This window comes from Melanotaenia boesemani, chromosome 10 (genome assembly GCF_017639745.1).
Source record: "Melanotaenia boesemani isolate fMelBoe1 chromosome 10, fMelBoe1.pri, whole genome shotgun sequence".
NCBI classification, from domain to species: Eukaryota; Metazoa; Chordata; class Actinopteri; order Atheriniformes; family Melanotaeniidae; genus Melanotaenia; species Melanotaenia boesemani.
In genome coordinates, this window is record NC_055691.1 from 17951098 (window position 1) to 18092576 (window position 141479).

The 141479-nt window shown below is 38.6% G+C and overlaps 9 protein-coding genes and 1 long non-coding RNA gene across 23 annotated transcripts in view; 6 read left to right on the top strand and 4 right to left on the bottom strand.

Annotated features, from left to right (window-relative positions):
* Nucleotides 1–1237: 1237 nt before the first annotated feature.
* LOC121647564 (dynein intermediate chain 4, axonemal-like) lies at nt 1238–12187 on the bottom strand. Its single transcript, XM_041997095.1, has 17 exons — nt 12099–12187; nt 10372–10531; nt 9824–9987; nt 9514–9632; nt 9147–9294; nt 8835–8974; nt 8586–8749; nt 6989–7160; nt 6628–6782; nt 6393–6479; nt 6142–6296; nt 5237–5397; nt 4280–4395; nt 4064–4162; nt 3697–3923; nt 3455–3605; nt 1238–1470 (listed from the first exon to the last, which is right to left on the bottom strand). Exons 1-17 carry the CDS (start codon nt 12185–12187, stop codon nt 1432–1434), a joined length of 2346 nt encoding a protein of 781 aa, XP_041853029.1. The 3' UTR covers nt 1238–1431.
* Nucleotides 12155–63947, top strand: LOC121647450 (AP-3 complex subunit beta-2). 9 transcript variants are annotated; one of them, XM_041996890.1, is made up of 28 exons: nt 12155–12373; nt 29015–29090; nt 29574–29648; nt 29773–29868; nt 30594–30754; nt 30986–31052; nt 32257–32439; nt 33743–33940; nt 34995–35092; nt 44329–44383; nt 44475–44546; nt 44638–44700; nt 44785–44917; nt 45002–45111; nt 45324–45500; nt 47696–47882; nt 50213–50331; nt 53893–53931; nt 54607–54721; nt 56896–57073; nt 57173–57335; nt 57531–57618; nt 57721–57830; nt 57921–58149; nt 58626–58710; nt 59175–59272; nt 61785–61923; nt 63216–63947. In XM_041996890.1, exons 1-28 carry the CDS (start codon nt 12261–12263, stop codon nt 63400–63402), a joined length of 3414 nt encoding a protein of 1137 aa, XP_041852824.1. In that variant the 5' UTR covers nt 12155–12260; the 3' UTR covers nt 63403–63947. The 9 variants fall into 9 exon arrangements, with proteins under 9 accessions (XP_041852824.1, XP_041852825.1, XP_041852828.1 ...); XM_041996886.1 differs by lacking the exon at nt 12155–12373 and adding an exon at nt 17123–17730; XM_041996888.1 differs by lacking the exon at nt 12155–12373 and adding an exon at nt 17124–17730 and having other exon boundaries at nt 63252–63947.
* On the top strand, nt 36343–38163 carry LOC121647451. The gene is made up of 3 exons (XM_041996896.1): nt 36343–36580; nt 36886–37080; nt 37474–38163. Exons 1-3 carry the CDS (start codon nt 36548–36550, stop codon nt 37849–37851), a joined length of 606 nt encoding a protein of 201 aa, XP_041852830.1. The 5' UTR covers nt 36343–36547; the 3' UTR covers nt 37852–38163.
* On the top strand, nt 38859–40100 carry LOC121647452. Its single transcript, XR_006011846.1, has 3 exons — nt 38859–39268; nt 39836–39844; nt 39879–40100. It is a non-coding gene; the product is annotated as an uncharacterized LOC121647452 (long non-coding RNA).
* Nucleotides 63948–67030: 3083 nt separating the features above from the next.
* On the bottom strand, nt 67031–75428 carry sv2 (synaptic vesicle glycoprotein 2). 2 transcript variants are annotated; one of them, XM_041997775.1, is made up of 13 exons: nt 75296–75428; nt 74974–75069; nt 74251–74412; nt 73293–73455; nt 73028–73149; nt 71664–71827; nt 71489–71569; nt 70917–71015; nt 70553–70641; nt 69703–69830; nt 68068–68163; nt 67669–67828; nt 67031–67474 (listed from the first exon to the last, which is right to left on the bottom strand). In XM_041997775.1, the coding sequence occupies exons 1-13, from the start codon at nt 75387–75389 to the stop codon at nt 67267–67269; spliced, it is 1662 nt and encodes a 553-aa protein (XP_041853709.1). In that variant the 5' UTR covers nt 75390–75428; the 3' UTR covers nt 67031–67266. The 2 variants fall into 2 exon arrangements, with proteins under 2 accessions (XP_041853709.1, XP_041853710.1); XM_041997776.1 differs by having other exon boundaries at nt 67031–67500.
* Nucleotides 75429–75679: 251 nt separating this feature from the next.
* Nucleotides 75680–86035, top strand: snx1a (sorting nexin 1a). 2 transcript variants are annotated; one of them, XM_041997773.1, is made up of 15 exons: nt 75680–75751; nt 77642–78530; nt 79020–79159; nt 79401–79476; nt 79632–79675; nt 80291–80432; nt 80537–80615; nt 80791–80866; nt 81062–81175; nt 81660–81753; nt 82030–82235; nt 82354–82497; nt 82615–82695; nt 82778–82849; nt 83430–86035. In XM_041997773.1, the coding sequence occupies exons 2-15, from the start codon at nt 77705–77707 to the stop codon at nt 83478–83480; spliced, it is 2145 nt and encodes a 714-aa protein (XP_041853707.1). In that variant the 5' UTR covers nt 75680–75751; nt 77642–77704; the 3' UTR covers nt 83481–86035. The 2 variants fall into 2 exon arrangements, with proteins under 2 accessions (XP_041853707.1, XP_041853706.1); XM_041997772.1 differs by lacking the exon at nt 75680–75751 and adding an exon at nt 75764–75947.
* Nucleotides 86036–86905: 870 nt separating this feature from the next.
* On the bottom strand, nt 86906–100237 carry ireb2 (iron-responsive element binding protein 2). The gene is made up of 22 exons (XM_041997771.1): nt 100177–100237; nt 96924–97010; nt 96386–96551; nt 96003–96140; nt 95594–95836; nt 95180–95249; nt 94762–94945; nt 94397–94536; nt 94077–94248; nt 93871–93971; nt 93520–93636; nt 93278–93437; nt 92969–93104; nt 91145–91229; nt 90896–91052; nt 90367–90491; nt 90170–90274; nt 89931–90073; nt 89308–89455; nt 88936–89058; nt 88626–88811; nt 86906–88512 (listed from the first exon to the last, which is right to left on the bottom strand). Exons 1-22 carry the CDS (start codon nt 100199–100201, stop codon nt 88366–88368), a joined length of 2958 nt encoding a protein of 985 aa, XP_041853705.1. The 5' UTR covers nt 100202–100237; the 3' UTR covers nt 86906–88365.
* Nucleotides 100238–101058: 821 nt separating this feature from the next.
* On the top strand, nt 101059–109163 carry slc25a44a (solute carrier family 25 member 44a). Of its 4 annotated transcripts, XM_041997627.1 has the most exons (5): nt 101059–101312; nt 102734–102784; nt 103907–104614; nt 106741–106863; nt 107783–109163. In XM_041997627.1, the coding sequence occupies exons 3-5, from the start codon at nt 103981–103983 to the stop codon at nt 108124–108126; spliced, it is 1101 nt and encodes a 366-aa protein (XP_041853561.1). In that variant the 5' UTR covers nt 101059–101312; nt 102734–102784; nt 103907–103980; the 3' UTR covers nt 108127–109163. The 4 variants fall into 4 exon arrangements, with proteins under 4 accessions (XP_041853561.1, XP_041853560.1, XP_041853558.1 ...); XM_041997626.1 differs by lacking the exon at nt 102734–102784 and having other exon boundaries at nt 101059–101329; XM_041997624.1 differs by lacking the exon at nt 102734–102784.
* A 1105-nt stretch (nt 109164–110268) lies between these two features.
* Nucleotides 110269–118190, bottom strand: wdr61 (WD repeat domain 61). The gene is made up of 11 exons (XM_041998047.1): nt 118070–118190; nt 117623–117678; nt 117507–117534; nt 116932–117037; nt 114253–114425; nt 113459–113607; nt 113277–113370; nt 111723–111816; nt 111493–111585; nt 111036–111114; nt 110269–110480 (listed from the first exon to the last, which is right to left on the bottom strand). The coding sequence occupies exons 2-11, from the start codon at nt 117632–117634 to the stop codon at nt 110391–110393; spliced, it is 918 nt and encodes a 305-aa protein (XP_041853981.1). The 5' UTR covers nt 117635–117678; nt 118070–118190; the 3' UTR covers nt 110269–110390.
* A 3458-nt stretch (nt 118191–121648) lies between these two features.
* crabp1a (cellular retinoic acid binding protein 1a) overlaps nt 121649–141479 on the top strand; it is a 20348-nt gene continuing 517 nt past the window's right edge. The window contains exons 1-3 of the mRNA XM_041998172.1: nt 121649–121971; nt 124423–124601; nt 136992–137105. Of these exons, the coding sequence (XP_041854106.1) occupies nt 121902–121971; nt 124423–124601; nt 136992–137105 (363 nt within the window). The 5' untranslated portion in view covers nt 121649–121901. The remainder of the gene's footprint in view (nt 121972–124422; nt 124602–136991; nt 137106–141479) is intronic.

Here is a 141479-nt window from a genome sequence, read left to right on the forward strand (position 1 = left end):
GCCTGTGTATTTGGTTAAATGTAAAACTAAGTGTGATTTTCTCTTTCCGGATGTGCCATGTGTTCTGCTGTGGTGTCTAACTTTTTGTCTTCTTGTTGCCTGCCCCCCAGGTTTCCTGTCCAGCCCTCTGGTTTGTTTTTTCCTTTAGGAATTTTTCTGCTTGATATAACACACACACACACAGAGCTGATTAATTCAGTAAACATGTTTCTACTTGTGAATTTCAATCCATTTTGTTTTGGAAATGTGCATTAAATTAATTATTAAAACTTAAGATTTCACACCTAGATTTTTATATCAACCTAGCACAAAACCAATTAAAAAATCACAAATGAAATAATCTAAGGAGAGAAACAGTTTTGCCTGATCTGATCTTATAAACTGGAGGCATTAATGGAAAAATACTAATTTTTCCTAAATGAATGGTGTCATTTTAAGTCCTTCTTGTGAAACTCCAGAGAGGAATGTGAAGGCCAGTCTCCACACTTTCATAAACTGGGGACGGTCACTGATACACATACCAGATGGTCTTGGGAGCGTGATGCGATTTGTCCAAACGAGTGTGTGAATGAAAGAAGGCACTGTCGTCCAGAATAACTGTGTTAGCTGAGGCATCCTTGGGTCCAGCACTGAAAGCTGTTTACTGCAACACCCTGAAAGTTTGCTCATCCAAAAACACAACTCCTCATCAGGATCAGCAACTTGATTATATGAGATGGAGTAAACATGCAAATAAATCCCTCACAGACTAATTTGGCATCATTAATAATTTACTGTAAATTGGAGACAATCCACTGATTTACAGACTTTTGCTTTAAAGATATTTACCACAAATTCAACTAAATCTACATTTTAATAACAGTTTTTTTTATCAAACTGTTATCAACTGTTAATTCTTCAGTGTAACTTTTATTTCTTGCATTTTATCTTATTTTGAGCTTTTACTGTCTTTATTTTATTTCTTTTATTTCTATATAAAGTTTGTTTGAAGGCATGTTTTAATGCTTCTTCTGCACCATCTGTAATGCTTGTAATGTTTTATGTAAAGCGCTTTGAATTGTCTTATACATGGAATGTGCTACACAAATACATTTGCCATGCCTTACAATAAAATTTAGCATCTTTTGATAGACTACCAACATTGACTACCAGCTTTGAATATTTCTTGTTTTTATCTCTTTGTTCATCAATAATTAAATAATAAAGATATACAACACTGTTTGAGGAGTAAATTAAACATTTATTTTCCGCTTTTCAATATTTTCTTAACAACTGTTAAATTGACTGCAGGGTTAACAGTGACACACCAAAGCTTAAACACTTTAAACAGATTCTATCACAAAAAGCCAACTTTTACAATAAAATATTAACATGTTTTAAGTGGCAATTAAATACATTTCTTTCCATTACAGTTTTTCAGCTCTGAGGTCACTAGGAACCAGACTGAACGGCATCCAAAATGTCCACCTGAAAGAGGGTATTGATAAGAAAAGATAAGTCCACAGACAACATCAGACTGACTGCTGGAAAGAGTTTAGAGAAGAGGGAGGATGTGAAATGGGTGCTGAATTAGCCTTCAATAGGGGGCGCCAAAGTGCAAAAATCTGCCAGTGTGCAAGACAGAATTTTCAGTGACCAACTTCATTTTGTCTATAAAATATAAACAAATGAAAAAATTTGATGCCAGACACACACTCCAAAAAAGTTTTCCAAGAGCCCAAGAAAAATGAAAAAGTTGATGGAATACAAAAGCTACAACATCCTGGATAACTATAATAAGTTGAGTGACTGATGACAGGTGAGGGTGTCAGGGTTGGGTATAAAAGAAGCATCCACCAAAGGTTAAAGATGCTTTTACGTTATGGTATTGGCTTGGCACACATTGTTTTAGATTTTCCACTGTATGCTAAAAAAAGGTTTTTCTGTGGTTCCAACCACCATTATCATAGGGAGACGCTGAAAAACTAAAGAGCGTGGATGGGTCACAGAATCATCACAACTACATGCAGCTGCACACACACAACACATTTCCTGGTTCCATAAAGTTTTTTGAGAGACCAGTGAAAAAATTCACAACATAAATTACAGACATTTGAGCCCATGAATAGAATACTGTGAACAACTCTGATAAATAGGTTTTCTGTGTTTCCCAGCAGTGTGGAGAACACCGAGAAAGGCCAGTACACCAAGTGACATGAAAGTAGATGTAGGAGGACAACAACCCAGCAGCAGAACCACTATCTGCTCCTTTGTGCAAGGAGGAACAAGAGGAGCACTGCCAGGATTATCTGGAGTGTGTCAGAAATTGCTGCAAAGGCTCTGATGCTATGGACTGGCCTACCAGGTCACCAAACCTGAATCCAATCAAACACCTCTGGGGCGTAATGTCTTGTTCCATCCAATACCACCACGTCATACCACAGACTGCTCAGGTTGACTGATGCCCTGATCCAGGTTTGGGAGAAGATCCCTCTGGAGAACCCCTGTTGTTTCATCAGAAGCATGCCCAGGTGTTGTAGGGAGTGCACACACACACTACTGAACCTCATTTTGAACTGTCTGGAGGAATTTCCACAGAAATTGGGTCAGTTTGTGATCTGATCTTTCCACTTTTATTTAGATTATTCTGAATCCAGACCATGGGTTAATGATTTATTTTCCATTTCTTATGTTATTTTGCTCTCAACACATTCCACTATGTAATGAATAGGCTAAAGGTGTTCAGACCTTATGATCAATGACAGCAGATATTTAAACATCTCTGAACTAAAAGCCAGTTGTTACTTCTTTCAATGCAATAACCACTCTGCACTCCTCATGCAGAAAAAAATGCATGGAAAGCTGCCATAGATCACCTAAAAGGTAAGCTAATAATTTTATCCCACAGTTTCTCCCACAAAGAAATCATGACAATATAAGCTGCAGGGCGTGGGGGCATCAGCAGTCTAGTGGAGTTTTAAGGGTTAAAACTGAAGACTGATTCAGCACAATGGTAAAAATACCTCTATAAAAGAAGGAAATAGTTACACATTATTTAGTTACATGAACAGTGCAGGGCCACAGCAAACTAGCAGAAACATGACAGTGAGAAAAGGCCTGAACACAGACTCAGTGCTGCTGATGTTAAGTTTTGATCTGATGTGGATCTTTGTTGTCACTGAAGTTTAGTCAAAAGTGACCTGATGAAGATCCAATTTAAACTGAAATGTTGCTAAAAAATATATCTGAGCATGTAGTGTTCATGCCTTTTCATTCAAACTATTTTTTAAGTGTGCTGGTGGCATAAAATCTGAAAGGATAACACAGTCAGGGAAGACAGAAAATCATTTTTATGTATTTTTGTTAACCAAGGAGAAAACAAGTTTTTATTTCCATGTTAGAAATTGTGAAGAAGAGATCTTTTTATTATGTGGTGCAGCTGCATTTCAAGTGTTTTGCAGTAGATACATTTTTACTTGTCTGTTCCAGATGTGAGATTCCTGAGCATGTAGACAGTCACTTGGCCCTCGCTGTCGCCTATTAAGACAGAGTCCGACCCTTTGCCAAACAGGAGGGATGTCAGCTCCACACCCGGTGCAGCATGGTGCACGATTGTCGGCTGCAGGCTAAAAAGAAAAAAAATAAAGTTATCATATTTACTAGCTGGTTTCAAATCAGACTGAGTGAGATCATAACAATGTTTTTAGACTGACTCACATGTTCGAATTCAGGTCCCAGATATCCACCTGTTGTTTGTAAAGGGCTGCAAACACCGTGGAGTGGTTTGGGGACCACTTGGCAGTGCACACTTCGCTCTTGATAGATGTGGCGCTCAGCACGGGGGTAAAGCTGCCCTGCTTCCACACCTGGATTGTGAAGTCTGAGGAGCAACTCAGGAACACATCAGGATTAAATGGTGACCATTCGACGTGGTTCACAACATCCTGAGAGAGATGTGAAATAGAAATGATGTGAAAATGAACACAGCTTTAAATATTCTTTATTGTTATTCAGTGACCTACCAAACATTAACTTCCTCTATCAATTTCAAATATCCCAAAGAGCTTTACCCAAGAGGACTCACAATGTGATTTTTGTAAGTATCCAGAAAATGATTGCTGTTTCTTAAGGAGCACCGATGGATGAAACCTTCCAAAGTGCTGACCAGATAGATTCCACAGTCCTGCGAGATCAGTGTAAGAAAACTATTAGAGAAAAATACTCTGTCACAACATCCTGAACAAAACTTTATTAGCTTGTCAACTTAGTAACTGTGATTCATTTCTGTGGCACAACTTACTGTCGGATGGAAGTCAACAGAACGACAGGGGGCTTCTGCTGTCTGAACGTTTTTTGTTGTCGTCTTTCTCATTGCACCTTCCGTCTTATTGTTCGGAATCTTCAGCTTCATTAGGTCTTAGAAAACAGTTTTTTTTAAAGGATACGGATTGGATATGAGCATTGAGTCAGAGCAGTTAGTTTCACATAACAGTATTTTATTTAACAAGCTTCCTTCAAGATTCATGAAATAATTCCCATTACGATGCAGATGTACCGGTCCCGGTACATGACTACTAATCAACAACATTGCAGCCATGTGTGCAAGCCCCTCCGTCATAAATGCCCACAATATACACATCAAATGAAAGCTCAAAGTCTCGTCTTTCCGATGCTATAAACCATTTTGATACGCAACAACCACAGCGCTAACACTAAAGCCTTTTTTTACAGAAAAGCAGAAAGTTTAAATGTTGACTTTCCTTACCTTTGAGGGCTCTCTATAGGTCAAACATCAATATTTCCCATCAAGGTTGGTCTCATTCTGGACAAAATTGGTCTCATTGGACAAAAAAAATATTTTTTTCCGTGTGTTCTAAAGTATATAACTTTTTATCAGTAATATTTACAGTGATTCTGATTGCTGTGGGTGAAACTAGAGAGTGTTACCTTTACAAAGAGCCCAAGCCTGTACTTACAATCCAGAGGGTTCAATAACAGCAGTAATTCTAATTTGGAGAGGTCATATTACAAACGTTTTTGTCAAAATGACCCAAGGGGTTAATACTATGATCTCCAGTAATACAGATGTTAAATGGGTTTGCTCTTTCGATACCGTTCACTCAAAATCTGCTCACTTTTGCACTTTATGCAGATAAATTATACAAAATTATCATCAATATTTACTTTTATGTAAATGTTATAACATTTATAACTTTGACTTCATCCATGAAAAGATGTCCTGTTTGGACTGCTGTACCTATACAGTCCAGACAGTTGTTGTAGAGAATCCATTTGGTAATCCTGCCATCTTCTGACGCAGAGATAAGAACCTCTTCTCTCTCCTCCCCGGACAATTTCAGCTCTTGTTTAGTCCAGATGACCTGCCACACTGGAAGCAGGTGTCGTTTGGGAGACTCACTACAAAACATGGATGATAGAAGAAAAAGAGTATTTTTTCTTAAAATGAGATCTGCTTCTTCCATAGCTCATCCCACCGACACACACACACACACACTCACAATACTGTGCAAAAGTCTTAAACCACCCCCTTAAATGTTGATTAGTATTTTGTTTGTCATTGGCTGATTTTTCTGACTGATCTGAATCATTCTAGTAAAAAAAATGCACCTGATTAAAGGGAGGAGCCAGTGTCGTCAACCTGACAATTTAGCAAAGGCCTGATTTTAAATAGCATCTTTATTTACTCATCTGTTGCCAAGATACAGCATTTGTTCCCATTTTATTTGGTATCATTTTGCTAGTGATTCCCAAAAAGCTATAAGCAGAAACTTGCCATGTTTTGGAATAGTGTGCAGCCCGTCCTTAAAAAAAATCTGAATTTGGACCAAAAGACACGCAATAAGTGTCTTTTGTGTCTTGACAGAGAAGGGAACAAAAGGCAGAAAACTGAAGAGGAGGAAGAAAAAGAGCTTTAAATGTCTTTCTGGAAGGCTGAAGAACTATTCCTGAAGACTACTTCAAGAAACTAAAAAAAGCCAAGAGGGTTAAGACTATGTTTAAATAATTTAAGATAATATAACAGAATAAAGTTAAAGAATAAAGTCAAACTAATTAGAATCATAAAGAAATATACAGCAGCATAAAACACACAACAAGCTAACGGGACACACACAAAGCACAAACACACAGTGCAGAATTCACCTGCTGCTGGCAAAGCATGCCCTGCTGTCTTGAATCTGAACGTTGTAGATGGCTACAGAGCCGTCGAACATCCCCACGGCCAGCCGGCTGGGGTTGCTGGCTGAGAAATCTAGGGACGTCACACTACGGTGACAGGAGAAGACGCGCTCTGGATACTGCAAGGAAGACACACTTTTAACTGGGATGTCTTTACAAAGTGTTCTTGATCATACCTGCAAGAAAATAAAGGGTACAAAAATGTACCTACATACCGTAGGGTTTTTTATAGACCAACAGCAGATGAAGCCTGGTTTCTGGCTACTGGAGTCAAAGTCACCGTAGCCCACTGCCAGAATATCCTTACAGACAGTTGAGTACACCAAACAGCAAAGTGTCAGACATTCATTCATCAATAATACCAAAGTAAACAGCTACTCTTCAAAATGCAAATAAATAATAACTGCTGCTGCTTCTGGTGTTGTCTCTTTTGGGTTTGTTGTTTGTTACCGGGTTCGTCTTGTTCCAGGTCATGCTGGTTATGTTGCATCCTTTGGTAAGCTCGTAAACGAAAGTCCAGAGACTCTCCATGGTGGGAGTTAAAAAACTCTCCTGGTCCTCTTCGCTCCGCTCCTCGAAGCCAGGCTCCCCCATGATGTTGGGATCTTAACACAATCATTGTTATTACACTTTATTTTTCATGTGATACACATGAAAATATAAAATTCAGAAAATATATATTTCATTAAGATACAAGCTTGTTTGGTCATCTTTTCAAAGAGTTTTTAAAAAAGTCAAGTAAATAAAATGATCAATTGCTGCAGTGTACATGGACAAACAAAGAGAGACGGCAGTGAAAAGCTACGCTCACCTTTCAGGATGGATAGATTTCTATAAGCAGCCAGCTTTGGCTGGAAGTTGTTTGCCAAGACGTTCCTCTCCATTACTAACAAGCTGTTTTTGAACTGTTCAGAAAGCATGATTTCCTCCAGGTGTGGCTCAGCATCTGAAGTGCTCCCACTTGTTTCTATTTCTAACAGGATGTTGATAAAAAAAAATATAGAAATGAAACACATATCACTACAAAACCACATGAAGAAACAAGCTATAAATGTGGACTGCAACCTGCCCATCGGCGACAAAGAAAGGCATAACATGATGATCAAGACTGATGTGGGCCTATGTGGGCAGCCCCCCAAAAAAAAGAAAAAAAAATCCAAGAAATTAAAATTTTAGCATTTATTTATGCATTGTTATATTTTCTATGATTACTTCTTGTGCATTTGCAGATATGAATGCATTTTCACAGATGTGTGCAGTCACTTCAGTCATTAACTGGTTGACACAGTTCATGGCGCTTGTTGGCTGCTGTTACTGTTAAATTCCTGTAAGTGGCAGCAGAGGGCAACTTTTGGAAATGAATCACTAATCAGCAAATTATTTAATGTTATATCTAACCTTAATTTTTATATAACTGCACTAAAAAAGATGAGGATGAGGTGTTAGTGATATGATAAAAGAAACATTTTTAATTTATTCATTAAATTAATTAGTAGGCATACTGTACTGCAACGTAAAAAAATAATAAGAGAGCATTTCAAACACTAATACACAGCAGAATTTTCATAGTGTTGCAAAAGCAAGCTGCGACAGGGGGATTATAGCATCCACAATACAATTGTGGATGCTATAACAGCAGCTGTGGAAGACCTCACTAAGGATGCTTTTAAAAGTCTTAAAAATATGTATAGTAATTAGAAATCATACTAATGTGGTGGCACAGGATTATTTTACTCTATAAACCTGTAGATTCTATGGGTTTTCAAAAGTAGGCCAAAAAAAGGACAATAATTCTCCATTTTTACATGGTTGTCTTCCTCCACACAAGTGCACAGTTAAAGCAAGCATCCGTTGCAGGTAAAGCAGGACTTGTTGCTCTTCTGCTTGTAGACATGATGCTGTCCTGGTGTGAGCTGATGCAAGTTCTCTCATTTGTATTTGAACTATTTTTCTTTTTATTTTTTACTTTTAACCTCTTCATGGTCTTTTGTTTCAAACAGGTAGGACTGTTTGCTCGTGTTACTGTTTTTCCATGCAGTTTTTGTTTTGTTCATTCTTCCATAAGTGAGACCAGCGAATAAGAGATTTTGAGTGTTCTGAATTACAGATCAGTGTCTTAGATTTTGTATTTAGTAAAATTCAGCTTTTTTTTTTATAATTTCATGTATATTTATTTGTGGTGCAAAGAACGTTTTTACATGCAAATGCATCCTTTCATAGCTAAAAATGGGAGTCGAAATCAGGTTAGTGCATGTACATAGAGTCAATAAGAGAGAACTTCACACATGCACTTCTTTAAAAATTTTGTAAACATACTGCATGTGCACTTTTCTGCCTTTGTAATCACACAGCGTTATGCAACTGGATTTTGGTAATGCAATTAAAATACAAACCTTTTAGGTTTTGATTGTGCTGTTACCTGTGTCGCCGCTGCTGCTTCCACTCCCGTCTTTCTTTTTTTGGTCTTTCTTGGTGCCCACAGTCCAATCATGACACTCAGCTTCATCATTTTCAGGGGGGTTATTTTGCGCACAGAAAGAGTCATATATGTCCCAGACTGTAGCAGTTGTGCCTGTGAGCATGAGAGAAATTCTTAAATGTAACACTGATAACATTACACCACACTACACACTACAGCTGGGAATATTAAACCTTACTCTTATCAATTAAAATGTTCCCTTCAGTCTGGACCTGTTTGGTCTTTGGTACTCCAACTAACGTCTGGGTTGATACCTCAGAATAATTTTCATTGCTCATTCTGTTTTGGCAAAGCTCAGCATAAAAACTGTTTCTGTCTCTGCAAGAAAAGTATGACAAATGTTTCTTACAAAGAATGTCAAGTTTAGTTTTACTCTATGTACTATACGAATATGACATAAAAACATAAAGCACCCCTTTATGTGTCTGTTACGTATTTCAAGATGTTATCTAATATTTAGAAAAACCAGTCAGGTGAGTCATACACTTACTTTATCTGTTCTACATGAGCAGCCTCCTCTGAGGTAAGAGTGCTGGGCATGTCCAGCAGGGTAAAAGTTTCGGTCTCAGTAAGGATGATGTCAACTACCTGATCCAACGTGTTTTCTGCCACATGCCCTTCCACTCTGTCTGTTTTCTCTGACAGTCAACAAGAGACAGAAAAGTGCCAACTATGCATGTATGCAAGACAAAGGTTTAGATTTTATAGGGATGTAATAAACAGAACAATTAAAAATACTATCAATGAGTAAACACATTGTTACATGTCAAATATAATTTTCACATGGTTATTTGATAAATAGCTCAAGACAAAAAGCTAAAAATGAGGAGAATATGGCACTAAAAATATATATTAACTGGAAGAAGCAGGCAGGTTTAAGTTCATATCCTTCACATGAAGGCTATCATCAGTTGCAGTAACCTTTTGATACAGGTTGGATAGGATGCTGCCATCAGAAAATGCACTGTGGAACAATCTGAAATACACACAAATACATACAAACAGTATTAATTAATTAATAGATTATGCTGGATACCATCATCACCGTCTCTCATGAAGTCCCAACAAACAGTTTGTATGCCCTTCACTAATCCTTCAATACTCAGCTCCAGACCTGCCGTCTGATGATCAAATCAGCTACTTTAAAACAATATCACCATATGATACCTGGAAAAGCACACACTACTGCTCGAGCTGGATTTTGAGAGGTTTAATCCTGGGCTGGGAAAGAATGCATCCAGACTTGTTCGTTCTGACTTGGCCGGCATGTCTCCCAGCACTGCAGGAAGCATGGGCAGAGGAAGGACATTTTTTACATGAGAATCGAACACCTGCAAAGAGGGAGTCACAGCAGCATCATGAGACTCACTGTACAATCAAGTTTCATCTCATTTTGGACACATATATACGGCATTTCAGCACTTAAATGTGTTGTAGATGTTTAGCTATGATCAGAATTTTGAGCAATTAAAAACAGAGTAAAAAATTATATAAAAATAACAACAAAAGCACCCCAAAAAAACAACAAGAAAAAACTACTATAAAAACTACTATGTTTTTCCTCATTGTTTTTTTTTTTTTTAAGCAAAGCTCCATTTAGTTTATTGGCACATCAACTTAGAATGTACATTTACTGATGGACAGCTATCAAATTAACACACGATCAACATTCAACATGTGCCAGGGAGAAAACATGTAGCATCCAGTCCGCATACCTGGAGTGCTCTTGTGGGAGGGCGATCGTCAGTTTTCCGGCTGTTAAATTTGCTGTTGCTGCCTTTTTGGATTTTATTTACCACTGAAGCAAACCTAAGTTTTGAACCATGGCTAACTTTGTGGATGTTTGATCTCGAGTTACTCATCGCACCAGAAGATCTAAGCGAAAACGCAAGGATCACAAAATTAGTTTTACAAAAAACTCGAGCTAACAGGTTAGCTTAGATAGGTACTACCAGATAAACGACTCCTAAACGTTCCTCTTCACATAAGATCGTTATTACAAGTATGCTCTTACTGAAAGGATTAATTTACAAGTTAAACTCTTTTCTACTTCAGTGGGTCTTTGGCTGCCACTATTTGCTAAGCTACATTTGCTGAACGTTAAACGCTCGCGCCACTGTAGTTAACCGGCTGAGGTGAAGTTAGCTTCAAGCACGTATAGTTCTTTTTTATGCTAACAAGAACCAGAGTCATTACAAATGTGAAACTGACTTTTTAAATACTATTATTATACATTTATACAATATTATAGTCTATTTTACAAAATCATATAAACAACTCCAGTTATATTTTATTGACTGTTTTGTTGTTTGCTTTGTACAAAAAGATTTTTTAAAAAAGAAAAAGATTGGCCCTCTCTAGGTTTCTAAGCACAGTTTTGATAAGCGTTACTGCTTGTGTGTTTTTAGTTTTTAGTATAATATTTTTCTTTTTTTTTTTCATTTAAGCCCTTGATTTGATAAGCAGATGTTTAACTCCTTGTCGCATATTTGTTTTCTTTTCTTTTTTATCTGATTAAATAACTATTTATTTGATTGTTTTTATTTCGTTTCATTTCTGTGCTAAGTATGTAGGCCTAAGAATGTATTTTTATTCATTTATTGTCATTAGTTTATTGGATAGTTATATGATTTGGTTTTATCCAGTTTTATACATTTGGTATTTTTCCCTTTTTCCTGTATTTATTTTATTTTAATGTAATTGTAAATAAATTCAGGCGTTAAGGGGTTAATATATAAAAGAAATACATAAATGCATTTCTAAACCAAATGAAAACGTGACATGGAAGATGACATTTAGATCCTTTCTTTTCTTTTTTTTTCTTTGTTTTTTTTCTTATTAATTTGACAGGGACAATACATCCAAAACAATATTACATACAGACGCGCACACACAATGCAACAATTGCTACAGGACTTCCATTTGCAGGTTTTGTCTCTAGAGGCTTTACACACACAAAGTAAGAAAACAAAAAGTTTCTCGCACAAGAGATGATTTTATCCATTTAAAATAATACAATTTGTAACTGTAACTAAGCGACTCCTGAAGAAAATGATTTGCAGAAGTACACACACACACACACATACACACATATATATATATAATTGTTAATATTATTATTATTATGTGAAAATTTTCAGAAACTTTACTCAGATATGCCATAAAAAGTTCACAGTGGAAGTTATATGTTGCTTGCACCATGAAAACTGAAAAGTTCAATAATTGTTAGGTCATACTATTTCCACTGATTATCCAGTATTTTAGCATATTTGAAAATGTCTGTATAATCGTCAATAAATCGTGTATTCAAGATTACTCAAGTGGAAGCAGATTTTAAAGCATTAACAGTGAAAATCAGCTTCCTAAAGTAGAAAATGAACCATTTTTTTCGGAAGCAACAACGACAGCGCCATAAAAAAAGATAAAATGAAAATCACGTGACCCCTGCATCATCGCTTCTTCTCCTGTGCCACCCATCACCACCCTCTGCATCCCGCAGATAACTGGTCTGTGCGCCTTTAAGAGCCGCATATCCCGCTTCCTCCTGCGCTAAATCTCTGTCACTGCTCAACCAGGCCGAGAAAACCAACACAAAGCCACGGCAATGTCCTCTAGCTCGGCTTTCAACGACGAGAAGGGGGGCTCGTCTAGCGTCGGGGAGCCTGAATATGGTCACGATCCGGCGAGTGGAGGGATTTTCTCCTCCGACTACAAGAGGTACACGGAGCCGCTTGCCTCAGCTTGATGCTGCTTTTTGAATATAGTCGGGGTTTATCGGGGCAGCTTATCGAGGGGGAGGTGCAGAGATGACCTGAAAGTGTGTTTTCCTGTCAGCACGCAAAATAGATTTTAATAAAGAAACAGGAGGCTGAAGTTTGTTGGCTGTCTGGACCGTGTTCACTGAGAGCGGCGTTTGCTTCTGTTCCTGGTGGTGAATCTGACCGTGATTTAGCCTCTCTGGTAGCACTGATGACGCCGCTGCTGGCGTCGATTGGTAATATACGTCCGTCCGGTCATATGTGTCTAAAACAGCAAAGTTAGGGTGATGAAAACGGCATGTTTATAAGGGGAAAAGCTACAGGCCCGTGAGAGGAGATGTGAGGCCCTAACTCGAGCTTTTCAGCACCACCCCTACTGGACAGCGGCAGCAGCTCAAGCATAGTCACCTGAAACTGAACTGGGATTTTAACTTAATAAGATACACTTTAAATTTTTTCATTTTTATTTTCAAGATAGGAAAACAAACGACATCTATTATTGATAAGGGTCTGGGATAGTTTAGTCTGCAATCTCGCCATTGTTTTAGTCTGATGATGGTATAAGGTGTTAGCTTAGCCATTAGTTCTGATTCATTGACTGAATGTCCATGCATTTATCAACCATTTGGTCTGTAAAGTGTCAGAATATAGCAAAAGACCACTTCATCTCATCATAAACTTACACACCTGTTACAGAAGACATCCCTTTGACAGTTACTCTTTTACCCTATAAAGGTGAGGAAAAATGCCTAGCGTTACCTTTATGTCAGACTGATGACCATCATGACTCAAGCATTATAAACCAAGTAAAAAGAAGTTGAAATATTGATTTCTTGCTACAGACTTAAACACAGATTGTCTGTTCATCTGTTAGTTTTAAAGCAACACAACACAGCTTACAAATTAATAACAAGCTTAATTATTTGCAGGAAAAAACAGGGAAATAATTGGTTTGGGTATTTGACATCCAGCACTCAGCCAATCCAAGCTACCATCAGAGAAAATGAGTGCAGTTAGGCATCCCACTTTGGATTAAGCGGTCATCTGATGATGTTTCCTTTACACAGCAAGGAGGATAATCTCAGGCTGACTAAGAAACATTTCAGCAACTCAGTATTAAATCATCAACTCTCTCAGAAGCAGTGAGTGAAACGCTACTCATCTGATGACAAGCCACACCGCAGGATCGTTTACATGGACAAGATCTTATTGCTGTGAAAGATTTATCCACTTAGACTTAAAGAGGGATGATATATTCTGGATTATCCCCCCACTTTAAACCGGGGGTCCTGTTCTGGGATCAGTCTGTATGTGTCGCTGTTGTTTGATGTTGCACGGCACATTTAGCAAACAAGCTACTTCGCTTATCGTTAAGGCTGATGTAGTGTTGCTACTTTATTGCTTGGCGGTGACATACAGTCTCCTCCAAATTATTTATCACTCATTTTTAATTTGGTTTCTCTCAAAAGTTTGGTGTCTCTAAAATGGAGACGCATCAGACCAATTTTCCATCTTCTATTGTTCAGTTTTGGTGAGTCTGTGTGAACTGTAACCTCGGTTTCCTGTTCTTAGCTGGCAGGGTGACGTCTGGTGTGGTCTGCTGCTGTAGCCCAGCTGCTTCAAGGTTGGACATGTTGTGTATTCAGAGAGGGTATTCTGCATATTTTGGTTGAAACCAAAGTATGAGTTGAGTTGTGGTCATGTGACAGGCTGATGAACTATTTGTCTTAACAAACAATTAAATAGGTGGACCTAATAAAGTGGCTGGTGAGTGAATCTTTATTCTTGTCTAAGTCAAGCTTTTGTCACTCATTTACAGTTGTTCCAGACCTCTGCAGCTACTCTGCTCATTAAGACAACATATTCCTCTCACATCACCCTAGTTCTCATGGCTTCCATTCAAATTCAAGATTCACTTCGAAATCCTCCTTCTCAGCTATTCAGCCTTAAATAAGCTTGCATTAAAATAAATGAGTGAACGTTTGACTCCTTGCTAGACCCCGATTAAGATCAGGTCCTCTGAGTAAGGTCTGTAAATTTACAGTCCTACCCAGACACAGGACAGTCTTCTATTGAAGACCAGATCTTGAGTCTCTGATGTTTTAAGTCACAAATAATGTGTTTTTTTTTTTTTTTCTGACTATCAGAGTTTCAGGCTTTGGTTTTGCGCTGTTTTGTCTTGTGTTGTGATGTTTCTTACTTTCCTACCTTCAAATGTTTTTACCTGTGTGTCTTTTCCCTGTATTTTGCGGGGTTTCTACATTTACATAGCTTTTGTTCTGCTTCTTCATATTTTTGCTTATGTTGTTGCTCTTTTCTGATGTTTTTTTTATTTTTATGCAGAACACTTTGTAACCCAGCTTTAAAAATGTGCTATATATAAAAAATAATAAAAAAAATCTTTGCTAACTTACTATTTATTTAAATGTTGGAGTTGGGTTTGGAGGTTATGTGTCCATGATTTGTTAAAATAAAATGCAGCACAGGAAAAAAAAAAAAAAAGGAGGCTTCTTCTTGGGTTTCTTTGGAGTTCCTTGAAGTCCGAAGAAGAGTTTCTCCTTGCACCAGATAAACATTTGTACCTACTCAATCAAAATGACCAAACAGGTCATCCAAACTTTTGTTGGGTACTGTAAGTTTACTTTATTATTGTTTGTCTTGTTCATTGTTAAATGAGTAGGTTCCAATGCAGCTGTATCACAGGTAATCTAATTTCTAACAGATATCATAAAAGCAAAACAACTGAGAAATATGCTGTGTTATTCCTTAAGTTATTTATTGTATTCTTCTTGATAAATCATCTTAAAATGACTATGGTTGTAAAAAAAGTAATAATAAAAATCTGCTGGATGTGGTGTAAAAGGAATAATCTGAGGTTATCAAACTTCAAACTAAAGAGTAACTACTTTAACTTCTTGTTAAATACCTTGTTGAATATTAAACTGAATCTTTACATATAACTCCCTCATTTAAACAGAACATAGTTCATATATATATATATATATATATATATATATATATATATATATATATATATATATATATATATATATATATATATATATATATATATATATATATATATATAAGCATCAGCCTAAAAGTGTTCAGGATATCTGGCAATAAACTTTTAAACTTTCCTCTTTGCCTTGGAAACAATAAATTCCATTACTCGCTGTCTAATGTTCTCAGATTCGTTCTAAAGCTGTACCCAGTAAGACGTGTTGGTCAGTAACATGAGCAGCCCTGCTTTTCTGTATTTGACCAGCAGAGGGGGCTTTGTGTGTTTGTATCCGTTTGAGGTTCATTTATTGGCTGAAAACTCCTTGTAGTTGTGTCCAGCCCTGAGATCAGTTTGCATATGTTCATATCTGCTAAGTGACTGTGGTGGAACCATCTCTCTCTCTCTATCTATCTATCTATCTATCTATCTATCTATCTATCTATCTATCTATCTATCTATCTATCTATCTATCTATCTATCTATCATAGTTCATAGTAAAAGTGATGGAGTCTTAAACGGCTGCCTACCTGTGATGCCACAATATAAAATTAGATGAGTAATTTTACTGTTATCATAAACTCATTCATTCATTTACAGTATGCTTTAAAACTTTAAAAACTCCAGCGCCTCCAGCGTTAATTATCCAACTTCTGGACATGTGAGAGTTTATTAATTCATGAACATCTTTATAGAGTATATTCCCTTTTGGTATTCCTTAGCCTTTCTTCGCGTGGAGTATGTGATACCACTGCAGTGCACCCAAAATCAGGCCTAAATTATTTCAACAAAATAGGACAAAAGCCTGAGTTAGAGTTGGCAACAGGAGCCTGGTAACAGAATATAAGTAGGGCTAGATCCCATTGAAGTAAACTGCAGGGTGAAAATGATCTAAGATCTGTTTCTAACATTGAATTAATTTTTTCAGATTAAAAATAGAAACACCTTATGCAGGGACTGGTGGTGTAATTCACACACCAGTTCCCTGGGGTGTATCTGCTGATGACATCATGGGTTAAAAAATCATATTTGCCTTCATCAAATATCAACAAATCCCGACCGAGCTGCTACAGATCTCAGAGAGCATATATGAGTTGTGCTTCAAGGTAGTTATTTTGGTCCAAGCCCAGAAGAAATGGGTGGGAGAGAAAGAAACGTCCTCATCACGACACTGCCAAGAAAGCTGAGTCATGTAAGATGAGGAAAACCGAGGCAGCGTGCAGACTATTAAAAACGAATAAAACAGGACAGTTTTGAAACATAATGAGCAAAAGGAAGAAAGAAGGGTGTAACATTAACATCATCTGTCACTTAGCAGCAAAGCTGTGTTGGCAGTGAGTCCAGGTGATGCCGTGAGGGAGAGTTAACACTAACAGGATTTTCTTTTCTTATTTTCCCCTTTTGGGTGAAGAGTCAGAGCAAAGATGACAAGCGTGAGGGGGGTGCAGAGGGGGTGATAGCGTGGCAAAAGACGGGAGAGACTGTCATCGTTGCGAGAGCTGGAGCAGAAATACACGTGAACGCACAGAGGCATAGAGAGAGGCATGCTGCAGCAACAGGAACCACATGAACTGCGGGAGGAGTCGCGAGAGGAGAGGCGTCACGGCAAATAAAACTCCACGCCCCTCCCTGCCGAGCATCCATTTACCGAGCAGCTGATGTCTGCTGCTTCCCTGGATGTGCACGGACTCAGCAGTAACAGAAGGAGGGAGGAGAAAAAAAAAGCATAAAGTGCTCTGGAGCTCTGTTGGATTCGGATTAAAGCACCGAGGCAGCAGAGTGTATCAACCTTTCCACACTGGAGCATTTCTAAAGAGGATTGTTGTGCCAATCTCGCAAAAAACGTCCACATTGGATGTACTAAACCTCTGGAGGAAGAAAGGCTGGTGCTGATCTTTGCTGCGTGAAAACGCTCTGAGGAGAACCTGGACTGATTAATAGCAAAGAACAGCTGGAGAAACCTGCAGCCTTGTTCTACTTCATCCACCAGCAACTTTAGAGGCTGAGACTTGAGGCTCAAAGATGACCACCATGCAAAAGCTGCTGCAGCTGCCGGTGAACGCGGTGAACATCGTGAAGACGGTGCAGAGTCAGGTCCAAGGCCAGGAGGAGGACAAGAGCCCCGTGTTGACCCCAGATAGCGCGCAGCACGGTTGGTACAGCGCCCTCCAGCCGGATGAACTGCGGTACCTCCGATCTGGAGGTACAGGTGGCGGAGGAGGAGGGGGTAGTGGAGGAGACCAAGAGGAGCGAGCCCATCTGGAAGAAGGTGGTGGAGGTGGCGGCGGTGGCAGTTTTCAAACTCAGCCACTGCGGTAGGACAATTTTCTGTTTGAGGAGTTGGAAATGTTAGGATTGGTTAATGGGTTGGAGGTTGATAGCATCCAACACTTCACCATATGGTACCTTCAAATTGAGTCAACATGCTGCAAAAACTAGTCACGTAAACGTAATCAAGGATTTTGCATTTTCTGTTTTCCTTAGGACAATAATAATAAGAATCAAATAGCTGAGGTGACATTTAACAACAGAGTAACAATATTGAAATGGTAAATATTTTAAACAGGTAACAAACACTTACTTTTGGCTGTACATATCCAAGTGGTAGAGATGGCTCAGGCAGGTTTATTTTTCCACAAAAGGCTGTAAAAAGGTTAATTGGTCATTTCATATTTATAGCATAAAGACAAAAAACAAACAAACAACAACAACAACAAAAAAACTAGTAGAGGAGCTTACTTTCTTTCTCTGTTAAACAATTCAGCTCAAGGATAACATCAGGGATAAAATAGATCATGATATTTTAAAGGTGCCCTAGCTGAACAGAAAAGTGAATAAACCTAAAGAAGTTGATTATATATATATAATATATAAAAAACATAACTCTATGGTAATATATTTCTAAAGAATCATGTTTCAGACTGTATAAAGCAAAAGGCCAAAACAGCTATTCTTAATTAATTAGAGTGCAGACCTCCAAAGAGAAACACAAGGAAGTGGCTCTCGGAGTTAGATTTGCTCAAAAACACATATAATTACACTTTTTCTTTTTCTTTTTTTTTTTTTTTTTTGCAGTTGCTTCTTTTTATTTTATGACATGAGAGCTTTTGGAAGCATCTGTCGTGGAAAAACAAGAAACGTTTCTCCTCAAAGAGTCAGCTTATGTAAAACAGCTGCATATAAATGCAAGCTGCAAGTCCTAAATCTTTCACTCGGCTCTGATTCATGCAAATTAATTTTCAAATGATCTTTTTCTCATGCCTTAGTGGCTGGATCTCGGTGAACAAAAATGACCCTGCATCTGAAGTTGAATCTTTGAATACTGGCCTACTTTCATTGATACTTTCCAGCTGGAGAGTTCCTGATCTCTTGGCTTTGGTGCTATGTAACCCGAGCACCTGCTTGCTCTGTTGTACCACAGCAGGTTAAATAATTCAGAGCTGTTGTAAATTCTGCTGTCATTTGGTTGGACGGGACTGAACGCAGAGAAACAAGAGAACCAGGGCTGGTGTAGAATTACTGATGTCCCGTTTGAGCCTGAGGGTCATTTTTCATTTGGCCTGTCAAGATATGACTTTATTTTGAAGATAACTCATTTAAGTGGCAGATACAGTTTGTAAAACTTCATCACTGTGGAGTAACTTGGGACAGGGCCACGTTTACCACTGTGTAGCATCTCTTCTTCTTTTACCAACAGTCTGTAATTATCTGGGAGCTGAGGAAACCAGTTTCTGGACCTTTGAGAGAGGAAAGTTGTCTCATTCTCATTTTAATTTCTGATCTTTGAGTTGCTGATAGAGCCTGAAGGAGACGTTGGTCCTTCACCTTTTGTTTCTCAACAGGCAGCTCGGTGTGGTGGTTTGCAGTGTCATCTCATGGCAGAAAGCTTCCTGGTTCAAGGCTCGGCTGGGCTTTGCTGTGTTTTCATGTTATATCCATGTGTGGGTTCTCTCCTGGTTGATTAATGGCCCTGGGAAAGGAGAGTGCATATACAGTACCAGTCAAACATTTGGACACATGTTTCCATTAGTTTCAATGGGAAATTGTGTCCAAACTTGTGACTGCTACTATATGTTAAGGATGTTACAATTACAGATTTTCTTGGTCCGATGATTGTAAAAAAAAAAATAATCATGATTTTTCAATTTTCATATTTATGTGGTAATTAATTTTCCAACATCATAAATGTGTTAAATCACATGAAAACCCCTTATAGGTCTCTAAGTTTTAATTAGCGCTGTCAAAATGAATGCATTAAGCAAAAAGATTAATCTATGAACACCATTTTTTTAACTGCATAAACAACGTTATTACTCATGCCTTATTACTAATCCAAATGTGGCATTATCTCTGCGAGAGAAGCTCATTTTTGGGTTTGTAGGTGTCATCTTTTCAATGTCTTTACAGCCGTTGTGCTGGGTGGGTATTTACCTTTCAGTGTCTTTCTAGATGAGCAGGTTGATCATTCCACAGCTACTAATGACCTCTGGCCACTCTGCCACTGGAGATGAGGACTTTTAAATTGAACCTTGATGACATCTTGATGGTCCCTCTACTCTTTAGTTTAGAGGATGTAGCATCAGTGACTAAAAAAAGAAGGAATTTACAATTTCAGAACCGTTTTCCTCATTAAAATCCATTTTAACCCTTAATACTCCACGCTATTTTTGGCTGTTTTTGGTCAACATACAGACATTATTCTTCAGGACAGCTTCAGTAGTCAGATTATGAAATTTAAAAAGAAGATGTAAAATGAATGTTTTAACAGATATAGCATCATAAAGGCCAACCCAAGAAACTAAACTGAATTAATTTCTAACAGTACGCTGTAGAAGTAACACAGCTCAACAGTGACCAAACCTTCTCATCTGTATATGATTCTCTCAAGTCTTGGCTTTCAGGAGAAAAATATTGGCACTGAAACAAACACACAACAGAAACTATTTACATATCTACACTTTTTTGTTATTTACAGTTATTTATTTTACTATTTACATACTATACTCACACAACCAACTCCAACTCAACCTGTTTTTGGCGGCAGGGTGCTTCAAAAACATCCAGCCATAGAGGACCATTATTTTTGTTCTTTTTCAGACTGGCATAAACTTTCTTGTCACTTGTTGATCTTTGGCTGCTCCTGTTTGGACATTACTACGATTGGTCAAAAGTTGGACAGAAAGGAGCTTCTTCATAATTCCCGGGTCAAAATAGATGTCTCTTAACATAGCAGCAATAGTGATCTTTTCTTCTTTTTTTTCTTCTTTTTATTACAAAATGTGATAGATAATTATGTTATCATGGATCTATCATTGAGGATTTATCATATAGTCTCAGAATAAAAAAAATTTTGTGGCTGGATTGTAAACCCCCAGATTGGGGTATAAATGCCTGCAAAACTTTGTTAAATCACCTAAAGGGTAACCTATCAATGACAATTTGTCCCACAGAATTACACACTTCCATTCCTGAGAAACTATTGACAATATAAGTGGTAGCGCTCGGGGACACCAGTGGCCTGGTAGAGTTTTAAAGGTTAAAGTAGCACAATTGAACTTTGGGACAAATTTGGCACTTTAGCGACCCCTGACTGGGACTAATTTGGCATCCATCTCACATCCTGTCTATTCTCTGAGCTCTCTCCAGCCATCCTCTATGTGTGGGTGTGTGACGCTATGTCATAAAGCAAAATACTGCTGTCACGTGATTCTCGGGGCTGGAAAAAAGTTGTGATGTGCGGTTTCTCAGCCTCGGATACCTGAAGGCAAACAACAGCTCCAGGAATGTGAGCGATGAATGTCGGTGTACCATCAAAATGAGTTAGAAGCAAAGAGTGTTAATGTTAGAAACTTATGTATCGTTGCTTTAAATGAGCTTTGCTTTAGAGAAGACAGCAGTACTTTTGGACCATGTTCACATAAAGCTTTAATCTGTATTTCTAGATGAACTTCAAGAATTGTGTGACAGTGATTTTTGGAAGAGATATCCATGACAGAATTGCGCCTGATGTTAATGCATTGCTACTACTGGAGCTAAAGATCACAGGCATTGATTTCCAGGCGTCTCCCTCCAGATTCTCAGGGTCTGTTCATGATATGTTCAGCAGACGCCTAAATATTTAAAACCTTTAAATTGTTTGTCGAGGGACATTATTTAGGGATTGCTCTACAGTTCGCTTGTGCCTTTTTTTCCCCAGATTGCTGAACCTCTGCTCTCTTTTTCCCCAGTAACATTATGACCACCACTGCATGTGATGCATGTTTATATTGTCTTATAATTCTATTTTTGACAGGTTGACTAGCCTACGTACACCAAAAGTAATGAATGTTTTCTAGTCTGCTCTTAATTAAATCTCCTACAGGCTTGTTTGCCATCAAACAAGTCACATAAATCCCTGTCACATTATTAATTAGTGAGGCTGATGAAGGTAGTAGCTGTAAAACAAATTAATCCTTTGAGTCTCCTCTTCAGTTCCCTCCCAGCAGGTAAAACACATTAAAGAAACCATCTGAATTTATAAATCAACTTGTCAACTTTACTTGTTAATCACAATAAAGGGACTTCCTGCTTTCTAAACTGTCTTAGAATCACATCCAGCGTGAATTCAGCTGTCAGTTTACAGATTTTCAGTCCAGCCTTTTTTTCCCAGTTTACATTCCAGTCCCTTCTTGACATCACTCTTCCACTGAGACCATTTCTGATGATGCTTCAATGAACAGCAGATAGATCAGATGGATCTCTGGTTTCTTAAGGATATCACTTCCAGATCCCGTTCATCTGCTTTTTATTGTTATTTTTTTAAAGCCTGACACTTTTTTTGTCCTCCAACTTTTTCTTCAATGTTTTTTTAAGGACACACTACAAAGCATGCTGATGCAGAGTTTTAGAAATCTTTTTGGTGCAAAAAAAATATATATATATACTATTTCATGTTTTTCAATCTGTGCTATGTTTGGTATTTTCTATATATGAGAGCAAATCATGTGTTTTTAGGACAGAAGCTGTAAGAAAGTGCCTAAAGGTAGAATTTGCAATAGCTATTTTCTAAGATGTCTTATATGTAGACACAAGGTTCCTCCTAACCCTACAATAGGTTACAGCTTCACAAAGTCTTAGAAAAGATGCATTTACAAAAGAAAGGAAAAGTAGAGTTTTTTCAAAAGCAAACATCAAAGGCAGTGGATAGAAGCAGCTTCAGGATATACTGAAAAGACCTTGTTGGAGTAATGACCAGAAGCAGCTACCCATTGTCATGATTTCACGGGGAGAAATTTAGCAGTGAAGCTTTAAATTTTCTACTTGAAATCATCATGAACTCATTTTCATGTCTGGCCATTCAGTGCTGTAGGCAAGTTGTTTGTTTCTATTATTTTAGTTGTTGTGGCACCCAACCACTTATTTGTGGGGAAGAAATCAGCATCAGCTCGTGGCCTTCGTCCAAAAATAATCCAAACTGTGAGGTTTTGCTTTGACAAGCTTTGATGAATTTTGGTTTTGAAGTGCCTGACAGAGTGAGATATATAATTTGTGATACAGCGTAATTATTAACAGTTTGATGCTTAACGCATATGAAAGCAGAGCATCAACCTTTCCTGCACACAGTGGCACATGCACTCTCACTTTAAACTCGGGGCAGAGTTGTGATGAATGAACTGTTCTGCAGCTGCCACCTCCGCAGAGACGGCCAGGCCTCCATTTTTTGCTGCTACGGAAGTGGTTTCTTAGACCCTGATAACGACAAAATATTATAGCTCTTATCAGAGTACATTTGCATAAATAAAACAAAGAGAGAGTGCATACCTTTAATATCCTTTTTTTTAAAAATAAATGTATCTAAATATAGACCTGTTTTAAACTTCTTTTTAATATTTAAAAGCCAGCTAAAAAATATCCAGCCATGATCTGGGGTCTGGAGGCAGACACCATTGTGTGAGTGACAAGTACACCTTGGATGTCAGTCCATTGTGCATGCTCACACACTCTCTTAGGGTTAATTTAGAACCTCCAGTTAACCTCACATGTATATTTCTGGACTGTGGCAGAAAGTCAGAGTACCAGAACCCACACAGGCACGAGGATGAGATTCAAACCTAGAACCTTGTTGCTGTGAAGCAACAATTCGAACTAGCACCACAGTGCAGCTCCTACCCATGAATATTGAATGACTCTATAAAACTGTACTCATGTAAGGCTGGAAGACTCAAACATGTATTGCCCGACTCAACAACAGGCACAATTACACAACTGTATCCAAATATTTTATGTCTGCATCCGTTCAAGGTTGTACATCTGATGAGTGTCTCAAAATAATGCAGACTGCTTTAGCTGCATGAATAACTGAGAATTTTGCATGTATGTCTCACAAATATTTGAACCCCACACCTCACACCTTTTATATACAGTTAGGCCCAGAAATATTAGGACAGTAAATTTGGTCTCTGCATGCCAACATAGTCTGGAACTCGTGGACATCTCCACACACTGGGTTTCCTCCTTTGGTTTACCTTTACTGTAACTCTTCAGTTGCTACCAGTTTGTGGGTCTTTCTGTTGTAAATTTTGTCTTAAGCAAGTCAAATTCATGGTCAGTCGTGTTGATATCAGTATGTTTTGTGTGGGTCATTGTTCATCTGTATTGTGATGTAATATTCATTTAACCTTGCTAAATGTGAGCAGAAGGTACATCCCTATAACTTCAGATTTCATCCAGCTGCCTCTTACTGCTGTGACATTTGGATTAAAGACCAGTGACCCAGAGCCACTGGAAGCCATGCATGCTTTCACCATCTAACTGTCTCCACCTTGTTTTACAGAAGATATGGTGTACTGTGGATTATTAACTTTTCCCAGTCTTCTCTATACTTTTTTCCTCCCATCATTCTGTTACAGGTTGATCTTAGTTTCATCTTTCCCCAGAATGCTGTTCCAGAACTGAGTGGTCTTCTTTAGCTTCTTTATCTTTAAGCTTACCACTGTGCATATTTGTTCCCAGTCCAACGATGGGCTGTTTCATATCCATTGGGAACTCATTTGACCACGTATTGTCATAATGCAGCAAAATAACGCGCCAAGAGAGCAGACACGGACTACAATTGCACAGCAACAGCTTCCAAATGGAAATGCCACACCTGGAATCAACTGCAGACCTTTTACCAGCTTGATTGATGATAAATTTTTGAGGTAAAAGCCCATGAAATAGCTTTAAAGTTAACTGTCCAATTACTTTTGGTCCCTTGGAAAAGAGGCAGCTACATATTAAAGAGTTGTAACTTCTAAACTTTCCCTTCAGTTTGGATGTGAATGCCCTCAGGTTAAAGCTGTGAGTCTACACTTTATGCCCATATTGATTAGATAACTATATCTTGAATATGTTTTGGTAAAGAGCTAAAATAACAAAACTTGTGTCAGCATCCAAATTTAGATGGACCTTACTGTAACAGAGCAAGTGGCATAAATCACAGCAACACTGATTTAATGACACTTGGGACAATGTCCTCAGAGGAGACAGAAGCTCTGCAGGAAGGCACAAAATTGCTTAACTTAATTTCATTGCATCCTTTGTTGCCTTGGAAACTAGCTGGGGAAAATGTAGAGATCTGTAGTCACTGAATCACCCCCCCCCCCCCCACCACCGATCAAACCCCACCCTTCATTCCCACACCTCAGACATCAGGAAATCTTCCTGTGTGGACATTCATTCATCAGTTTGCAGACTGTTGTTGAAGTGGGGGCATATTGTTAAATTACCTAGGCATGAAGACAAAACGAATAAAATAAAGTTTGATTAATTTCAGTTTTACATACAAGCAATTCAAACATGGATGGCCTTTTCTTATTCTATCTCTCGATAGCTGCCATCTTTAAAGTGATGTAACAAGTCCACTATCTCTATAGAAACCACAAGACAATCACTAAATATATTGTTCCCTTATAGTCACTATTATTCAGGTCTTTTTTGACATGTAAAACACTTTAGATTTGTTGCAGCACATTGTAGCCATGTGAAGATGTCATTGATTTGTAATTATTACTTAATCACTCTTGTATCTTTATCTTGGCATCTACTGCAGTGATCCTGTCTGCAAATATCAGCTGCCTTTGTGTAACTGCTGCTCGCTGGTTCTGGTAGAAACTGTCAGTAATGGTTTATTACAGTTTGCATGGCAGCAGGGTGGAGATGTCGGCTCAGATCCACTCAGACGAGGATCTCTCCTCTCATGTGTGAGCTGAGCGGTCCGGTCCTGTTGTTTTGAATGGAGATGATGGGTGAGTGAAAAGGCTGGAGAGTTGCATGTCAACAGGGTAACAACAACACGAGTTGGCACAAACAACACAACAGGAGGGTTAACGTGTCAGAATATTGTGGGGAACTTGAAACTTTTTAGATTTTTTACATTTTACAGAATAGAATAGAATAGAATAGAATAGGTTTCATTTTCATTGTATAGTGTCAGTTACAGTAACATTGTGGGTGCTCCACCCAGTTATTGTTCATATTAGACAAAGGAAAAATATATAAAAATATTACAAAAGGAGAAATATAAAAGTTTGAACAATTAAACAAGGATTAAAGAACACAAAAGTAGTGGTTAAATATAGAAGACTAAAAAAAAATCTGTTAATCCCAAAGGGGAATTGCAATGTTGGAATTTTTCTTTTTTTTTCTTCTTTTTTTTTTGACAATGTAAGAAAGACAATGTAGTGCAAACTGTGCAAGTTCTGTAGGGGAGTATGAAAATGAAAGTGCAAGACAGGTTTATTGTTTTGTATGGGCTCTAGTTCATTGAGGGCGCTTGAAGGGAGGGGAGAGGGGAGGGATAGGATGGACCTTTGGCTGTTTGCAGGGGAAAAAACTGTAAGTCTTGAGGTGTGAGACCTGATTGATCTGAAACGGCAGCCAGAGGGCAGCAGGGGTGGGTGGGATGTGAGGGGTCTCCTGTGATGGCTTTGTTTTTCCTGAGATAGGATGATCAGTAGATGTTCTCAAGGGAGAGCAGAGGGCAGCCCATGATTTTTTGGACAGTGTTGATAACCCTCTGCACAGCCTTCCTGTTCTCAAAAGTGGATCCGATGTACTACACACCCAGACAGTATGTTAGCACGTTCTCCACCAAGCAGCGATAGAAGGCGAGCAGTAGCTTTTACCTTCTACACGTTGTTCATCCTTAGGACATGGAGGAAATGCTGGGCCTCCTTCACCAGGGCCCAAATGTTGTCAGTCCATAAGAGATCAGAGGAGATGTGGGTGCCCAGAAACCTGAGGGTAGTGACAGTTTGCAGCCTATGTAGTCTACATGTTTTTTTTATTTTTTATTTAATTTTTTTTTTTTTTTTTTTTTTTAATTTGTCAGGAAACACAGACAAATTCTTGTCTGTGTTTCCTGAAGTCCACAATCAGTTCTGGCACATTCAGTACCAGGTTGGTTTCTGAGCACCATCTCACCAGATTCTCTGTCTCAGCCCATCATCAGTGATGAGCCCAACCACGTTGGAATCGCGTGTATTCTTGATGATGACGATTTTTGGGTGGGATGGGGAGCCGTCAAAAGTGTACAGGGCGTAGAGTAGAGGGCTTAGCGCACATCTCTGGTGGGAGCCAGTGCTGAGGAACAGTGAGGAGAAGTGGTGGGGGCCAAGTCTGACACTTTGTGGCCGGTTGGTGAGAAAGTTCTTTATCTATGAGCAGGTGGGGAGAAGTGGTGCAGTTTGGTGATAAGGATGTCCGGGATGATAGCATTGAATGCTAAGCTGTAGTCCACATAGAGCATAGTAGCTCTTTGTGTTCTCCAGATGGCTCAGCCATGAAGGGTTAAGACATCCTCCGTGGATTGGTTCTCTCTATAGGTGATAAATGATGGATGTAGCCACTCTGATATGTGTTGGTGGACTATCTCGTAGAAGCATCCTTCACCATCTTGTGTTTTTTTTTTCTGTCTCAGTTGAATTTCACAAAATTTGGTCCTCTCTTTAAATAAGTGTTTTTTTTTTTCCCAAAGTTTATTTTCCAAAAACCAACAAACATATGGTGGCTTGATAGCAAGCAGAGTTAAGCTGATCCAAGTTGGAAAATATGAGGGAAAAGCCTGTTTTCTTTAATGTGAAGTTCACCGACTCGTGAGCTTGAATACAACATTTTATTTGGGTTCCAACGGATAATTTATTAGACAAAGACAATAACAAAAAACAAAATCCACACTGGGGTTATGGAGAGGGAAAGCGAGTCCACCCCATACCTGGCTTTCCTCCACTTTCAACCATGGGCTGCTGTAGCCCATCTGCTTCTTCAAGGTTGGACATGGTGTGCGCTCGGAGACGGTATTCTGTAAAGCTTAGAACCAGAAGTTATTTGAAATTTGTATCATCTCCATTCAGTCTGCCCATTTTCCTCTGACACCAACAAAACATTTTGATCCAGACAGCTGTTGTTTGCTGGGTATTTTTTTAATTTAGGTCTCTGTAGTTTGTGGAAAATCACTGTGTTAATAAAAAGCCTTTAAAATAGGCTGTTGTATTTTGGATTCAAACTGTGCAACCCTGGTTCAAACACAAGATACAGAGGCAAATCCACAGGAATAAAAGGCTCTGATAGAATTAGTTTTTTCCTTCATTGTTTCCCAGTTGGATTCAAGCTTTGGACACCGTTCCTGTGGTTGGCAGAAGCTTGATTGATATTTGCTTTTAATGCAAAGGGAACCTCTAGTCGAATTTCTCACTCCATCATCTCGTTCACACTATGGACTGTCCAGACACTAAACCTTAGTTTTTCCAAGTTCCTCTCTTTTGTTTCGTCATCATTATGTTATTTATTTATGAAATAGACGTTTTTCATCTGAGAATTGATCCAAAATCTTCCTCTGCCACATGTTGATGCACTAAGGATTTGATTATTCCACCCACTCCTAAGTGCTCCAAGTTAGGCAGAACTCTTGGATTTGGCTTAGTTTGTTTGTTTTGGTCATACATTAAACCTTTAAAATGTCAGGTTATAACAAAATACAAAAGCTCAGAAACTATTAAAAAAAAAAAATGTTGCGTGTGATGAGCTGCATTCAGAGACTGTGAGACATTTTTGGGCTTCAAATATCACAATTAGTTGATGATTAATAGACTAATCAGGTTCCTAAATAACCATCTGATCAACATAATTACTTTGATTATAAGTTACAGCATATCAGTTAAAACAAGCTTGTGTGATGCTGGTAAACCTTCCCATCTGGCATGGTTTTACTCCAGCTCTACCCTGAATAAATCATTCCTAATGAAGGAATGCTGATTTCATTGTTTCTGCTAAATTATCAGCAGGCTGTCAGTGAGAAGTCAACGTGTTTTAGGGATTAAGCCACTCCTTCATTATTTAGCTTTCATGCGCTGCATTTTCAAAGGATTACATATTTTGCAAGCCAGATTTCCCACTTCAAAGAGAATAATTTGTGGGTCACTCTTTCTGACTTGGATACATTTTGAGCACCGAATGCAAATTGTCAAACAGCTCTGTATTCCTTCTTTGACCCCCTACAGTATACTTTAGGATTTGCCTCCAATGCCAAATGAATAAGTAAAACCATGCTGTGAGCTAAATCTGCATGTTTTCTCCTCACAGACACGACGACTTGAAAGAGATGCTGGACAGCAACAAAGACTCCCTGAAGCTGGAGGCAATGAAGCGGATCGTAGCTGTGAGTAGGAATAATGTTTGCTTTGGGATTTCACTGATCTGCAGGTCCGGCTACATGTTGCAAATGAAGGACAAAGGCGCAGGAAAGGGCGAGCAAAATATTTACATGGAAAACAAAACCTACATCTCTTTGGATTTACTGTGACTGTTAGAACAATGAAAAGCACTTCCCATCTTTTTTTAAAACTTGATGTTATTACAAAATAAAACACAAGCGTCTTCTAACTGTGCAGTCAGCTGTTAAATATTCATACTCTGTGTCAGATTCCTCCTTCTGAAGCTCCACACCCATCCTTTCATTTATCACCCCCACACTACAGCGCAGGGAACGCAGAAGAGATGGTTATGAAATATATATTTTTATATTAAGAAAATACTTCTTTCATAAAGTTTTTTAGAGAACTTTGCACTTTTTCAGTCTAATGACTGAAACTCTTGAAAAATCTCACCTTTATTGCAATTATGACACCTGTTTTCTCTCTAGATGATCGCCCGCGGTAAAAATGCATCAGATCTGTTCCCAGCTGTGGTAAAAAATGTGGCCTGTAAAAACATTGAGGTTTGTAATCTATCCATTATGTCATCATCTTCTTTAGTTTTTCCGCCCCTGTGCTTTATCTCATTGCTGGGAATTTAATAATGGCTAATATTATTGGTTTCCATCTTTCTGATCCTTTCTCCAGGTGAAGAAACTGGTCTATGTTTATTTGGTGCGATATGCAGAAGAACAGCAAGACCTCGCTCTGCTCTCTATTTCCACATTTCAGCGTGGCTTGAAGGTACAGAGTTTGAGCTGTCCTTCTGTGAGGCATCTTCTAGCATTACCAACAGAAATGTTTTAACATTTACTGGATAAAATGGCACCAGATTCTGTGCACATGTGAATAATTTATGCATGATTCCTTGTATTCAATCACATGACTTTTGCTAGCTCACATACTTCCAGCAACTGAAGTTGTGGTTAAACAAACTAAAAGAGTGTAGGTGTGGGTTTATGCACTACATACCTTAAAAAAAGTTTAACTATATGATGACGCAGATCCTTATAGATTATCAAAGAAAGGTTTAAGCATTCAGTTGGAGAAATACCCATTAGTTCAGTTCTCTAAGGGCTCCTTTAATGTTTGAGTGAAATGAAATAAAAAAACTTTTGCTGGCATTCATGATCCCATGAGGATGAATTCTTAAAACTTTGATCTCCTGATTTTTCATATGGCAACATCAACAACTCAAATCAGGTTTGTACTTTTTTTAAAAAAAAGGAATAAAATAATTGGCCATCAAATAAGATTTAGATCAGCTTCAGATGTAATTTGTATTTAGTACCATTGGTAACCACAGTGTATATAACACCTGCTTGTATCATCCCTGTGAAAATGTTAGCTATCAGGGCTATCATGCATAGAAATTACCTCACAAGCTACCAGGATGGTTGTAGACTCCTCACCTTGTTTTATTTCTGTTTCACAGGAGTCTCTAATATTACTGCTAAAAACTTTTGCAGGATCCAAACCAGCTGATCAGAGCGAGCGCCCTGCGAGTCCTCTCCAGCATACGAGTTACAATCATTGTCCCCATAATGATGCTGGCCATCAAGGAAGCTGCTTCAGATATGTCTCCGTACGTCAGGAAGACGGCTGCTCATGCAATCCCAAAACTGTACAGGTACATAAAGACTGTGCCAGCCTGAAGGCCTCGTAGAGAAAGTATTAATATGACTTAGTGCTGCTGCGAAATTACGGCTGTAAAAAAGTAGATCCCCCAGAAACCCATTACCTATCTGCGGGTTAAATCCATTTTTTTTATATTCTAGAGTTTGATTTTAAGAGTGTGAACAGGTTTCCTAACACTTCCTGTTTAATGCAAAGAAGTGATTTATTCTTTTTCTAACCTCAGTTTGGATCCTGAACAAAAAGACCAGCTGATAGAAGTCATTGAGAAACTCCTCGCAGACAAAACCACGGTGGGTTTGTTTTTCTTTGATTTAGTATTTGGCAGATTCTTTCTGCACATAGAGAGAATTTACAAACCACAGAGCACACAAAATAATCCCGACCAGCAGGTGTGCTCAGCACCAGTCTGCACTGAAAACCTCGCTTGTTTAAAGGATTATTATTTGTTTAAATAGTGGCTGTTTCAACTTTGTATGAGTTCTTTCTAAACTAAATATTGTAAAAACATTGATGGGTGTCCACACCCCCCTAAGTCTTACATTAATTATAACTATATAATTATTGATTTGAAAACAATATGAACCAGAAGTGTTTGTTTTTTTGTTCATATACATCCATTTCTCCATTTCAGGTCTGAAACACATTCTTAAAGAAACTGGGACAGTAAAGTACAAATTGTAATGATGCAGATGATTCAAGTCAGTCTCCAAAAGTCTTCAATAACACCAAAAAAGTCATTGGATTAGTCTCTAGTTCCTTTTTTGAAATTGAGTTGCTAGAGGCTAAGTTGGCAACACTGCGTTAGCCAAGCTCTGATATGTGCATCAGTGTAATCGGTGTACCAGAAAATCGCAAACTGACAAACGTTCCGCGTTGTGTGGAATGCAAGCTGCGATTAAATTGGTTAATTTTTTTTAACAAATTAATTTTTTTGTAATAAATTAACCATAATAAACAGATTAAATTCCCACCCCTAAAAATAATACACGCATTTCCTCCATTATTGCTTGAAGAAACATTATTTTTAAGCAGTTTAATGATTTTCTCCTGCGACAGACTGGTGACCTGTCCAGGGTGTACCCTGCCTCTCACCTGTTAAAATGCTGGGATAGGCTCCAGCTCACCCGCGACCCATAATGGAATAAGCGGTCAAGATAATGGATGGATGGTTGATTTTCTCGTGTTGTCAAACTGGAGATCTTCTGCCCATCATTCCTCCTCAGAATCAGCCTTTAATGGATCCTGCTTTGACCAATTACAGTAGCTGATTGTGCACATCTGAAATGCAAAAATGAATCTCTACAGGACAAAACATGAAGTTACTTTGGTTCATACTGTCTGCAAGTCAATGTAAGAATCACAGTTAAAATGGAGCTGCATGGAGAACATTTTGAGCTTCAACAATCCTTAATGGTCACGTAAGTGCTGTCAAAAGATGTTTCAGAAAGTAATCGTAGCATTACCCTCTGCTCTGTGATTTAAACTGTGCTGCAGCTGGTGGCAGGAAGTGTCGTCATGGCTTTCGAGGAGGTGTGTCCAGAGCGCATTGATCTGATCCACAAGAACTACAGGAAGTTGTGTAATCTCCTGATTGATGTGGAGGAGTGGGGGCAGGTTGTCATCATCAACATGTTGACCCGTTATGCCAGGACCCAGTTTCTCAACCCAAACATCAACGTGAGTAATAAACACACGCAGAAGGCATCAACTAACAGCAGCTTCCAGAAATCTGTAAGCAGTGTAATTCATGGGTCAATGAAACAATTTCCCAGATTTTTCTGTTCATTGGGTCTTAGATCTTTGTATTGTCTGACCAACAGCTGATTAATTAATCTTAATCTCTCTTAATTAATTAAAAATATGGTAAAATAAAAACAGAGATATTTTCTCATTTGTTCAACTAGAACAGGAGTGTCCAAAGTTGGTCCTCGAGGGCTGCAGTCCTGCAGGTTTTCAATGGTTCCCTGTATCAACATACCTGATTAAAATTAAATGGACCCTATGAAGTTTTGCACAATGACTCATTAATTTGAGACAGGTCTGTCGGAGCAGGGAAACATGGAAAAACCTGCAAGATTGTGGTCCTAGAGGACCGGAGCTAGACACCCGCGGACTAGAATAAAAAACCTGAGAACTTTACTTAGATCATGATCAATGTTTTCAGTCACTCATTTCTTTTCAGCACCATAACCCAAATGAAGCCTTATGCGATACGATATATTCTGTCTTTTTTTTTCTAATGTGTGAGTCACATCAACGGCTATTTTCTGTCTCTGTGTGAGAGCCACTAAAGTGTTTTTTTGAGTCTAAATTAGTTCTAAACATACAAGCCCTGCTTACCCATAATTATATCATTAGTTGCTATAACACAAATACTTTATATAGTAATACACGGCTACTCAATTCAGTTCTACGAGGGTTGCAATCCAGCAGGTTTTCCATGTATCCCTGCTCCAACACACCTGACTAAAATTAAATTCATTGTGCAGAATTTTATAGGCTATCAGATCCATTTAATTTTAAGTGTGTGTTGAAGCAGAGATATGTGGAAAACCTGCTGGATTGTAGCCCCCGTCGGACCACATTGAGTGGCCCTGTACTCATGTATTGTTTGGCTTGTTTTTATATATTGCTGCAGTCCACACAAACTAAGAAACCAAGAAGAAATTCATTATCAACAACTAATTTGCATATAAACTGCATGTGTGGAAATGACAAAGCAACAGAAGTGTGTAGGTAAATTTTGTTGGGTTAATCACAGCCCCACATTTCTGCTATTGTTACTGTGCAGTACAATTACTCATTACTTTCCGTACTGTTGCCTTTTTATTTGCGTTAATCAGGTTTTCAGGCCCACCTGCAAACTTATTTTCACAAAATGCTATTAAATCAGCTTTTTTACCACAACATTGTGACTGTAGGAGTCCATTTTGCTTCAGGTGGTGAGCTTTGACTCATCAGTCCTCCCTTTTACCTGCAGGAGTCCCTGCTGGAGGACGGATCTGGTGGGGAGAAGACCTTCTACGGCTCAGATGATGATGAGGATGAAGATGGGGAAGAGAAACAGAAGAAGGCCGAGGCAGCTGCCATGGCCAAAAGGAAGCCGTATGTGATGGATCCAGACCACCGGCTGCTGCTGAGGAACACTAAGCCACTACTACAGAGCCGCAATGCAGCTGTGAGACCACAGTACTACTGTACACACACATTACAAACACATCAGTTTAACACAGGATAGCTTGTTAAACATCAGTTGCCATAGTACAGATCATAATTGTTTTCTCTCTGACATTAGGACCTTCATTCGTGTTATCAAGGCTCCATCATTTAGGCATTTTAAGTACCCTCAAGCAAGACATTAATCAAAGCTAATCTTTCATTCAGACACAAGGACAAATGATGATTTCCCCAAGGAAAGAATAAAGCTTCACGCAATATTACTGCTGCTATGGTCACCTTGGGTGGCACGTTTTGTTCCTTATTGGATGTAATGAATATCCTGAATTATTCTACTGGTTCAAGTCAACATAGATGGAAAAACAACCACACAAACAACAAATATGTTTGCCTCTCTCACATGTAGTTTACACTTTCTTAGATCCAATGAATAATTAACTAATGGATATATTTTTTATTGATGTTGTGTCATTAACCTATAATAGCTCATGATTAGTTTATCATAAAGTTAATATATATAATTATAATATAATTTTTTCCTTTCAGCTCATTATTTTAGTTCTAAAGCACACATGTTAACTGTACTGCTCTCATCAGCAATACTCCCAGCACAACCAGCTGTTTAAAAGTTTTAGGTTTGATAAAGAGCCAAGCACCAAAAACCTAAAAAGGGCAGTGGCTAGATGGTAAACATGCCTGTTGTGGAGCTTTTAATGTGTTAAAAACACTATTTACTTCCACACAGAGGGAATAGAAAACATGCAATATGCTGAATGATTTGGTTAAGAAAAAACAACCTAGTATTTGCTTCAGTTCTGTCACGCATGTTAAACACATTTGCTTTTTCCAAACAAATTCCACATCTGCACTGCAACACAAGTTAGTAAAAAAGTAGAATTAGGTATCGACCACTGGAGTTGAATGAATTTTAAGTTCACCCATCACTTAAAAACGGATGTTATCGTGCACCAGCCATTTTTCTACATTTTATTTTAAGAATTTGCATCCTTGCTGTAAGATTTACATTTAATTGGTTCATTTTCTACCCGTTCCAGGTGGTGATGGCTGTGGCTCAGCTGTATTTCCACCTTGCACCTAAAGCAGAGGTTGGTGTGATTGCCAAAGCCTTGGTTCGTCTCCTTCGAAGTCACAGGTAGGCATTATCTATAATATGAAATAAATAGTCTTCTAAAATCCAATGAAAATAATCAACTGAATTAACTAGACAAATTTAATCAGAATCATAGAAATTTGTACTGCAAATGGAGAAAATGGAAGGCCTAAATTACCAGAACACCCAGCAAAGTGGAAAACAGATTGACAACAGCTAAATGATGAGCGAGGGTTGTAAAATGAATCTCCGGAGCCCCAAAGCAGAAAGGGAAATTAAACAAGAGGCTCGGTGAAAATGAAGTAAACATAAAAGCATAAACCATAAGGAATGATGACAGCACCTAGGTGCCCTTTAGGCTGTAAGTCCTGCAGACTGTCAGCCTTTTATTGAGCAAGTGGTTGCTGCGTAATGGAATCATCAGTCAGCAACAAGCAAACAAAAGCATCTCTGTGAGGGATTTGTCAGAAAAGCACTGAACTGAGCCATATGTTTTATTAGACTCCTTCTCATGGAGTCTGCAATGTCTCAGCTGGCATAAGAACACGTGGATTTATTACCCTTGATAATTATACCCAGACAATTAAGTAGAAAGCTAAAACAAATATATATCTTCTACCTTGTTTTAAAATGGAATGAGAAGGTTACTGTTTTCTTCTCAACATGTTTTTTGTGATTTTTGCAATAGATTACAAAATATCTTTTAATATCTACCTTTTTAATTTAGCTTTTAACTGAGCTGTTATCTTACCTTAGGCTACTTCATTTCATTATTTTTATTTTATTTTACTTATTCATGTACTTATTTAAAAACCTTCTGTTTTTGTAATTTTTCTTAATTCTGTTTTTTATGACTTTGTTTTACAAAGCAAAGTCTTTTAGTTAAGCTTTCATACTTGTTCTTATTTGTCTTTATTGTTTTTAGGTTTATTTAATTTTCTGCTTTTAACATTTTGAACTCCAATGTAATCCTCATGGGGACCCTCCACACTGGTACCATTGCCTGCTTGGTCTGCAGGATTGTTGCCATGGTGATAGCTGTGGTCTGGGTGGCTAAGGGCCCTGCACTGCAGTCCAAATGGCTGTGGTGTGGGCCCCGGCCTGCCCGGACCTGTACTGCCCCCATGGTGGCGGCCTCTGTGGTCATGGTGGCTCCTGGTGTGGATGGATACCCAAAATATGTTTTCCTCACAGTAGGGTCAAACCAGATTATATTCTTATCATGTTAATGCAAACATTCGCTTTGTTTGCATTTTATTATGTAAAGCACTTTATGGTACTTATGCAAAGCAAAAGTTAAAGGCAGAATCTGTAGGATTTCACGGCAATTCTTTCCAACACCAGGTGGCAGTAATAAAAAAAAGCACAACTCCGTCACCTCCACAAACCTCCACAGGGTGGCAGTAATGAGTAATACTCCTCACCCCTCCCACCCCCAATTCACACAGCAGCGCCACTTTCATCTCCACCGTCCACAAGACTTATTTAGGAGCTGAGATGGCATCCAGTTTTTCAACTCCAAGTGAACCAGTAAGTAACTGTTTAAATAAGTTCTGCCTCACGCTGAAAATTGTAATTTACTATGTTGTTTTGCGAAGTAGTACATGTTAAAATTGCAATGCAGTATTATGGAATAAACAATGCTAGTAAATGAGGCAAAGCTATGTGATTAGCTATCTAGTTGCTAGGTTAATTATAACGTTATAAATATGTTTGCAAATATTCAGCTAATATTAGACTGACTTAGACTAACAGACTGACACGATAACACGATGCAGAATTTGCAGGTTTGAATGTTGTTACAGATACGTCAGTCTGTGCACTTGTGTTTTCAGAGTGACGAGGACGATGTGTCACAAAGTTCGCAGCGTTTGAGCCGAGGCAGGTCCGGTGGACGGTCGAGAGGACGAGCAAGAGGGTTCAGGGTACGAGGCAGAGGCCGAGGCCGAGGAACACGAGCTGTAGCTTCCAGCGCTGAGCACTCGGATAGAGTTGAACAGTATCGCCGTGACCGTTTGGCTGCCACACAGGTAAAATGCAGGATGCAGCTTCATGTTCAATGGTTTGTCAGGCTATCACTGATAAAAAATATACTTAAAAAAAGTCCTTATTTTCACAAATATTGCAATAACTAATAATGCTACATATATTTCATGTATTATTTCTTGTTGCAACGTAAATGCGTTTTTATGTGTAATTTATGGATGTACTTACAGCACTTATTCTTAGTATTTGAACTTTTTGCTTTGACAGTCAAACCGTTTCATCAGATACTATAGTAATATTTAAAACTCTATACAGAATAGGGAGACACAGGCCTTCACTAATAAATCAAATCTTTTACTTGGCTTTACACTTTGTTTTCCATTAATAAATAAAATTAGGCTCCACTTTTATAACTAATCTTTTTTTATACCTTGCAGAGACTTCTTGATGACATGACTGCTGAGTACCTAAGAAGGCTTGCATCACAGCTCGTCGTAAGGCAACCAGGCCTGATTTTTGATCTTCTATTGCAACAGAGCAATTCAAGCGTCTCAGAGGCAGCTGGAGTCCCAGGAATGCCCTGGTGTACTTGTGGGTTATGCAGGGAGATGCCAACCGACAGGGAGAGGATCTGCTGTGGTCAGACACCAGCTAATTGCATCAGCAAGCTACCACATTTTACCCAATATTGCCTTGATGAAGGATATCTTAGGATACATAGGCATTATCGAGAAGATGTGACAGCACTTGGCCATGCAACAGAGCCAGGTGATAACAGGCAGTACCGGTATGCCGCCTATAGGCATTTCATATAATGGAAGCACGGCTCCCTGGGAGCAGGAAATCGGCGTGTCATCCCCAGTTGTTGTGTGTGGGCTATTAGAGAAAAGTTTCCTGATCCACACAGACAGTACACTGGTTTTGTTCCTGGCATATGATTGTGTTTTTAGGTAAACTGCAAATTAATAACAAATCTGTGAAATTTTATAGATTGTACATAATTATTGTATAATTTCTGTTCACTTATAACTTTGTATTTTGTTTTTCATTTATGTACAGTTATATAACTTAATTTGGGATAGTTTGTTTGTATTTATACCTTTTTGATTAAAATATACTCAAATTTACATGTTTTACCTCGTTAATTCAGTCACGTAATAATATAATTAATTGTACAGTGAGATGTGACTGCAATGGAACAAGACAAATGTTTATTACAATTTAACTGCAAAAAATAGATAAATATAACTGATGTAACAGCAGCAATACACAGTATATACACAACAAACACCCCATAGACCAAAGGATGTGAAAGTTTGATTGCACAACAGATATTCAATCCTTCTTGACGATGTTTTATCTGTGGCAAACACCACTGACTGAATACACATTTTCACATTCACATTTTCTTTGTTCATTACAGTTATGGAATAATTATTAGATGCAGTAATGGGGTTGAGGGGGCAGATTTTGTGACCTAAGCATCAGATGTCTGCTTTTTGGAGACCTTGGCCATGACCTTCTGCTGTCACTGGAGCAGATCAGTCTAGTGTGAAGTTGCTGGGATGAGAATCATCTCCACATGTGAAAGCATGGTCCTCGGAGGGAAAAGGCTGGAATACTTCCTCTGGGTTGGCTGATGAGGTCCTGAATCAAGTGTGGGACTCCCAGTCTTGTTCATCAGAGAGGAGGAATGGAGCAGGATGTCGTCAGTATCTGCTATGATGTAGATTCTGCATCTGCAGACGGCTTTCTGCTCTGTGTTGGTCGTCATCGTAGGTCTGACAACATCCTTATACAGAGGGAGGATTGGTGTTGAATTCTGGACCTGATGAACAAAACAGTTTAACAAAGTTTAGCAAAGCAGTTTATCAGACGCACTGTGCCTCACATATTACATTTGAGTCTTTAGTTCCAAAAAGTTAACTGTAAATTCACAATTTAGTGTTGAAAAGATTTGGTGGGGGATTATTGTACTTTTATTTTTGTTGGTATGGTAGTGACAATTGCCACAAGTTGTCTAGTCAGATTAACAGGCCAAGGGTGTTTATCAAGAATATTTATTTACAAGTTTCCATCCGTGATTGACCCAGAAGTAATTAAGACAGCCGTGTTTGACACGGCAGTGATTTATTCCAAAGGGACGCACAGCACACATTAGAGTAAATGGACATGAAAGTGTCCCTAAAATGGTCCAGAGTACTCTCTTCTCATCAGCTTGAGAAAACTTAGGTGCATAACAGGAGTGAGAGTGAAGAAGGATAGAGGACTGGGGGTGGGGGAGGTCTACCGTGATTGGCTATGTGGCTGCTGAGGTGTTGCCGAGGTAATTGTGGGGGATCGTAGGAGTTCAAAGATAAGGATATCAATGAGAGTGCCTTTGTGACAAGCCCGTGTAGTGCCGCTTGAATAGCTTGTGGCCACATCCAGGACGGGGAGTTTCTCTTTGCCACCTGGAAAGTTACCTGCACTGCTTTATCTATATGACTTTTTGGAGATCTGCAAGTTCTGAACAAGTTTTTGGTTGAATGTGACCTGACATATATCATCTGAAAGAAATTACATCAGTTTCTCTCTTCAATTTCTTTGGTTTTGCTATTAAAAATTATGCGTTGACAATTGTAAGATGTTTTGGGGTTTTTGCTTCAAACTACTGACAACATTTTGGCCAATTCACATTAAATAGATTTCTACAGTTTTTACTTATGGAAAATAAATGACAATAACAAGCAAGTGGCAACTTAACACTCATGCAAATTAAGATGCTGGCTTTCATTTTTAAATACCACAACATTTTAGTTTCAATTTGTGAAAAGTAAGGAATCAGCATTTGGTGCATAAGTAATGTTTAATTTCAACATTGGTGCGTTTGCTAATGTTTTCCACTGGTGTCTCCTATTGTTGGGTAAATTAATACCTCTTATGGCACAAATGTTGTCATTTACTTTGCCATGTGTATAACAAAGCAAAAAGATATATATAATTTCATGTAGCACATGCCCATGGCTGGTCTAAGCTGTATAATTCAGACATTGTAGGTAAAAGTAAAATGTTATTACCGAGACCCCTTTTCACTTGTGTTTGTACAAGTTCTTCAACGGATGGGGGAGGTACAGGCGGAAGTCGACCGAGCTTGCGTGGATCATCTGGCCTCAGTGTCCGTGTTCTTGGCATGCCTTTATCTGTTTCCAATCTACACTTCACCACCTCAGTCTGCAGCGCTTGAATGTAGCCATATGTTTTTGGTGTCTTCAATGCATAAACGCTATAGCGTTTATGCATTTTTTCTGAAAATCCGTGTGTACCTGTTACACAGAAAATATGCTGATTACTATTACTAAAATATTTCTTTCTTTATGAAAGAATTTTGGTTGATGTTTCCATCACAGACAATGTCAGTAATTGTGCTGCTTACATGTTGGAGCCGTCTGCTCTCTGTCTTGTTGGCCGACCAAGATGGAAGTTGTAGTCCAGGGCAGCCAGAATAACACGGGCTTCATAGACTGGAGGAGTGAAAGCAAAACGCTTGCTTGCATACATGAGGACATGGTTGTGAAAGCTCTCCAAGTCAGCTGTAGATCTATTGAAGTTAAAAAAAAAATATTAAAAAAGAGATACACACACATACATACAAAGTACTGAGATATTAAATTTTAAAACACAGAAACCTACCTAAAACGCAAGTACTTATGGATATCCTTCTCCTCCCGTCAGCTAGAAATGTAGGAGAAGTTAGACAACCAAAAAAATAAATAAAACAAATATATATATATATATATTTATATATACACACACACATATATTTATATATACACACACACACACATATATATATATATATGTGTATATATATATATATATATAGCACTTAGCAAGGGTGTGGTGTGATAACATGTTTGCAGCCTGGTGACCCCTAACACATTAGCTGCAAACTCTAATCTCTTCCATTTTAGGTCAACGTCTCCCTACATGCAATGATTCATCAGTATATGCCCAGTATTAATGGAGAAATTAATTTCACAAACAGATAGACAGGGGTGAAAACATCCTGGTAAATTCAAAATATATGAAGATGATATACATCTTGTGTTACACTTACTCATCTGTATCACTTGATCCAATGCTTGATATGGTGTCTGTGTGCCAAACACCTCTCTTCATTGGCGTTGATGTTTGAGGATCTTTTTCAAATCTTATAAAAAAAGGAAAAAAAAAAAAAGAAACAGAAATGACTAAAATTGATTATCGTAGATAGAAAAAAATTGACATACTGCAGATAATAGTGCAAGTTAGCAGATGTCTCAATGTCAATTCCGTTTTGAAATAACTGAAAATGTGAACAACCAAGCAAGCAAATCTCATTTCTGCCATAAGTAGATGTGTGTGTCAAGACATGCAGTATGAATGTAGCTAAGACATACCTGCTGACCTCACGTGTGACGTTTCGCACTAAGCATTTAGGGAAGTGAGATACACAGACCAAACCAAACTTTACTCAGGATGTATCCAGAGAAGGAAAAGGATGTGTGTTCATACAGTGAAACAAAAAGTCTTTTAATCATAAAACACAGACACTGTGTTATGATCAAAACATTGACGGCATGTGATATATGCGCTCTGTCGCTCTAAGTTCCACCCTGATGCCACACGCACGATACGCGCACACACAGATGACCACACCTCCGTCAGCTGATAGAGAGCGCGTCGGAAAACACTTCAACCAGCCAAAACGTTTTTTACACTCTCCCAGGAATATTGAAACAGTAGCGGGCCATCAAGGAGCAGTTCCAGTGTTAGTAGAGAACACCATGTCCATCACGCGAAAGTGCACTAGCGGAATCTGCCGTCATTGTAATAATTTCTGAGTTGTATTACAGCTTAAAATAAATCCAGGTTTATTATTTGTGGGTTTTATTACATATATTCCAGACCTGCGTAGTGTTGGATGTATTCATGCTTTTATCAAACCGGTTAGCCACCGCTGAACTTCTGCCAGAGACCTGTTCCCGGCCAGTGCAGGTCACGTGACACAGACCGGGGACAGCAGCAGTACAAACATCTTATCCAGATTTTCTGCTTAATTTTTTTCTGACATATTGAAAAAATATTACATTAATGAAGAAAATAAATGGATAAAGTCCAACATATACCACGTTTTACAATCAGTTTGTTTCCTTGCTTCTGGTCTGTGTCGTTCTTCGCCATATGAGATGTCTAACGTGCGGGCTCTTAGACCCCCTCCCCCTCCCCGCTTCTCTTGGCTTTTTATCAATGTGTTTTTATACCCTGAGCTTGGGTAAGGAGGGAATAATAAAAAAATGAATATACAGACAGGCGCACACAATAAATTGTTGGTCCATGGTCGCACATTGTTACATGTCATCGTCTTTCTTCGTTGTAGGAGAACTAGCTTTGTAGTCATGACAACGCCTAACACGGCGGCTAATGGTCATATCACCGTTTGTCTACAAGTTGAGGGACAATATAACGTTTGTACTCACAGAACAATGTAACAGCAGGCTATACAACCGAGGAGGACCCATTAACCATAAAACTTAGCATCGCACCATTTAAATTACGACCTCTTGGTTACAGCTAACTGCTAACTGTGTGAAAGTTCATACTTACCGGTCAAGAAGCAACGTTGCCAACTCTGCATCAGACTTCAGTCCTTTGTTGTTACGAAGCTGTCTCCAGCGCGTGAAGGCGACGCCGATATTTATTCTAGTTTTCCCACGCTTCTTGTCATATAGCTTCTGTGACTCGTAGCGTACTTTTTTCTTCTTACCAGAAGCTAACTCTGGCGGTGATATTGGTCGCTTTGAAGTGGTTTCATCCATGCTTTATATCAAATAGACAAGCCAAGGTCGATTTGTCTAAACTTCTCTGGAAGCTCTGCTCTCACAAATTCACGTGATGATTGGTGAGGTAATTCAGTTGAAACGCTACCACAGTGCGAAGCTCAACCTCTCCTCCCCCTCTCTCAACTAGGAATCGCTTCTGAGCTGTAGATTCGAGCTGCTCTGCGATAAATTGTCTTATACTCACTCTACTGGTGGAAAAAAGGTACTACAACTTTTACGGACCGTAAAAAGTTGAAAAAGGACCAATAACTTTGTAATTTAATAAAATATCACATATGAAATGATGGCAAATGACATGTTTGTAAACTTTCTAACTATGGTATTTGTTATTTTTTACATGAATTTATATTGAAAATCCTACAGATTCTGCCTTTAATGTAAAGCATGAGTTACATAGCTAATATTTCTCTCTCTAAACTTTTTTTTTCTTTTATAATACTAATAAATGTTGTATTATGCATCATTTTAAAGCATGAAAAGTCAACCTTATAACGACACTGTACTTCTGTGAAGAAAGCAACACAACTAATTGTGTGGGTACTGCCTCAAAAACAAAACAAAAACAAACAGAAAAAAAATCCCCTGAAATAATATTTTGATAAAATTCACTCTTGTTTTGATTTTTTGAGGTGATTGGATGACTGTACTCTTCCATAGTAATAAATAAAACAAAAACATATATTGGCCATTTTTATACTTTATTAATTTTATAGTGTGGGACAATAGGACTACGTGGAAGATCCATACACAACTACAACAGCTTGATACCTCCTCCTCATGCTGGTAAACAGCCTGGCCACATTTAGCTGTGGGAAGGTCAACCAGCATAGTTGTGTTGGTCATTCTAGCACATAAAGGACACACAAGATGACCAAGTTTTGTTTTGTTGAGGTCTAGAAAACCCATGTCAAGCTTTTTCCATCCTCTCATCTCCCAAATTCTGGAGGTACTCTTGAGATATGGGATCAGAACAGAAAAACAAACAGAAAAAAACAGAAAAAAAAGACCTCAAACAGGTGTTACTTATTCTGCCTAATTAGCCTTATCCCAAACAAAAATCAACAGAAGAAGCTAATAGAAACTGGTAAAGTTGTTGTTTTTTTACACCTTATTAAAAAATGCATATGTGTTGCATAATTTTATTTTAAATGTTATAAAGCATTCAAAGCCTTTTGTTTTATGGTGCTTTCACCACTGCTTATTATCAGATATAGCTAACTAGCATTAGCTGTAACAGCAAATTATCAGTTATAGCTAACTAGCATTAGCTGTAGCAATAAGCAGTTCTGGTGGCTTTCTATTCTACATTTGGTCACTACACTGTGTCAGTTAAAAGTTGGAAAGATCTCATCTCATCTGGCTTCACTATTTCACTATTTATTCCTAAATTTCTCCGTCTATCACTCCTTCCTCTGTCCCTTCCTGCAGTGAAGTCCAGTATGTCGTCCTTCAGAATGTGGCAACAATGACGATTAAAAGACGGGTGAGCTACAGCCGTTATCCTGCTTACTTGTGTTTGTGTAGCACTTTAAAAACTAACAAATCTGGGTGGTCTTCCCTCCTATATTTTACAGGGCATGTTTGAACCATACTTGAAGAGCTTCTACATCCGCTCCACAGACCCAACCCAAATTAAAATCCTGAAGGTAGCTTTCTGTTTCAACCACTTTTGGTTACAGCTTTTTTAGATGTTTGTGTTGATCAATGTGAGCATGTTTTATCTTTTTTCTTTTCCAGCTGGAGGTTCTAACTAACCTGGCCAATGAGACGAACATTTCCACAATTCTCAGAGAATTTCAGGTATGGTGAAAGCAAATCTGTTGCTTAGGTATATATATTGGTCCACTGATTTTAGCCTAATGTTTTCTATTTTTTACCTGGCAGACATATATTAAAAGCATGGATAAAGATTTTGTGGCAGCCACAATCCAAGCCATTGGCCGCTGTGCTACCAACATTGGAGAAGTGAGGGATACATGTTTGAATGGTCTGGTTCAGCTACTGTCCAACCGAGATGGTAAGTGTTTCACTCATAATATGTAGGAGAGTATGAGATTTTGGTCAACGGTTTAATTAATGTGTGACTCCTGCTGTGGTACAGAGTTGGTGGTTGCTGAGTCGGTGGTTGTCATCAAAAAGCTGCTGCAGATGCAACCAGAGAAACACAGTGACATCATCAAGCACATGGCCAAACTAACAGACAACATCCAGGTGAGAGACTAATGAACTGGTGTCAGCATCTGGCTGTCAGATCTTTACAGTGTTTTTAGTGTCCTCACAGAGTCATATCAGTTTCAGCTAAGTGTGTTGCTTTGTTAAAACCTTGTTTATGCCAACCACTAACCCTATCTGATTTCTGTGAGATACAACCCTGCGTAGTGAGTTAGATATTTGTAACCGCTCCATTTAATTTGTGTTCATAGGTGCCGATGGCACGGGCCAGCATCCTTTGGCTGATTGGGGAATACTGTGAGCATGTACCTAAGATTGCCCCAGATGTTCTGAGAAAGATGGCCAAGTCGTTCACCAATGAGGAGGACATTGTCAAACTACAGATCATCAATTTGGCAGCCAAGCTGTATCTCACCAACTCTAAACAGGTTTGGCTGATTGGGTTTTCCATCACTAGGAGGTAAACATGAAGCTGATAGAAATAAAACAAAGACACAACAACCTGGTAGATATCAGTACAAATTACACACTGGACCTTTCATACACCTACCAACATGGAAATTTGTCCTAGCAGCCTGCCATCAGCACAGAAAACCATAGAAACCACCTCATGAGTTACAGATTTCTCCCACATGAACTCTTTCATGCGTAGTGTCCACTATAGGGGACACCTATTTAAATTCTGTTTTATAGTATATGCATGGGTGAGGATGGTCTATTTGCAAATTAGCCACTTTAGTGGACGTTAGTGAGTTATCTAAAATATTGCAACTCACTGAAGCATGAATAAATTAGTTAAAAAATTCTATATATACACATACATTGTCATTACAAAGTTTGCCTTCGTGATAAACAGGAAAAGAGGATACAGCTGTGTTTTGGTTTCAAAAGAATAGATACATAAATATGAAAGAATATTATTTTGTAATTTTCTTTTCTTTTTTTTTAATCATTTATGCATCAGAGGGTCAATACCCAGCTAGCTACACGTAAAACAAAAACAGCTGTGATGTTATCAGACTTTGAATCACAACCATTGATTCATCACACTGAGCCTTGTTACTAAGGCCTGGTACACACATAAAGATTTTTTATCTGGTCGAGACCTCACACGGGAAGATAATAAAAACTGTTTTGATCATAATGTGTGTGGTGTGCTCCGAAAATGTAATCGTAGAACAACACACACGACGATTCTGTCACACAGCTGATCTACAATCTAGTCCTCTGAGCTGGACAAACGTGTAAACGTAGAAGAAGAACCATAGCAACAACCCATGGCAACAACCGACAAAAAACGAAGAAGAAGAAACATAGTAACAATCGGAAACACAACACACAGCATGGAAGAAAACATACAGGACGAGGGAATGCTGGTGGACTATTGTTAACAGAAAAAGCCAGAACTGAAGAAAATAACGGACTGGAGACAGTGCGAACACGGACTTTATTTACTTCCTTGTTCCCCAGCCAGCTCGCTCTCTGATTGGCTTCATTCCGTACCACGTCACCACCCACGCAATCACAACGCATGAGTCGTCGCCGTTCCTCAGAAATCGGCTCTGAAATATTAAACATGTTCAATATTCCTCATTGTCGGCTACGACTCATTTCGGAGCGGATTATCGGGAGAGATCGGCTCGTAACACACCACAGAACAAACGATAACTGGACAGGGAAATCTCACGATGGTTGGGCATTTGCCATCCGAGGTTGGGAAGAGGCAAAATTGGGACAAAAACACCTCAAAAATCGTTGTGTGTACCAGGCTTTTTACATAACATAAATACATCAATAAACTTTTTTTTTTTAACTTTATTTAAGAGCTTTTACATTTATTAACAAACAGACAATAAAACAAAAAATGCAATGACAAGAAGAACATCAGAAAGCACAGATATAGAAGTCTCAACAAAGTCCCAACATTATGGCATCATGACTTAAGGGGGTTGAGTTAGCCTAGATATTGTCCTATTTCAGTCAGATCATTCAGATATATTCTCATGTTACGTCAGATCATGTCCACATATGTGCAGTATGATACTCTGTGACGACTTCTTGCAGTCATTGAGATAGCATCGTTGGTAAAAGTTTGAAATGGGCACCAGCATCTGTCCACCAGAGCTGTCTGCTGTACCTCAACATCAACTAAGGAGTTTCATACTTTGCTACAACATGTATTTGAGAACATGCAACCACCCATAATGCATATATACAGATTGTTATTGTGTGTTTTTCAGGAGATTAATGAAGTGTTGTCATACTTGCATGTCTCATCCTCTACAAGAGTTGTCCATTTTAGCCCATAATTAATAAATCTGTCCAAATTCATTTTCAGGTATATTTCTTTAATAATTCCAATCCACTTTTTCTTTGATGGGGGTTCTTTGCTTAGCCACTTTTTATGTTATAGCTTTTTTACTGTCTGCCAGCATTACATCAGTCAGTATTTGTTACTAGAATTGATTATGGGTGGTGTGTTTCCAAGATAAATTGTTATTGTTATTGTGTTATGTATGTACTAGTATTGTTGGAGATTCTCAGAAAATGGTCTACGTGGGGCTCCCCAGCATCAATAATCTTGTTTGCTCCCCTCTCCTCCTCCATGTCTTTCCCCTTACAGACTAAACTGTTGACGCAATATGTTCTCAACTTGGCCAAATATGACCAGAACTATGACATCCGTGATCGTGCTCGCTTCATTCGCCAGCTCATTGTACCCACAGAGAAGAGTGGAGCCCTCAGCAAGTACGCTAAAAAACTGTTCCTCGCTCTCAAACCGGCACCTGTCCTCGAGTCTCCATTTAAAGGTACAAAAGCAAGTCTGCATTGTTCAGAAACTTGAAAGAAATGAAAGCTGCACAGTTACATTGTCCTCTATTATGCCTTAAAATAACACCGAAACACATGTTACACAAATCTGTGCTGGAAATATATATTTTTTTGTCCTTTTTTGTTAGTTTCCAATCTTGTATCTTCAGTTTCCCTTTGTATCAACAAAAGACCATTATAAAGTAAAAAAAAAAGACAGGAAGGCCATGAGTCATTTTTTTCAAATTACATTTTATATTCAGACCCCCAAGAGATAAGAGATAATCTATTCTAAATAACATATTGACTGATTTGGCAGATTTGCTAACACAGTCACTTTCATCTAGTTCTAACAGTGGCTCATAATTCAGTCATGTCTGAATATAGCTGATATACATGCACATGTGTTTAGAGTGATTGATATTTTGTGTTTTTTATAGGGTCAATTCCTACATCTGTAATACAGTTTATATATATATATATATATATATATATATATATATATATATATATATATATATATATATATTATATAATTTACATGATTTATTAATTATTTATTTATTTTTAATTGTTGGGCTGGTGACACACTGAAGAATTATTTTGAGACCTCAAAGTGTCCCCCAGTTAACAGCGACAGAAGTGGGGTTGAACATCTGCTGTCCCATTTGGTCTAGTGTGTCCTACATTGTTGGACTGTCAGCTGATTGGTATTGGATCTGTTAGTTTAAGAGCTCACTCTGATTGACTGTGACGCAGAGGTGACAACAGAAAACAAAGACTCCATTCAACATGGCACTCAGCTCAGTTGTCGTCATCTCTAGGGTTTGTGTATATATATTAGCTGGTTTTCTGGTCACTGCTTAAGCAAATCTCAAGTTCTCTTTTGAAAAGCCACAAAATAAATTAAAATCAGGCAGGCTTCATTGTCTGGTCTGAAGTGAATACACTAGGATCGCCAGAGGTTGTAATTCAGTGGAAGTAGTAGTTTTTCCAACCTGAAACAAACCTTGATTAAGAAAACAACTGTAGTGGACATCCTTAATAAAGAGAGATACTCTTTGAGAATCAATAATTATTATTTTACCTTTGAGCATATGTGACATATTATATCAAGGAAGTTGATGGTTAGTTCCATGAGATTATTGTTTAACAGTTCAGGCCAGAAAAAGTTGGGGATTCACATCTGCTGTTGTTTTTGTTGTTTGTTGTTTTCACTTTCTCCTAATGCATGACAAATGCTTTTAATCAACATTTAAGAAATGAGCAATAGAAATGCTGTATATCCCATGTCATCAATTGTAGCTCACATGTCCTTGCTAGCAACTGGACGTGGTGATTGTGATGTATTACAAGTGCTTTTTTTTCTAGTTTTTGTTGCACAAAGCAATATCTAGAGACACAGCAGGAGACCTTTTAATTTTTCTGACATTGATTTGGTGAGTGCAGTCTTCAGAGGACTGGCTAAATGCAATTTATACTGGTTGAAAATAAAAGGGAATACAGAGAAAGACAGGGCTACCCCTTGGGATCTTATTGGACTGGCAGAAAGAGCAATGGATTACGAGTCAGCTCATGAGCTATTTTGAAAAGAACTTTAAGCCCCTACTCAATCGCACCATCTCCAAGTTTGACCGATGGAGTCATCGCCCTTTGTCCCCAGCTGGAAGAGTCAATACCATTAACATGATTGTTCTCCACAGATTTCTTTTTTTAAACCATCCCTTTCATTATCAATAATTCATTCTTTACGACACTTGGCAGATAAACAATAACTACAAATTGTGATTGTGGAAAGAGTAATCCCCTTATCATCCTTCCTTTCTTGGTGCTCTCTCCCCTCCGTACACCTTCTAGACCTCATGAAGAATAATTAATTTGTAAACAGCCCTCTTAACCTGGATTAAGAGAAGACGTTGTTTGGTGGCACAGGCAGCTTTCAGCACAACACAGATTACATTTCCAAAGCTTTGTAGTGTCTCTCAGATGGCACACCTGTTTACAATGGGGCCCACATCCAGAGAACTGAAATCATAAATGCATGAGTTTATGTCTAAAACAGTCATTTGCATGCATGTATGCTTTGAAATCAGTCTGGAAGGAAGACTTGGGCATCACCTTAAGAGAAGCCATGAATAGATGATCAGAGAGGTATACATTCATTGTGTGTATGTATGTATTAGACATGATCTCCTTTGGCTCAAGGTCTTGCACCATCTTCATCTTTCAAAGGTCAGGCTGTCATAAGAAAATAATAAAGATACAATAGAGTCTTTGTGCATGCCAACAGATTTCCATTTATGATTCTTGCTTCTTTGTGCTTTTGCAGATCGAGACCACTTCCAATTGGGCTCATTGTCCCACCTGCTGAATGCCAAGGCTGGGGGCTACCAGGAGTTGCCTGACTGGCCTGAATCCGCCCCTGACCCCTCCGTGCGCAACGTGGAGGTGAAGGAGTCTGTGCGTGCAGTGGGAACAGTAACATACAGAGACACAGGGGCGTTCTGGGCTCTCCAGAGGCTCAAAAAGATGGAAGGGAGCGAGGGTTGCTCCTTCCCCAAAGCAGTGCTTCAGAGGGGTTGGACAGAGTCACTACAGCTGCACATCCAATATATTCCTAACTCCAATATAACATGGTTTCCTCTTTCACTGACCATCATTCATTCACTTACTATTCATTGGCATTAACAGCTCATCACAAACATGCATCTTTTTTGGCCTCCATAATCTGCCAAATAGATGCTTAACAGCTCCCCCCTCCATGGAGGAGAATGAGCCACAAGGAGAAAAGAGGATTCTCATCAATGAGACATTATATTTATCTGGGTAAACAACTGAAGCATTATAAAACCATTCAGTGGTAACAAGCTCCTCTCATCCTCTGTGCTGCACATGCTTCGGTCGGGCAGCAGCTTACTCGCCCCATCCACATCTTTCCTCACAGCTGTTTGAGCCAATAGCACATGTTATAAGGAGGGAGCAGACTTGGGTGTGAAGGCTGCCACCTGACTAGTACTCAGTAGTACTAATATTAATATTTGGGTGCAGCCACTAGTTGATATAAAGCGTCCATAATCAGTGTATTCAACTTTTAAATTCTCAAAATTTCCAAGCAAAAATACAAACTTTTTGTAAGAAGATTCACTTTTACAGAGAATCATCAGATCTCCTAAGTCCCTCCTCTTCTTCTCCATCCCATTCACTCCATGTGCCATCGGTGCAGCAGTGTGGTTTTAAGTGAAGACAAAAAATCAAAACCTGAGTGTGTCACAACACTTGAAGCTTGATTTTCAAGTTTTAAGAGTGACCTTAAGGCTTGATTTTTTTGTCACATGTGTCGACTAACGTAACTTGTGACGCAGATTTCAAGATGAGGCCACAGGTGCAATTTATGTCCCCTTGACTGGTGTGAAAGAATATGCAAGGTTTAGTGCATATTAGTCTAATAATTAAGCGAATAAGTTATTTTCTGATGATTCTCCATTTTCCCAGCAGGTATTCTCCTACAGAGGTTGGAAGTTTAAGATAGAAAGCCATGTGTATAAACATGCTTTTCAGAGTGATTTTGTGTTATGTGGAAGTGCAGCTGTTAGCAGATACTCTATAGAAAACTTCCTGCTGGACTTGAGAAGGTTCTGACAGCTGATTGATTTTCTGGCATCATGCGTTATTACTCGTACTAGGTTTGAAATAAAACCACCCTCTCCACTTGTAGTGTGGACCAGCAGGAACATTTGATCAGCAGCTCCTGGCTGCTACTCACCATCTTAATTCTTATGGAAGCACATTATTTCATGTAAATAATGTGGCTAAAATTCAGGTGTTTGTTTCTAAAAGCAACTTCAAAGTATATAAAATGAACCAAAAGTGTCACTAAAGGCAGGAAATCAGTCTAAACCAGTATTATTGTGCTGTGAAAAATGGCAGGTGTTTTCATGTAATATTGATGCTTTTTAGCTGGGAAAAAAGTAAGGAAAACATCAGTATGGTCCTTGAAGCAGCATTTCAGTGGCTCAACAGATTTACTGGGTGAATATGAAACTAAGCATCCCATTATATCCTCTCATGTTGTGGCTGTTAAAGCTGGTAGAGTCAGTAAATCCTCTGACAGGCTCTTTTCTTTTTGCACACTGTACACCTCCACAGACAGAGGAGGTCATAACCACCAGCGAGGGGCGGATTGGCCTGCTAGGAGACTGGCGAGAGGTGCCCCTCCCCTCACCTCTGGGAGTGCAGTGATGTTTGTTTTCTTGACTGCTCTCTCCTTCTTTCATATTTCAAGTTTCTTTCTGGTTGTTAAAATATGGTAACTTCTGATGCTGATATTGAAACTATGAGATGAATGTCAACAAATTCTCAGCCAGTTCAAATGAAGCTTCTGCCTTTGTCTCAGGTAGAAGACATAAAAAAAGACATAAAAAAATACATTCTCAACTCAAGGTCTGCTTACTCACTTGTGATATCCTCAATAATAACCCAGGACTTCTGGGTTCAAGAATTCTCTTTATTGTCACCTGACAAATTAAAGCTGACAGTGGGTCTCATGCAAGGGCATTTTTGTATCCTCAAACTTCTCTTCCCTTTTGTTTGTAAAGCTTCTTATTAGATGTATCCTATCTACTTGCTCATGAGAATTGACAAATACGCATAAAAATGACCATAAAAAGTGACATGCAGCTAAGTTAGGCAGTGCTGGGAGTAATATTACAAGTTAGCAAAACCATTTGTAGAAGCTTGCAAGCTTGCAGTGTGTGTATGTATGTATATATATATATATATATATATATATATATATATATATATATATATATATATATATATATATATATATATATATACATAATATATGATTTGATTTCTTTTTTTATTTTAAGCCATATGAATTGTAAAACAAATATATTGTACATTGAAAAAATATATATTGTACATAAAAAGAAAAAAAATATTATGAAATTATAATTATGTTGTATTATGTGCATATGCATTGTATCGTCTATATATATGCCACAGAAATATTATATATTTATGATATATTATAAATATATATTATATATTACTAAAAGTAGTCTTCTAGCACTAATATGTCTCACACAAAGGGTTTTTCTTCTCTCCGTGTCTATTGAAAAGCAAAGCAAAGCTGAAAAGAACTCATTAGATTGATGAAATGAAAGATGTGCAAGATGATTTGGTGAACAGAATCTTATCAAGTCGCTTGCATGAGGCCTAAACCATATTCAGCCTAATAACAAACGTTTCCAGCTGGGAGAACAAGAAGTCATGTTAGCATTTAAAACAGAATGCTTTAATGTCTGCAGTTTTATGAAGGTGGAGCATACGTACTAAAATGTTGCAAAACAAATGAGTAAGTCGGCCTTGGGTGGAGATCGTTTTCCAGCTGACAGTTTCTGTCTCCTCCCTGCACCTAACTGGTCTTTCATGAAATTTGTGACACGATTTGTGGATGCGTCACAAATGCTGTTTGATTGTGTGTGATGTGCTTTTATCTTTGTGCTGTTGCAGCTGAGCCACTTCTCACCGTCATCATTTAATTCATGTCGGCACGTCGTGCTTTGTTGCTGGTGAAGATGTTAACACTAAATGCTTTTTCCTGATTTTTGGTTTGTTTGTTTTTTTCTCAATGTGTGAATATGCATTGAATATTAATCATTTACTGTTAATTTCTTCTATTTAATTTTATTGTAAGTTAGTATATACAGTTGTATATACAGTAGTGATATGTAAGTGATAGTTATATTGGAGTGCTTGATCTGACAGTTTTCTGTGATTAGGTTGTAGCAACATATTAATCAAATATTGTGTTTTGATGAGATTTGGGGTTTAGTTTTTTGTCTCTGTGATTTACAAACTGTTCTCACACATTCTTTTTTGTAGACCCTTTAACCTTCCTGTTCCTGTTTCTCTTGCTTTCCTGATTTTTTTTTCCTTTAAAAAAATTGTTTCCTTTTTCCTCATCTGCATCCCAATCTTTTTCTTTTCTACGTCTGCCAGGTTTTTGCGCTGCTTGAAAGAGTCACAACATTAACGAGTGTGAGTCAGTTAGCGGCAAAGAGCCACACGTCCTTGAGCTTCAACCCACATAGCCGCAAAAAAAAAAAAAAAAATCCCAAGTGCTTTTAACACCCTGCATAACGTAGTTGCTGTTGTGTGCTTAGCTGAGCCAAAGCCACCTGAAACACAGCACCCTCTTCCTCGGTCTTGACCATTAAAGAAGTGATTCTTTTAGCAGGATGGGTAGATGCATTAGCAGCATTTGGGGTTTTAAATAGGGTTGGGAGATGTCCACATTCATTACCAACTGGTTCTTGTTAATGAGTCTGGTCATAGAAAGAGCAGATTGCTTCTTTTTGTAAAGTGTGGGAGTACAGCCGATTCTCCTCAAAGGCATCACTTCTCTTAATGGAACTGCTCTCAGTATTAAAAGAACCATTTCTGCAACTGGTCATGAAGGCAACACCTGGTGCTCAAGTCTGTCTGTGTAGGAAAAAAAACAGCTTCATGCATCTGAGTATCTGAGTAAATTTGTTCTCTGACTGTCAGATCTAAAAGCAGATCTGCAGCGAATGCTGGCTTCATTTGGCTGCATCACACCCAGGCAGAGGCATTCATGGCCACGCTACTGTAATCTGCCCACGTTTTTGCTTCTTGCTGAGAAGCTTTTCATTGAGCTGGTTGATCAGTTTAAACTCTCTTTCCCTTTGCCAGGTGCCTGAATGGACCAAATGCAGCAGCCGCGAGAAGAGGAAGGAGAAGAAAGTGGAGAAGCCTTTCTACTCTGACTCAGAGGGCGAGTCTGGGCCAACAGAGTCGGCTGATAGTGGTAACTCTGCGGGAAATTTGTTCACTACAAGTCATGTTTTTATCCTTTTTATTTTTGCTGAGAATTGGTGTAAATATAGATGGGTAGAGAGTAAAAATAAGACATTAGAAAAAAAAAAATAGGAAAAGTTTAGTTTTGGTATCATTAGTATGGATAAGAAAAAGAATTTAAAAAAAAACTTGACTTGCATGAATTTCCAGTTAAGCATATTATACAAAACTGCAGTGTTATGCTTTAGCATTTATGTTAATAGCAAATTTTTATGATTCTTTCCTGTCAGGATCTGGTTGGACCTTCTTGTGAAGGACTAACTTCAACAAAACAATCCCCTTAATGGTTGATTAACTCTGATTACCAGCCTAAAGAGTTTTAGCTCATTTTTCCATATACATAAGCTTCAGTTCTGGGGTGTGGGTGGGTTTCTTCATATGTGCTGTCCGTTCAGTAAGTCCTTTAACCATTCTTAGCTAAAACCACTGATGTATGTAGTATTATCGGCTCACAGATACCCAAATATCTCCTCTCAGACTTCATAAATGATGGAACGCTATCCTCGACCATATGCAGCAAAACTGATTCAAACCATAATACTACAGCCACTATGTTTCACAGCTGGGATAAGACACTTATGAATACAGAGTTTTCTTTGGCATTGTGTAAATATAGAGATAGAATTGGAGTTTAGAAGTTGATGCCTCACTAATATGCCCTGGAGCTGTCACACAGGCAAATTTGCAGCCTTATGTTAGCAAACAACAGACAAGCGTCAAATTAGCTTTCTCATTGCAGCCCTGCAATGATATACTTCATTACTGTTATTCTGATGGTGCACTTATGAACATTTATGAGCTGCTTTAAAATTAGAAAGACCTTTAGCTGCCTAGAAGTTACCCTTGGTTCTTTTATCTATCAGGCTGTTACACACTTTGCTCATGGAGTGATCTTTGTTTCTGCTGCCACTCCTCTGGAGGGTAACAACAGTCTTTAGTTTCCTCCCTTTTTCTTTTCCAGAAATCCCTCTTACCTGAATATAATCTACTGAATGAAAGAGCCGGGCTCAAATTTTGCCTTCAAATTTACTGCTTATCTTGGAGGTCCATACACTTTTGACACTCCATGATGTTATTTTGATGGTATTGAGAAATTTCCCTCAGTACCTTAAAGGCCAATATGACTAAAATTAGATGTTTCTGGCCATATTTATGCAACTCCTAAGGAGTCGCTAATGTTTAAGCATCATTGTAGTTTTTTTGTTAAATGTACACTTACAAAAGAAAAGATATGAGACTTTATACAAACATACAAAAGGAAAAAAACACTTAACAAAAAAAAAGTGCATATACTGTACGGGATTTAAGGTGATGCGACATGGATGGCTACATTTACTCTTTCAAACTGAAGGAATATGAAAGAAATAGGATTCATGGTAAATTAGCTTGTTCGGATGGATGTTGTGGTGTCCATGGGGCACCAGACAAACCCATCCCTGAAACTCAAACCTAACATGTGCCATCACCTCCAGGCCATTTAACCAAGGTTTGGATTTGTCATTATTCTTCCCTTTCTTATCGTCCTGTTTAGCATCGCTGCAGTTGTAATGAAACTATAACTTACAGTTGGCAAGGAAAAAGGAAAAAAGGAATTGGAAAAAAAGACTACCCTGGATTACATTAAACACCTCAAAGTCATCTGGTTGTAAAATATTTCTCATTCTTTCTGTGGCATCTCACAACCAACATGACTTGTAATGAATTTACACTGTTAGAAGATGTTGGGGGCAGACTACAGTTTTGGTCCTGTAGGACAGAATGTGCTCATAATGTCTGTCTGTAGTTCTGTTTTATGTTTTCGCTTTTGATGCATATGAGCTTTATGTGGGATTAAAGAGACAGAAAGTCTTAGAGTGTTGCTTTAAGGTGCTGCTTGATCTTTTGTGTGTGTGTGTGTGTGTGTGATTTCCCCCTGGTAAAATGTGTCTGCAACATTAATTATACGAACGGTAATAAAAATGTAATCTCCCTCTCTGGTGCGAGTTATATACCTTTGATGGTTAAATAAAAGAAGAAGAATTTTATTAACTTAAACTTCTTCCTCTTCACATGAGGTTGATTTTAGGCTTCTTGTGTAATCTAACTGATCCGCTCGCCCTGTAACCACCACCTTTCCCTCCACAGAGTCAGACTCCAGCAGTCGCTCGGAAAGCGGCAGTGGGAGCGAGGAGAGCCGGTCTGGTTCGGAGAGCGAAGACAGTGAGGAAGGCTCTGAATCGGATGATGAGGAAGAGGATGAGGAGGAGAAGGAGAAGAAGAAAAAGAAAAAAGAGTTTAAAAAACCAGTGCAAGAAAGTATGAGGTACTAGAAACTTTTTCATTGTTTGATATTTTGCAGTTTTTCATTTAACTGCAGTCACTTCTCCGATGCCTTGTTCTGATCTTTACCCTCTTTTTACAGCGAACAGAGCAGTGAAGAAGAAGACAGGAAGCACGAGAGAAGGAGTAAACAGCGAAAGAGCAACTCAGAGTCTGAATCTGAAGAAGAGGAGAGCGAGTCCGAAAGCAGCCAGTCAGAGTCTGGAGAGTCAGACTCTGAGACAGAGGTCAAAAAGAAAAAGAAGGTACTGATGATATGTCCTTATTTACATTTTACTCTCCAGTTTAAATACAGATATGATCCAGGGGAGTATTGTATTTAATTTACTGTCCAAAGTGTAATACCTGACTTTATGGACAGCAGAAATGGGCCCCAGTTGCACATAGTTACATCAAGAGATTGCAGGTATTCATATCAGTTTTACCTGCTCTCCTTCCAGGTAGCTGAATCTAAACCTCCCTCCAAACCTGTCAAGAAGGATAACAAGAAAGAGAAAAAAGAAATGTCTCTGCTTGACCTTGACGATTGTAAGTTTACTAAGTTTCTATCAAAGATAGAAACTTGAGTATTCGTTTGATTTTCCTACAGAAGCTAAGGTAATAAATGTCACATTGCATCTTTTTTCCCAGTTGAACCTGCTCCTTCCCCTCAAGTCACACCTGTAAACACCTTCCTGTCCAACAGCCTTGTGACCGACCTGGAGGGATTGTCTTTGTCTGACTCTGTCCTCTCCCCAGCAGTAAGCAACTTCTATCCTGTTTTCAGTTATATAGAAAAAACTAAATTCTTTTGACTGAAAAGTTGAAAATGAAATTTATTCATTTTACAGACGATCGCTCCCTCCAGCACACTGAAGAGTTACGAGCTGCTGCACCGCATCACGGGGGAGGGCCTGTCGGTGGAGTACTGCTTCAGCCGGCAGCCATTCAGCCCCGACGCCAACATGGTGGCTGTACAGATGCAGTTCACAAACAACTCCACTTCTGACACCAAGAACCTGCACATGGAGGATGTGAAACTCCAGTCAGGGATGAGGGTCAAAGAGTTCCCAGAGATCGGTAAGTGGGTAGCCTGATAAAATCCCCTGTTTAAGCAGCATGCACTGTTATATTACTTACAAATCAGACGTTTTCATCCCTGTTTGTGGCCACTGGAAGCTGCATTTCCAATTATAACAGATGAAACCAAACTTTTGGATATAAAAAAAAGCATTAAAATGGGTTAAATGAAAATGTGAAGGATTAAAGTCCTGAGGGCATGATGATACTTCGATCAGATTATCCTTAAGACGTCCCACCACCATTTACATTTTATTTAATTAATCTGAAGCTGAAAGATCACTTCTATTTCATGTTGAGAGGAACATAAAGTCTCACATTTTACATCTGAAGACTTCAAAATGTCTTAACAGCACATCGTTCTTAAATCCAGACTGACTTTAAAAGAGGATGCAGCATCTCTGTAGGTCAAGGTTACAAAGATTTAGCTTTAGGTTTAGTTTTGATTGTGCTTTTTTTTTTCTCTGTGTCTGCAGAGTTGCTGCCAGCAGGCGAGACGGCTACAGCAGTGATGGGCATCGATTTCTGCGACTCAACGCAAGCAGCAAACTTCCAGCTGTGGTGAGAGGAATATCTGTTTTCAGAGCATGAACTCTGAGCTTTTTCTTGTAATTCAACAGAGTGAAAACAGAAACTGTGATCATACTGGAATTAACATGACTTTTAATAATACATTTCTTTAAGTCACTTCATTGGGCTTTCAGTTCATCTGCAAGTCTCTTTATTTTTACAAAGACTTTACTGCCACCTGCTGACTAAATATGTAGTCCATTGATTCACAATGTTGATGTGCTGAAGAAAACATTTGGGGATTCTTTTCTTTTTATTTTGCAGTCAGACCATGAAACACTTTGGGTATCCTTATTTTGAGCTTTCTGACTCTGAGAAAACAATCATTACCAGCATCCAATCTGTACTTTTTTTTTTATCACTGCCATTATACCAAGATACATAAAACCATACTGAGTAATGAGGATATATATTACAGGTCAGGCATCCCTGAAGCTGTTGTTCTTGTTTTATAGTACTCACACCAGGAAGTTCTTTGTGTCGATCCAGCCTCCGGTCGGCGAGTTGATGAGGCCCGTCTTCCTGACAGAAAATGAGTTTAAAAAGGAACAAGGTTGGTAACAAGACAACATGAAAGAGTCATTTAATGTCTTAAACACACCACAGCAAGTCTGTAAATTCAGGACAGAAACAGGAGTTAGTTATAATCCCTAACACCTAACTGAGTGGATTTCCCTTTTAGCTGATACATTATAGTTCTGAGATCATGGTTTTGGCATATTTCTGCTTTGAATACGCTGCAACGCTCAAACCATCAGCAATATTAACTATGTAGGGTAAAGTACATTTAGGTAAACATCTAAATGTGGAGGTGTGGTCGAGTTGTTTTTACCTTTGAGTTGTCACTTTTAAGGAAATCAGTGTTTTATAATAATCTTTAAATAATGCTCAGTTATCTGGGGAAAATGTGCATTTACAAAGTGAAGGAAATCTATTTTGTAACAAACCAACAAGTTTGATAGTCAGGATCTGATAGAGCAACTACAGAGAGCAGCTACCAGCATGTCTCTGGTTCTGATGTGCACTTTCCATCGTGAATAACACTGAGGCTGTTTTGGGCTCTGACAAACACACATTAACTCTTTAAACATGTCATATCCTCGGTTCCTCCCTCTTCATACTGTCCCCAATAGAGAAGCTTTTACAGAATCTAGGTAAGTTGGCTTTGATAGATTTGTTGTTCCCAGCCTTCTTTGTGCCCACCTGCCTTATAGCAACCCTCAGCCTCACACAGACTCCTATGCCCCCACCACCTCCTCCTCCTCCTCAGACTCGCCCCATCCCACACCCTGCCTCAGTAGTTAACCCCTAACTGCATCTCCAGGTCTGCAGCTGCAGACAGACTTACCTGTGCCAACCTGCTGCTCCGCAACACTGCTGCTCCACCAGGTATGACTGGAAATGCTCATCCACTGATCCCAATTCACTCTTTGAGCATCATAAGAATTAAAAAATACATCTGCTTCACAGCAGCTTTCAATTGTCTGCTTTCAGACCACTGACCATGCTTGAAATCTGATAAGCAGTCTGCTGTAAGTCCAGTTCATGAGCACTGGTTTGTTTTGCAGGTCAAAAGAGGCCTTGGCATCTAAGTCCACAGGTTTTATTTATTTAAGTGGTAATATTTACATTTGAATTTGTCATGTTAAGGCTGCAGCAAAGTGTGGTTTTTATCTGAAGTTCATATGTTCTGTTTTTGCTGAATAAATTATTAATTTAGTTTAGTGTTTAGTGCCTTTGTGACAGTGACCTAAGCTAAACTAAAGCTAAGAAGGGCTAAACTAAGTTTTAGCCCTTCTTTGACCAAAATGTTCCTACAACTCATGGCAGCACAACTGATCTCAAGGAGGATCAGAAATTTCCCGCCTGGTTTGTGCTCATCTGTAAAGATTTGGCAATCAACCGAGCACCTAAAACAAGGCTTCATTTTAACAGTCATACTATGGAGAAAGGCTAAATCTATGATTTAGTTTATGACAATATACAAATGCAGCATTTACAAAATCGCAGGATGTCTTGCTTGAGTCTGTGGACTTAAAGTCAGCATGGCCTTCTGGCTTCTCTGCTTCATAAGGGGAATGTTAATTATTTGTTGCCATATAAAAAAAAAGTTCATTTTGGTCCAGTGTGCAGTAGTAGTTTTTCTTTTCAGTTGTTGTGGAAACATACTGTAAAATTAAATTAAATTAAATTAAATTAAATTAAACAGATTTTTATTTTATTTCATTTTAAAAATGGAGTTAAACTGGAAATTAAAACAGTGGATGTGTTTGTGAAAATAAACCATTAATAATTTTATAATCGCTCAGATTATTGGTATGGAACCAATTTCTCACACTTTGTAAAATGATAGAAATCAGTGACGTGTGGTAAACTATCATCGTTTTCCTGTGTAAAAAATGTTTTTTATAACCATGTTATTTTGTACATGTTGTTGAAAATTTTCAATAACTGACGCATCTCAGCACTCTCAAGGATGTAACACATTAACACATGTTAAATTTTAAATTTCTACCTGGATGTTCAGGTGCCTTTTGACCAGTAAATCAAACCACACTGTTGCATGGTGGTAAGTGTTCTCTTATTAAAGATATTTTTCTATATGCTGCATCACACCAAACTCCAATCAATGGGTACTTAAGAGGCTTGCACAGAACTTTTCATTTGAATGAGGTGTGCTGTAGTAGGGAACATCCTGGACAGTTGCTCATGATGACCCGAGCTGGAGATCCCTACATTAGTGCAAAAATTGGCATCTTAATTAATTTAACCACTGTGTTCAGTGGGAAGCATCAGTGCATTCCAGTTTATAGCAGAACTTTTCAAATCTTTGCTGTTTTGAGTGCCACACCAACCCTAAGAGATTTTAGGAGATGCTTGTGGTGATGTATATACTGTATATGTCTAAAGCCAGTAGAAATGCATTTTTTTGTTTATTTTCAAGTCACTGTCATATTAGCAGAAACCAAAAAGATAGATTATTCTTTTTAATAATTTTTTTTCTGGTGGGAGTGATAGCCAACTTTTTTTCCTGATTTTCCCCCACTTTGCTCACATCCCTGCAGGTCAGCTGATGGGTATGAATGAGATCACAGAGAAGCTAACTCTGGACGTCAAGTGTCGGAACGAACACGCCATCGTCCAGAGAGTGACCACCGCTGCCCATCTCAGCAGAGTCCCATGTGGATCGGACAAAGAGTGCAGGTGAGATGGAGGAAGAAACTCTTCACCACTGTTGTTAAATCCAAGTCGAGTTGTTGAAATGTTGGATGTCTGCTGGAAAGGATGTGGGATCTTTTTGGAACATGTTTTCACTTCAGGTGTCAAGAAAAGTAGATAACAGTTATGCCGTTTATATCCCCAACACCTGACACGGACCATTTTTTTTATTTTGGGTGACATCTAAGCCATTATAGTTTAATTTCTATTTCTCTCACTCATGTTGGTTTCATTGTTGCTAGAGGTTACCCCGACTCAGAATCAAACAACTGATCTTCGGTATAAAAGGCCGCATTAGTACCACTGCAAAGTGAATGCTACAGACAGTTGAAGCCCAGCTGCCTGCCTTAGTGTGTCCGGTTTTTGTCTGCTGCAGATGTTTCCTGATGTTTTACAGAGTTAAAGTTCAACAAAATGAAACAGGATCAGTTTGGTTGAGCTCTAGTTGCCTTTCTCTAAGATGAAATAACTTGTGCAGGTTAGTAGCTTACTGAGTTTTCCCACCATACTTCCTCTTTGGCTGGGATGTGGAAGTTTGTTGAGTGGGTAGAGCACGATGGAAACATCTGTGTTGTGCTGAGCGTTTATGTTTTGTGTCAAATTTGATCCATGGATCCGAACGTCTCTCATGTTGCCGTTCAGGTTTTTTGATTAATTGATCTTGACCTCTGACAGTCTGTCATTTACTCTGAAATCTGATTATTGGTTGAAATGACTAAATTGACTTATTTCTAATGTTTTATTTTCTGTTAAATCTGTCCTGTTACATCTGATATCTGCTGGATGTAATTTTAAGTGTCAGCTAAATAGTATTCAACAGTAGAGGGGAAAAAATTTCTTTATTTTATTTTATTTTATTATTTTGCTGTATTCTATGCCTAATCTGCTTTAACATGGGTCAGATATTCAATTTATTAACCCAAAGCGATCAATTGCCTGTCCTGGTACTCTGTCCTGGCGCCGGGACTGCAATGCAACGAATGTTTAAATGCTCAGAGTTTAATACTGAAGATAAAATAAAAGTCACAGCCTAAGATTTGATCTGAGACTTGTTTGTCTCAACAACTCCAAACCAGGCAATCATATTATTAAATCCTACTCTGCTCAAAAATAATATTTTCAAACCCCTTGTTTTAGGTAGTTTAAGTTTAAGAGGTCATTGAGGTGAATAGCAGTTCATGTACTTTTCCACGTGAACAACATCCTGCTCACTGACGTGTATGTGTTTTCCTTTATGGCTTCATCTTTACTTCCAATCTTTGCTGCTTTGACCTCAGTCCTCCTGTTCCTCCCCCTGATCATCCTATCCACAGGTTTGCTGGCAGGACGGTGACCAGCGGCAGCTTGGTGCTGGTCACTGTCGCAACCAAAGAGGAAGGTGCCGCTCAGCTGACAGTCAACTGTGAGAAAATGGTGATCGGCACCATGTTGGTGAAGGACATCCTTCTTGCTCTAACACAGTGATCAAGCTTTGAACTACGCCGCCTCACTCCAGCCGCCTCACTCCAGCCGCCTCACAGATATCGTCCTTAACTCGTCACTATCCCGTTTCCTGTGTTCCCCTACAGGCCGTATCAGAGGAAGCTTCCGGTGCTTTGTGTTAAATAACCCAAAATGTAGAAATTATTTCTAGAAATATGTCCTCCATCTATGAAGAGCTGATGGTTCACTGATCATTTGTTATCAGGAATTTGAAGATTATTTTTTTTAAACAGTAATTCGACTTAAATGATAATAATGAAGTTTCCCACCAGAGCTTGTGATCTTTCTAAGTATTTGCTCAGATGTCACAGAGATTGAATGAACTAAAATATCCTCAAATGACATGCAAAAGAGTCTGTCACACTCTGTTAGGTTATTAAACCAAAAGACGTTAAACTGTTAGGCTTCACATGGATTTCTCTTTAATGTCATGTCTGTCTAGATTACAAAAACATACATACATACATACATACATTCCTGTGACTAAAAACACTTCTAACTTATGTCACATGATAAAAATTAAACCATCTCTATGACAAATGAGCAGGTACATCTGCTTAAGAAAAAGCTTCGGAAGCATGATTCTCTATCAGAACTAAAGTAATTTTACTGTGATGTTAACATGAAGGTGATAAATGATAAAAAAAATACTAACAAGCTCATTAATTTGAACAATGTCCAATTTTAAGAAAAAAAAAAACCTTTTAAAACATCAAAGCTTCATTCATATATTTTAACAAAAATCTGATTTTATGTTTTTACTCACAAGACTGCTTAAAGCTGTGGATGCAGTTAAAATAAGTATACAGTATATCCCCTTAAAACAGATTTGTAGATATAAAAAAAAAGGTTTAAAAATAAGTATATTTCAACATGAGTCATTCAAGGATACCACAGTTGGACAGCTTACTCCAGCATATCACTGCTTTTTGGTACAGCAACTTGTTTTACAGTTCTACTACATGGTGTGGTGTCATGTATGAAAGTAATATTTCTGGGTGTTGGCCTTAAAAAATATGAACTAGCTGCTTTTAAATATTTAAAATTGAACTTGAAATCTTTACAAAGCATATTGAAACCAGCACTCTAAAAACAAGTCTACCAGTGTTGCGTGTAATCTAATTTCTCCTTATTGGAAGATTACCCAAACACACCTACAACAACAAATGAGTTAGTCCACCTCTAGTCCCTAAAAGTACCACATTCTGCCATATTTATGAAATATAATGTAACAGGTTAATGAGTGAGCATTAAACAGGCTAATTCAGCTACTTTTAGACAGTCAAGTTAGCAGTTTACTTCTGTTTTGACTCTGTGTTTAGCTAACTAGCTAACTTGCTGTTAGCTTTAGCTGACTATGGTGTCATTCTTATTTGACCTTTGACAACATAGAGTAAAACTTTTATGAAAAATGTTTGTGAAAAATTGGTTGGAATCAAGTTGCCTTTACATAAACTCACAGTAGTCTAAATTCTGGAATTCAACTTTTTCTTTCATTTTTACATTTTTTATTTATTTTTTGGCCGTTCATACATTTCTGTAAGCTTTTTCTTACATGGTCAATTTATTTTAATGCAGATGAAGATTTTGTTTTGTTGTTTTCAGGTCAGAAGTCTTTCAGCTTTCTTCTTATGAACCATCATATGTCAACCAGCTGTACATTTCTGAAATTATCTGTCATTTATACTGATGGAAAATGTAGCAGTCAGGTATACAAGGAGCATATTAAAATAAGACTTAAGCAGTTGTTGAGGAACTTTATTTACAGTTTAAAACCTGTTTTTTGTCTGCCATTGAACCTGACACAACAGCACAATCATAATGAGAAATGTAAAGATGAAGAAATCATACACTGATTGTAAACATCCAACAAAGAAGAGCCTGCTTTCACAGAAACCACTGGGGGAAAATCATAACTCATGTCTGGTCATTCTTTTGATCTGCAGCGACTTTCAAATATCCAGAATACGCTTTATCATACCCTGTGTGTGGTTGTGAAATGTAATCCTGAGGAAGTTTATTTATTGTACAAATAAAAGTGCAAATGAAATAATGTGTATCGTGTTATAATCTGCTGATCAACCACATATGTTCACTTTAATTACTGAAGAAACAGTAAATATTTAACACTGTCAGAGAAATGGAAACCTGCTGTATTTATCATCTTGGACACACATCTGTGTCTAGCTTGACATCTGATCTGACACCACGGCTACGTTCAGACTGCAGAACTTAATGCTCAATTCTGATTCTTTCTGAGATAATTTTGTTGTGGGATAGACTGGCTACCTGTTCAGGTTGTACCCTGCCTTTTGCCTCATAATTGCTTCAAATTTGATTATTTAAATTTGATTGCCATTTTAACAGTCTTTTACCTTGTTGACCCACATGTGCAGAAGCTGCTGTAGTACCTAAAGCTCAAAGGTTTCTCACTTCACATACCATTCTCCATTCAGAGACACTATAATAAAAATGGTTGCACAATTATGGTAGTTGTCATGTGTTTGGACCCACAACAAGTAGTTATAGTGTATTCTAAGAGAATAAAACTATTTTAGGGAAGTGATTCAATACTAATAGAAAAAGCTTTAAATTATATACTAACATTTTTCTGTTATTAACCTTTGACTTAGTTACACATTGCACCTTTAAATCAGAGTTTTAGCAGCTGTTTAGCCAGACATTAACAAGAAGGGATCAATAGACACATTTTAAGCCAAACTTTATTTGTCCTGATTTTTCCATCAGCTGCAGGTTCAGAGTTCAGAAGGACATTTAATCAATGCTGTCACCCCTTTATTTATTTGGTTATGTGTCAAATGCTAAAAACAGGTCTCCAGCTTTCATAATCAAAATAAAAACACCATAATGGCACATTTAGTTGATATTACATTTGTACCTCAGTTAAGTTTATTTTGCACTGAAGTATTTTTATGTTTTCTTGGGACTTTAACTCCGGAACAGGAACCAAATCTTTGTGCATCAGTGTTGAGTAAAAGCTCAGTGAGTGCAGGTGATCTGACACAGAAAACACTCTGATCAACCAGATTTTTTATTTAAAGAAAACACTTTATAAAAACATGACGGGATTAAAATTCCATTAGGGTTTTCAAGTTAAAATGATTGTAAACGAAAATGTGTATCTTTGGTTTTACACTGGAATGAACCAAACGTGTGTGATCCAGTTTGTGCAGCAAAATGACAGTAAATCTAAAATCTTCAACTTAAGTGTACAGAATCAGCACTTCTTAAAAAAAAATCAGCTATGTAAAAACAAACATTTAATTCTGTGTTTAAATTGACATTAGTGTCAATTAGAAGAGCTTTGCTAGTCTGAGTCTTAAAAACAATAATAAAAAAAAGCTCTTTAGGCTGAAATAATAGTGTAAAACATGATCTTTGTAAAGTGATGCACATGAGCTGTTTTTTTTTTCTTGCCATATTTTAATAAAACATCAGACATGGCACATCATCACATCTCTCATGATGCTTTTCTGTGGCAAAAACAAAAATCAAATAACTTAAGAAAACTTCAATAATAATTTTTGCCAAGTTGAAACTTTTTAAAGTTTTCTTGACAAATATTTCAATCCTTCACTTCACATAGCTGACTTGCACATCTGTCTCTGACTTCCTGTCTCAAACTTCTTGGAAGGCATAGAGATCAAAATGACTTTTTTTTTTTTATTATTATTACTTTTTTTTACCATTTTTGCTCATTGGCATTTTAAATGAGGCAGCATAAGGCACAGAGAGATGGCAGAAAATACTTGAAATGTTACAAATGTAAAGGTTCTGAGAACTTTAAAGGTGGCAGACCCCCCCAACCTGCTTCCACGAGGATGTCTAGATCACGTTTTTTGATTGGCTTCTTTGTCTAAAATAAATATGAGTAATTAAGTGAGCTCTGCCTGTCTGGTTTGTGGGAGCAGAAGAGCCACCAGTCCTCCGGTCAGCAGCAGGGCTGACACCACCAGGATGGGAATGGCACAGTTTGTGTCTACCAACTTTCCAAAGGCGATGTTTCCCATGATAGCTGCCACTCGCCCCACTCCTGTGAAGAAACCAAGAGCAGAAGACCTGAAAGAAAACAAGCCGGAGATGAAGCTGTGTGAGCTCATGTGGTTGCAGAGACCTATTTTACTCATTTTAAAGATACATTTTGGTTAATTAGGAAAAGACTTCTAAACTGAAATTGTTTTACTTAATGCAATTTATATAATGTAACTAAGTTTTGAGAGGAGTTACCGTAGCTGGGTCGGATAGAGCTCAGTCCCCACCACATCCAGGGCGTTCCAGGCGATCACAGAAACCCCGCTGAAGACGCAGGACAGGCCCAGACTCTGAGTTTTGGTCTGAACCATGTAGATAAGGAAGACGCTCAAACTGGACACCATCAGACTGCCGGCTGGAGGACACAACAAACAAGGTGACGAATGTTTTCCAGCATTTGTTCATGATTCATTATTACTTATTTTAATATGAAGGAATGAAACAGTCATTTATTAAAAAGCAGAGAGTGATTACTCCACTGCAAATGTTCATGACTGAATGAAAAGTAGAGCTCAGAGAAAGGCTGCAAAAGCAAAACAATGCTTGAAATGAAATTGGAGACGGTAAATGATGCTGCATGGGAGGAAGACTCACAAAGCAGTGCCTTTCCTCCTGTGCTGTCCATCATGAGGATGGTGAAGATGTTGCCTGGTAGGTTCGACGCGGCGATGACGAAGCCTTCGATGTACACTGTGGAGTGAGAGACACAAGAAGGTAAGGATGTAATTTTGTAATTTAATGTTGATTAAATAACTAAAGTTAACTGAAAAAAACTCAACTTTCAGATCTATAAATCAGAGGCTCTGGATTAGTTGGTGATGGTTTTGGCCTCTGCAGAGTCACATGGAACTTGTCTTATAGTAGTATCTGATACTCAAGGCTTGTTGTCCTATTTGCAAAATATTTAAAGAAAAAAGAAAAAAAAAGGCGCATCTGAAGGTACAACTCCTGTTTTAAATAACAGTTTAACTAGATCAGCCTTTTAACACCCACACAGAATAATAAAGGAATTAAAGGTCAGATCAGAGCAACATGATCCATGCTGATGTGCAGTAATGTGTTTGCTAGTTAGCAGCACTCACTGTGTGTATGTTGGAATATACCTGATTACTTTACACACCATCAACATGGTCACAAACTTGAATTTACGCTTCTAAAACTGATGCTTCCACCAATAATTTCATTTTTTTTTTTTTAAAGTTTAACGTCTCTTATGCAGATCATTTTTAGATGCATCAGCCAGACTTTGTTAAACTGTTGCAGGGATGTACAGTCATAGATGCTGTTTCACTTTCCCTCATTTCAGCCAGAAAAAATTGGAAATAATTGCATTTGCAATCCAACTGGTTAGGATATGGAAAACAAGCTAATTATAAAACACTGGTGATGTGACTTTCTTTCCCAACAGTTAATCATGGGGCCATATTGTAAACACTGATTTATCTATGAGCTTTTTGCATAAATGCTGCAATGTGATTAGATGAATGAAGAAGTCGAGATCCATATCAACATGGCAGTATGTCGCCAACTTGTGACCGTACCATCTGAAAGTTGCAGCTGTAGATTCAAGAATCTACGTTTTTCTAATCTTCTATTGAACAGATTTGGTGAGTCTGTGTGAATTGTTGGCTGATTATTTGTGTTAAGAAGCAATTGAATGGGTGTACCTCATAAAGTGACCAGTATGTGTATAATTTGTCTTGATCATCCCTTCACCATCCTCCTGGGCTAATTTCAATGCAGAGTCATGAAGGAGTTTTAATCAGTAAACACGTCTTATTTCAATATCAAAGATTTCTTTGGGTTTAACAACCATTTCGATCTTTGTTTTTAAACAGTACTGTTAAAGGAAAATTTTCCAGATGGTAATCTAATCTGAAAAAAGCGCAAAAGCAGGTTGTGTTGAAATAAATATTAATATATAAATAAGAAGCATGCCATTTAAAAGTGTGACAATCATTAGTGTTTTTTCTGTGTTCCGTCCTTCAATCTCACTGGATCACCCAGGAGCATCTGTACTGTGACAAAATGGGAAGATGTGATACCTTCATCCGAGCTGTTGACATGTTGTCATTCTCTGCATCTGTGTGTATAAATGATGCTCTGTACAACATTACAGGGTCTTCTCCTTGTGCAGACATCTTGGCTGAATAAAATTGTCATTTTAAATTCTCACCTCAGTGTCCAGTTCTGTTTGCAGAAATTTTTTTTATTATGCCGGAAACCCACCTGCAGTTTTGACTGGGTAGCAGCTCTGGTTGTGGAGTGGAGACGGGAGGGACAGGTTGGCACATGGCGAGCCGCCATTTTCAATTCTGGCAAATAACTCAGGGAACCACATCCACAGACCATAGTAGCTACACACAAGAAGAAAGGAGGACAGTAGTTGTGTTTTTTAGTCACAGTGATAAACATTAACAAACTAAAGTGTCTTCTGTCATAAAGAAAAAACCCCAGAGCATTTTTGCTGTTAATTAACATATCTGGTTATTAAAGATAACATTCTTCTGCTGTTTTCGCTGTTTTAAAACTACAGACAACTAATGAAAATGAATTATCACAGAACAATCTAACACTTAGATTAGGGCTGGGCGATATGAACCAAATCTTATATCTCGATATTTTTTACCAGAATCACGATATACGATATATATCTCGATATATATATATTTTTTTATCAAGTAACCAAAGAGGCAGCTCTAATTTACAGCCTTCAATGCTAAAAAAACTTTTATTATGGATCAGCAGCACATGTGCATATTAAACAGCTGGCTGAAATTAAAGTACCTTTATATTAAATTAAATACTCCTAAAACAAAATAAATTAAAAATACTTTTCAATATCCATAATAAAAATACAGCTTTGCAAAATGCAAAAGAAAAGATGCTTTTAACTCAGAACAAGCTATCTTGATATAAACAATATTCCCTCCTTCTATTTTGAATCTGATAAAGTCTCGATACATTTAAAAATCTCGATATATTGCCCAGCCCTAACGTGTAGAAGAACTCCTGTTTCAGGACAGAGAGATTAACTTAAGTGGGACTGAAGTGCAGACACCAGGATGGTGTTTCTCACCCAAAGGAGATGCAATAGAAGATGATGAGCAGGGTGAAGCTTCTGGTTTTGAGAGGACCACCAAACATCTGCTTGATAGGCACAAAACCCTGAAATGAAGCAAAGGAAATTATTTATAATCGACAGTAATAATAATCAAATAAAGGAGTTTTTCTTATTGCAGATTTGCCCAAACGCCAAAATCACACACATTGGTTGGTTATCTATTTCATGTGCAGGTTAAGTCAATTATATGATGTTTACAGTGTTCTGGAACATTTGCTTTTATACTTACATTTTAATTATGTAATTAAAAAAAAAAAAAAAAGAAGTTTCAAGCCTAAACCTGCATCTAAGTGGCACCAAAGGGAGGAGTCAAGCAAACCTTTTTCAAAATTCTGGTGAGACATTTTGCTTGTGAACCTTGAGCTCGGATTTCCTCCAACTCCCCTCTTTGCTTGGAGCTTGTGCACAGGCTGAATTCCTTGAAGAGAAATCCAGATGAGTCATTCTTACAGTAGATGAATATGCTGAGAAGGAGGAAATGTTCACAGAAGGTGAAGAAACCATATGCAAACTGTTTACAGAGATTACACAAACCACTTCTTCTTTTGTTTCCCCTTAATCATTTTTATCTTTGTCAAGTGTTATGATTTTGTATTTTTTGTCTCATTTGTTTGTTTTTATATTTTTTTTTTCCTTGTGTGGGGTGTTTCATAAAAAGTATACACTTGGTGTGTCAAAGAAATTACATTAACCCTTGTTCCTCCACAGGTCCAACAATAACTTTTTCCCTTTTTGTTCCTTTCTGATTCCTTTATTTTTAGTAATTAAAATATAACAGAAAGAAGGAAAATGTTTGAGGGACTTTTTCTAATTGTACTTTTTTTTAAAAAAAATCAAATACTCTGTAAGGTCCACTTAAATGCCAACGAGTAGTACTTGTATGCTGCATACCGATAAAGTTTTGTCTTTTCCTTTCATGTTCAGATCAAACATCAGTCTGAAGACATGGATTGCCTCTTTCTCCCGACCAGCCTGTTAAAAGGCAAAATGACAGAATAAAACATCTCAAAGATGACTCAGAAAAAAAGGACCCCACTAACCAAGCACTAGTTTGCCCTTTCAATACCTCCATGAGGAACTTTGGGCTCTCAGGCATGAGCAGCCTGAAGAGGAGAGCTGAGGTGATGCTGGGAACTGAACACAGCACCACAAACACCCTCCAGCTCTGGAAGTCCAGAGCTCCCAAAGAGACATGTGCCCAAGTTTTGGGAATCACCATCCAGGCCAGACCTGCAGACAAAGCAACATCTTTTATTATTCTAGACTTTTATTTAATTGATCCTGCATGGAAATTTAGTTCTTTAACTCCATAAATCCTTGTGTTTGTTTTGCATCAAAACCAACATTTTTCAGGGCAAGTAACAGTAGAATTTAGTGGTGATCAAGAGCTTTATATTCTGTTAAATCTTTATGTCTATTTTTTTGTTTGGACAAAAAATATTGAGATTTAAGTGGATTAGGTGGTCTGCAATGTCTCCAGTCTGATCCTGGTAGAACTTCAGTGGCACGTTTATCTCTCTCTGCCTCATGCCATTTCCCCTGTCAGAATCTTACCATCAAATAAACACAAAAAAACACAATAAAAAATAAACAAATATGAGAAAACCTGAAAATTTCTCCAGAATTCAGATTGGTAGCTCAGAAAATAAGCTGTTCTGCCTCAGTTGGTTCGTGGGTCATGAAGTAAAAAATAATAAGATGCTCAAATTGTGACTAAAAAGAGAGATGAAGCAAAATCTGATGATAAAATGCAAAATATTGTTCAGCTGGGGGCCTTGCAGGAAAGGATAATACAGTGAAGAGATTTAAGATGCTTTCACAAATGCATGAGACCTGAAATAATCTAGAAATGTTCCAGAGTGGTGGAAGCATGTGCAAGCATAAATATTCCCATCATTTGAACTGGACCTTCAGATGTGATTTTACACGTAAAATCTACAAAACATCTGTGAATGAGACAGCATGTGAACGTAGAAGAGTATTTACTCCCCATGTGCACATTAATAAAAGAGTTGCTCTGTCCTATCTGCTGACATGTATGCGGCTTTCTGTTTGCTATTATGGACACAGACATGCATCGTGTCCTGGCTCCTGCATGCTAAGTCCAGACCAAACTGCCCACATTTTCTCCTGAAAATCCCTTCATGTGCAAAAACAACTTAACTGATACCACAGGGCCCTGGAATGAAAAATAATTACATGGAGCTTTAATGGAAAACAGTCATTTTTCATTTTAACACTTGCTTTGTGTTTTTTCTGCTATGATGAGTCAATACACCTGCGGTCTTTATGACTAAACTTTGATAACACCCTGCAGGCTGCATGTATGATAACAAACCCATCAGAAAAGCATAGTAACACATGAACCAGTGAAGTCAGACTTTCTATATCCCACTTTATCCTGCAACTTCTTGGTATTCTCCTTCCCACCTGCAGCCAAGATATTTCCCGCCATCCAGAAGGTGGCCAGGGCGCTGATCATCGCACCTCTCTTCAAACGAGGCATAAACTCTGAGAAGTAGGAGAAGATGACAGGGATCGACCCGCCAACCCTACAAAAGAGCATGACACGTGAAATTTGAACTCTCTTTATGTTTGCAGAGAAAGGATGCAGTATAAGGCTGTCTCACACACTTCCACTGATCAGTTTAAGTCCATGTAGATATACAAATATAATAAACAATCCTCTGCTAACCCAATGCCACTGATGAACCGCAGCAGCAGGAAGAGCCAGAACCACGGGGCCAGGCTGGCCAGACCTCCAAACAGTCCGTTGACCGTTAGGGAGACAACCAGGACCTGGCGACGCCCCCTCTGGTCAGCAAGATATCCCCACATGTAGCCACCCACCATCATTCCTAAAAAGAAGAAACCGTATGTAAAACCACACTAGTTTGTCCTTAAAAGTATATTTTTCACTTTGAACTTATTTTCTTGTTAAAAAATATGCAAAACTTTTCAGGAAGTTCAGACACTCTCATATCTCAGTCAGAGAAAAGTATAACTTAACTTGGTGCTGAAATCAGGACAAATTGAGACTTCCTGCTCTGCCCAATGGTTATATATACACGTTACACCTATTACTATTGGTGTTCAGATAATACCAATTCACAAATATAACTGTCTAGCTTAAGAAGCCATTGGATTAAAACCTTCTTTTCAGTATCATGAGCATGCATGAGGACAATGGGCAACAGTGGAGGGGAAAAACTGAACCAGGCTCAAAAACTGTGGTCATCTGGAATATATATACACACAATATCCACTGTTGTAGATATAAATGTTATAACCTGGTCCTTATTATGTGTTTAAGAGAAAAAAATCAATTTTCCAAAATACCGAATTTTAGCGAAAGTGTATGTTAATAAAGGATGACATTCAAACAATAACAGAGGTTTGGGGGAGGCGGGGGCATATGTGTTTAGAAAAAAGTGTCATTCACAATGAGAAGGAGCCTCAGTTTGCTTGTTTAGTGAGAACATCAACCTGAGGTGCTGAGATTTTAAATTACTGTAATATACTGTATGTCAAACAAAGCAGTAAATTGTGATTGAGAGGATAAAAACTACAGAGATTGTCGTTTCTGCTTGAAACTGTTAATCAATTTGACAAATGAGTGATTATTTTGGATGGTTGGGGTGGAAATGATTCACCAAGGAAAATGCTGGCGGTGAGTAGACCCATGTTGGAGGAGCTGAGCTGCAGATCGCAGCGCGCCGTCGGCAGGAGAAAGGATACACTAAGAATCTCCACGGCATCGCTGGCATTGGCCCAGCCACACACGACCAGCAGCAGCCAGTGGAATAAACCAAAACCTGAGGGCAAAAACCAGAACAATGACAGAAGTTATCCATGACACACTGAGACTTTGAAGGTTTTTGTTTTTTTCTTCAAAATTCCTCCCATATGAGGAGTCTGTAATATTATACATCCAGCTGAAGTCAGTAAAATCTACATAAAAAAAAAATCAAATAAATAAGTAGATTATCTTAAAATCTAAAAAAGGAATATTTCAATCTATAGATAAATACCAACATAAATACATGTATATTACTATTATTTTATTAAATAATAATTTATTGTTATAATTAAAAATCTAAAAATATGAAAGACTATCCCAATCTATATATGTATATATATATGTATATATATAACAAATAAGTAAATGAATATATACATATTGCAGAAACAAATATTTTCCAAGCCAATCTTAGATAAAATCATATAAACTGTTTATTTGGTACGTTGACCTTTACAAACATAAAACATGAGTACTTTGTTTAAACAAATGAGACATATTCCAATACTGAAAACAAAACAGGATGAACAAAGTTTATTTTCTGATGAAGAACAGCAACATAAATAATTCAGATCACCTGCTTCTTCCACTGCTTCCTCATAAGTAAGTTTTTTAATGTTCCCACAAGCATCAAGCGGGATTACTGATGTCCTTCTGTCAAAAATCACTTCACCTGAGAAACAACAACACAAAAAACATGTCAAGAAAACAAAACAAAAACAGAAATTGGGGGGGGGATCATCCTTCTTCATAATTTTCGTTGCGGATAGAGATGTCAAATCACTGTGATGAAAAGTAAAGTATTTCTTTCTGAAAGGTAGAGGAAGGAAGTTTAGTCCTTTCTGCAGACACACCACACTTTTGTAATCCAGTTACTTAAGTGATGGAGAGGGGTTTACCTTCATCTGAGTCCAGCACGCTCGGATCCAGGTGATCTCTGGTGAGAAGAGGCTGCCTCACCTCCACATCTCCGGTGTGCATGTGACGGGACATTCTCCTAAAAGTCGGATGTCTCTAATATGGACACTGAGCTGTGGGCAGGTTAGCTAACTTCAATTGGACCGCTACCTCACAACTACCGCTGCATCGGTCGCATGACTGCCAAGCCTGTCAGCTAGCTAACGTCGAAGCTAACCTGCCAAGAAGAAGGAGGACCAGGAAGTAAAAGGACAGCAGTAGCTTGCACGTCCCGAGCGGCGTCTCTCCCCTGCTGGTCTATTTGGTTTACTTTAGCAACGTCGAGGTGAATTACCACCACAGCGTGTCACGGTGCTTTGGCCTCAGCGGGGGCAACGTTAGCAGCTAACTCAAGGAGACACGTCTGTCTGTGCGAGTGTGAGCGCAGAGCAGAGGAGGTAACATTTACCTCCCGTTGTGTGTGCGTGTGTGTGCTTTTTTTCTTAAAAAAAAAAAGGACCGAAGATGGCGACCAGTTCAGAGCGTAGTCCTCCTCCTTTCCCCGATTCAGAGGACCAAGATATGCTGGAGTCTGAAGAAGTCGGAGGCCGAGACAGTGATGAAGACGACGGGGAGGACCTTTTTATAAGTGCAGTATGTGTCAATGGAGTTTAGGCTAATTCCAAGCTAGCTATCCCGCCTCTGATTTCGCTAATTGATATCAACTCACTGCACAGCAGGGTAACTGCTAGTTGGCTAGTTGGCACTTTGTGTAAAAGTTTTGAGAGGTGTTGACAAATATTTATGAAGTTTAATAGCACTGAAAACATTAGCAAACACTGCTGGCACAAACTATATTTGGTATGTAAGACTTGTAGCATTTTTTTTACTGTCACTTAGATTACCAGTGTAGTTTTTAAATGCACAAACTGTACTATTTCCACGCTGTCACTTGACTGCCCCCCAAATCAGCGTTTTTTAGTGTTTCAGCACTGCAAACGCCCTAGTTAAAGTCTTCCTGGAAATTGTATTGTGCAACCACACTCGCAGTAATGAGGTTTCCAAACCAGGTCATATCCAAACTTTCCGTTTTGGTTAATATGGGGGTGTTTTCTGTGCAGAGTGCATCCTCCACTCCCACCAAATATGAATTAGGATCTTTAGACACCCCTCAGGCCATGTACGAGTAAAGGCAGCAGCTGTGTAATGAGCTTTTTATGGTTTGGCTTTCTGGCTTTAAAGTTGACATAGTTTGGAAATAATTTGTAATATTTGCATTTTTATTAGTGGGTTAATATTGAAATTCAGCCTCTTTTTTTTCCCCCAATGAGGATTTACAAGCTGGCTCAGGCAGCCTCCTGTCATGTGAGTACGCTGTGGTCACGTGGTCAGAACCCGGATGTTTTCGCACAGTCAAAGTTCACAGGAGAGTTTGGAAAGTTGCTGCCTCTTGATTTTTTAGAGCCTGACTCTCTGATGCAAAGAGGACATTAGTCAGCATTTACAGATGTTACAGTTAACATGGCTGACCTATGCTGAGTCCTCTCCATGCAAAAAAGTCCAATCATTAAGCTGCTTTTATTATTCAGAATGAATTGTTTTAATAGAATATTTATTTTAGTGTTGCTCAACATAATCAGCAACTACACTTAAAACCTGCGACAGCACATCGCATCCCAATTTCTCTCTTTAAAAAAAACGTGTTTGCTACAGATGAGAAATATTTTAAATGTTTTCTTTTTCTGAGATGGCATCAAAAGCTGCAGCTTCTCAATCAGGTCTCAACAAAACCTAAATATTTCAACCATATAAAAACTAGGATTTAAGTCAGAACTGTTGCGTTTCTTTGAGTGCACCCTTGCCAACTACATGTTTATGAACTATTCTCTGATGAACCTATTTCCAAGCATGACCAAATGTTCTTGATTTCCTTTTGTTGTTCTTTCCTCAAAAAGTCCTTACTCATTGAGTTTAAAGAGTATTTCCGATTGGTAGCCTGAAAATATGTGGAACATTTTGTTCCTAGCCCTTATCTTGTCCCTAACCCTTATCCCACATGAAGTGGTTCTTGTAAGGGTTCCCTTCAGAGGTTTGGCTAAAATTCAGCTAAATAATAACACCCATTTGAGGACAAATATCCTGCAAAAAGTAACCAAAGACCTTTTTAAAATCATAATGTGTTTGACTATTTTTAATCTACTTAACTCCTGACAGCATAAAGCTAGATGCATGTAACGTAGAATATGTTCCACTTAATTAAATTAATTAAATTATTGTAGTTCTATATTCAGATAACACATTCTGAATGGAAATAAATGTATAATAATTCTACCCCTTCTTTTCTCCAGAGCAATACTCCTCTTACCAAAAAGGACACTACAGAAACACCTGCCAGTCGATCCAGTGACATCATGAGTGGTCTTTTAGTTGAGCCTCTCAGCAGCCAAACGGAAATCAAAGCAGCGGATGAGTTTGTGGGCGAGCCATCTGAAGATTTTGAAGATCTGACGAACAACGTAACTGTCACCGCTGAAAGTGCCGTAGCGACTGAAATCCCTTTAGATGAGCCCTTGGATGATTTTGTTGACATTCTGCAAAGTGAAACTGAAGCTCAAAGAGAGGAAGATGTTGCTGTAGAAGCAGAAATTGATAAAGCTGAAGTCACCAGCGATGTTACTGATCCACCTGCTAATGAGAAAACAGGAAGTGATGCTGAACAGAAAACGGCTTCCACTGCTCCGATCATTGACCTCAGCGCAGGCTTGTTAGCCGGTGACACACAACAGCCGCCCGTCAGTGATAAAATCGCCAACCCTCTGGTCGACCTCCTCAGTGATGCTCCATCCATCGCCGCTGATGCCAAAAAACCCAGCGGGGCGGTGCTCGACCTGTTTGAGGATGACGGGAGTGATATTTTCATGGGACCACAGCAAACTAAATCTGCTAAGCAGCCTCAGAAAAGCCTCTTCGGTGAAGCTGACGAGGATCTGTTCGGTGAGCCGCTGGGAGCCATTGCAAAGAAAAGCACCAGTAAAGAGCCAAAGGAGAAATCTGCCACATCCAAAGCTGCTGCTGCTGTTTCTACAAGGGGGCCTCTGCAAGATGGTAACCCCACAGAAACGGCGGACATCTTCACCGAGGAAGCCGTCAACACTGTGCCAAGTTTCAGAAACACCAGCACTGTCAACTCCAAGACTAACGGAGTCCAATCTGAAGAGGAGGCAGACATATTTGCTGGTAGTTAAACCACTTTTATTTTGTAGTTAAATTTTCTCTTTACTCACAGTATTTGACCTCATCCATTGGAGTATTTTTATTATCACAGGTTCATGTTAAGAATTGGTCTCTGCACCCAGTAAAGTTTGGATTGTTTAAAAAAGAGCTACGACATGATTATAAAGGAGCTTTAGAAAGATTAGCTTAAACACTCAGGTGTTATGAGTTTTATTGGATATGTTTGCTCAAGATATTTCAATTTTGCTTTAGGAGGAGATTTATTAGAGCTGTTTTACAATTAAATTTCCTGTTTGTGTTCCTCCCAGTTTGCCAAAGTTTTTATCCCCTGTGAATATGGCTGTCTGTAAGGGTAGAAGACATAAACACTGATGAATAACAGTAGCAATAAAACCTTGAGTTGAGCCAAGGACAAGCCACCATATAAAATAAAAACTGGATGTTTCATTACACATTATCGCCTTAGTCATTTTTTCTTTTTCTGTCAAACAGAAGCCACTGTGGAGCTTTCCCTCGACAGTCCGCGAAACGACAGAAAGAAGGAGGCGGCGGCCAAACCGTCTGCTTCTGCCCCCGCCGCCCTCTCAGCAGCTGCCAGCCTGGCCAAGCCACAGTCTGCTGCCTTGGAAGAGGTATAAACACAGACACCTACACACAGCCAGAGGGAAATTCTTAATGGGACTACAACAAGCTGCATCCAGGATTCCAGGGATTTGAAATTTGAAATTTATTTAATGAAAAAACCTCTTGAGATGCAACATCTCGTTTTCAAGGGGCTCCATTTGCCATCTCTGATCATGATTGGTGGCGCTGGTTGAGAATTCAATGAATCAAATGCACCAGTTTTCACTTCCTGTTTAATATTTGTTTCAGTTGGAAGAAGAGGAAGAAGAGGAACTGGATGATACATTTGACATCTCTGTCTCAGTGAAAGACCCTGAAAAAATAGGTGAAGCTTTTATTCTGTTGCTAATTAAAATAAAAGCTAGTTTCTGGATTTTTTTATTTTTATTTATTTTTTTGGCATTGGTTGTAAACATCAAGAACACAGAAGATATTTAGTAAAGTCTGAGGAAGTATTTGATTTTCTTTTCTGTTTTCCAGGTGACGGTATGAATGCCTACATGGCCTATAAAGTATCCACACAGGTAAACACCCACCAGTATACATCATTTTACTCAACCTGGTGTTCTTTTTTTAATTAAAAGCAAACTTTCTTTAAAAAAATACTTTGATAAGGAAGACAACAGTTTGCATGAAATCTTCTCTTCAATTCACTCCCCCATCCTGAACATGTGTGGGGTCGGGGGTGACAGTAGAGAAACAGGCAGTCAAAACCTCCAGCAAAACCTATCATGAAGGGTGGCCATCTCCCTGGACTGGTTGGGGGTGGAGAGGGCAGAATTGTAACTCTAAGCCAGAGAAGGTGCCCAGTTCAATGGTTCATAAACCTTAATTACGACTTAAATAAAATGATGCCTAAGGGTCACCAAGCCAGTCCTAAGAAGAAGCTTTTACCAAAAAAGAAAGTTTGAAGCCTGAAGCAGAGACTGGGACCTGGTTCCACAGAGAGGCCTGATAACTGAAGGCTCTACCTGCCATTTTGCTCTTAGAACCCAATTAAAATAAAGAAGCTAATATTAGAGAAATGTGATCTCTGCTGCTAATTAGCTGACAAAATTCAGTGTCGGAGAGAAGAAGTTTTGGTACATGAAAACGATGAAGTTTATCTTCATATCAACATATAAATCTGCCTTTTTCAGACCACACTGTCCATGTTTCGCAATAAGACGTTTACAGTGAGGCGACGCTTCAGCGACTTCCTGGGCCTCTATGAGAAGCTTTCTGAAAAACATGGACCAAATGGATTAATTGTGCCTCCGCCCCCAGAGAAAAGCATCCTGGGTAAAGCTGACCAGCTCTCCTCTCATCTCCTATTTATTTTTGTTTACATTTGTAAAATGTGAGCTTTTGCAATCAGCCGTGAGAATAAAAGTTGTCCTACACAGGGATGACAAAGGTGAAGGTGGGAAAGGAAGATTCCTCATCTGCAGACTTTGTGGAGAGAAGAAGAGGTGCTTTGGAGAGGTAAGAGAAGGAGAACCAGTGAATGGATAAAGATTGTGGCACATCTACAGGTTTGGGAAAAACAACTAAGTGTGTTTATAAAATCTGGTGTTTCAATCCCTATAAAAGTCCAACTAAAATGTTGAAACTTGTGTATGAGAAGGAAGATTTAATTCTTTTTTTTATGTTTTCACAGATATCTCCAGAGGGTGGTGAATCATCCGTCGCTTCTCCAAGACCCTGATGTCAGAGAGTTTCTAGAGAAAGAGGAGGTAAGCCACATTTATTTAGTTTCTTTTTTCTTTTTTTTGCCTGAGTTACTGTGACTGCAACTTTCCCGTTCAGATGATGCTTTTAGTCTTCAAATAATCCCTCTGTGTTTTTAAGGTGTTACTCCATGTTTGGTTTAGTTTGTTTGTTTTTTCTTTTGGAGTGTGATCTGATGATGTTGTCATACGTGTCTTCAGTTGCCCAGAGCAGTGAGCACCCAGGCTCTGAGCGGCGCCGGCTTCCTCAAAATGATCAACAAGGCGACGGATGCTGTCAGTAAAATGACCATCAAGATGAACGAGTCAGATGTGGTGAGTTCTTCTTTCCCCAGTTTAGTTAAAAGCACAAAGTTTAATAAAAATAAAGTGTGAAGCAAAACTTAGTTTCATATTGTTTATGCCTTGTATTGATTTCTTTCTCTGTGCAACTTTGTAAAACTCGGGTTTTACTAATATTATTGACAATGTTTGAAGCTGTCTTGGAAATGAATATTTACCTGTGCTGAGTTGTTTATGGGGTTCATAACTTAGATTTTTCTATTAGTAATTCATAAAAATCTGAATTAATACTGATCTTGAGTTGATCAGTGATCCAGTTGAAGTGTTGCAAAGCAGCCTTTAACCCAGCTTCCATTCTTTATTTCACAGACTGAAACTGTATATGTGAGATGTTTTGGTGAAGGTAACTAAAAGGCTGTTTGCAATGGAATCTTGTGTTTTGTTTCTCAGACACATCGGTGGGATTTAAAACCCACTTTGATGTTTGTGCCTTACTCACAGTGTGTTTTTGCTGCAGTGGTTCGAGGAGAAGCTGCAGGAGGTGGAGTCTGCTGACCAGCAGTTCAGGAAGCTCCATGCGCTGGTCGAATCTCTGGTCGTTCACAGAAAAGGTTCATTCTTCTCTCTTCTGTTGTCACGTAACACTTCTTCACTATCAGCTGATTGTGGTTATATTTGATCATTTTGATTCATTATTAAGATTTTATTTCTGATAATTGGTCATTGATTCTCCTCATTGGATAATTCAAAAGCCAAAAATCACACCTTCATTTAAGAATATTGTTAAAAAAAAGGTGTGAAATTTGAATTCCTACCCTTCTACAAAATTTAATATCTATTTAAATGTTTTTTCGATTGTATCAACATCATTTTTGTTCTTCTTCCAGAGTTGTCTCTGAACACAGCGAGCTTTGCCAAAAGCGCCGCCATGCTGGGCAGCGCAGAGGACAACACAGCTCTGTCCCGCGCTCTCTCCCAGCTGGCAGAGGTGGAGGACAAGATGGAGCAGTTACACCAGGACCAGGCTGCAAATGACACCTTCAGCTTTGCAGAACTGATAGCAGATTACATCCGCCTGCTGGGAGCCGTCAGGGTACGCAATTTGTTAAGCAAAGTACCTGTTTGCTGCTGTTCTGGAAAAATAAGTTACAGCTGCAGGCTGTGAAACTAGTAGGCAAATATAAACATGAACATAACTGTGGGGCCTGCAGGGGTCTTTTGATCACCGGATGAAGGCGTGGCAGCGCTGGCAGGATGCTCAGTCTATGCTGCAGAAGAAGAGGGAGACCGAGGCCAAGCTGCTTTGGGCCAACAAGCCGGATAAGCTGCAGCTGGCCAAGGAGGAGATTGCTGAGGTACAGCACAGGCCAAAAACAACACTATGAGAACTGTTTTCAATGAGATTAATTTCTTCTTTGTGCCATCGCTTGATTTTACTGTAAACATGTTTCTTCTTCCACTTCTCTTTTCAGTGGGAGACCAAAGTGACTCAGTATGAGAGAGAATTTGACAGGGTTTCTGCAACTGTGCGCAAGGAGGTCGTCCGTTTTGAGGTACTGATCTTCATCCTTGTTGCATCAGAAGTTGCTTAAGAGCTGAAAATGAACCTTTTTTTTAAAAAAATATCTCTTACAGAAAGAAAAGACTAAGAATTTCAAAAGACAGATAATCAAGTACTTGGAGTGTTTGCTTCAGTCTCAGCAACAGGTGAGTGTCTCGAGTCAAACATGGATACGCAACAGTTGCACAGTTACTGTTTGGCAAACCAGTCAAGAGTCCAAGGAAAAAATGTTTAGAAATGTCTAAATCCCCAGAGTCCCACAGCCGCCTTTGAGAAAAAGGTGGAACAGTGGAAAAAATAAATTTAAAATGGAATGAAATGTTTTACAAATATAACAAATAAGACATAGATGTGCTTTTTGACCAGAGTTGCTCCAGTGCTGCTGTTGTCAGCAGATGGATCTCTTAATATCACCAGTGTAGTTTTTAGAAACTGTTTTAAACAACAGCTGTGCTCTGCAGCGCTGACTGGAGTTTTACTGTAGTAACTGGTCTCCAGAACTCTGCCCCTCTGCCCCGTCCCCTAATGGAAGCAGTTATTTGCTCTGGACTCTCCACATAGCACCTTGTGTATAAAATATTCAAAGGTCTTAATTAAGATCAGGGTTTTTTTTTTTTTGTTTTTTTTTTTTGTTTATGTGCGACTTTTCCTGACTCATTTAATATTCTGTTTATTTCTCATCCAATCCCACCTGATTTTCTTTTTTTTTCTCTTCTCTCTCTCCAGCTGATAAAGTACTGGGAGGCTTTCTTACCAGAAGCAAAAGCAATCGCCTAATTCCTCGAGCACCAGCCCTCTGGATGACAAAACAGGCTGCCTTCTTCTTAAACACTTTACCTCTTTTGCCTTTAAACCAAGGAAAATGTGTGCATTGAAAAGGGAGATACAATCAACCTCTTTTTTTTTTTTGTTGTTGTTTTTGTAATCACCTTTAACATATAGCTCTGTATTCTATTGTATCAATAATTGTATATTTTCATTTAACTTTCACAGATATGTTCTTATTAGAGTAAGAAGAGTTTGCATATACAAAGATGTGGACAAATTAAAAGAAGAAAAGTGTAGGTGAATAAGTCCCTTAATTTTCACAAGAGAGGGGAAATGAGTCGATACTCTCAGGATTTTCTCCCTTGTGTGATCAGGAGTTCCTCACATCAGCGTCGGTTGGTTGTTTATGACACAGCTGCTCTCAGTAGATGTTTCCAGGGACCCAGATGAGGAAGGTGACCAAGAGTCTCACTTTTTCTTATCATTATTGAGTCAAAGGGATTAAAATAGCAGTTAAAAACATTTTTGAGCACTTCTACAAGCTGGTTTCACTCTTTTTTTTTTTCCCATTTTATTCAGAATTAAAGTAGTGTTGAGGGGGATGGGTGTTCACCTTGATAAGGGGCATTAGAGGGATTTCCAGGAGTCAAAGGTGGCATTTTGGGGCATGTATGCAGAGTTAATGTTTTTGATGGGCTTTCAGTCGTCATGCAAAGTTTTTGTCTGTGCCTTTAAGACGGTGTTTGGGAGAAACAGACAGGCTTGTGCAGCACAGAGGCTTTTGATATGAGTCCATCAGCCACGCTGAGATCATGTACCATGGTTGTTTTCACTTTTAAAGCTCTTTCTTGCCTAAATCTGCTCTTCCTACAATTAGGCGGCCTTGTATGAAAATCTACTTCACAGTTAAACAGGAAATCATGTCAGAACCTGTATTTTCATTTTTCAAAATTGCATTATTCTGTAATTAATGCCGTGCAGTCTGTCAGTGAGCGCTTTCAGCTCTACTGTCTGCAGCAACTGAGGAAAAATATAGTAAATGCTGACATGTGTGGATTAACCAATTCAAGCGAGTACAAGTCTCAGCTTTATGCTGTAGTTATGAGTTGAAAGCAGCCCGATTTAGTCTGTTCTGGAAGTGTGGTTTGCAGCGACATGTAAGAATAATGGAGCTGCAGCTAACTTGCTTTAAATGTGCATTTGTCTCCCAAAGAGGTGATCGGTCTAAAAGTCTGAAGATAATGTTTAATAGTGACCCTTTTTTTTCACTTCTGGTAGTGAAAAGGTTTTGGCCCATGTTGTTCAGTGTTTTTTGCAGTTCTGAGTCGTCTTTACAAGAAGCTACCGATGCCAACGTGGGGTCTGTAAGATGCTGCTGAATGCAGAGACAGGACAGCTGCATTTCACTGTTCTTTGGCACATGGACCAGATCGTAGACCAGATGCAGATAGAAAACCTGGATTCAGAAACACAGTTCATGATTTTGGGGTTAAGTTTCATAATAATAATAATAATAATTAAAGAAAAATGTAGTCTTTAAAACAAACATTTCATGTTTTCAGAAGAGGATTGAAGGTTTCTTCGCTGTCTAAGGGATGAATTAGTCCACATTTGGTCAGTTTTTGTCTGTTTTTTAATCTGGATCTGGTCTAAGGTGATATAGTTGCATAAAAAACACACACAAAAGCAGTGAAATCAGCCTTTACTTTTTTCCCCAAATGCCAGTCAGAAGCTACAAATCTGTAGTCAGTTTCTTTCATTTTTGCATGTCATTTTATTTCAAATGGTTTGCACCTGTGCACGCTGTAGTAGAAGCAGTTTCTGAATTTAACCCTAAACATAAAGGACAGGAAATGTGACACACCTTGAAGAGTAAGATCCCAGATGTAAACAGCTGTTGGCTTCAGATTCTTCCACAGTTGAGTTTAAGAATGTTAGGAGGAAGAAAATTCATTTAACACATTTGTTAGACCTCTAAGAGGAACATCGATCTTTGTTTACATGAAGTATCCACATGGCTTCTTTCATTTACGTTGATAAGAGTACAAACCAGCAGAAGGTGAACCAGTGAATGTTTGGGATTTTTACTTGAACAACACAAATGATCAAATAGATGATTGATTTCTTTCTGTTTCATCGTGAAGCAGGGCTACCAGTGATATCACATAAATAGGTAACAGTTTAAAAGCATCAGATCTGTGTCCATGATGCAGACTTGAGCTTTGATGCCATATAATAAACAAAAAGAGGATGTTGTGAAACAAAGTTGTCCTTTTAAGCCTGTTTGAAACTGTAACAAACCCTGCGTCATAGCTGCCATCCCTCTAGTTACAGCTTTAATGTCACATTTGCACACATGGAGGTTTTCGTCCTTGAGGCATTCTTTAACTCGCAAACTTTTTTCCCTTCTTAATGGATGCATACATGTTTTTAACCGTTGTTTCAGCATCACATTGTTAAAGATGGATATTTGTGCAGCCTCGTGTGCAGTCTGTCACCACTTGTGAAAGTGCAGAGCAACGTTCAGTGTCATTTCTTTTAAAATCAATAAAAGTTGCACTGTTTACACTTGGAAATTTCTCAAAGATGTGAACTTTGTGTCTTATTTCTCTACTTAAGTCCCTTTCTCAGTCACTGTGGTATTGAGTCTTTCTGGTTTTAAATGTAAAGAAAAATATGTTACAGTTGAGTTAAATCAGTGAATTTATATATATATATATATATATATATATATATATATATACATACCCAAATGTCTTTGTTAATGGCATCAATAATTTTAACCTTCAGTTGCTGCAGCAACATCCCACAGTCTCTACTGATGTGCACCAGTGACCAAAAACTTTGCATCTGTCATGAACTTATACATACTCATCTGTCATTTTTATTAGGCCACCTTGCAAGTACCAGATTGGACCCCCTTCTGCTATCAGAACTGTTTTATTTCTTTACGGCATGGACACAAGGTGTTTAACAACATTCCTCAGATATTTTTCTGCATATTCACAGTTGCTGTAGATTTAGTCTATGTTTAGGGTGAGAAGATAAACTCATTTTTATGGAAGCAGTGAGGGTGGACATAGTTTTCTTCACAACTTCTACATTTTGGCAGTTTATATTAAATTAATAAAATGGTGTAACGTGTTCATATTTATCATTTTTAAGACATTTAAACAGTGGAATATTAAGCAAAACCGTCACAACTGCATGTATATAAGACAAGTAAGACGATGTCTTCAGTGACTTCATTACAAAGCTCTGCTTGGCAAACCTGTTTGATCCATAAAAATGTTCAGACGACTCTTCTGTTTATTGGTGGTTGGCAAACAACGTATAGGTGTGCGTTACCGCCACCACCTGGTAAGGAGTATGGTACAGGACCAGAACAAGACAGACAAACCAAAATAAATAAATAAAAACTCCTGACAGACCACTACAGCTTTGCTTTGCAATTTATTAAAAACTATGTACATAATTCAGTGATACAAACTCCTCTCATGTGGCTCACTGGGTTTGCAAGCCTTCCATCCCCGGTGTGGGACAGTGGAAGCAGCAGCTGTGGAGCAGTCACTTACTTCAGCCCACATTTCACCCTGCCATCACTGACGAACTAAAACAACCTGCTCAACCTAAGAAGGCAAACTGTAAAGGCAGGCTGGCTGGACGTTGTCAAAGAGTACATACTTTACACATCCTGTGATATGAAGCTGAGCTGAAACCAGGAGATTTTTCACCATGAGGCACCAAAAAGAAAACAAAGGAAGTAAAAGCCACTCGCTTCACTTCATTTTGGCAGTTGGACAAAACATAACAAACTGCTTCAGGCTGTAAATGGTTTCAACAAATAACACACTGGTGCAGAGGACGTCCTGTTATTTAGCAAGATAAAAATAAACAGAGCCAACAGAAATAAAGACTGATGTCACATGTTACCTGTGATGGATTACAGGCCAGAGGTGGTGATGATAAAGCACTGATAATCAGTCATTCATTTAAAAAGAAAAGCTCTACAATGACATTTTTATCACTTCATGCCAAATCAGTCAATGCCGTTGAAGCAAGATTGTTAAATGTACACTGTGACACTTTGGGAAATACAACTGAATGTGCACAGCAAACAGAAACTTCTGTCAGCAGCCGTTCAGCTTAGCACCGGGAGTGGAGAAGCAGCCTGGTATCACTGGAGAGCTGCTGTAACCGACCTATAATGTGAGCCGGAGTAGGAGTCGTGTTTAGAAGGGAAGCTTATAAATACCGGTTACATAAAAAAAGATGAATATCACATTCTTCCACAGTGAGAAGTGATTGTATCAGGAGGCGTTTATACTTTCTGTGAAACGTCTGATTGAAGAAATATTAACTTAATTTGCCCCGAAAAAGCAAAAAAAAAAAAAAAAAATACTGGAAACATTTCAATTCTGCAGATTTCTTCAAGTAGATCTGACTTGAGGATGGGGGTCAGCTGGTTTTACTACACCTTGCAAATGATGAATTCATGCCATCGTACCTAGCACCACCTCTGCCTTTCTGAGCAGGACTATTTGTTTTTAAATGACAGCAGAGGGCGTGACTCCACGATGAAAGACAAAAAAAAAAATCCTTTCAGTTTAACAATGACATACAAACACACACTCCAGATCAACATCCAGAGGTTGTTTGGGACACAGTCTTCATGCTGAGCGAATGCCGTCGTTTAACTGAGGTGAAACGCTGCTGATGATGTAGTAACTAAGACGCAGCTTGTTTACAAGTCTCAAAACAGATGCTTGAAAAGTCTGTGGACGCAAAACAGACCAAACACCAGCCTCTGAGTCGTTTCCATGAGCCTTTTTTGTTCTCCTTCTTTGTGTTGAGGACTTTATATGGAGGTGGCTGCTGTTTCTGGACATGGAGATTATTCAGCCAGGTTCAGTCCAGGCTGCAGGCTGGTTTTGAGCAAAGTCCGACCGACGTATCTAAGAAGCCCTCCCTGTTGGAAAAGGATAACGTCCATCTCAGTGTCTAACAGTGCGGTGACGACGAAGGACGTTTCTTTGCTGGTCTGCAGGAGGACAGAAACAAAGTGAGTCAGTTGATGACAGATGTATTATTTGCTTCAGATGTTTCACAGACATCAACCAAATGGCGGTCTGTCGGCTCAGAGCTGCTGCTTACCTTGACAGTCAGCTGCTGCCTGGGACTCAGGCTGTCTGGCAGGTTGATGCTGAACCTCTCCTTCCCATTCAGCCCCAGGGAGTCTGCGTTTTGGCCAGACAGAAACTGGAGCGGCATGATACCCATTCCCACCAGCTGGCTCTTGTGTAGCTTCTCGAAGCTCTCAGCGATGACAGCGCGAACTCCCTGCAACCACCAAAAGGTTAAACATCCATAATGTGGTCAAACTAGAACTGAATCCTCTGGACTAAAATGTGCCTCATTAATGAAAATTAAAACTGAACCAGAGGCCACTGAATGTGCCGTTTACCAGCAGGTATGGTCCTTTGGCGACCCAGTCCCTTGAGTTCCCAGAGCCGTAGTCTTTCCCTGCCAGGATGATGAGGGGAGTTCCGTCTCTCTGATAGCGATCGGCTGCCTCAAAGACGTCCAGCTGGCCAGACAAGAAAACAGCAGGTCAGGCAACACAGACAACAGACTATTCAATCTGGCCTGATCCTGCAGCAGCCAGCAATGTCACACACACACGCGCGCATGCTGCAGCTCAAGAATCACCGGTGTGACTACCTGCTTGTGCAGAACTATTTTACCAGCCGAACAAGATCAGATTAGAGGTTGACAAACAGCTTATTTGCAAGCGAAAGCTAAAAGCTCTCTGGAGTCTGGTGAGATTTCTACTCACTGTCTGGCCTGAAGGAATGTGCAAAGTCTTTGGGCCTGGTTTGCCGATGAACCGGTTTTGGAGCTTGATGCTGGCAAACGTGCCTCTGGTCATCACCGCGTCATTCCCTCTACGAGCGCCGTACGAGTTAAACTCCCGTGGCGTCAGTCTAAGAGATAATATTCAGTTAAATGCTAATTTATTAAAAATCATGTTGTGATAAACAATCAGGGTTCAACAGGAACAGAAAACAGCTTCATCTTTGGAATGTGGTGCTTTTCACACTGCAGGACTTGCTTTAGTTTGTTTATCAAAAACTTTGTAATATTGATACTGTTTGTGTTTAACTAAATGTGTTTTTGACTTTGAAACACACCTCCCCAGATTTAATGACCTGACAAGGAGAAGAAGATGGAGTAAGGATTCATCCAGCTTACATTTCTGAAGCAGCAAGTTTCTGAGTTCATGCACACAATGCACAACATCTGGTAAAATAAGTGCTGGACTAATATTCCATCATGACTTCTCCTGTGAAATTATTCACACACGTTTCATACATATGATGAAATCTGTTCATTTGAAAGAAAAAGAGGCAATAAGAGCTCCAGATGTTTAAAAAGACTGATTTACAGCTTGAAACTAACCGTTTACTCTGCAGATACTTAGCGGCAGCGCTGACCCGGGCAATGCTTCCTGCTGGCGAGATGTGGTCCGTGGTCACTTTGTCTCCGAGGAAGAGTAAGGCATGAGCGTTTTCTATCGATTGAGGAGGAGGCACGTCTTTACTCTGGAGCAAGGAGGAGGAAGAGGTGCCATGTTGGTTCAGTGTATGAAATCATCCCATCAGCCACAGAATGTGGAATCTGAATATCAAAGAATTTACCAGTTTGCTAAAGAACGGGGGTGAACGGATATACGTGGACTTGTGATCCCATGGGAAAACGACAGCGTCTGGACATTCGATATTGTTCCAAAATGTGTTCCCTTTCTGGAAAAGTGGACAGCAGAGAGGCTTTTTGAATCACACATTTCATGTCTGTATAACAAAGAAGCCTTCCATGCTCTCGTTCCTCTCCTAACCTCCATCCTTCCCCTGAGATCCCTAAAGATGGAGGAGATGACCGTGTCTTCTTCAGTCTGTTGGACTTCCTCTCTGGACGGCCAAATATCACGGAGATACACCTCCTTCCCATCTGAGGTCAAACCTGTTAAAACAACATGAAACACAATTTTAGTAGCAGAAAAAGGGGATATCATATGAAAGCAGCCCCTTTGTTTCAAATTCATGGAAATTGGGACTGTGGATGTGCAGATCAAAACAATCTAAGACCTTTACCAGAAACACAAGTGGAAAGAAACCCATTACAGAAGTTGTATACAAACAAAGAACCTGGAGAACTGTTATATGGTTTATCCCATGTTTATGCAACATATTATCTTCAGAAACAAAAACAGCCCTTTTCTTCACTTCTCTGTGGATACCTGCCTGCACAAGACACTGCATCACTTCAAGCTCACCCTCTAATCTGCCAAATTCCCCAAAATCCCCTGATGATCTTCAGCTTTAAGAAAACCAGCTTAAGAGAGCTGCTGACGGAGCCTTCCTCACCTAAAGGCTCTTTCTCAAAGTCGATTCCCACAGTGCCCGCGATAGCGTACGCCACCACCAGTGGAGGGGAGGCCAGGTAGTTGGCACGCACGCAGTCACACAGACAGCCTTCAAAGTGCCTGTTGCCAGATAACACTCCACAGGCCACGAGATCCCCCTGAAATGAGAAGGTTCATCAGCATCTAAATGGCTATAAAATACACCTTTTCATTGCAGAGAAAACTCACAAAAGCGTAATGAAAACTTTACCTGTTTGACTGCACCCACAACGGCTTCCGGTAGCGGTGCCGTGTTTCCGACACAGGTGGCACAGCCATAACCGATTACCTCAAACCTGTCATATAACGGACATGGAAGCGTTGTGTCAGAGAAAACACTTAAACTTGCATTTAATGGGACAAACAACCATCAGGTTTTACTTCTATTGAGGGATAGACCGTGAAAATTGTTGTCAACTGATGCCATAATCCCAATAAACTGTACAGTAACGCTAAGTTTCCCTTTGTCTTTCTCTTTCCTTGCAGGTTCTACAACAAAACGGATGTTGAGATTTTTTTTTTGGTTTAAGTCAGCCAAAGGTCACGATGATGTGGCTGGTCAGAAAGAATCGCTAAACAACAGTGTCTCATAGACAGGAAAGTGAGGCACAAAGAATCACCAAAATAGGAGAACAGAAGACTGGAAATGTCGTTTGGTCTGACGAGTCTCCGTTTCAGCTGGAACATTCAGATAGTAGGTTCAGAATTTGGTGGAGACAACAGGAAAGCATGGATCCATCCTGCCTTGGGTCAACGGTTCAGGCTGGTGGTGGTGGGTTAATGGTGTGGGGATATTTTCTTGGCACACTTTGTGCACCTTAATATCAACTGAGGATCATTTAAACACCACAGCCTACCTGAGTGTTGTGGCTGACCATGTCCATCTCTTTATGATCACATCTTGCTTATCTCTGACCAAATGAATAACTACCCATTACGACCAGTATGGAAATTAAACAAAGATATTGAGCCAATAACATCCTCTTATATTAGCTTTGGACCAATTAAAAAGTGATATGATGGAGACAATTGACAAATCTTTCACTTATCACTTACTCTGTGCAGGACTCACCTACCGCACAGCTCCAGCAGCGGATTAGCATGTAGCTAGCAACACAATGGATATATTGTTAAATCTGTCCACTTCAACAAGTGACAGCAAATCACCTCATAGGTCAGGCAGAAGAGTGAGTTTATCCGGTCAGTGAAAGTCTGATTTTTAGCAGGTTAATCATGAAAACTGTTAGCCCTCCTCTCACACAAGGGTCTCGAACTCACTGCTGAGGCCATACAAATACTGCTTCCTCTTCCTACTGTTTACCTCTCTGAGCCTTTGATGGCAATGAAAAATAAATAAGAGCTTGTTTACAAGTGGAGGATGATCTGTGAGTTTGTCATCAATCACTCCAAGAATAGATAAACAGACTCATCCTTCTCACTAATTCAGCAAATAATAGGGGTGAGTGATCGGTCTGTTTACAGTGTGAATTTTATTGACAAGGCTTAATTACTAACATTGTTTTTTTTGTTTTTTGTTCCGTTTTCGCCAATAATTTGCAAAAGGGTAATAATGCCATGATCTTAAATCACTTTTAGTAAGCTTTGCAATGTTTTTTCTTTTTTTTTTTGTAACTGAGTTCATTTGGACTTTGCCAGTCCTGCTAGTTCATTTTTCTAAAAGTTTTAAGATTTGTTACATGTAAATGACAAGTGTGGTGAGGTCAAATTTTAATATAAATCAAAATGTCTAAAAGTATTTCCTTAATGCAATTGGTTTAAGTTCATTTTAAGTTGTAGTTAAGTTGTATTAAGTTAAAGAATGTTATTACTTCCTTTTTCAAAAACTTCTTCACACATAAACGCAGGACACTTTTAGACAAATAGTTTTCTTCAAGACTAAATACAATATAACAAAAGGTTTTAAGGTTTAAGGTTTTAAAACATTTTAAGTGCGAGATGCACTCAAAAAGAGTTGCAAATGCCCGTTTATCTTGGCTGCTTTTGTGAGTGTTTGTTGTTGTGCACACAAGCTTACCCCAGCTGGTTGAAGTAAGGCAGGACTCCACTGGTGTTGAGGTAGTGGGTGACCATGCCACTTCCAGGAGCCAGGCTGGTCCGAATGTAAGGCTTGACGAAAAGCCCCAGCTCCACGGCCTTTTTGGCCAGAAGGCCTGTCAATCAAAAAGGTGTCATAAAAATGTGCACGGAGGCCAAATAGGGAGATGCACCAGTAAAAGTTTACAATGTTTAAACTGAAACTGAGTTGTTGGGGATTTATGCTCAAGGGAAAGTGTTCTGAGAGGAGTTTAGTAAAAACTGAACTGAATTTGGTATTTTTACTCACCTGCAGTCAGCATGACGGATGGGTTGCAGTTGTTGGTGCAGCTGATAACAGCAGCGATGACCACTGAGCCGTGCGCCAGCTGGTACTCCTGACCGCAATGCAGGAAAGGAATCCGAGTCCCCTGCTTCTCCTTAGAGATGTGGAAGCCTTTAAAACTCACCTGAAGCAGAACAATGAAAAGGTTTTTACCTGCTTTTTTTTAAAAGACTAATATCTTAGTTTTAGTGTGTATTATCTGTTACCTTCTCATCCAGACACCTCTGGAAGTCTTCTTTCATGCTGCTGACTGCCACTCTGTCCTGAGGCCTTTTCGGTCCACTCACATAGGGCACCATGGAGCTCAGGTTGATTTCAATCACCTATGCACACATAACCAGCTTTACTTTTGGCTGATCGTGCAAAGTAACACTGCACTTGTGCTCTCTTCAAAGCCACTATGGAGCAGGTCAGACTGTCATGACTACGTACTTCTCTGGATTTACAAAACACTTCAGATTAACTGGGAATTACAGGAACATGATAATCAAATGCATTTTAAAATCAAAGAAAAAACCCACCCTCTTGGAAAAGCTTGGAAACAGCTGTGAAATTACCTCGGAGTACTGGAGGTCCTCCGATGAATCTTCATAACTTCGGAAAAGTCTGACAGCCTTCATGTAAGACTCCAACAATTCAAGTTTCTCCTGGGTAAAATCTGGGAGGGTGAATGATGAGACGTTACAGAAAAATTCCTTCTGTGGAGAAACCTTGAAACTTTTGCAGCTCTAGTGTGCTGAAGTAAAGTGCAAGGATAACTCACGAGTCTTTTTAAAGTGCTTGAGCGTAACCTGGTCAACGGGGAAGAAGCTGACAGTGGCGTTGTATTCTGGGCACATGTTGGCAATGGTGGTTCTATCAGGAGCTGATAGCTGGGAAACACCGGGTCCAAAAAACTCAACAAACCTCCCAGCGATTCCAGCTTGCCGCAAATGCTGGAAAATCCATGAAACGTACACATGAATAAGTTGTATTTGTTTGTATTTACTACATCTTAAAGTTTCAGTTTTGACTCCTGCATTAATGAAGAATCCAAACACGTTACTTGGGTGTGTAAAGAAACAAAAATCAAGGAAGAATTACCTTTGTGATGCCAAGGACTACATCTATAGATGTACTTAGGGGGTTAATGCAGCCCACTAGCTTACAGCCCACCACCTGAGGAAGGGTCAGAGCGACTGGCTGGCCCAGCATCACAGCCTCAGACTCAATTCCACCAACACCTGTCAAAGACCAAGACTGATTAAAAAATTATTTAAATAGCAACAAGATTAAACTCTGTGTAGTAATCTCTTTCAGACTTTATTTAAAGGTTTTGAAAGACCTTTATTTGATTCCCTTTGTTTGCTCCAACATGGAGTCAGATATTTATAAACTTGACTGGTTGACCAAGTCTGTGAAAGGAATATCAACAACTGCTGAGAAATCTTAGTCTGTGAAGGCTTTACCCCAGCCGAGGATGCCCAGGCCGTTGATCATGGTGGTGTGAGAGTCAGTTCCCACAACGCTATCGGGGTAGATCAAGCCATCGCTGACCTGCACCACCCTGGACAGATACTCCAAATTCACCTGGTGGACAGCACCAACGTCCGGAGGAACCACGTTCACATTCTTAAAAGTTTTCGAACACCACTGTTTGGTAAACAGAATAAAAACCGTTAACATTTAACTGTCTCGTCCAAGGAGCAAACAAAAGTTCCCAGACTTTTCAGCTTTTTGAGTATTTGAACCAAACAGAGCCATAACTCTGCTATTATTTCTGATGATCTAAACACTGCACTCAATAACCTATTGATGAATCTTAAGACTTTCATCTGGATTCATATAACATGAGGGATATAAAAAGACAAAGAGTCTTTTTGGTACCTTAAGGAACTGAAGCCTTTCTTTGTTTCTAATCAGTTCCATTTCCTGGTTCTTCACGGCTGTCTCAGTTCTGCAGAGCAAACAAACCCAAAGTGAACTTCCTAAGAGAAAGCCGAGTTACGCAATGACAACTCTTCTCGTTTGACCTGAATCTGCCTTTTTCTTAAAGTGGTAAAACAATCGGATGAACAATTTGACTCATCCAAAAATAACATACCACATTGGGACAGTTTAAAAAGCTGCATGATTTCTGCACATTTATCCAAAATGCAATGTTAAATTTTGCAGACTTGGAGCAAATGAATGAAAATCATCATGAGATAAATGCAGAACTGCTCACTTACTCTTCACAGGTATATATCTGAGGGATTGTTTTTGAAAACTGAATTATCATCATCATCCTGGGTGACTTACTCAGATACAGGCTTCAGGTGGAAGGGGCAAAGCAGAGGCGTGTTCTCAATCTGCTGGATGGAAGCTGGAGGTCGACCCGGTGAAGCTGGGGGGTCACTGCAGGCAGCTTTACTGCAGGAGCCCCGCTGACCTCCACACTGTGAGCCCCCTCTAGAGGGAGGCCTGCTAGGTATCGACCTAGATGGAGCCTGGCTGTGGTTTGAACCCTCCCCTCCTCCGGGGTTAGGAGCATTTTGTATGGCACTAAAACATTATAAAAAATTATTGAAAACAATACTTAAGGAATCAGGCAGCACCCTTAGTTTAGTAATAATATCCAAAATATGGCTTGATTATAAAATTATTTTCCCTCTTAGATTTCTTTTGCTGATTACAAAATACAAAATAAAGGATGCTAAAACAAACTCACCATTTGCTAAAATCAACCTGTAGTGAGTGATCTACGATCAGGTCTGTGGGACATTTAGGGTTGACCAGACCAGGATCCAAACCATGTTTGGCCACAGCATCTCTCATGGCTGCCAGATCCACCATGGCAGGAATACCGCTGTCAAAACAAACGAGGATAAAAAATAAGCTTTCCTTAAAGGGTTTAAAGAAAAGAAGAAGAAGAATCTAAAGCTGCTTATTATTTACATACCCTCAAAATGACTAAACGGGTTATCACAAACAAAGCCCATAACAACCCCTGGTTAGCTTATCTGATATGTGGGATCTCCTTTATTTCTCTACTTAAACCTGCCATCTTACAGCATCGAGGACTGTTGTTAACATGAAACTGTGTGAACTCACGTGAAGTCCTGAAGGAGGACTCGTGCCGGAGAGAACGGCACCTCGGCTTTATTCTGTTGCTGCTGCCAGTCCAAAATATTCTGCACGTCTTCTTCTTTTGTGTAAAAGCCATCACAGTTGCGAATTGCTGCCTCCAGCAGGACACGGATGGATAGAGGTAGTTTGTCTAAATGGCACAAACAAACAAAAAGGGATGACTTATTTTCCTGTAAAGGGTAACAGCTTGCTGTATACATGACATCACTGTTGCTTGGTGAAATCTAAATTTAAGGTTTGCTTAAAATAACAGGAGGCAAATCATTGTAGGTTTTGAAATATATATATATTAAAAAAAACAACAACAACAACTCCCACCTCCAGGTGCATTTACAAATGTTCTGTAAGACCGTTCACATGCAAACATGCCTTAACAGTCATCCTGGGACACACCGGCATGAAACCCAAACATATAAAGTGACGCCAAAACACAACATTGTGAACATTCTTATTAAAAACACAATATCTTACAGGAGTCTCCAGAGAGAGGACCTGAACTCACCATATCTTGGATCATTTAATTTCTGTGGATTATAGAACTTGATCCTGCCATCTTCCAGCGTGTCTATTAGATGGCTGTATGGGTGCTCTGCAGAGGAGATATAAACATTTATATCAAAACACAGCTCTGGTTCCAGTCTGCGCATTGTAAGTCCAGGAAAGTTCCAGTTGTTAAAAAAAGTGTTTTCATGAGCCTCAGCATGTCTTGTGCTTTTTATGAAAGTCATAAAAAATGTATTAGTACTTTTTGGTACAAGTACTCATGAACATTTAAGCAATAGGAGCCTCCTAACTAGTTTAGAACAGTCAAATGTGGCTATGCAGTCCACAATTCAAGCTGAACAGTCCCCTGAATGCAATTTTGTATAATAACAATAATGCTGTGTAATGCAGACAAAGAAAAAAAATAAAAATAACTTTAATTTCTCATCTTTTGTGGTCTTCAATTAAGTTCAAGTAACCAAAGGCTGACTGTGTATACACTAAAATTCAAAAGAGTTTTGTTAAAGCCCTAATAAACAAAAAGCTCCCCCCTCTAAGTGGATCAGATTGGTATTTCCTGACAGTGATAACTCCACAGGAGGTACAGTATTGTGCAGGCGTCTAAAGCCACCATTCATGTTTTATCTACGTTTAATCAGCCAGACTTTCTTGTAATGTTCTAAAATGATCTCCGACAAAATTTCTTGTGACTTTCTGAAGGTTTTTGCCAGTTTCTTTCTTTTGACATTGACTGCTTTGTTGCTCATTTTCAGTCCAGTCCTTGACTATTTTTTGACAAATGTGTTTGTTAAGCTTAAGTTAGCAGACTAATGAATCATTCAAGCATAAAAAAATGAACCTTATTCAAGTGATGAATGAAAATCATATACACATGGATAACATACCCAAGAAGCTTAAAAATATCTTTAAGCACTTTTAACTAACAAACAGACACGAAGACACGTATATTACTCCAGTTCTTTTGTTGCATTTCCGAAAAGAAAAAGAAAAGACAAAATAACACACCTTGACTGACATAACATTGCATTTTTGCACCAACAAGGTGATTCCCAAAGGCTATTAGTCAAAAATGGGACATGCAAAAAAAATGTAATTAAATATACTTTTTCAATGCAAGAGGAAAATTAAAAGGCTAGAGGAGTTTGGACTTTGTTTTTTTTTTTTTAAATGAGAAATCATAAATATGTCCTATTACGTCCGATACACTCTTGTTGTAAATGGCTATTGCCTAACCCAGAAGAAGCTGACTGAAAACATCAAGTAGTTTCATCGCTTTGTTGGGTAGAGGCTGAAAAATTGTTTATGTTTATCAACTTATGCAGTATTCATTTCTGCAAATGTGCTCCAGGCTCTCCAGAGCAGCCCTCAGGACAAAGAGTAAGCTTATTTTATCAGTTTGTCTGTGAAATGCATCTTTAAGCTATGTGCTTAAGAAATGACTTAGAGATGCATTTAACAGTATGGTCTCACCTTGATATGAACTATAAGAAAAGGCAGCCAAAATGCAAATAAGAGGTTTAAATCTCCTTTAAGAAAGACTGAAAAGCTATTCCTGAAGAATACATTAAGAATTCATCTAAGGCCTACTTAGGGTTTGAACCTTGTTGAATAATAGTCATACCAAGCACTGACCTTTAGTCTCAATTTAATTGTCTATCTTTGTTTGCACATGATTCAACTAATCTCTGCACTTCACATTTTCCTGGCTATATACAGTATAAAGAAACGCAGTGTTGCTCAAGGCTATTGTACGGTACTGTAGATTTGGACAAAAAGTTGATAAAAATCCTGTTGTAGATATATATATATATATATATATATATATATATATGTCTCTGTGTGTGTGTGTATAGGAGCAATCACTGTAGCCTTTTGACAGATCAGTTCTAAGTCTCTCAACGGGCCATAAAGCTTTAATATTTACATATAAAACACTGCCAACATACACACATTGAAATTAAGGCTCCCCAAACTTAACTGAAAATTAAATGTAGGCATGCCCTCACACACAACATAAAACTGGTTCAGCAAATTTCCAACAAAGTTGATTACAAGATGATAGGAAAGACACAAACAGGGTTTCCCATCTACTTCCTTGTGACACAATAAATAATAGTGTAAAACTACAGCAAGGTTATTATCATTGCACCTGGAGACAAATGAGCAAAATAATATAATTTACCTCAATAAACTCAAGCTCACATAAAGCTGTTGTTTAATAAATCTTGACAGAAAGACGGTGTTTTCCAAAGCAAATGAGCAGGTTTTAAATTAAAAATAGAGGCTACATTTCCGTAATTTTCCTAGCTACAATTAGTTTCCTTTTGGTCACAGATTTCATGAGATGCAAGCAGACAGCAACAAATAAGTTACTCTGTATCGCAGCATAAGTTAGGACCCAGTTTTCCTGTCGCACTATTTTTTTTTTTTTTTTTTTTTTTTTTGTCAGACTCAGCAGCTATGTCGACATCTTCTTTAGAACTGCGTTTTCAATATTCTATGCAAAGCAACCAGGGAGGAAAATAGGCTAGACAAAATATAACACGGGCTTTTCTTCTAAAACCTTAAGTCGTTGCTAAATAGCTAAAAGACGGTTACAAACCTAGCTCGAAACACAACTACTATTTTGACGATTTTTTTCTTCTTTTTTCCGGCGTCATTGTGGTCTCAAAGGCCACTTTCTGCAGTTCTTACATGATCGAAGTTAATCCTTGTGATAATATAACTATTACATATAAAAGTATTACAACGAGGTCTACAAACACTTAACATTAAGTCGTCCTGGCTTGTGTCTTGATAGCAAGGTGAGCAAAAGAGTGCAAAGCGAGCGAAGCTTCAAGCTAGCAAAGAACAGGTTCTTATCATGAAGCACACTTGCGGTAACTTATCGTGCTACCGGCTGAATGTCTTTAAGAGATAAGGGGCAACGTGGTAGTTCACATAAAACACAAGCTTAATAACGCAATGTTGAGTTTGTGACATTATGACTCAACCAAAGAAAACAATGGTTTGAGGTATTGGGATCAATTTAATTGCTATTGCTAAGTTGTAAGGTAAGCAGTATCAAGCTAGCTAATGTTAGCTTTTATGTCAGAGCGAGGCCGGTAACCTCACGTAACATTAACTTTAAATAAACGACAGCCTATTTCAAAGCTAGAGTCCCATTTAAAACCGATTCTTTTGTCGCTCAGCTTAAAAGGTGTACCGGACGACAGCTATATATGACAGATTGGCCTAAGACATCCCTTTACCTTTGATTGGGGTAGCGAGCGCCATGATGACTTCTGAAATCAACACGACCCGTTCCCACAACTGAACAGGCAACATGGAACTGACCAATCAGAGCACAGAGTTGTACGGTCACGCCCACCCATCATTAGTAACAAAACAAATGTAAAAACATTTTGAATCGACAAAGAGTTTTAAAATGACGAACATGCACAAATGGACGCTTAATAGATTATGTCACTTGCACAGAAACCATTTTACTCTTATGCTGTTTATCACATTTAACTACAACTAAACTAACTTCCAGTGGATTTTCCACACCATTGGAGTTTTCACTTGATGAATTTTCCCATTCATAATCTCTGGGCTTAGAAGTCGCAGTTTAAAGAGCATGGCTAAAACAAATGAGATTAAATTAAAAATATTTTTTGAACAAGGTGCTTATGAGTATAAGATTTTTTTTTAAATACCCTCCTTAAAAATCTTAAAATCAATATCCATTATAGTCATGCTATATTAAAATAGACAGAAGATATTAAGGCCACCTGCCACTAGGAACCTTCATTGGCCCACGCATTCAATAGTTAATAAAACTATGACACTGTCTTTAAAAGCTTATTGTAAAGGTCCCACGTGACTGCACGCCCCTGCACAACCACGTGACTGATGCATTCAGGGCACCTCGGAATATTTACTACTCTTGTTATTGTTTAAAAGTTCCTCTTACATAAACTGTAGTTTCTAAAATAAATAAAATAATAAGGAAAGAAACTTTAATACAAAACATATTCTTTAAAAACAGCAAAAAATACTTTTATTCAAGTTAAAATTATATTAGTTATTTTATGGCTTGAGTTTTTTTTTACAATTCCTACTTTTTCGTTTACATAGAACGCATCATCATCCTTAAGTTTAACAAATGATCTGTAATGTAAACATTCCTACACGAATGAGAAATTTCTGTGGTTGCCATGTTTATTTAATCTTTTTACAGGGGGAAATAGCAGAGTTTTTAACCGTGTTACTAATACTGAGCCTGTGACCTTTTACCTTTTCACTATGTTTGTTCGCAGCAGTAACGAACGGAAGACATGACCCTCCTTGTAACAGAGCAGGCCGCCCAAAGCAGCTCTGTTTTCTAACGACTGTAGACACCGAGGTGAGCATGACTTCTCGGTACGTTTAATCTTTCAGTTTGTGTGTTTACGTTAAACACGTATCTCTTAAAAAATAAATAAAAATACCAGTAGCAACATGTCACATGTAAGCTAGCTAACGCAGTGCGAGTACACACTGTGACATTGCACGTGTTTCCTCTTGCACCACTAGCAGCTGCAAGACAACAACTAGATATTTGAGGTTAATTGGTGCAAGTGTCACGTAATTCCACGCGATTACTCTGTGATGAGTTTAATGTGATGTTTGATTTTTACTTTTTCTCCTCAGAAAACGAGTATTTGCGGTCAAACTTCCTCTTTGCTCTGCCACATAGCAGAGCTACACACTTTGTGTAATATGTGATGTAATCAAGTTCCGTGTTAATGCAGCCTATGGTTAAATTAATTTTTCCCCTCTTGGCAGAAGTTTGGTTATGTTTTGCATATAAGGTAGAGCTTGTGACATGCAGTTAATTGAATAGCTGATGTGTAGTATACAATAGTATAAAATATATGTGCAGTGAGGACACTCCAGCTAAGTAAACCAGCCTTCATTACAATATTGCTAGAGATGGAATGGTCCATGTTACAACAGTATACAAAGATCAAGCTACAGTATGATGTACAGCTGTAAATAGTAAACAAAGTAACAACAGAGTGAGGTCTTTCTGCATTGAAACGATCCTTTTAGTGTGATAAATCACCCCACATCATAACATCACATCTGTTAGACGTGCCAGAGTTGCACAGCCACATGTAACTCCTTACAAGCATATTTACTCCACATTACAACACTGATAACCCAATATAAACAGTAATATAAACAGTAAGTCCCATTCCAACTAAACCACCTCTCCTGTGTAAAGAATAAATAAATCCTACATATTAACTCTCTCAGAGAAAACAGATGGAAAAGGCAACAGGACCTCTGCCTAGATGTAAACTACATTATAAATAAGTTTTTGAATCATGGCCCTGAGTAGAAAATTTAGAAATCTCTAACTATATTTTGAATTCCAGCTGGCATTTAGCAGAGTATCTGCTGTTTGAAACTTAATTAATACTGGAAAAGTGAACATACACAAGACCATATATCTAAAATTAAATCTTTTTTATTACAACCAGTTGCACACTGATAAGAAAAGACCACATGGAAGTCTCATATTTAAACGGGAAAACTATCCTTGAAAAAAGTTCAGACTTTTTCAGGTTTTTTTCATCTGTATTTAATGCTGCTGAAATTGTCCCAACCCAAGTCGTCTGTATTACAAATGACACAATAACTTTTCATTTCAGTGGTAGCTAAACATTACCATAATTTAATCCAGTTACTATGCATCTAACTTTACTTTGGGCTACAGAGCTGCTTGTTATCCTGGAGGTGAGGAATCATTTTCAATGTATTTCTTTCTTTCCTTTCAAGGCAACTTTTTTTCTGACATCCTGGTGAGCCATCCTCCACAATAACAACTTGGTAATTTTTTTCTATAGCCATAGAAATCCCACATGGACCACTTAATCCATTTGTTTAGAATACAAAACTCTTTCTCTGCCATGCTTTCTCACTTGAACACACCTCTTCTGTAACTGGGACTGAATGAAAACAAAGCAACACAAACGGTAACATGGATGTAAATGGTGGTTGTGGATGTTGTGTAACTTTGTTTTGGTTATGTGAGTCACGTTTATCCACTGATTTGGACATAAACCTTTATGGAAAGTGATGATATTGAGATATCTTTATGACTAATTTATAGTGGCTTTTAATATCACCATTGATTGTGAAATGGAGTAATAGTGAAATTCCTAGTACAGAAAAGAGGAATAAAGCTTGAGCAAAAAGTGCAATGAGAGCAGAATTAACTCTTGTCTTGGTTAGGAAGACTATTTAACAATAGGCACAGATACTGTGTGGAAGTTTAGACAGAGGAAAACTGCAAACAAGATGTAGGCACAGAACAATCATGTAATTCACTTATCTGATCAGCTGATGTCAGCAACAGGATAGTCTTGAATAATAAATAAATAAAAAAAAGCCTAAAAAGAACATTCGTCCATCCATAACTGTCAAGACAGCCAATACTGCACACTAGAGAGCTTAAATGACTTGAAGACCATTGCAGCAGTTTCATATGTACTCTTAATGTAGATGAGTGATCTGATTCTGCTTTAAAGTGTCTCCCCAGCTCTACTTTTAACTTGTCTGGCTAAACGACCTTTACTTCATCTGTTGCTGTTCCTATGCTGTGCTCATATGTGTGGGAAACAGCATTGTGAGACAGACTCACACATGTATAAATAGTGAGCTGACTCTCCAAGGCAACAGTGGTGGAAACGTTTGTCTGTCTGCTATGAGACATAGTGGTACTGGAGCTTTTGTAATTGGTCACACAGTCATAATTCCCCACAGGGAGACGCCAAGAAAAGTTTCAAACAGGACAAATTAATTAGTTGTTTTATTCAGCAGCATGTAATTGATGGTCAGGTGGGGTCCAAATGATAAATGACGGTATGTGTGTGTGTGCGTGTTTGTGTGAGGCTCACGGGTTCTTCCGTTTGTTGTGTTTGTAAAGTGATTTCTTTTGTGTTCTTACAGATATGACGGCAGTATCAGTGCTGATGGCTGCAGAGCTGCAGCTTTAGGGTTGCAGGACTGCCCTGATCGGCACCATGCAGCAGAAAGGAGCCATCCAGATTATTGAATGGGAGGATCTAGACAAGAGGAAGTTCTATTCCCTGGGTGTGTTTATGACTTTGACCACCAGGGCTACGGTCTATCCAGCTAGCCTCATCCGCACCCGCCTTCAGGTGCAGAAAGGGAAGGCCTTGTACTCTGGCACCTTCGATGCTTTCTGCAAGATCCTGCGAACGGAGGGTCTGAGGGGCCTTTATAGAGGCTTCATGCTCAACACATTCACCCTGGTCTCAGGTCAGGCGTACATCACCACCTATGAGCTGGTCCGCAAGTATGTGTCCCAGTACTCACCTAGTAACACAGTGAAGTCTGTGGTGGCTGGAGGGGCAGCGTCCCTGGTTGCTCAGACCATCACTGTGCCCATTGATGTCGTGTCCCAGCACCTCATGATGCAAGGACAAGGGGAACACCTCTCACGCTTCAAGGTGAAACCCAAAATGATGCTCGCTACAACGAAGCGCAGACCGACGTTTGGACAAACGCGGGACATTACAGTGCAGATATTTGCAGCTGATGGTTTTAAAGGATTTTACAGAGGCTACGTAGCATCGCTACTCACGTACATCCCCAACAGTGCTCTCTGGTGGCCTTTTTATCATTTTTATGCAGGTAACTCAACACATCAATCCTGTTTGTTGGCCTTGCATCGTAGCATGATGAGAGATGTATACAGTGGCCTGTAAATGTGTTGACCCCTTGGTAATTTTTTTGCTGTTTTTGTGTGTGTTTTAACTTTTTTTTAAAAATTTTTTTTTCATCCTTCACAATAATAGTCTAAATATGGGAAATGAGGTGGAAGAATAGATAATATTGTTTTAAAATTCCAAAAGAAAAACTGTCCAGAGCCGGCGTTAACGAAAAAATGGCCAGAAAAACAAGCAGCTGCATACAGACATAAATACACTAGAATGGTGCATTCACACCAGTCCTGATTCGAATCCTGGCTTGTTTGCTCTGAAAGTCTGGGTCAAAGATGCAAATTCAGGTCTGCCCACAAACGTAGTTCTCAGCTCGTTTCAAGTGAATCAAATGCAGGAAAGATATTGTGGATTAACTTAACTCAAACATGCATGCGTGTAGAACGATAGTCAGAAGAAATGGCTTGTGGTCAGATGTGGAAGAACGAGGGAAAAGTTCTGATAGAAATATGGTCAACCCAAGACTGCTTGGATCTGATGCAGGCAGCGCTATGTTTTGGTGGAAATGAAGCTGTACTGCATTAACTAATAGATGAGTATGTCTTTGTTGTCTTCAGTCATCTTTCTTGCAGCGTCACCTCAGGTCATCACGGTAGTGCATAATTTTAAAGGTCTGCGTTCGGTTTTTGGTGTGCAGTGTGAAAGCAAACTTCTGACTAGCGTAAAAAAAAAACAACTCTGAGATACTAATCAATATTTTAAAAAAAAAATAGTATTTAGTAGGATATTAATTAGCATGGTTATCGATACTTAAATGCCACTTTGGTGTCTGCTGGTTCACGGAAAGAACCAGCCAACTGCGAACTTAGCGAATTTGTTGCTGCATTGAGCAAGTTTTCAGACCAACCTAGCAACTTTTACCAAAAAAAAAAAAAGACTAGCAACAAATCTAGAGACTTTTTTTGTGTTATTGGAGACTTTTGGAGATTGACAGAAATCATGGATCATTCACTCTTCTCAATGAGCAGTGGGTCCTGCCGCAGGCCCCTCCCCTGTCCAGAAGCACTCAGAAGAGCCCGAGTCCTCGCAGCAACACTCCCAGCTGCTGTCAGAGCAGGAGATGTTCACCTCTGCTTCATGCCCAAACCTTTTGATCTCGCTCAGATATTAATGTCTATTAAAGTAGACTGTAGACAAAAAAATTTAGAGTAAATCATAATTTTAACTAATTTGTTTGTTCTGTTCTTTACTTGAGCTGTTTTCAAGTATTGTGAGGAAAAAGAAGAGAGAAGAGAAGAATGTATCTTTCCAAGAGCCAATAGAGCTGAAATAATTAATTTATTTCACAGTGTTAATGTCTTTTCTTATTTTTATTAATATATTTTATTGTGTTGTTTGGGCTGTCTTGTTTTTGTGATGTTCTGACTTCGATTTTTTAAAAAGAAGTATAGTATCGGAAATGGTATCGAGTATCGAGGACCATCCTTAGTATCGGTATTGAGTTTGAAATTTTATTATCATGATAATCCTACCCCCAACTGAACTGAGTCCCCAATAGTATCGAGTCTAGCGGACTATCCTGATGTGAATGCACCTTCAGTCTTTCAGATATGTGAGACTGGAACAGAGGCTCACCTTCCAAAAGACCAAATGACTCTAAACATACTGCTGAAGTTTAAATGTTTTGAATCAAAGTCCAGGCATCAATCCAATGTACCTGTAATGATTTACCAAGGAGTTTTCCTTTCGAAGAATGTGTCAAATTCCCTGTGGCTTGATGTCCCAAGCTCAGAGACAAAGCCTAAGAGATGTGCAGCTGTAAAAGGTGGTTTAACAAATTACTTCCTTTGAGGTGGATAATTGTACATTGTCTTTCCTTATTTCAACAAATATTTAGCATCTTCAAATTTGTCGACATGTTGTGTAAATTACATGATTTAAAAAAAACAAAAAAACAAATATCAATTTTAATGCCAGGTTGTAAAGTTGGAAAAAATTTTTTAAAGCCTATCAAAACTGTAAATGGCAGTGATATTATTATTTAAATTAAACCTTATTGACTGACGCTCTTTAATATCTGTTGTGTTCCCAGAACAGCTGTCTCTGCTAGCACCAAGTCACTGCCCCCACCTCATTCTGCAGGCTTTGGCGGGACCAATGGCAGCAGCAACTGCCTCCACCATCACAAACCCTATGGATGTTGTTCGTGCAAGGGTACAGGTAAGCACTGGATGCAAGAATAGATGCTATGTTCTTAAATTAAGATAAAAATATTTAAATGTTTCCTATTTGTTGTATTCTTTGTAAATATTGTGGAAATTGCGATAAACAAAGAGACAACATCTCATGTTGACAATGCAACCGGCATCATTCATTATTCCTCCCAAAAAGCATTAAAACAACATGGCGCAGCCCACGATGTAAACAACTGAGAGGCATCACGTTTAAAGTGACAGTGTCCTCACAACACCTGAGTGAGATAATCTATGTTTGGGTGCAGATCACTGCGTAACGCATCATATTTATCATGAACATGAAACATGAGTACAGGAGCACAAGGCAATATGTGTACGGTGACTTAAGTCCATATAGTCCACTAAAATATCCCATTAATGAAAATATTAAATCTATGCAAAATGTTTACTTTTTAATAGAAAATCTGAAGTTGGCACCAAATTGTACCCTTACTTGCTCGGAAGTGTAAATTAATTTTACTTGCACATTTTTCTTTTTTTCTTAGAAGGCTAAACACATCAGAAACTGGTTGAAAAGAAGTTCAGCGAGACCATGTGACAGCTTACGATCACCTAATGATATCCTGATTGTTGCTTTGCTGTAATAAAATCCAGATTTCATAGCCATCTGATTAAATAAATTCAAGCAACTTAAATAAGCCTTTGCAGCTACTTTGAGAGATTTATTTATTTATTAATCAAATTAGTCTGGTGTGTTAGAACAGGAAACCGTTTAAGATTTAATCCTGTACACAGGTCAGGTCTATTCAGAGGTCTTCTAGAGGTTGTTATCTAATCATCCGTAAAGAGAGAAGAAACAGACAATTTGTGGGATTTATACAAAGGTTGGGGTCCTCAACAGAATATTTAATCACATGCAATAAATTTTATCCTGTCTCTTAAAGGTGGAGGGACGATCATCAGTCATAGAAACGTTCAAGCAGCTTCTCGCAGAGGAGGGCGTCTGGGTGATGACCAAGGGGCTGTCGGCCCGCATCATATCCTCCACGCCCACATCTGTGCTCATCGTGGTCGGATACGAGACCCTGAAGAGGCTGAGCCTGCGTGCCGAGCTGATCGAGTCCAGACACTGGTGAAAGACAAGAGGGGGCGGAGAGCAGGGCGGCTTCAAGCAAACATTGACCCAAATCTGCTGCCTCTCTTCATAGTCGCTCTGCTCTGCAGCTGCTTCCACATGCCTTTTACGTCTCCATTGCTTTGGCGAAGGCATGAAGAGGTTCGTCTTTAGGTACTCTTGGGAGCTTTTGGACAATTTTCTGTTTGTCAAAGATGTTACTGTGGAATGTGACAATAGATGTGAAAGATATGAAAACCAATTTGCTACCTTCATTTAATTTGACCTAGTGAAATGTGGCAATAAGTTTCTTCCTCAGAATAGATATTAAAAGGAAATGCAGGAAGTTTCTGGAGACACAAATGCCTTGTTTTTGTCCAAAAAGTACCTAAAATAGAGCTTTGATGTCCAAGTGCATTCTAGTGAAAAGAGATGCTTGTACATAGGGTTTAACTGTAGTTTCCTCTGCTCAGGTATGAATGACAACAACTGGTTTATCTTCAAGGGTTTTAAATTTTGGTCTCAAAATAAATGCCAAAAAAAGATATACCTGGTCCAAATGATGTGATTCACTGTAATGCCTTCCTACAGTGTCCTGTGATTTGTTCAGTATTTGTCAGGTCAGTTTTTAACTTTGAATGTTACACATTCATTTACTGTATGGGCCAATCATGTTTCTGTCCCTGCTTCTTTCCTCTCTGAGTGTATTGAATTTAGTAAATAAAATTGTGGTAGATCACAGAAGAGGGAGAACTTATAAAGGAACATGTGATGTTTTTTAGGAATTAATGAGGATAGTTGTTTGGAAAAAGACTGTAGCTAGCAACTGTAGTCTGTATGTCTACAGTTTAAACTATTGTTTTTTGTTTTTACTCTGCTATTTGTATTAATATCAGCTCAAAATAATTTAAGCTGATGAAAATCACCTTTTGGCACCGTATTGGCAGAAAACAACTCTGATGACACGGTTTTTAAAATTAATTCATATTTTGTAAACATCACTTCAGATTGAACTTAACATTCATGCAAATGAGACTTGTAAACTTTGTTTTAATTTCTGAAAATGAGTATATTGAGGAAGTCTTGCTCAGACATGCCTGAATTTACAACCTGTCAACAGGTTATACTTTGTTAATAAAAAGTGTAGTTAAAGTGTTTTTAACACAGAAAATCTGTGGATATTTGAAAAGTAATAAAGACGTCTGAAGCTCTGTCTGCTGCAGTTTTTCTGTTAGTACACTAGAGGGAGCACAGTGTGTTTGAACCAGGGGTGTCCAGTTCTGGTCCTCAAGGGTCACCATACAGCATGTTTAAGAACTTTCCTGCTTCAGCATACCTGACTCAGATTAATGGGTTATTAACAGGCTCCATTTAATCTAAATCAGATGGTGGAGCAGGGGGATTTTTTTTATTCTGCAGCATGGTGGCCCTCACAGCCTGACATTGGTCAGTCCTGATGGGTCTGTTAAGTTTTTATTCTAGAAAGATCTATTTGTATCTGTTCGCTGTGTCCGAGTACATGGCAGCTGCCATATTTGTGCCACCATTTTTACTACGGTGTCTCACTGAATGGATAAACAACTGTGTGTGTCTGAGCTTTAAAACTGCACAACTGGCTTTGATAGGTACTGAAGTGTCATTTGGGATAAGCAACACCTTTAAAAGGCACATAGACGACAGTAGTACACATGTACATAGTTGTGATGTAGTTATCTGTAATGCAATCATTGCTGTACCTAAGTACTACTGGATCCACTCGCAGATGAAAATATGGTTGGAAGAATTTTGGCCACTGACGGTGGTAAATATAGTAAAGTCTGTTTCCCTTTTTTGGTCACTGATAAAAAAAAAAGTTTTTGTTACCTTGACATGTTTGACCACACCTGTAGTCTGCCTCAGAAGGGTCATGTGATGTTACTGTGCCGTGCAGGGAACAGTCCCCTGCTGTCTGGCAAACCCAGATAAAACAGCTGGTTAAACAGCTGATAAGACAAATCACAATAACCTCATGTGACTCTTCTGAGTGAACCTACAGATACAATCAAAACAAAGTAACAAACTTTGTTGTTATCTGATGAAAAAGTAAATAGACTTGATAACCTGAGTAGATTGTGTGAACCTGATGGGATCGGTAATGTTTAAAACAAATGTGTAGAACAAAGCTGCTTTTATTTAGTCACTGATCAGTGTTGTCTAACCACCATTACACTTGTTAGTCTCCTGATACTTTAATCAGTGTATTTTTACACGCTACACATGGTTTTATAAACAAATACCCAACATTAAATGAAAAAATAACCCCAGCAGAAATAAAAGTACAAAAACAAACCATTTATTTGACCGTATTCGGTCAGTGCAAAACAATCCATCAAATTTACAACTAGAATCTGATCTCAGCTGCTGACATGTGGGGCTCTCCTCCAGCAACCCGCTCTTAGTTACATAGGACAGTCATAGATGTGGATGGCACGGTCATCACCAGCAGAGATGATCTTTGAGCCGGTGCTGTTGTACTTTACACTCCACACCTGAGAAGAGGATTTGAGGAAGAGGGGGGGGGGTGGACAAAACAAAAGCTGTCTTTATAACTTTGCTTGAGGAGGTTTGGGAAATTACACTAAACACCGTAATGTAGCCAAAATCCTTTTATTGTCTTATGACAAACTACAAAATGCTCAAAGCTAAAAATCAAACGACTTTAAAAATGCTTTCAACTGAAGAACAAAGCAGAGCTGAAAATAAATTAGTGGCAAATTGTGAAGATTTTCTGGCTTGTGCAGTCACATAATGACATGGCATACAAACACTGTGGCAGACTCAGCTGCGTCTGATCTCGTGTCAGAGGAGCTGTGATACTTCAATTGAAAGATTTGTGGGAGAACAAATCAAACTTCCCCACAGGCGTCTGCAACCAGAGATATAATGACAGCTGGGCTTATTGGTTTTTGCCCAAGCTGAAACATCAGAGAGGGGTTATGTGAGGAGACCGCTCTTTGACAGCGGCCATATTGATTTCCCTCATTGTGTCGGTTAAAATCTACTTTTTCTGTGTAACTGGACAAAAACAGAGTGGACTTTATCACCTGGTCTTGGTGGTCAAAGAAAGTGTTGATACAAGTTCTGGAGCTGGCGTCCCAAACCTTCACACTCTTATCAGATGAGCTGAGGGAGACAGAGGGAGAACATTTTATATGTTTTACAGTTTATCTTGGCCAGCTTAGTTTATATTGGCACTGTGAAATGGAAAACGTCCAAAGAAAAACAGCTTCAGCTGACAACGATTTTACACAATGGGAATGAAAGCTTGGGAAAGCAGATGGAGGAAAACAGCTTTTGCTAACTCATAAAGCACAGCAGACAAAGCCTGACTTGCTGGTCAAACAACCACTGGTCATTACACTGGTCATAATAAATGTTCCCTGGAAAAAGCTGTTTCCAGTCAGTGAAAATGTACAAGTGTCAGTTAATTATTTGTCTGGTGTGTTGCTGAAGTGCTGCATTTCAGCATTATCACATCAAGAAATGAGGGTTTTGTTTTACCTTGAGACAAAGTGGGTGTCATCTGGGGAAAAGGCGACATTAAGAACCCAGGATCCGTGACCACTCAGAGTGCCAGCCAGGTTGGCATGTTGCCTACAAAACAAATCCAGTTTGCTAAAGCAACCACCTGATGTGTGCCTCTGCATAATCAGATTGGCACAGAAACTCAATACAGTGTCATGTTTGTTTACTTCTCTGGAGGCAAGAATAAAAAAAAAAAAAAAACTCACACGTCATATATTTTGATGTAGCCATCGTCAGAAGCCGTGACCAGCAGCTGAGAGTCCGGGGAGAAGGTGAGAGATCTGATGGGCATGGCGTGACCTGCAGAGACAACAAGCACACCTCTCAGCTCAAAGCTCTTTCTCACCCTTAATTCTAAAAGTTTTAGCAGTTTGTGTGCAACATAAGCAAAATATATTTTGTATGTTTACCCTTCATTGTGTGAATAAGTGACGTATTGCCTCATGTAATTGCAAAAAGGACAAAAATGAGTCTCTGCCAACTGATTTGATATGAGATTTAAACTGAATGCTTTTTTTCCTTACAGAAGCATCACCTTCACCCAATATTCACACACAGGCGTTATGAGCCAAAGAATATCTGACACTACAACGCTGAGGGCTAACGCTCTGCTGTTTCTTTCTCTGTAATAGATCATTGTACTGCACATGTATGCAGAGCCAAATTAACTGTCTTTAAATGACCTGAATGTGGATTTTATCAAATGATGATGCTGCTGTGACAAAATCTGGATTTTATTACAGCAGTGGGACAGCCTGGAAATGCTTTAAACAACCAAAAGTTCACAGTTTAAAAAAGGTACTATGTAACTTTCCAACCATACAACTCTGCATTCCTGATTTGTTTGACGGCACAGTGACATTTATTTTATACATTTCTGGAGCCGTTGCTGTCCAGCAGGGCCTTGAGGCTGAGAAATCGTACTTGTTCTTCTGGGATGCTGTGTGATGTTGCAGCTGAGTTATGCCTTATGCACCGCATCACATGCTAGCAGAATATAAACACACCGTGTCTGATTCAAGAAACACAAGAGGACATTTTTGGAGGAAGAGAGGAAAAGAAAGAGAGAGAGAAGGACAGAGCAAGACATGAGTCAAAATTTAACTGACCTTTACTGGAGAGAGGTCAGAGTACAGGTAGGAAGCAAAGATGGATGCTGAATTGACCGTCTTTAGGGGGTGCATCACTGAGAAAATCTGCCAAAGTCCAGTAGCGCGGCTCTAACATAAACTTACACTTGCCTGTTTTTACATAAAGAAGCAGTAATGTGGAACTTTAGAGCTTGGGTGCCACACCTCGGCCAGATTCCAGTCTAGTCGAACACATAGACGTTACTGAGCACCAACCACAGTACCAGCATGTGTTAATTCAGTGTTGAGAGGTTTGATTTCATCTGATTTCAGTCAGACTAACATGTTTAAATGCACCTTTAAAAGTCCAGATATGGTCAGACTAACAAAACATTTAAACATTTTTTTTTTTTAAATCAAGTCAACGTACTGAATGAATCGTTGCCCAGCATTGCAGCTGGTTATATCAGACTCTTGCAGTAATGACAAAAAGAAAAATCTTCTCTTGTTGACCACCATTCCCTCTAAAAACCACCTAAAGTTTCCAGTTTATGTTGCGGAGTTTTACAAATAACTGTTTGGCAACACACTCGGGCTTTGAAGCTTTGCAAGATGGATTCTTTTTCTAACAAAAGAAGAAAAATAATCTTACTGCCTTGCAGGACAAGCTTTAGCCACTTATCAACGCACCTTCCAGTGTGTGGAGTAGCTTCCCGGTGGCGATGTCGAAGATGTTGATGATTCCATCGATAGCTCCGCTGGCCAAATACTTCCCATCAGGGCTCTGAAGAGAGAAATACAATTAAACAAATGAACATGAAATGGTTATTTCTACACTAACGGTTAAAATATCAAACAAGCAGCTTTCTTACATAAGCTATACTCAAAATGAATTTTCCTCGAGTGTCCAGAGAATATTCCTTCTTCCCACTTTCCACACCAAAGATGTTGACCTTGCCAAGATGGCTTCCCGTGGCGATATATTTAGAGTCTGGAGAGAAGGCGACTGTCCACGCGTCAACTAGAAAGGAGAGCAAGGGGATCAAACACGTGAAATATAAGGACTTCTTAAACACACAACCTTGAACACGGCTCGGTGGTTAGCAACAGTTCATGTATCTCCAGTCCTAATGAACCTAAAAAGCAAAATAAATCACATTTTGTTCATTTGTTTCTCTTTGGACAAGAGTGTTAATGAAGCAAAAAGAAACAAAATGTAAAGAAAAAAAAGCTCAAGTTCAAATTAAATAAAACCAAACTCAGCAGATCCAAAGAAGGAAAAAAAAGTTTGATCCATGAGCCAAATCGACCACTGATTGAAAACAGAGTGTGACTGGAAGATGTCACAGCGTTAATTGGAAGTACCGGTTAGTTTATCAGAAGACATCTGCGCATGAGTGGATCTTTTAAAAAACATAAAACAAGCTTGTTGGACCTATAAGAGTCTGTCGTTCCCTGCAGGTGTGTTTAAACTCCATGACAGTTTCCTTTGTGGGAATATTGTTGTTGCATGTTTGACGGTAAACATAAGAAATTATGGAGAATTTAATACATTGAAGTCATTGCACTAAACAAAAAATCTTTTTATAGTTAGACAAACAGAGTCAGAAGCAAATAAATGAAGCTTAACTCCATAATCAATTCTTAATCAATACATTAGTCTCACCTGGGCCGGCATCCATGGACTTGATCTGTTTTCCAGACTCCAGGTCCCAGAGACGGATGTGTGCATCGAGGGAGCTGGAGGCAGCGATGGCTCCGCTGTGATTGATGTCCACTGACACCACTCCCAGCTGGTGGCCCTCCAGAGTCCACTGCAGCTCCAGCTTCTCATCCGACCTGCACAGAGAGCACCACGCGCAGATTTTTGGGTCATGTTGAGACAAATAAACTCAACTTTTAAAAGAAGCTGAGAAGATCCTTGTTCAACAAAGTAAAAAGAATAAAGAGAAACTTGAACAAAATCAAATACAATACGTCATACGTGCTTTTATGCTACTACAGGTGAAACTGAAGATATTAGAATATTGCACAAAACTAAGTAATTCAACTTAAAAAGATAAACTAATATTATATAGAGTCATTACATGCACTGAGATATTTCAAGCATTTATTCATTATAATTTATAACTATAAATCATAATATCAGAAAATAAGATGACATGAAATTTAAAAAAAAAAGGATACTGAATTAAGAGTATAGTTGTGCATATGAACTCAGTACTTGTTTGAGCCCCTTTTACATGAATTACTGCCTTAGTGCGGCATGGCATGGATGTTATCAGCTAGTGGCCCTGCTGGGGTGTAATGGAAGACCAGGATGCTTCAATATCCGCCTTCAACTCTTCTGGATTGCTCGATCTCATGCGTCCATCTTTCTCTTGGCAACTCCATAGATTTTCCACAGTGTTCAGGTCAGGAGAGGTTGCTGACCATAGTAATCCCTTGGTCACTGAACCAGATTTGGGTTCTTTTGGCAGTGTGGGCAGTTGCCAAGTCCTGCTGGAAAATAAAGTCTTTTCTGCTGATGGAAGCATGAAGTGCTCTAAAATCTCCTGGTAGATGGCTGTGTTGACTCTGGACTTAATAAAGCCCAGTGGACCAACACCAGCAGATGACAAGACGCCCAAATCAACACAGATTGTGGAAACTTCACACTGCTCTTTAAGTGTTTTCAATTGTTGCCTCTCCGTTCTTCCTCCAGACTCTGGACCTTGATTTCCAAATAAAATGCAAAATTAGCTCATTAGAAAAGAGCACTTTGAACCACTGCTTAACAGACTAGTTTATCTTTTCTTTAGCCCAGGTAAGACGCTTCTGACGTTGTGTTTGTTCAGAAGCAGCTTGACAAGAAGAAAACCACATTTGAAGCCCGTGTTCAGGATCCGTCTGTTTGTGGTGGCTCTCGAAGCACCAACTCCAGCCTCAGTCCACTCCTTATGAAGCTCCTCCACATTTTTGAATGACCTTCCTGACGATCCTCTCCAGGCTGCGGTCGTCCCTGCTGGTTGTTCCATCTTTTTCTTCCACACTTTTCCCTTCCAAACTTTTTATTGATGTGCTTTGACGCAGCACTTTGAGAGCATCCAGCTTCTTTTGCAATTACCTTTTGAGGCTTTTCCTCTTGTGGAGGGTGTCAATGATGGTTTTCTGACAACTGTCAGGTCAGTAACCTTCCCCATGATTGTCAGTTCTACTTTGCAGGTGTTTTGGATTAATTAGCTGATTAGAATGTACCACTTAAAGGCTACAACACTGAACTTTTTCACACTATTCTAATTTTCTGAGATTTAGATTTTGGGTTTTCATAAGCTGTAACACATCAAAATTATAACAAATAAATGCTTGAAATATCTCACTTTGCATATAATGAGTCTACATATTGCTTACCTTTTTAAGTTGAATTAGTGAAATAAATTTTGTTTTACACAATATTCTAATTTTTTTAGGTATCACCTTAATATGGACATCATGAAACTGTTTTGCCAACATGTAGAATTGAGGCAATTTTTGCAGAACATCAAAGATTGATCAAGTTTAAAAAAAAACTATAGTGAAATCCTCTCAAATCAATATTTAAATTTACATCAACAATAAGCTGATAGATGTCAGCGTGCTGCCACAATTCAAGAGTTGATAAAAAAAAATATCCAGATGTGATGCACAACTGCACTGCCAACAAAGATGACTGTACTGTCCCACTGAATCCTGAAGTTACCTGTAAATAGTTTCTAGCACTTAATCCATCCAATTAAATTACTGACCTTAAGCTAAATGACAGAAACTTTAAGCTTTACTGCAACACTGCTGTACCGTGCAGCTTTAGCTTTAGCTGTACTTTCTAACAAATCAGCATTTAAATAGTACATATACGCTACAGGAGATGGACAGGAAGAAAAGGAAACAGGTGATATTTCTAACCATATTTTCACCAACATTTGGACATGTATAATAATCTAAATGGTACATATGTCTTACAAATCATTCACTTGATGTATTTAACCAAGATACCATACCAGCTTAAACAGTTTGTCAAAAGCTTGCAGCCTGAAAGGTGGAATGGTTGCTATTGCAACATTCACAATTGATGCATTTCCAAATTGATGCTGGATTACAAGGTACACGTGGGACGTCAGTGTGAACAGGTAAGTGCCCCTGTGGATGTCCCTTTACTCTATAGCTGAACAATATGTATTATTTGTCAAAGTCACTGTATTTAATCTGGAACTGATTCATTAACTAAATTCAGTGTTTAAAAAAAGAAAGAACAGTACAGTACTGGACAGAGGAAAAATGGAAATTAGACTACCAACTTTTTTAGCCACAGCCAAAAAGAAACACATACCATTTCCAGACTTTCACCATATCATCTAGGGATCCAGTGATGATGGTTTCTGAACCATCTGCTTCACTTCTGCCCCACGCTGCTGTCCAGATGGCATCATCATGTGCTGAGAGGAAACAAGTCATCAGACAGGGAGACACCTGTTAGGCTATTAAGACTACTGAATAATGAAAAAAGCTCATGTGATTTTCTTTGGTGGCAATTAAAAATGATCACATATATGTTAAAAAAAGAATAAAGAAAGAAAGAAAGAAAGAAAGAAAGAAAGACTTATCTATTAGGCCTCACAAGGGCAAATATGTGAATACATTTGAGAGAGAAAAAACTTTTTTTTTACTCTAGAGAGTATCAGTGTGTCTGCACAACAGTGGAAATACATGCCATTTGGGAATAAAATGCAATTTAGTTTTAAAGCCAAATCCTAGAAGAAGAAATATGTCTTTTACACCAAAACATGAAAAAGTTAATGTATTATTTAATATTTCCTACAATTATGAGGAAATTATTCATGTCATCAAGTAGGAAATGAATGAAAACACAGAGAATATGAAAAAGTGGTAAATAATGTTACTCACCATGTTCTTGTTTGAACAGAATGCTGTACTGTAATCAAAACACAAGTTTTAAGTTAGAGTTGTGTTTGTTTTTGTAACACCTCCGAGGCAGAACATTTTGTGAATTCATTGCTTACTTGAGTACTCATTGTTTTGGTCCTGGGAGCAAGAGAGCAAGTTTATTCACTCCAAACTGAAATCAACATATATGTAAATTAGCCGCAGGGCATTCAGGTTAGTGTTTTCTACAGCTGTCTCTCTAAGTTTAGCGCATTTATTGGCCAAAATAACAACTTTTAAACCGATTAACTTTTACTGTTTCTTGGACGGTAGAAAATGAACCGGATATTTACAAGCAGTTTTATTCATAAATTAGACATGGACTGTAGAAAATAATAATAATAAATTAACTGAGAGATAAACTACAGCTAACGTCTTCTAATGTCTGCTAGCATTAGCAGTTTAGCACTGCAACAAAGTGCTGTTAGCATTCTCAGCTGTGGTAATATAATCCGGCTGTCGCTAAGCATTATAAAAAAAATTGACAATACACTGGTTATCTATAATAATCTGCTCCAACGTACCTTGAAAATTCCTAATGCACTTATGAAGCAAAATTTGGAAGCTCATGAATTACATGTGAGACGCCATGACAACATTTGATGTCACGTCCGCCTTTCTTCTTCTTTCAGCGATTGTGTTTAATTGCTGTTGGAGAATGGCCGAAAAATGTTGTTAGCACCACCAGCGGTAGTGGAAAGGTATAGTAATGCATCTATACATCGCCTACCCTAGTTGAAAAATAGGTTTTCAATTGATATATACGTTAAATTTACTTAAAACGTCTTCGTGTGTAGTACATAACAACAACAACAACAAAACTAATAATAATCATAATAATAATAACAATGAAAAACTGCAAGATTTTCTTCAATAAAATCAAATAAAAACAAAAAAGTTAGTTTGCTGGTGCATATTGAATGGTTGATGTAATGATAAATACACACAAAGACCCGAAGAGAGGGATAACACAGATAATAGGTATTAAATCAAATGCAGGTGTGGGGTTTTTAATTGAAAACTTTGAAAAAATAAAGAAAATCTCTCTTTATTCACTGATTAGAGGAAGTCTGTTGAAATGGAACAATTTCCTCTTTTAATTTAATTCATCCATTCATTCTCTGTACCGCTTGCTCCATTACGGGTCGCAGGTAAGCTGGAGCCTATCCCAGCATTAACAGGTGAGAGGCAGGGTACACCCTGGACAGGTCACCAGTCCATCTCAGGGCCAACACATAGGGAACAAACAACCATTCACACTCGCACCTAGGGAGAATTTAGAGTAATCAATAAACCTAACATGCATGTCTTTAGACGGTGGGAGGAAGCCAGAGTACCCGGAGAGAACCCATGCATACACATGAAAACTCCACACAGAAAGGCCACTGCCCTCAAGGCCAAGAACTAATAAAAGTCATAGTTTTGAAGAGACTGTTCGGCCTTGAATGGCATAATATAATATTAAAGTTAAACCTCTGTCCAGATTAAAAAGTAAACAGAAAAAAATAGTACATCATTTTGACAGATGCTGCAGTAGCAGCAGTGGAAGCTCTACACTGTTAAACCACCTGTCAAAACAAAGTTATAGGAGAATGCCATTAAAATTTAATAACTATATTCACAGCAGGCAGATCCTTCAGACACAATGGCACATCTCTTCTTTTCAGCAATACTGTACTGGATCATATAAATCCAAAGTCAAATAAAACACTATATATACATATATATATATATATATATAAATATATAGATGTATACACACATACAGACAGACCTCTGAATCAGACTTCTGTTGCACCGAATACTGGCCACAGAGTGCAACGAGTTGGAAAGTCTGTCTGATCTGACAGCCTGCAGGCAGCAGTGAATTTAATGCACCTACTTTCAGTCAAGTGACTCACTCACATTGATAGAGATGTAATGTGATGGGTAATAAACCTGTGGTTGCAGCACACTGAAAGGAAGATAAAGCAATCTGCTATTATTGGAGGAAACCATATATCTCACTTTTTTTCTTTATTATACAAAAGACTTTTGTGGATTGTGATGTATAAAGGAATAAGAGCATTTTTATTCTTCATCTTAAAACAAAACACAAATAAATTAGCTATTATTCAGATATAAAGAGGTGAGTGACTGTGATTCCATTTGTCTGGTGTTTTTAGCCATGGTTTCCACTGAAATGGAAAATCACTGTGTAAATACAGTTCCTTGTGTCATTGTCATTTACATACTTTGCCTTTTTAAATAATCAGTCTGCTTATGTGATTCTGGTCTGGCACACTGCAAGTGGTTATAAAAATGACTAATCCCATAACTTTTTAAGCCGAGACATCTAATTCTTTGAGGTTTGCATCTGTTTTAAATCCGTCCTGCAGAAACAAACTTTGATCCAACAATAAACTTTAAAGTGTAAAAATTTAGATTAGTTTTTAGGCTTTTCAGCATTCCTACAAATAGACCATGTCTTTAAGGTCTGTGCTAAATTATGTAGTCTCTTCAGCTGCAGTTATCCTAGACCACAACACCTCACATTAAACAATGCAAATGTTATTCCAAACATCCACTGGGTTGGAAATCTTGCATGATTCCTCTCTTTTAACGTTAATATACAGACCACTACAGTGTGGCCTGAACGTTTCTGATTATTTAATTTTTTTTATGTTCCTACACACAATCCTAAGAGTTTTTAATAAAGAAACTTAGTCAACATTGCATATATTTAAATAGTTAGATGATTGTTGTGCAAGGAGTAATGCAGGGAAATATTTTTAACTTTATCTTGATCAGTCCTGTGCATCAATTTAGGTGCATATCCACCCATTGCTATCTACAGAACAGCTTTAACTCTTGGATGTTGGTAAGTTTCCTTCTGCAAACTGCTCTTTTCAGGTCCTTCCACAAAATTTAAATGAAAATCTTTGGGAAAAAAAAGTGTTAATATTTAGTCATTTTGTGGTAGAAGAGTTTGGATGACTACTACAACTGTATTTCTGCATGTAATTCTGCACATTTACTTGAGATTCAGTTTTCAAACCAATATCTTGCCATTTTTCTTTAAATATAATGTATAATTCAGTATCTGATGTGTAATCGATGATAAAACTGTTCAAAACTAAGATGTAACACAACAAGCCTAAATAATGACACTACCGCCACCATGGACTAAAACTTTCACGCTTAAATTTCTTTGATTTGTGTACCACCTTTCCAGACTATACACACTCCTTGTATGTTTATTAAACCTTTCCCCAGCTTGACAAGTATGAATTATTATTTTTCTGAGGTCAACAGAACTCAGCTGTTTGTGGACTTCCACTCGTCAGACTTTGATTGATCCAAGCTCTTTAAATAAAACGTGTTGTTCCAAACACCTCATTGTCCTCCATTAAACATCATCTTCTAATTAAACAGCAATGAAACTTAATTTAGTCAAAAACAATTACATAAAATGGGATTCCTCAATGGATCATATGTTTTGCCCAATTTGTTGAACTCTATTTCCCATCACTAGCTTGAAGGAACTGTATGAACATTTCATGAATAGTTACATCAAATTTATGCAGAAAGAGCTAACAAACTATGAACTGCCGCATAATAAATGCGGTGTAGCACAATGCATAATAAACACATAATATGTGCTTGAAGCCTCAAAGGGATGAAGGGGAAAGCATACCGATGAAGCCGGACTGGTGCGATAAACCATCGCTTTGATCATTGTTCGTAGTTTGCCCTTGGTTTTAGGCTAGTTTTACTGTGAAAAACTTGTCCTTATTTAATCAGCAGTACAGACAAAAGCAAAGAAAATCCACATGAGTAGATGATACTGAGTTAAAGATATTTGAGATATTTAGGACATCCCTTTAGTACCTCTTAATATAAAAAAAAGGCTGTCAAAATATGTCAATGATGAGCCAGCCTCACATTGAAAGCATTAACCAACACTAAAAATACACTTTAAAAGATTGAATTTAGTCTTTCTCATCTCCTGGGAGAGCAGACATGTCAGTCTGGTTCTGCTGTATTAATGGGACAGAGCTTTCAGGGAGGAGGGACCTCCTCTGCCTCCCATTAGAGACAGCAGCTATAAAGGAGCTACAGGAAAGATTGCAGCCAGTGCATGCAGAGTCATACAGACTGAGAAGCAGCAGAGAGTGTCTGTGAGTGTGTGACTGATCATCTGTGTGAATAAAATCATAATAATAATAAAAGACTCACTTGGGTGTACCGTGTGAACAGAAGGCTGATCTCAGAGCAGAGGAGACAGGATCACAGTGAAGGAGGAGGAAGGTGATAAGAGTCAGAGACATCAGAGCGTGGAACAGGTTCCTTCTGCAGCACTCAGCCTCAGCAGACATGCCCAACTTTGCCGGCAACTGGAAGATGAAGAGGAGTGAGAATTTTGATGAACTTCTCAAAGCCCTTGGTAAGCTCTCTCCTCTCTTTTAGCTGCATCATGTGCAATTAAAAAAAGGCTATTTTTTCCTTGTGCTTTGAAAATGGCATACATTGACTCACCACAACATCATATTGTTCTGAGAAGCTCTGGGAACAGAAGAGAGAGATGCTGCAGAGTGGAAATCCCTTGGCTTCACAGGACATAAGAAACAACTAATGCTAAATTCCAGCCTAAACAGACATGGTATTGTTTTATGAAGGGAAGGAGGAAGGGGGGTATACACATTATTCATGTTAGCATTTAAGTAGGGCATGCATTTAATGCCAGGGGAGGTCTGTGGAGCCCAGTGTTGTTCTCATGTCTCCAGCATTTTTTTTCCCATCCTTTGTCAGCCTTCTTAGTCTTCACAGATGATTGTGATGGTTTAGATTTAGACCAGTTTAACTGGGTCACTCAATTGTGTTGAAAATTTCGTCACACCAGGACTGCTGAAACAAACAGAGACACTGCAAAAGACTGGGTGTCTTTAGAATAATGTGGAAATCTGCAGAAAGAGGTCCAACTGTGAAGCTCTCCAGGAGCTGTTGACAAGAAAAAGGATTACAATCTGAACTTTTTAGACAATGATAGTTCCAATTTTACCAAAACATGGCCCACTTACACTGAATTCTGTATCATTTAACTAGTGAAGCTTAAATTGTTTGTGAATGATGAATGTGGCATGCCACGGACATTTCAAGACTATCAGAGTGAAAAGTTGAGCTCCACAAGGCAACAGTTCCTCTGATCTGATTTCCTTCTTGTTCAGCACCATGTCCAGCATATTAAAACATCTGCGTGAGCAGAAGATCACTGGTTACAGCTTACATAAGGACCCTACCAAAGACAGAGCCATGATGGGCAACTAATGTGGATTCCAGTGCTGCAGAGCCGCCACTTTCCATCAACATCTTTCTAATTATCTGTTGATTCAAAGGTTGCCTTATAGGAAGAGGGGATTGTTGCATCCAAGAAGTGGCAGCACACCTCAGGGACAATTTTACTGCAGAGTCTAAATATTTGGTTGTCCAATGCTTGCCTGAGTAGTGATAAAAATTTAAGCATGAAGAACTTTAGTGTTCAAATAATGTTCTGAAAGTCAATTTAGACTCTTGATCTGTGATGTTTCACTATCATCTCCACTGACTGGACTTGTCCTCGGCTTTTAGATCCCCTGCTCCGTTATGGAGGCTGTTTGTCAAACATAGTCTGTAAACAGAAGTTCATCCCATCTATGTTGCCCAACATATAAATCATAAGCACAAATAAAAAAACTGAATAAAATGTTATTTCTTTGGAAATGAGGACAGGCTATTTGGCTAAGAGATGCACATGCATATTTAATGTTATAAAAAACACATGGCGTGATCCCTCAGATCATGGGTGGGGTCCAGTGAGATGTCACATTCATTTGTTTCAAATCTTGGGTGTTAACCAGTGAAGACCACAGTGGTTTTCAAATGATCTCTCAAAGCTAATCAGAGCTGATTTTCTTTTTTCAGTTAAACTAGGTACAATTAATAATCTAATATTATTTGAATCTTTATTTGTTTTCTATAAGCTGACTTATTTAGCTTGTTGGTAAAAGAGGGAAGTAAAAAAAAAAAATCAAAGATCCAGGACTTTGGCAGGACATAAGGACAGATGGCCTTGGAGTATCAAACCAGGCATACAGAACACTTGTCAGAAACACAGGTTGTGCACCTTTTAGGATTGCTATCTTACCATAAGACAAAAAAGAAAAGTCAGTGGTAAACTGCCCTGACATCTTCTAGAGTTTGGAGCTTTTCCTACATGGCTAAATAATCCCTCGCACTGACCTCTGTGCCAAAAATTCCACAGATTTCTTCCAGTTTGAGAAATAGTTGAGGTTTCTGTCAGGACCACAGAGCATTTATTGTGTCATTTCTCTGAAATAAACACATTTCTGTCATTCTTGTTTAAAGCTTGTGCAGTAGCTTCAGCATGCACAAGTCAATGCAAAGAGACATGCAGCCTGCAAGTCTTTCTATGTATTTGGTTCTGAGCTGATTGAGGATGGCATGAGACCCCAGAGAGGTGGAAATCTGGGTGGGGTGTGCACTGGAGGCACTTTTGCTGCAAACATTAGCACCAAGAGAACAAATGACAGAAACATCATCTCTCTTTTTATGTGTTTTGTGTGGATTTATGTCTCTCTTGGTTCCGTTTAGATATTAATTTGATTCAGTTAGAAAATAAGGAAAAAAATATTTTCCCAAACATGAGCTACAGATTTTCATTTTTTCATTACATTTTTCTTGACTCCCTTAACCTGTTTTTTTTTTTATTCTTCCACATCTATCTATTGTGATTACAGATGGTATTAAGCAATCTCTGAAGAAACAAACAAAACAAAGGCTCCTTCTTTAGCAAACATAAGCCCTGTCCACGTTAACTTGGTTTGGATTGTCTGTTCAGGCGTGAACGCCATGCTGAGGAAGGTGGCTGTGGCTGCGGCCTCCAACCCTCAAGTGGAGATCCGTCAGGATGGTGAGCAGTTCTACATCAAAACGTCCACCAGTGTGCGCACCACCGAGATCAACTTCCACATTGGTGAAGAGTTTGACGAGGAGACGGTGGATGGACGAAAGTGCAAGGTAGAGACACAGGAAGAGCTCAGGGGGGAATACAAATGAATAAAACCCAACACATCATTGTCCTGAGAACCGCATCCCCACAATGAAGCACAGTGGTGGCAGCATCATGCTATGAAGGATGTATTTTGATTGGCAGGCCCTTTGAAATTAGTCAGAGTAAAAGAAATCACAGAATGACCTAAATGCACAGACATTAAGAAAAATCTGTTTATGTCATCTGAGGATTTAAGGCAGGAACAAGGTTTGACCTTCAATAATACAGAGAGACTATGCAACTGCTTCAGAAACACTCAAATTAAGCACATTTAAAAGACCTTTTTCCAGCTGAGATTTGATTGTGAGTCTTTAATTATTAATAATATTTATTCAAAATAATATATTGCTGTAAACCAGCAGAAAGCATGAAGGAGTTGGGGCAGTTTTGTCTTGAGTAATGGACAACGGTCCCAACAGTTAGATGTGCCAAACTTATAGAGGCACACCCAAAGACAGCTTGAGCTGACATTCTTGTAAAATGGGGCTATATAATTGATTAATTTTGGGGACAAGAGTACTTTTACACTATCTAGAGTTCTCTCTTTTCTTATCTTTTATTCATCTTTTGTTTCACATTAAAATATATTGCACAATCCAAGGTATGTTGTGTTGATCAAATGATACATAACCCACAAAGATCCACTCTAATTCCAGGCAACAAAATGGGAAAAACACAAAACAGGGTTGCATCATTTTTGCAAGTCATAGTTGTTTTGTGTCACATATTAATCATGTTGTATCTCTTTGCTGCCATCTTTTTGTTCTGATTAGTACCTTGGTGGTCATTTGATCTACTTTTTAATAAGAAAAGTTGATAGTGTCTTGGAACAGAGACTCCTCCACTATTTCCCTCTCTCTCCTCGACCCGCTTCAGCCCCTGGACCTGTTCCCAGTAGACCGCTCAGTAATCCTTCCACAAACTAATCCACAGCTAAGTGAACATTTCACCCCAGTGAATAGCACACATTAGTCTTCTCCTGTTTCACTCTTCTCACCCTCATTTAACTTTCCTACATGTTCAGTACAGCCCATTTCACATTAGTCAAACATGAAACAGTCTGACTGCTGCATGCCTGCGAAGCTAACTGCACATGGGTTATGTTACAATCATTTGTTTGTCAGAATCAGCTCTATTTATGGGATAGTGGGAACACAACAACACTGCAGGCACTAATCTCTTATGTGAGGACTTTTAAAGATGGATAAAAACAAACTTTTGGATTAAGATTTGGGGTTTGTTATGAGTTTAATTAAGGTATATACGTTTGAGGTGTGTTTATAATATAATCACCACTTGCAAAATGCTGTATGAGAATTAAAATCTGTTCACATTTACCTGTAAACAAATAACAAAATACTTGTTTCCAGAGGAGAAACAAGATAAATGAGTTGTAGTAGTTGTGATTTACCTTTTATATGACAAAAATTAGTCTGTACATGTGTGAAGACCTTTTCTCTTTCCAAGTTCCACACATTTTTTGTAACTCAGCATCATAATATCTGCTTAATAGCAGAGTTGTAGTATAAATATGTGCATTTTATTCAATGCAGTGAATGTTTTAACCTATAAATGTCATTTAGACTGATGTCATTGATCTCTATGTAAATTTAAAGTCCTCTGGGCTCAGTCTCTGCTATTGTTCCTGAGGGGTTGGTAAAAAAAAAAAGATGAATAAGTCCTTGAAGTTGCATCAATTGGCATCATCTTCACGTCTGAATGGAGGATTATGGGCAGCTTAAGTTGGATGAGTTTTTCTCTGAACTGTTTCAGTCCTGAAGGGGATGGAGGGATGTGCTCATCCTCATACAGAATAAGTGCCTACACAGCTACATATAATAAGTTATATTTTAGGAGAAACATCAAAGAATCATCAGTTTTAGATCTATTAGTTTTTCTTGTCCTAATTTCCACTCAAATACCAGTTAGTTCATGTGTTATAAATACTTATTTTTAAAGTATAACGTGTCAAAAATGTATACAAAGTCTGACATAATGAATCTGTTTTGTTCAATGCAACAATAATAAGCTGATTTCTTAAAAACGTCTAATATGATCTTACCACTAAGACATTTACATCATTTGGAGGCTGTACAGCCAGATTAAGTGGAAGAGGCAGACTGATTGCTGGGCCTGATAATGTTGGATGTGTTGTGTAAGTCTGCCTGTGAAGGAGTTGGCGTTTCCCTGCAGCTGGTCAGGATTTGATCTTTAATGATAACATGTGCAGATTTCACCCATAGGTGCATTCAATGCCCTGGGGAGGTTGTGTATATGTAATATATCCTCCAACCTGTATTATGCAGCATGATGCAGTGCAGCAGATAAAAGTTACATAACTGACAAAGATGGGGAGTTGAAAATTGCTCCTCAAACTTTTCTAAAAATGTAGGTTTAGGTATTACATTAATTATGTTTTAGAGAAAATATTCCCTTATAATTGTGACATGTGCAAACTTGCATTAGCTTAATGATTAGAATTTTTATTATTTTATATAAACCAACAGTACGTAGAAGACAACAGAATATTAATAATAGCTAAATTCAGGACAGTGGAAAACAAAACTTACAAAAACTGAACATGGTACATGGAGAAAAAAGAAGAAAAAAAAGTGGACTTGTGATATATCCTGATGGATGTTTCAGAGAAATTAATTTATATGTATCAATATTAAATTTTCCATGTAACTACAACCAATAAGTGTCAGGTTTACCAATGAAAGAAAGGAAAATTTTCCACTTAGCTTGACATCTTCCCACCTGATTAATAAGTCTAAAATCGTGTGGACTTCATGGACCGGTATGGTACCCAGCTCAGAGGACCATATTCTGACAGAGTAAATGACTTAAATTTTTTACAGTGATCTTTTTCCCCAACATGAGCATTGTTTGAAGCCAGTTCACCCATGCTACAGGAAGAGCTTTTAAGGGAAGAGGATCACCCAAAACAAAAAGACTTGGGCAGAATAAAATGACTGCTTTCAGGATTAATTTACACTGCTGACTTCACTGCTAAATTCTTGTAGGGCAAGACCATAACATGTGCAGAAGTGAACCTATGTCTCTACCACACCTCCAGCAGTCAGGTTGTCCCTTCCCTCAATTTCCACTTGGTGCGTGTGTGCCACGGTTTTGTTCTGACCTCCATGGCACGTCAATCCACACCGGGAGCATGTCAGGTGCAAAGCGCTTGAAATGCAAGATCACAAAATCACAGGAGAATTGGAGAATCTTGTTATTTTCCACTTCCAAGATAAATGTCTCATTGTCGATGATGAAAAAAAAAACAAAAAAACAAAACAAAACAAAAAAAAAAACAAACATAGTGTGATTTCAATCCTGAGCCTTCAAAGGGAACGCTCTGGGGGGAGATCTAGTGAACAAGGTGTCTGAGGCTGGAGGAATAATAATATGACAGTAAATTTTGGATCTCAAGCCCATGCTTGTCTACAGGCCTCTGTAGTTTATATAGCTAAAGTCTGGGACCCTTGCCGTTCCAGAGGAATCTGTTGCAAAGCTCTCAAAATGTTTGAAATATTTAAATAGGATTTTGACTGGAAGCGCCTGGAGAATATCATTAAATTTGGGAGCACAGGTAATTTAAGAACATTGGCTTTCCCCCACAACAACTATTTTAATGTTTGCTTCAAATTCAGCAGGGATTCAAAATTAGCCTTGACCAAGTTTTCTAATCTAGGTGGGAAAGTAACACCAAGGTATTTAAAGTGAAACTACACCCCCTACTTGTTGCGTAAATCCATCCACTGCCAAATTTGAAAAATTCCTGGAAGTCAAGGGTTGGGGTGGGAGGTGTGGGGTGATCAGGGAGTAAAGAGTGTTCGGGTCAGGATAGACAAGCAGAAATGATTGACAGACAGCAGCTCAGATGGAAAACGAGATTCACAAAGCACCTACGCCACAGAGCGGTCTCTGAGGAAGACTTAACTCAGTCTTCCACCTCAACCACCTAACTAACATTTCAGTCTATAAAGTTAACTATAATTAACTTTATAGACTGAAATGTGAGATGAAATGTGTCCATAATTTTAAATAAAGTTGATAGAGAGTGCTCAGGCTCAACAAAAACAAGGATATCATCGGCATATAACAAGATGATTGACCAAGCTGCATTCCTGAGAATGCAGAATGCAGAATATCAGTTACCAGTGGTTCAAGGGCAAGTGCAAAGAGACCAGAGGAGATTACATCTGCCCAACCCAAACCCATGAAACCAAGCCATTAGTTTAAGCCAGGGGAGGTGCAATTATGGGTAACTAACACAATATTAATTAAACATCTGATATTGTCAACATAGCTATGCTTGGGGAGAAAGCCTATCTTATCAGAATAAATCAAGGACATAATAACTTTATTAAGTCTATTAGAAAGAAGCTTAGACAAATAAACTAATGTTTGTTTTGAGGAGTGAGATAGGCCTGTAACTTTTACAATTACTGGATCTTTACCATTCTTCAGGTCAACAGTGATAACAGCCTCTGTCATTGAGGGGGGTAACAAATTATTGAACCCTACCTAATCTAGTGAGTAGCTTCTCATTTCGTAAAAACAACCATGTGGATAGATACATCCTGTGGTTGTGGAAAAATATGTCTATCTGCTTCAGAACTACCTAACATATTATTAAAAACTGGAAGGATAGTAGGGAAACAACATCTATAAAGAAATATGGTTAGAAAAAATCTTAAAAGATTGTGGTCAGCTTTCAAGTAAATGTTTGGTGAAATTAAATCATAAAAAAACACATTGGTAGAACTCGGGGCTATGCTTAACAGCGATAGTAAGAGCATTTCTACAGGCACAATATAAGGGAACTCAAGGAATTGGAACTGGGCGGCCGTGTAGCCATAACAAAACCACTTATCGAGGAGGCTAATCAGGAAAAAAAGGCTTCAATTTGCTAGAGAGCATAAAAAGTGGACTCTGGAACAATGGAAAAAGGTCTTGGTGTCTGATGACTCCCGATTTACCCTGTTCCAGAGTTATGGGAGCATCAGGGTAAGAAGAGAGGCAGATGAAGTGATGCACCCATCATGCCTAGTACCTATTGTACAAGTCTGTGGGGGCAGTGCTATGATCCAGAGTTGCTGAAGGGGTTAAGGAATAGGTTCAGCAACATTATGTGTCCAAATAATGAAGTCAGAATAAACTGAATGAACAGGTTATTCCATCAATGGATTTTTTCTTTCCTGATGGCACAGGCATATTCTAAGATGACAGTGCCAGGGGTCATCAGGCTCATATTGTGAAAGAGTGGTTCAGGGAGCAGGAGACATCATTTTCATACATGAATAGCACCACAGAGTCCAGACCTGAACCCACTGAGAATCTTAGGAAGCTTAGTAAGACTTTTTTGTTCATTTCAAATTAATATCAGGTTTTGATTATTTCACTAAAAGTAAATTATATTGTAGGCCATTTTTCTTTGTATTGATATAAAACAGCAAAAAAAAAGAGCATAATCACCAAAAACAAATAAAACACTGCAACAAGTTTTTGTTGTTACACTATTTAGAACTTTATCTGCTAATTGATTAGATGTTTCTGTAATCCTGTTAGCCATTGTATTATAGACTCTCCCCACTGTTACATAGTTTAATTTAATGTTAATTTTGTATTGCAACCAAGAGTCACAAATAATAACCATCTTTTAACTGGAGGGTGAACGTTCGTTCAGCAGCTTTAAACAAGAGACTTAATGTCTCACAGTTTGTGGACCGACGTTCCAACCACACAAACATCCTGTTTTACTCCTCAGTGGGTTGACAGTCATATGGTTTGACTCTAAAACATTCAAATAAGAGAAACATTTTATTACCCTGCTGAAAAAGTGCCAAGCAACAGAATGCAGTTGGTGAAGAGGAAATATTGCACATTGATTTAAAGGAAATGTGTCACTGCATGCTGTACATTAAGATCATTCAGTGATTGAGATACTGAATAAATGAATTTCTCCGTAAACCACCCGTTTATGTGGGTATCATTTATACAAATGAATTAAGTTGAACTTAATATTTCACACAACAGATCTGATACAAATTCATTATCTCCACAATGTATTTATTAATTTTTTTGGTTTGAACTAGTCCAGTCAGGGAAAGCAGACTTGATTTATTTCAGATCCCAGGAGACAGTGAGGCTCCTTCTGTCTGAGCCCTGGGGCATGCTGGGTGCTGGTCAGGGCGAGACCGCTCCTCATGAAGTGAAGTCTCTTACTAACAAGCTAAGCTGCCAAAAAACATTTCTCATCTCTCGTTTTTTTGGGGGGATTTAAAGGGCTTTCAGTTTTTATCCAAATGGAGAAAGTTGAAGGCCTTTGTATCCAGTATGTAATATTTTAAAAATCAATGCAGCAGCAATCAGCAGTAAAGGACAGTGACATTTTGTTATTCATACCAGAAAACCCAACCTCACTCCCACTGTGTGCTTCGTACTTACTGATCTTCAGCTCTTCGTTTTCATTATCTGGGACAAATTTTAAATTTCTACTCTTTTAGGAGCAAAATTCAAGCTTATCTCCTCTGGATAACAAACATTTATCATTTCAAAAGACTTAAGCAGGAGCCTACATGGGTTGGTTGATTCACAGACTTCAGTCCAAATTTAATGTTGAAAAAGAAAAGAATATCAAAGTTGAAGCTAATGGTTTCATATGGACCATGAGCCCAAGTTTCTAGGGCAAAAAATGTGTTTTTGAGTCCTGCCACCAATTAAACAAGTGACATGGGGAACTGTGAAAAAAGGCAGGGATTGAAAAATATTTTATGTGTGCAGCTGGAAACAAGTTTTAAGTTACATTTTAGGAGGCTTTCTTTATTTGATCTATGTTGGTTGGGAGGGTTGGAGTTGTGATCCCTGAAGGTTTAGAGGAGATTTTCACATTTTTGGTGAGGGTTTATTTTTTGGTCACTACAATCAAATGTTATAGATGTAACATATATCATGTAAGTATGACGAGCACTGCAACTATGATTTGATTTTAGTCTGTTAAATTCTGGCTACATTTTCTATATTGTTGTGAATTTTTCCATAGCTGAATTTACCTGACTGATACAGTCAAAAAAAAAAAAAAAAAAAAAAGAAATCAAGGTAGTGTTGATTGCACTCGTGTGGAAATAATACACCAGACTGGAGGTGAACACACAGGAGGCAGCACCCACTGACACTAGTACATGCACTTGCAGGGTGAGGGGTGGGGGCTAGCGGGATGCTGGCAAACACTCAGGTGGAGCAGGTTGGCAGAGGAGACCAAAGTGGATTTTAGCCGAGTCCAGCTGCACCCATGGTTAAAAGGATTACACGCTGATCTGTGGCTGGCAAGGAGCAAAAGGGCTTATTAACACTGCCACAAGGTTAAAAAGCTTTGCTCAGTCTGTGTGAGTGCAGTGGGACCAGACAGTGTCTTCTCACTTCCAAGAGGGGGAAGTGATAAGGTGTCTCCTGTCAGTCCCTGAGGTGATGAAAAAAAGACAGCAGACAGTTTTTAGTGCAGAGTGGAAGTCATGATGGATGTGATGGAAGAGGCTGTGTGCTATAAGGTGGAAATATATTTCAGACAAACAGGATTTTTGCTTGCTTGTATGTATGCTGTGCAGCTGAGGCTAAAGGCAGCATCTGCTTTGCTGCAAAAAAATCATCTTAACACGTTAGCGTCAATGTCCAGATTACAATTCAGCTAGGTAAAATACTTAGATTAGCCCAACTGGTTGCCATAGAGACAGACTTTTGGCTATGGAGCTTCACATGGAGGTGCACAGAGTACAAGCATGTGGATAGCACAGATATAGATACTCAATAAAAGAAAAGAAAACAAAAAAAATGTACTGGTAATCATTGCAACTGGTTGTGGTGACTAATTTAAATAAAATGTTTTGGTGGGGTTTGACTGCTTTGTAGTTTGTGATAAATGGATAAAGGTAAGATGTATTTTCAGAAATGTGTGGCTGAGATTCAGTTATAATTTTGTTTGTGTTACACAGTGTACCACTTAGCACGGAGCGATGGGCACAGGTCTGCAACAATCAGCATGTTAATTAAGATCAGGTTCTTCTGGACTAATTCTGAAACATGCTAACACCACCATATTGGGTTATGATCAGATTTATGTGTGCTTAATTATTTATACTGGAAAAAAAAATTTAACAAGTTTTCAGGTTACCACATATTTACTTTGATATCTACACAGAAAAACTGACGGTTAAAGCACTTTGATCACAGAAACTTGCATCTCTAAAAGTCAGCAATTCGCTGCTCTATTATTTTGTTTGGTTGTCTTTTTTATCATTTTTGTCACTTTTAATTGAAAGTTTAATTTCTGACATTGCATTGATCTTTGAACAAGTAAAAATTTGATTGCAATCAGCATCTTTGCCAATACATGTCACTAAATGTTTTAAAAAATAAGAGTAACTTCACTGTCTTACCTAGTGGGACTACAGTAAAGAAACAAGTATGATATTAAGCAGGTATATCATTGCTGGGACATTTGCCTCAAAGTTGGATGTTTTTTTAGAAGTCAATGCAATTTCCTTTCTCTGACCAAGTTGTCTTATTTCTTAGATCTAGTTTCACTTTGAAAAAGTGATGAAATCAGCCATAGTTTTCACGCAGGACATTATTGATTTCAGACTATTAAAAAACACAAGCCCTGGTTGATTTGGACTTCCTTAAGTATTGCTGTGTCATTGTCAGTGTCAATAGACCCTGAGTAATTTGTACCCTCCTCTATCAAGAGGTTAACTTTTTTATTTATGTCTATCAGTAGGATTAGTGCCTCACAATGCAGCATTCACCAGAGATTGATGAACAAACACTGATGTTAAATAGACAATGAGATTGGAGGAGTAGAGATTAGTCCTAAACAGACTGTTATTTGGTCTTTGAAGTCACACAAAAACTTTAAGTAAAAGAGGAAATTAGATCCACCCAAACATCTTGACACAGTGTTTGTGTCTGATGAGCGATAAGAGATTGAGCCAAAGCTGGAGAGTAACTCTGATATGTAAGGGGATAAAAAGACTAAAAAAAAAAAAAAAAAATTAAACAAATCCTATGGAAACAGGACGGATTTCTCACCATCAGATGTGTGAATATAAACTCCTTGGATGATAAAAACCTGTGGGAGAATTTGTGACAGAGAAAATCTATCTAAGCATGAGACTGAGATAAATACTACTGCTAAAATGAAGCTGTAGCTAATTGACTGTAGGGGTTCTGGCTTCATGAGAGCAAAACAAAGAAGGAGAATCAGTGAGAGAACTTTAGAGAGAGTTTTCTAGCTTGGCAAAATGATAATGATGATGGCAGCTTGCAGAGTCTCTTACCTTTTGATGTGCTGAGTAACATTTGCCTGCAGGGACAGAGGCTGCTGCCTCATTCAAAAATGAGCAGCTGTTCTTTTGAATAGAAAATACAACAAACTATGAAACAAACTGTCTGCAAGTAGCATTAAAAATGTGCTATCATGCCAGAAGCTACTACATAAATACAGAATTTTACATATAATAATAATAATAATAATAATAATAATAATAATAATAGATTAGATTTTATATTGCCCTTTTACTGCTGATGGCACTTAAAATGCTAACAGTGAATCCATTATGGCAGCTAGCTTTAATCATTTGGAGAGATATAATTGATTTAAATAAAATATATTTAAGAAGAAAGATAATTGTTTGCTATATAGAGATGAAATACCTTTTGGGACAACATAACTGGATGCCAAAAAGTGAAGAAAATGTGAAGATTAGTGAGAAGCCTAATTGGTGATACTGTGATGTTTTGGGAAAATCTTTTGGTAATTAAAATCCAAATGGATAGATAAGGCCACCTCATCATCATCGCTCTTCCACTTTTTACAGAACAATCAGCTACGCCCTCAGCAGTGACTGTAAAAATTTAAAGGCTTTGTGGGAAAAGGACATTGGGTACGTGTTCGGCGATGAGGAATGGATGAAAACTGTTTCATAGACTGGAAAATACATAAGGGAATGTAAAGGTAAATTTACACAGTACAAAATTATGCAGAGATATTACTGGACACTGGTGAGACTGAATAGAATGGATCTTAAAAGTGACTCTATGTGCTGGAAATGTCAAAAGGATGCAGGTACACTGATATATGGTCTGTGGGAATGTCCAGTCATAAGACCCCTGTGGTTGATTATTGTACGAATCCTGAGTGATTGGTTGGGTGAAACAGTACCACTCTGTCCAAGACTCTGTTTGCTTGGTGATAGAGGACAGATGTCTCATGTATCAAAAAAGGGAAGTTTTCCATTATTATAGTTGGGATCTCTGTAGCAGCCAGGGTTATTCTTAAGCACTGGAAAACTCCAAAAACCCCACAAGTTAAGGAATGGGTCAACCTGATGTTTAAAATGGCCTCATATGAGTGTATGCTCTACAAATTAAATAGCACAGACAACACAAATGTTTTATATATTTGTGTTATAATTTATACCGCGATAGCCCCTCCTATGTCGAGGTCAATTTATGTCAACCTCTCCAATGTTAAAAGATGTTTAACAGAATGTTTTGTTACTCTGTCATGTCAAAAATGTTCATAAATGGATAGATAAAGATAAATAAAAAGGAGCAATGAACCTTGAATCCTTTGGCTAAAGTTCAGCTAACAGGACACAGTTAGCTAGTTAGCTTAGCTTTGCTTAGCTGATGAGCTGTTCTTCTCACCTGTGGTCGACTTCATTTTTGTTTCACAGTGTATGTGTGGAAGCAAACTGATTTAACATAACATCCTCACGTCTTTGTGTCCTGTGGTCATCCAATTGTAGGTGGGCACACATCTGATGTTAGCATTCTGACAGTTCACTGTGTTTAGAAACCCTCCTTAATGACCTTAATGTCATAAAAAGTGTTTGTGTTTTTATATACAAGATTTTTATCCTGAGTTTTAATCAGTAAAACCTTTATTTCCTTTCTCTTCAGACTTTTGGATCCTACGCAGATGAATGATGAATTCTGATTTGTTTTCCATCTCTTTTTCCTTTGTTACACCTGGTTTCTTTTCCCTGATTACAGCACTTGTTTCTCATTTGCAATTAACTCCACCTGCTTCTTGGTTTCTTTTTTCATTGCCAGATCCTAGTCTATCCTGTCCCAGATGTCCTTGTGTTTTTAGTGTTAGTGTCAGTTTTTCCTGTAGTTGTTTTTGATGTTTCGTTTAGGTTCTTGTTCTTAATTATTCTGCCTTTGTAGTACTTTTAGTTTGATTGAATAATCTTAATTCCCATGTCTACCTTCTTCCATCCTTGTCACCCTGCATTTGCCTACTTGTTGCCTCGTGACAGTAGGATCTGATGACAAAGCAAAAGAATCCAAAGAGTATTTATACAGAGAATTACAAAGGAGGTATGAGTGTGGTAGTCAGGAAATAAACTAGGTGCAACAGGGGAGCAGGAAGTAAATTACTTGTCACAGAAAAATATTGATACAGATTGTTGTCCAGAAGTGGAAGGTTTGGTCTTGATCGTTAAGGAATTTATTCTATCATGAGCAGTTTGAGTTATTTCAGGGGAAACTAGTCCTGACTTCCAAGTCTGACTAATGCTGTTGAGTTCATTTGAAATATTATTGAAGTGTATTACTGACCACAGAAAGGGCTAAGAGGATTTATTTTTTTCCTCAGGGTTCAACTTGCTCAGTTACGATATCATGAATTAGGTTAGAGGGTTTTTTTTTCTAAGTTGAATATACGGCTTATAGAGACAAAAACAGTACACATTTAGTGGCTTTATTCTCACTCCACAACATTTGGTGTTATTGTGCTAATGTTGCAAAAGTCTCCACATTTCTGGAGAGGATTTTTATTTTTTTTTTATGTTCAAACTTAGCTGCAGGGGTAGGCTACCACGAAACCACAAACACAGAAGGAGCTGGGCACTGATGTTGGGATACAAGTCCACATTTTCCATCTTGTCCTCTGGTGCCTTCACTTCATGCACAACATAGCTGCAAAACCACATGAATGCATTTCTGCACAATAACTGGCTATGAGCAAAGTGTTTTGCTGGGTTGTAACCATTTAAACTCTTACCTTCATGTAGATATATCCTCCAAGAGTGTGGTTACATGTACAGTTTTGACTACATATCAGTGAGGTAGCTGTTTTTAGAGGTGCAACAACATAAAGCTGATATTTGTTAATAAAATTCCAAACAGATTGATCAATAAGACCATTAGGGAAGAGACTTTATTGCTAATCCTGACATGGCTGGACTTAGCCAGAGTGGTTAGCCCAGTGATACAGTATGATAAGTGTTACTGAAGAAATAACACATTTTGCCCTTTCCAATTTGTTGTCCCTCTCCCTGCAGAGTCTTGCCACCTGGGAGACAGAAAACAAGATTCACTGTCAGCAGACTCTGGTGGACGGTGATGGCCCCATAACCTACTGGACCCGAGAGCTGAACGGGGATGAGCTCATACTGGTGAGTGTACAGCAATGGGTCATCATCTTGCTAAGAGCTGCATGATAGATTATCACTCTGAAAATGAAGACAAGGAGAAATTATAAACACAAAAAGACTAAAATTAAAGCTAAAAATGCAGTTAAACATACTAACCCTGAATACACAGAGAATAAGTTCTTATCCGTTCTGTTGCATGTTCTCCCGGAGACAAGGAAGACATCAGATGCATTAAAATGGGATTTTCAAGCCGGTAGTACACTCTGTTTGAGAAATGGTTAATGAAAGGAGTCAGGGAGTGTGTGAAGTCACCCTGGAGATTCAACCGTAAAGGAAATGAGAGAGGCTGAGCTTTCATCCACCCTGTGGAGACATGTGAAAGGAGAACAAGAAGAGTTGCTACTCTGACATTGCAGCGATACCCCCTGCATTTAGACAGATTAATATGTGCAGGAGTCGATGAGTTTAAAGCCCCTCAAACTATGTGCAGGGGAGCTAAGGCACCAGACAAACAGTTCTCAGGGACTCAACAGCTTACTTGTCTCTACTTTCAGCACTCCCACGCTCTGCTCTGCTGTTTTTCAAGTTTTTATAGGGTGAATATCTACAAGGCAAATGCTTGAAACAACGTTATAGAAGGTTTAGATGATTTTAAAAAAGTCATCACAGGATGTTTGAATAGCTTAATGTTACAAGCAAGAGGCAAGTATAGATGAAAATAAAAGAAGAAAAAAAAGAAGAATTAGTGCTCAGTTGATGCTTCAGGATCTTATTTGAAGCTCCTCTTTGTTCAGTCTGAGAGGACAGAGCATATGAACTCCTCTGTGGTATTTGGGTGATAAAAGCAGAATGCGGTACAGCGCCTGCCCCTCTGGTGACACTGGCCGGCTGCCCTGGAGGAGCTGGAGCATTCACGCACTGATGCAGATCAATTTGGCTGAGCTGTGACATCAACCAAGGCTCTTTGTTTCTCAGCTCTTCTCATGTCACTTCTCCCAGCACACCACCACTAGAGTTTTCAGCGCTACAATAACCTCCATACTGACCGCAGTGGCTCAAAAGTTCAGAGCATTTCTAATCACACACAAAGCCATTTTTGTCCGTGCTGTTTGAAAAACAAACAAAATGCCTAAAGAGAGGCATACGCTAGGAGATTAACCTCCTGTGTATGCAGCTTGTGTATGTTGCCATGGCAATACTAGCAGGTAAATTTTAGTTACCATTCACCTGAGACAGCTGACCTTGTTTTGTGCTACGGTAGCTTGAATGTGCTCATGTAAGAATGAAAGACAAAGCAGAAATGTGACATTTTTGGTTGGTTTTAGTTTGGATGACTGCATTCAGTTAAACTGAAAGTCTTTTTTTATTTCTGATTTAATATTACAAAAAAGTTGTGATGTGTAAAATGTAAATAAAACCAAAATGCAATGATTTACAATGATCATAAACCCATATTCTATTTCCAGTAAAACATGAAAAACACATCAGATGTTGACATTTGACCATTTCATGGAAAATATAAGCTCATTTGAATTTGGATTTATATTATAGAGTTAATAGAAAAAAAAGTGTTTGTTTAATTTTTTTTAACATTTTGTATTTTAGGCTTCTCTTCAAATACATTCAGTCAACTTTTAGTTGCTTGGTCTTAACACTATAATGCACAATAAAATAACCTTTGTTTTGACACTCAGCTGTGAGTTATACCTTTTGTGCTGTTAATAAATTAATTGCAACATTAGTAGGAATGTAACTGTGTGTCATCAACACCAAACTAACAAATTTATCAGTTTATTTGTTTATGTCAAGACATAACAACTATATAGCCTTTATAAAAATTTAGGTGTTAAATTCAATATGATTGCTGTTTACAAAGCAAAAACTGATGCCACCCATCCAATCTGGTTGAGCTTGAACATTTCTACCAGAAAGAAAACTAAACTTCCAGTTAAGCTTCACACAAAGTCTTGAGTCATTGGTACCAAAGACACAAATTCTTATGAAAATGACTTTTATTTTAAAGCTAACTTGCAAAACAATGTGGAGAATTGAATGCACTGATGAAGAAACATTTTAAGTTTCAAATAATGAGCACAATAAGCATTCACTGCACTGACCAAATTATGATTAAACAGCATTTGTGCTGTCAAGAAGCCATTTTTCAAGAAGGGAAACAGGGATAAAAAAAAGCTGAGGTATGCCTAAAGAGACACATTTTGACTCAGAAAGGAACAAAGAGCAGCCAACATCCAAAGAAGAGCTTTGAATGTTCTTTAAAAAGAAATTACTGGAAAGGTTTACTTAGACAATTCAATCAACAGTGGTCACTTCAGATCCTTGTTAGCAACTAAACACATAGCAACTCTATGGAGAAGGACTAGTCTATGCAGAGGGGACTAGTTTAAATATAAAAAAAAACTGTTGATCTACTGGGATTTTCACACACAACCATCTCTAGGGTTTACAGAAAATGGTCCAAAAAACAGAAAATAACCAGTGAGCAGCTTTTGTCTGGATAAAAAGGCCTTGATGGTGTCAGAGGAGAATGGACAGTGTAACGGTTCAGCAAGCTGGACCACAAAAAGATCAGGACAGAGGGTTGGGTAAGAAAACAGGTTTATTACTGAATACTGCTCAGGAAATCCGGGTCTGGAGACGTCACCCACTGGCCGGCCAAGGAGAGGAAGGACGCAGGGGGAATCGCTGTACCGGGAGGGCGGTGAGAGATCCACTGGAGCTGTGGTGATGTGAAGAGTGAGACTAGGCTGGTGGCAAAAACTGAAGGGGAAAAACAGTTAGTTTGGCCTAAGAGCCCTGAGGTCCACTGAATCCTCTGGGGAGGAGATAGACAGGTAATGTTAGGGGGAATCTCCAAGATCACATCCACATCCAGATCCAAGTCCGAAGTCCTGTATCCAGTATCCAAACAAACAATCCAGTTATCCAAATCCAATAATCAAATCCAAAGACAGTCCAAGGGTCAATGCACAGGCAGGATCCAAACAATAGACAGCAGAGTTACCAGACAGGGGGCAGGCAGAATCAGGTTAACCAGGTCCAAAAACGGGTCGAAGATCAGGAAACAGGTTAGCAAACAGGAACTCAGGGCTGGAAGCGTGCAGGGTTAAACCGAGACGATCTGGCAAAGGAGTGGTGCTGTGCACTGGTATATAAAGCAAGCAGCGCAGGTGGAGCGCATCAGCAATCAGGAGCGCACCGGAGGAAAGATGCCTTCAGGGACAGCTGGGAGACTCTAACCACAGGCAACCTCCGTGACAGGACAGACTAGTTGGAGATAAAAGAAAGGCGACATTATGCAGAATACCATCTCGTCCAAGAGATTCTCATCATGGCTGTGCAGCTGACAAATCTGCAGCAACAGTATGATGCTATCATGTCGATATAGACCAAAACCTCTGAGGAATGTTTCCAACACCTTGCTGAATCTTTGCCATTGGGAATTAAGGGAAACCTGAAGGCAGAAGGGGGTCCAACCCTGTACTAGTGAGGTGGACCTTAAAAAGTGGTTGGGAGTTGTTTTAAAAACAAATAATACCTTTCACATTTGTTTCTATAATTGTAGAAACTGCTTTTGCCTAGCATACTAAACTTTAATTTAAGAGTACAAGTTTTGATGATAACCTACTGCTTATCACAAGTCAAACACAACAAAGCTATATCTTGGAAGTCTACTGATTAACCCAGCTTTCCCTGCCCTGCCCTGACATTTCTGAACACCTTACTTGTTCTTGTGCTGTTTGTTGTATGTTCTGAAATACTGAAAACTTATAATAAAGAAGTTATTTGTTAAAGAGTGCAAGTTTTCAAGAAATCATTGCATCTTTTATTTCTCCTGTTGATTTCTAATTAATCTAAGATGGCTCAAAACAAAAACTGAATCATAACCGTGTTTCCAAAAAGCTCCAAGAAAGACAGCTAAAAAAAAAAAAAAAAAAAAAAAAAAAAAAGGTGCAGAGCTTCAGTCTGAGACTGAAAGAATGTCTAGCTATCATAAAGCAATGGTCTGATTGTGTCTGGCAGTTTGCTCTGTAAGTGGGCCACATTTCCATAAGATCTGCATGAGCTGTGTAATTGGTTTAGTCAGAAGACACTTAAAGAGTGGTGTGGACTCTTTTATTTTGTGAGCTACCAACATCAAATGAAGTAGGAATTTACATATCTGAAGAGTGGACTGAAGCCTGTGCATAGATCAGTCTTGAGGAGATTTCTTTCTGTTACATCATCCTACGGGAACTGAAAGATGCTTCTCTTCAACGGGTGTGTCTGAATAAGCAACCAATAAGATTAGATTTCAGACACAGACTTTGCTTTCAGATTTTGCTGATAATTTCAATTTAAAGTTGATTATAAATTGCTTTCATTGTCCCAAACAAT

What these genes read in the sequence shown, in the direction of transcription:
- LOC121647451 (XM_041996896.1), top strand. Translation starts at nt 36,548, where the DNA reads ATGGCATCCAGTTTTTCAACTCCAAGTGAACCA. An exon ending in TTTCAACTCCAAGTGAACCA is followed by an intron (nt 36,581 to 36,885) that starts GTAAGTAACTGT and finishes TTGTGTTTTCAG; the next exon opens with AGTGACGAGGACGATGTGTC. An exon ending in ACCGTTTGGCTGCCACACAG is followed by an intron (nt 37,081 to 37,473) that starts GTAAAATGCAGG and finishes TATACCTTGCAG; the next exon opens with AGACTTCTTGATGACATGAC.
- slc25a44a (XM_041997626.1), top strand. Translation starts at nt 103,981, where the DNA reads ATGCAGCAGAAAGGAGCCATCCAGATTATTGAATGGGAGGATCTAGAC. An exon ending in TTTTTATCATTTTTATGCAG is followed by an intron (nt 104,615 to 106,740) that starts GTAACTCAACAC and finishes TTCCCAGAACAG; the next exon opens with CTGTCTCTGCTAGCACCAAG. An exon ending in TTGTTCGTGCAAGGGTACAG is followed by an intron (nt 106,864 to 107,782) that starts GTAAGCACTGGA and finishes TGTCTCTTAAAG; the next exon opens with GTGGAGGGACGATCATCAGT.
- sv2 (XM_041997775.1), bottom strand. Translation starts at nt 75,389, where the DNA reads ATGTCCCGTCACATGCACACCGGAGATGTGGAGGTGAGGCAGCCTCTT. An exon ending in CGTGCTGGACTCAGATGAAG is followed by an intron (nt 75,070 to 75,295) that starts GTAAACCCCTCT and finishes GTTGTTTCTCAG; the next exon opens with GTGAAGTGATTTTTGACAGA. An exon ending in CTCTATCCGACCCAGCTACG is followed by an intron (nt 67,475 to 67,668) that starts GTAACTCCTCTC and finishes GTTTCTTCACAG; the next exon opens with GAGTGGGGCGAGTGGCAGCT.
- wdr61 (XM_041998047.1), bottom strand. An exon ending in GTCCATGGATGCCGGCCCAG is followed by an intron (nt 113,608 to 114,252) that starts GTGAGACTAATG and finishes TCTCCTTTCTAG; the next exon opens with TTGACGCGTGGACAGTCGCC. An exon ending in TCTTTGACCACCAAGACCAG is followed by an intron (nt 110,481 to 111,035) that starts GTGATAAAGTCC and finishes TCCTCTTCTCAG; the next exon opens with GTGTGGAGTGTAAAGTACAA.
- LOC121647450 (XM_041996886.1), top strand. Translation starts at nt 17,438, where the DNA reads ATGACCACCATGCAAAAGCTGCTGCAGCTGCCGGTGAACGCGGTGAAC. An exon ending in TGGCCTGTAAAAACATTGAG is followed by an intron (nt 29,649 to 29,772) that starts GTTTGTAATCTA and finishes TCCTTTCTCCAG; the next exon opens with GTGAAGAAACTGGTCTATGT. An exon ending in TACAGAGCCGCAATGCAGCT is followed by an intron (nt 33,941 to 34,994) that starts GTGAGACCACAG and finishes TACCCGTTCCAG; the next exon opens with GTGGTGATGGCTGTGGCTCA.
- ireb2 (XM_041997771.1), bottom strand. Translation starts at nt 100,201, where the DNA reads ATGGCGCTCGCTACCCCAATCAAAG. An exon ending in TAGTCCTTGGCATCACAAAG is followed by an intron (nt 94,249 to 94,396) that starts GTAATTCTTCCT and finishes TGGATTTTCCAG; the next exon opens with CATTTGCGGCAAGCTGGAAT. An exon ending in CCTTACTTCAACCAGCTGGG is followed by an intron (nt 91,230 to 92,968) that starts GTAAGCTTGTGT and finishes GTTATATGACAG; the next exon opens with GTTTGAGGTAATCGGTTATG.
- snx1a (XM_041997772.1), top strand. Translation starts at nt 75,819, where the DNA reads ATGGCGACCAGTTCAGAGCGTAGTCCTCCTCCTTTCCCCGATTCAGAG. An exon ending in AGGACCTTTTTATAAGTGCA is followed by an intron (nt 75,948 to 77,641) that starts GTATGTGTCAAT and finishes TCTTTTCTCCAG; the next exon opens with AGCAATACTCCTCTTACCAA. An exon ending in TCTGGTCGTTCACAGAAAAG is followed by an intron (nt 81,754 to 82,029) that starts GTTCATTCTTCT and finishes TTCTTCTTCCAG; the next exon opens with AGTTGTCTCTGAACACAGCG.
- LOC121647564 (XM_041997095.1), bottom strand. Translation starts at nt 12,187, where the DNA reads ATGCGGCTCTTAAAGGCGCACAGACCAGTTATCTGCGGGATGCAGAGG. An exon ending in CAACTGTCTGGACTGTATAG is followed by an intron (nt 4,396 to 5,236) that starts GTACAGCAGTCC and finishes CTGTTTTCTAAG; the next exon opens with ACCTAATGAAGCTGAAGATT. An exon ending in TGGGACCTGAATTCGAACAT is followed by an intron (nt 3,606 to 3,696) that starts GTGAGTCAGTCT and finishes TTTTCTTTTTAG; the next exon opens with CCTGCAGCCGACAATCGTGC.